A 144179-nucleotide genomic window follows, 5' to 3' on the forward strand; every position below is an offset into this window, starting at 1 on the left:
ATTTAAATAAACTATTTGAAGATCTATGCTAACTGATTTATGTAGATATTAACTTCATATATATCTATATATATAAAAAATGTTAAAATATAAAATATTTTAATATTGTATATAAAAAATATTCAAGGTGGATTATCAATAAAATATTTTAATACGAATTAATATTCAATTAAAAAAAATATGTATATATCATGAAAAAATAAGTTTTATGGTTAAACCTTTTATTTGGTCCTATATATAGCATTCAAAAATATAATTCAAACAATGAAAAATTACATATTGTATTTTGCACTCTAAAGAAGTTTGCACTTGAAGAAATTTGATTCCTCTCGGCTCATGTTAGTTCCGTACTTAAAATGGATCTATGCTACTAGATATTTAAATTATGCCGAACAAAGTTTAAATTTGTAATTTGGATAAATCTCTATTAAATTTTGGGAAAGATGAATTAAAAAAAGCTAAAATATAGAAGAGATAAACTAAATAATATAGTATGGTTAAGAGTAAATGTTTTAATGAGGTTTTTTTTTCACTTTTATCACTTATTTATTGAGTATTAGATTGGGCATGCTTATCACAAGGAGATACAGTTTAAATTTTATGTACACCTCATATTTACTAATTTTAATTTTAAAATTGAAAAAAGCAAAGACAAATATTGAGTTATTTATTAATCATATTTTAACCCTGAAACTTTATGTATTGAGCTATATTACTATCATTATAGATTCATTTTAAATACGGATCTAACATGAGGGGAGAGGGATCCAATTTCTTCACGTGCAATTTTTTTTTATGAAGCGACATTATTTAAATATTTTGTATAGTTATTTAATTTCTTTTCATATATTTTTTTATTTTTAAAATTTTTATTTGGGCTGACATGAGCAAAATTTCAACTTTGATGACGGATGCATAGCGTGCCACATCATATTGGGCTATAGAATGAGAGGCCAATTGCTACTAGCATATATCCATCTTAAATACAGATCTAACATGAGCTGAGAGAGATCCAATTTCTTTAGGTGGAAAGTTTTTTATGAACCAACATTATTTAAATATTTTGTATAGTTATTTATTATTATTATTATTTTTAAATTTTTATTAAAATTTCAAGCTATATCCTTATTTATAATATGGTGCTTAATAGTTATGATCAAATCCCATATGTGTAATCACTAGTGTTAGCAACAGGATATGGAGCTAAGTATTCACAGTAATCAATCATTACGCTTATAACACAAGTAAGAGTGTATCAATGGAGATACTAGTATAGTCATCACCTTTCTACGTATGAGTAACTGCATATTACTGATTCACTGTTGAACTAGTGTGACGGTATTTACATAAGTAAGTTAAGCAGCTTTCTATACAATGAGCATGGTTACAGTGTTACTACAGGTCAGCTTAGCTCACTACAACCTTAACAAGAAGAGTCATCATCATTTTAAAGCACAGTACTTGTACAGACTATCTGAGAGTAGCCCGTTGTTAGACCAGTTATTCCTTGCCTATGAGTGTGGTTCTCCAGCGTGTAGGAGCAAGGTAAGTTAGGCTTGTGGAGAATACCATAAGAAAGAAATGAAATATAGTGGATAAATAGAGTTTATCCCTTGCATACTTTATATCTTAATATCTTCTTTTGAGTTCTAGAGGAGTGGGGGCTTTCCCTGTATTGGGTGCGAAGAGAAAGAATAAAGGTCCCGGAGGGGCTTGCGCTTCCTAGTGCAAGGAATTAGATGATAGTTTGAAAAGTAGGAGCTAGAGATAGTTATATACAGGAGTAAAGCTATTAAGTGGGTGTATCGTTGTGATTCCTTCAATCAATGTTTTGTGGTTTCTCATCTGGATCTGAATAGTAGGGCATGTATTGGGCGTGGGATTATTTAGTATCAACTTTCTCATTTCTAAGGAGCTAATGATAAGGTAATAAAAGATCCTATCTCTACTTGCTGGATAACTGTGCATCCAAAAGACGAAGGGACAACGTTACACATCATACTAGGTTGTAAAATGAAGACCTCGAGTATTATAATTTTAGTAACTAATATCAATTCACTTCATTGAACATTATATTCATAATAACTCCAAACACCATATATATTAATTAAATAAAAAATATACTTAAACACAACTTTATCTTTCAAACCTACCTAAAAAATAAATAATTAAAATTAAAAAAAAAAAAAAAACAACAATACTAGTTATAACTTAACTATCGATTGAATCATTCTTACATAGTCAATTATAAATCATCTTCCAAACCATTATTAAAAAAAATCACTTTTTATATCATTTTTCTTACCTCTTAAAATCTCAACCTTCCCAACCAACTTCCCCTCTTTTCCCTTCGCTAAGTTCAAATTCTTACCTTCTCCAATTCTAACCTTACTTATAAGGTAATTTAATCATGACTCACAATAATGATTTTTAAAACACTTTTAGCCTTCATGATACCACAACCAAATGTCAATATTAATGCACATGCCTTCCATCAGTGGTCAATTATAAACATTATTGTGCGCGTATTCTATGAATTGAAGTTTCTTTTCGGTAACCATGACTAATTATAATATAATAAGATGTTGTTGAATGTCAGATCCACTAATTAATGTTAGAAAGGAAACTCCAAACATACCATATTCAATAGTGTTGGTTTCCATAAATCCAAGATATCATTAAATGTCACGAAGATAACTCCAAAACGTATCATATTCTAACCTCGTTGGTTTCCATGATTCCAAGATATCATTAAATGTTACATAGATAACTCCAAAACGTACCATATTTAAGGACATTGGTTTCTTCCCAATATTGTTATGTAGTATTATATGATAGAGTTTGTTGTCTAAGATGGAAGGGCGTTCTCATAAATCCATCCAAATCAGTGTCTAGCCAATTAATTATGTCTAGCCAATTAATTATGCAGGGGGACATTAAAGTTTTCTATCAGAGAAGAAGTTCAATTTGAAGAGTTAAACTTCTGGTTAAAGTTATTTTGTTATTTATATTTAATATTATAGAATTTTATGATTAAATATTTATGTAAATTTAATGGTTAATAACATGTGTATTTTTTAGAGTTACAAATTTAAAAATGGATTTAAATTTTAGATATTAAATTAACAATCCAAAGGCATAAGCTTGCAAGATACTAACATTGTATGTGCAAAGTTCAAGATATAGATGGACCATACACAGTTCAGGATATAGATGGACTTTTTAACCTATGAGAAAAAATTTTGGATTTTGATTTAATTATGCAAAACAAGATTTACATTTTAAAAAGATAAATAACTTGAAATAAAGACTAAGAATGCTACATAGACCTCGGTGATTGAATGGTAAATCAGAGAAATGCATGCTTCGCTAGGTATAAAAGGCGTTGTTTCATTCACTTTATTATCCTAAGTGTTCCTTCACTTGTTCATGAAGCAAATATTGTTTCCACTCTTCAATGTGACTTATTCTTTTGTAGGATATTAAGTTTAATTTCAAAATGAAAACATACAAGCAAATATTATAAAGAAAATCAATCCATTGCATCAACTAACACTTCACAAAGAGATTTCTCATCATTGGATTGACAACATAGAGTTTCTTAATGGCACATGTTGTAGTCTTTCACCAATATTAGTTCAAGTATTCATACAACAAAATGAGAAGCACAATATATCGTTCAACCTTTAATGGAGGCTTATTTTCTACGCAAAGGAGTAACACTAGTGAAGATGCAGGAAATAAAAATAGAGCAATTGATCTTATTTATTAAACACACATTGTTGATGAAATTCAAAGGGTAAACTATAAATTAACTGTGTTTATCCATCTAATGCTACATAGTAGGAGAAATAAAAACATTGGCTAATTTGAGGGGCTCTCCCAAGTGGCTTCATGTTGTTTATGAAACTACAGTACCAAGTACCAAATATATACACATAACTATCGCAGAACATGAGATCAACTACTTTATATTAATGGAGAAAGTTCAACAATACATTAATAGGTGACGTCTCAATTTCTCAACCTAATCATTGATTGATCAGATGATTGGTTAAATGATTATTTACTTTGATGGTTCACTGAAAAAGATTACATTACATCGCTTTCTCATTAGTTTATATAAGCATTGTATATTGCAAAAAATAAGTATAGGGTGACTCTATCGAGTCCTCTCTTCCACACATGAAGACCATCGAATCCATATCATAAGAGATAAATAAAGGTAATTTGGTGAATTTCTTGGTGTGAATAGACCACAGTCGAATCCAGTGATATGAAAATATCCCTGATCATTTCCCATAACTAATTTGTTGGTTTGACACACTGATCTTGGCATAGTTTGACCATGAATTTGAATGAATGATAATACTCACTTCGTCTATTATAGAATTATTTTGTTGAACATGGAAGCATATCCATGCATCTAGGAGAAAAACCCATGACTTGGATTTCCTTCTAGAAGTGCATAAATATGTCAAATAATGAGGTAGTTACTAGATCATCATATGAGTTATAGGACCTAAACTAGTTAAACTTCCATTAGCAATAAAATAGTTTTTAATCCCCCAAATTACAAATAACGATGGAAAATCAATTAAATTAACAATACAATTACCTTATAAGCTCTCAAATGACTAATATGGGGAAAAAATGATAATATGGTAAAAAGGAAGGACTAATATAGTCAAAAAGAGATTAGTAAAAGCCCCCAGGGGCAACTCAATTGGTGATGGCCATGAAAATGAAGTCTTATATGTGATGAGGTTCGAGGTCAAATCCCCCTCGATTCACCTATGCATGCAAAAGGGGCATACGTAGGAACGTACAGGTTATAGTGGTAGTGATTGGAATCGACCCCATGTCATGCAAGTATAAGACCAACCCAATTGTCGATTCCTCTAGATACAAAAAAAAAAATATGGTCAAAATGGGATAATTGGCAATGAAAATGACATCAAATTAAAGGCCTAGCATCTACCCCACACATAATATTTTGTGTGTCCTCATACAAACAAGATATATGGTTGATGTCTTAGTACCAAAACTATTCAAAATTGAGTAAAACTTAATTGATGCTTCAACTGTATTAAGTAGTACCAATTAATATATTCACATTAGCCCCCTTTCCCTTCTACTCTACCATGAGTTTCTTGTCCAAAGTCTTGTTATGTAGTGCCAAATATTGAGTTTGTTTGTACCACATTCTAGAAAATTTAAGGAACATTTTATTCTTTGATGTTAATATCTTAATTTTCTCTCGCAATTGGGCACATTTTTCCTTTAATATTGTATTTTCATTGTTTACATATCTATCCAAGACCTTTAATTCTTCAACGTATACCTTCAGTCTCTCATTAGAGGAATTTTGAGGTCTAAAATGGGTCTCGTAAGGAAAATAATAAACATGGTTATGAATTTTTAAATAAATACAAAGGAAACTACTTTTTTAATTGTATTTTTAGCTTATGTGCTTATATTTTTACTCAAATTTCAAGTGTAGAAACCTATTCGCTGCAAAATAAAATTCGACATCCAACGAGTACTCACTTTGCATACTTCTGAGAAGACCCCCATAAGAAAAATTGAAGATACATTAAAAAAATGTGTTCGACGCACCTTTTTAATGTAGCTTCAATTTTTTTTGGATGGGGGTCTTCTCAAGAGTATGTAAAGCAGGTACTTGTTGGATGTGAAATTTAATTCTGCATACAATAGATGTCTACACTTTACATTTGAGTAAACCTATAAGTAGATAAGACCGAAATACAATTAAAAAAAAAGGTAGTTTTCTTCTCTTTCCTCCAAAATATTTACCCATGGGGATGGAATCATCATTTTGAATCCTATTGGTTATCTTAAAGTTAATTTTTTTGGTACATTTTTTGTTTTGAGGCCCATTTTTTACCTCTAAATTTTCCTAATAATATTTGTTTTTCTTCATCAATTTTGAAGAGACTCGCTTGCTTGGGGTAATAGAAGACATGCTTGGCTTGGTAAGCTAATAATAGTATGTGGTATCTTCAAAATCAATGGACATTGGTGCTGAAGGTCCAACAAAGTCAGGGTACTAAAATACAAGAGTTTTAGACTCAAGAGAATTTAGTTCTAGACTTCTTTGGCAAGATAGTCATGTACTCCTTCTGTTAGACATGACTTTTCCGAGTTCGAAATGGTTAATGTGCAACGAATATTATTTTTGGTTAGACATGGAGTACTTAGTAATGGAATCTCCACACGTTATTTTTTAGGATTCTTCTTGGCCATACTCCTAGTGATTGTCCCAGGGATGACTATTGTGATTGGAGTAGTTTGTGGGCATCCCTTCTTCATATATCCTCTTTTAGACTCTTTTCCACAAGTATTTAACCCTTCAAATTCATGGATACTAAGGTCTTAATTTTCATTTCTATGATTGTACTCAGAAACAATAGAATCTTCCTAGTATATCTCCTAATTTGCAATAGCTACATCAACAAATCCATTACACACTAAAAATATATCCCAATTATCACCTGTTTTATGTAACACTTCCACAATTACTATTTTAATTAAAGCATGGTGATACAAACTACAACTAACATTCCTATGGTCTTTTCTATATGTGCTTCACCATTGTACCTAGGATTTTGCAAAAATATAATGAAAAATTTAAATGATCATTGCCTTCAAAGTGCAAGAGGAGATGGATGTGGTAAAGGAAAATGACCATATACCTCCCCTCGTGTGTAACATGCTTTGGCAACATGAACAACAAGTGTAGGTTTTAACCTTGTACATAAATTATCTGCATACAAATTCTAAGAACACAGAAAAATAAACAATGCGAGAGCATAACACATAAAACACATATACACAGATATTTTCTCTTGGATCCCAAAACCGGGACTACCAGCTTGATTTTTCATTATGTTCCTTTCAATGTTATAGTACATATTTATACATGTCGAAGGATCCAATACCATGAACCAAAAACCATCGCGTCCAAAAAACCATGGACCGAAGACCATCGCGTCCAAAAAACCATGGACCGAAAACCATCACGTCCAAAACCATGTGCAAAACTCATGCACAAAACCATAGGTAGGTCCGCCCAACCTAACATAGGGTCCAAAACCAAAATTTTTTGGGATGCTACCCCGGACCCCATAGAGTGGGGTTACCTACACCCCTCAAACCCCCTGTGTCTCCCCTTGCTATGCAATTGGCGCAACGAAGGGGGGGCTCTGCCCCCCTCCTAACCCCCTGGTTAACTACATGGACTAGTCATGGAAAGAATATAACACAACCTGACATTCTCCCACTTTTTGTTTTCTTTCCATAGGGGGCCACACGAGAGCTTAGTCATTTATCCAGCCCTGCAACACCCATTGTTTCTCTACACCAAGAGAACTTCTCAGAGCTCACAGATTTTGTCAATGCATCTGTAGTATTCTTCAAGGTGTCCACCTTTACAAGCAACACCTTTTTGTCTTCTATCATATCCCTCACAAAGTGATACTGAACATCAATGTGCTTTGTCTTTGAATGGTAAGCAGGGTTCTTTGCCAAGAAAATTGCACTTTGGCTGTCACAGTCTATCCTTATATCTTCCTATACTAACCCCATACTTGAACACAATATCTGCAACCAAACTACTTCCTTGCTTGCATGATTGGCTGCCATGTATTCTGCCTTTGTAGTTGATAGTGCCACTACAGATTGTTTCTTACTCATCCAACTGACTACACCTCTATTATAGACATTTTTGGGCACTGCAACCCCAATCATAAATGTCCATAAACCAAGGGCTCCTAAGTCCCTAAAGGTGTTGTTCCGACCCCTAAAAGAACAAGGTCAACCGATTACAACATCTCCCAGAAGTTCTCCATGAAAAACTACTCAGAACTGGTCAAAACTAGACCATTTCACCTGCTCCATGGTCAAAGTGCGTTGCATCCCACCTACCAACACACAGTAGGTGCAATGCATGTTGAAAATCCCTTCTATGGGGTGCGATGGGTGAGAGTGGACAAATGGCAGGGTCAATCTGCAAGGTGGAGGATCATGGAATCTTCCAGAAACTTCTCCTATGACACTTGCCTCTCTGCATTCGCCCAGGGATGAGTAAGAGATCATCAATCTCCAAGTGGAATCAAGAACTATCAGAGAGAGGACACTAATCAAATCTCAAAAGCTGACTCACCCCCCTTGCAAACATCTATATATGGATCCCTCATCCCAGAGATCCGGAGGTTGGAATTTTGTATCTTGTAAGGAAGTGCTGCTGGTTTCTTGGTGTAACATCATAGTGTTGGGTGATCTAAGCTTTTCATGAGGTGAAGAAGGGCTTTCTTGCTGAGAGGATGACACTGGGTCAAAACAATTGGTTGTAATCCTCTTTGCTCTTTCTTGATTATCAATAAAGCTATTCAAGTTTTCCTCCACATTCTTGTATGATTGATGATTTATGCATTTGTGTGGTCAATATATATCTGGTCCTATATTGTTTATGATAGTAGATCTTTGTTCTTGGATAGTGTTATGCTACTTTGATTCTATAGGTGCTCTTTGAAGCTGGGTAGACGAGGAAGCGAGTGGCAAAAATCTATCAGAAGAGAAAGGAATCAAGCAAGGAACCAAGCGCAAGACAGAGGTTGGTCTCCTTTATTCTTCTCTCATCTACTTCTCATAAAGGAAAGCGAAAGTGGTTTTAGTTTGTTTGTTTCTAAGGTAGCTACCAGCCTTAGTGGGACTAGTAGCTCTGCATAGACACTAGATTTCCCGATAACAAAATGGCAACTCCGCTGGGGACGAATAGATTGTTTGTTTGTCTACATTTGTTTACTTCATAAACTTACATACGGAGCCTGAAGTTAAGCCAGCTAGCCTTCGAACTGCATTTGCTATGCAAGTGCAAAGTAGATCAATGCTGCTTCAGTCTATCTCCGGGTTTTGTTTATGAATTGAACAATTGATTTACAAGCTCTCTAATTGCCCTTGTGGTGGCTCTAGTAACCTCCTTAGATCTACCCCTGTGATTTATTTATTGATTACCACTTGCTCGACCTAAATCCCTGAACTGAACTGCAAACTGTGACCCGGAACCCAGTTAAAGTCTTGTCCCTGGTCCAGCGCACTGTCTCTTCATTGGATTCTGGATGCATCGCACTTCTCGAGTGTAGTAGGTGCGTTGCATCTCTTTTTCCTGTGTTACAGGTGCGCTGATCAGACAAGGCCTCTTCTGCTCTTAGATTTTGGTTTCTGTGTTCACTCTTTTCAGCTCTATTCAGGAGTTTTGCTGCCTGTAGTCAGTACACCTCTGTTGAAACCCCCTTCCTTGCCATTATTCCGCCTCCATTGTGCAAAGAACTGTAAATGTTTTTATGTATTTTGAGCCATTTTCAGTTCTCTTTTACAAAGAAGTAGCGTAATTGAACTGTCGTTTCTTGATTTGAAAGTGTCGCAAGTGTTGTTTTCAGTCATAGAAGAGAATCCGATTGTTCTTGATAGTCAATTACACTGTTACTCTTGTATTTGATTTGAATTAGTAGTTTTTCAAGTGGCGAAAGCAAGTTTTTAATTCCAAATCGCAAAGTGTCGTCATTATCTTCATTTTGTCTTGAAAAGAAACTTGTTAGTAACGTCGCTTTGAAAAATAATTCAGATTTGCGCTTAGCTTTCTTTTTATCATTCACACATTAAGAAGGCTGGAAACAAATACATGCATGTGCATTTGCATTTAGACTGTTTGTTGGTTTGATTTAGCACAGTGCATATAGTGTGTGTTCTCTGCTCTATGTTGAAAGAACATCATCTCTCTTTCCTTAGTAGCTAGGATTTTCATTGCAAAAAGAAGATTAAATGATTGTTTATCATCTTAGATTGCATTTTAGGAATTGTATATCTACATCACGCGGTGAACCTGAAAGGCAAATTTCTTAATCAAGATCAACTGTAAAATAAATTTAATGAATCTAAAAACGCTTTGGAACCTAACACACAACATTTAGAAGTCTAGGCTAGAGACGTATTCCGGCGTCGTAAAGCCTGTTAACTGTTGTTTTCATTGATGGTTGGGTGATTCCTCCACTTTGAGACAATAAGTGCCAGTACGGACTTGTGCTCCCACGTACCGTCGAATATATATTGGGAGACCACAATAGGCTTTATCATTTATCCATAGGAAGCCGTGTCTGCTGCCCTATCGATCACAATGCACTGAACACAGCATTCGGGAAGATTGACTGCCGTACCGTAAAAAGTATTCTGCAGTTTTGCGATTGGTTTGGTAATCTCTCTGTCTAGACTTCCAGAGTAGTCTCTTTCGTTCCTTTTCAGACTCCTTAAAGGAAAAGGTCCATCTGAGCACTTGTCACTTCAAGCTCATTAAAAATCGAAGGCGACTAGAGTCATCTTTTGTTTTTTCTCGACTCTTAAAAATTGAAAAAACAAGTTGTGTCAAAGCGTCTAAAATTAATTTAATTCGGAAACATATTTCCCCTTGATTTTTAGTTGATCGAGTAATCCGCAATCGTGGAAGAAAGTCAATCGAAATCGCTAGAAAATCTTTTGGATAGACTAGATATGTCTGAACAACCGTCAACATCCAGGACTGTGTCATCCGACGTAGCAGCGGCAGAGCCTCCTGCTGCTACTCCAACAATGTTCGCTGGTATACCATCTATCCCGGCAAGTTATCAACAACAAGCCGAGTCCAATCAGGGACTGTTTCGACGACATGGTCAGTTCCTATTTCTTCATCTGGATTATCATCTGGTATTTCTTATGTTGAAACTCAAAAAATTGATCCAATGTGTCTTCAAAGGCTAATCTACCCTTTAAGTACTGGATTGCCACCATATGGAGGGCAGTATGCCTTTTCATTGTTCCCTCCTGGAGAACAACCATATGGGAGTTTACAACAAAGTTCAGGTCAAATTGGAATTACATCCAGTGGTTGGGTACCAATACTGCCTCAGCAACCAAGGGTTGTATATTCAATGCAACCAGTCCACCCTGTGTCAAATATTCCCACTATACCTGCTATGGTGATTGCGTCGCAAGTACAAGCGCTACCTGTTGTATGTCAACCCCAAGTTTCTTAGGTTGCAATACAACAGCCTCTTGTCTCAACGACTCAATCACAACCTCAGGTTAGTGCCTCCTTATCTGGAGTGACTCAGGCTCAAACAAGTACTATGACTCATCATCTTGGTCAATCATCCAGTATTGGGCAACATCAAATGGTCCAACAACCATGGCTGGTTCAATCTCAACAACCACCATTCTAGCAATCATATCAAGGACCTGAGCAACAAGTCTTTGTAAGTAATGGGCAACCACATTTCCAAAGTGGTTATCAACAACCATATTATAATGGTTATGCCCATCAACCTTATTAAAGTTACCAACATCAAATACATTATGCTGGTATGCAAAGACCCACTTCTCAGGCGATTCCATCTTATCCTGGGTATGCTTCGCCTAACCTGAATCAACAGTTGCCCTTTGTAGCAACTCTAGAATTACCAGATCTAAACCGGCTGATGAATGATCCAATTGCTTATGCCCCTTGGTGGCCGGCGATTCCGCATAAACTTCCGTCAGATATTCCTAAATTTAATGGAAATCCGGGTGAAGACCCGTCGAATCATGTGATGACCTTTCATCTGTGGTGTTCATCTAACACTCTAAACGATGATTCGATTAGGCTTCGCCTTTTTCAGTGAACGTTAACTGGTCCGGCAGCAAAATGGTATATCGAATTGCCTAGAGCTTCATTCGATAACTTTAGCACCCTAGCCACAACCTTTTTAACCCATTTTCAGTTACCAATAAGGTACAAAACAGGAACAGAGCTTCTTACCAATTTCAAACAGACAACGGCCACTCACATATCTGATCATATTCATGAGTGGCGACGTCATCGCAGAATGGTAAAAACATATGTTCCTGATCAGTTGCTAGCTGAATGGTTTATTAAGTCATTATTACCTTCTATCACAGAAGATGTGGCAAAGGGAGGAGTCGTCAGTGAAGAGCAAGTTATTGCTCGTGCACAATATCTAGACTTGATCTATACTCAGTCTGGCACGCTCTACAATAAAATACCTGATGCTCCTAGACCGGAATTTTCCGTTCATCCCCCTCCTAAATCAAACAAAGACTCTCATGCCGACGATGGCGTGATAGGTACAACAAGCACGAAATCAACAAAGGCTACATCTAAGAAAGCCCATAAGATTTCTGATCAAAATGAAAATGAAAAACTTCTCGCCTCGGAGGTAAATGCCGTGTCGACCGACAAGGGCAAACAACTGAAGCAACCAGGGGGAAAGAAGAAAAAGAAAGGGAGGAAAAAGAAGCAGGATGAGTCATCTCCTGAAAAACCTTCTGCAAACCCTTCTGGGCAAAGGAAACCCCCCACGGGGTGTCAGATATGCGATGAGGATCATCGGACGAGAGATTGTCCACATAAAGCTGAAGTTAAGAAACTCTTTAAGAGTTCAAAAACCTCAGCAATATTGACTGATCCGTTTCCCAACCCGGGAACCAAACTGGTTGCTAATCAAAATGCTTCCCGATCCCAAGTGCTTATGTTGTTTATCTCAAAGCAGCAAAATGATGCTTTGACAAGGAATAAAGACTACGGGAATCCACAACTGTTGAATAACAAGGCTAATGAACAACCTAGTAGTTCGACAACAACTTTGACCGAAGTTGTGCCACCCATAATTCCTGAACCAATGATAAAGCCGCCAAAGGGAGTAGTACACAAATCGACATTTAATCCTCGTGCCAAAGTAGCACAGAATTATAATATAGTAGAGGACCTGGCCCAATCGCCATCTGCTATGTCGACACTTGAGGTACCGCAAAATTGCCTCTCCCAAAAGCAGGATCTATTATCAGTAATAGGTGGGATTGACCCAACGGATTCCAATCTTGTATCCTTTAATCACAAAGGATATGACCCTCAGTTACCAGCTCAACTAGCTTTCCTTATTCAAGTGAAAGCCCTCAACAAAACTATTCATCGAACAATTATTGATGAGGGGGCATCTACATGTATTATGTCGATGAGTTGCTGGAAAAATTTAGGCTCACCACCCTTGTCGCGATCGTCAACAATGTTAAAAGCATTTTATGGACGATCATACACTCCATACGGGATTTTAAGTAACTTGCAAGTTGAACTAGGGGGCAAAACAATAGAAATTGATGTTGAAGTAATCGACGGAAACCTCGATTACAACATCCTACTGGGAAGGCCCTGGATATATGCCATGGCCGTAGTTGTGTCGACCTACTTCAGGAAGATTGAATTTCCCTTTCAAGGAGGAATTACAATCGTCAACCAACAAACATTTCTCCCCAACAGTTCACAAGTTACGGGAAGAATTCCAATGATTCGTGGAAACAATCATTTGCTTCAAAATATCGGAGTAGGTCTCCTAAAAGACCCTGCCTTAATGGGTACTTTTTCCCTAACGCCTCTGAGTAACCTAGCGGAAGTGGCCACAGTGGAAACTTGCAATATGAAATCTTCTATATCTAATGGATTCGGAAGATTCCTAAACATTTTGTCAGCATGGATCAACGCCATTTTAGAAATATTGTAGCAATCAATTTTCTTGGCCTGGGGGGCAAACCCAAATCAACGCTCATCGAGTGTTTGGATAGATAGGTCTAAGGAATATGGCACCTCTTCAGATCCTTGGTCGCATGTACATTCTATCAATGATGATAGGAGAGTCACCATGGGAAGATTACCACCATCGCTCCCATCTTCCGAATTACCACGAAGATTATTCCAGCAACCTTAATCATCCTTCAGTTTTTGATTTTTTATCAAATACTGTAAATACGGTGGATTTCGAGGATAGTTATTTTACTGTGTCAACCTCATTAAAAAATGAAATGACTCCCTTTCCAAATCGAGTCTTTGATTACGATCTCGTAAAATCAAAGTTGAGTCTTTCGAATATCTCGAAGGTAAACCTTCATTCCAACCACCGAGATGAATGCAATGAAGCTTGGGGGGCATGCACCTCGATTTGCGTTATTATGCTGGGGGCATGCAAACTTATCATGAGCAGTGTTACCATAGGGTTCAAGCTCGTTAAAAAACAAACCCACCTTGAGCAGTTTTAACGCGGAATTCAAGATCGTTAAAAAATAAACATAAGCAATGAGCAAATGTTCCCCCAGAGTTTAAGCTCATTAAAAAATGAACCTATTTTCGGTAAATAACCATCGTGAATGCATTATCATCAGCCTTTGAAGCCTTGGTCGTGTTCTCATCATCACCTCCACTCTGTATTGGTCGATCATTCACCTCCATTTGATTGTTTACCCTTTTTGAGGAACAACTGTGAAGAGTGATCTTGTTAGCCATCCTTGTGACACTGCCGTGATTTGAAAATTCCAAACCTTACCTGGAATTAGCTGCTACCCAAATTTATCACTCGTTCCTCAAAAAACGAGTCTCCTTTAAGCTCTTTTCAACTGACTCGTAAAATATGAAAAGATTGTCGAGCAATTGGCCTCTCCAGCTCGTTAAAGTGACCGGAAGTGCTATCCCTCCTTTAGATTTTAATATTTTTGGACCTGAGGGATTATTACACAAAAAGATCGAGCGCTTGCTTTGTTCGGCTCGTTAAAATTACCGAAAATTCATCCCTTTTGTATTATTTTATACTTTTTCGGACTTAAGGGATTATATGACGAAAAAGGATTGTTGGAGTCTTCTTTACGTCCCTTTTCAGACTCTCTAAAATTGAAAAGGACCGAGTTATCTTTGTCGTTAAACTCGTTAAAATCGAATAGCGACAAACTTGTCCATAATAGACAAGAACGAGTTTCACTATCGCTAGGATCGTTAAAACATAGCGATGGGTTTGCCCGAAGGGAAAATTATAGAACAAGCATATGTTATCCTCCTCAAGCTTGACAAAAATAAAGAGGTACTGGTCAGCAATGACTGGGGAAAAATTGGGAAGAAAACTTGAAGAAACTTTATTGGTAGCAAGTCGCTCTTGAACATGACACTTTCACTCCGCATCCGAGTCGGGTTGGGTTGTTCCATTCACTGGTCACATCACCATGGTTCCGTCACACCATCCATATTTGGGGTTAATGCTACCGATCCATCATGTCAGTTTCACCGATATGTTCAAGAGAAGTCGCTCAGAGAATTCACCTGTGTCTCATCTGCTGCAATACATTCACACTCCATTCTTTCATGATCGCCACCTTGAACCTTATGTCATCAGATTGTTTTCACCTCCATTAAAATCATTTGCTCTGTTCCGTGTCATTGATGTGGGATTCACTAAGGCCCTCCTATGACGGATCGCTTCTTGTCGACATCAGCTCATTATCCAGGAAGTCAATCTAGGAACAACCCTTTCAGTACTTTGAAGCTTGCATGCCTCAATGGCAAGTTTCTCACTTCCGGCGACAGGTTTACATCAATGGCCTTCGACCGAAAGATTTTACGTGGTGTTCGACGCCAAGTCCCTTATTCACACCACGTGAATTGTACTGTAGTACCTTGAGGGTCATCATCATTATCGGTGATTCCTCTCGCGCCTGTTAACAGCTTACATCATTGGTTGGTAATCAGGCGATGTCTTTCCATGTTCGACTCCAGAACATCTCTCACATGGATCGACTTGTACTTTGAGTGAAGATCGAACGAGATTGAAGACCCCGGATCTAGTTTCATCCATCCGGGCTGTGACATATATTCAAGAAAATAAAGACATCAAATGTACATCATTGCTGCACAGATAATCATCCAATCTAAGGGATGATGAATCTACCAGAATCATCAGTCTACACTCAGACGATTGTCTGTCCTATGTACATGAAAATAAATTTATATAGCTGAGCATGGGAAATGCCCGCCTCAGCTAGATCATGAAAATATTATGAAGATAATGTATTGTATTGTATCTTATTACAAGTCGCCTTCCAGCTTGAAAAAACTTCAGATCCTCATGATAAAACATTTCACCCGACATCAAAAGATTAACGACCTCATGCTTTAGGGGGCAACTGTTATAGACATTTTTGGGCACTGCAACCCCAATCATAAATGTCCATAAACCAAGGGCTCCTAAGTCCCTAAAGGTGTTGTTCCGACCCCTAAAAGAACAAGGTCAACTGATTACAGCATCTCCCAGAAGTTCTCCATGAAAAACTACTCAGAACTGGTCAAAACTAGACCATTTCACCTGCTCCATGGTCAAAGTGCGTTGCATCCCACCTACCGACACACAGTAGGTGCAATGCATGTTGAAAATCCCTTCTATGGGGTGCGATGGGCGAGAGTGGACAAATGGTAGGGTCAATCTGCAAGGTGGAGGATCATGGAATCTTCCAGAAACTTCTCCTGTGACACTTGCCTCTCTGCATTCGCCCAGGGATGAGTAAGAGATCATCAATCTCCAAGTGGAATAAAGAACTATCAGAGAGAGGACACTAATCAAATCTCAAAAGCTGACTCACCCCCCTTGCAAACATCTATATATGGATCCCTCATCCCAGAGATCCGGAGGCTGGAATTTTGTATCTTGTAAGGAAGTGCTGCTGGTTTCTTGGTGTAACATCATAGTGTTGGGTGATCTAAGCTTTTCATGAGGTGAAGAAGGGCTTTCTTGCTGAGAGGATGACGTTGGGTCAGAACAATTGGTTGTAATCCTCTTTTCTCTTTCTTGATTATCAATAAAGCTATTCAAGTTTTCCTCCACATTCTTGTATGATTGATGATTTATGCATTTGTGTGGTCAATATATATCTGGTCCTATATTGTTTATGATAGTAGATCTCTGTTCTTGGATAGTGTTATGCTGCTTTGATTCTATAGGTGCTCTTTGAAGCTGGGTAGACGAGGAAGCGAGTGGCAAAAATCTATCAGAAGAGAAAGGAATCAAGCAAGGAACCAAGCGCAAGACAGAGGTTGGTCTCCTTTATTCTTCTCTCATCTACTTCTCATAAAGGAAAACGAAAGTGGTTTTAGTTTGTTTGTTTCTAAGGTAGCTACCAGCCTTAGTGGGACTAACAGCTCTGCATAGACACTAGATTTCCCGATAACAACCTCCAAATAGGTTAAACACATACCCACTTGTAGATCTTCTCTGATCTAGATCTCCAACCCAGTCCGCATCAACAAAACCACGGATATCCAAAACTCTGTCCAATCCTGGTCTTCCTTGGTAGCACAAACCATAATCACTAGTGCCACACAAATACTTGAAAACCCACTTCACTGCTGTCCAATGCTCCTTCCCTTGCTTTGACATAAACCTGCTCAATACTCCCACTGCATGTGCAATGTCTGGTCTAGTACAGACCATCACATACATCAGGCTATCGACTGCTATCCTCTTCCTCTTCTTGTTTCTTGGGACAATGTTCAGTAGATAACTTTACACCTACAAGAATAGGAACCTTCACTGGTTTACTATCCTGCATATTAAACCTCTGCAATATTGTCTCGACATACTTCCTCTGGTTTAATTAGAGCTTCCTCTTTGCCCGATCTCTTTTAATTTCCATGCCCAAAATATAGTTTGCAGCACCAAAATCTTTCATGTCGAATTTGGAGGACAATTGGGTCTTCAAATCCTGGATAATTTCTTTGTCATTTCCAATCAACAACATATCATCCACATACAAGACTAGATAAATAACACGGTCACCAATTAACTTAAAATACACACAGTGATCTGCTTCGCTTTTGGTGAAGCCAAGTCCCCATATAAATGTATCAAATTTCTAATACCACATCCTTGGTGACTGTTTTACTCCATACAGAGAATTCTTTAACTTGCATACTAGTTCTTTCTTACCCTTTACCACAAAGCCTTCATGTTGCTTCATGTAGATCTCCTCTTCCAGATCCCCATGAAGAAATGTTGTCTTCACATCCATCTGTTCTACCTCAAAATCAAAGCAGCAGCAACAAATAAAAGTAATTGTTGGAAATAATACTGAGAGGGGGGGGGGGGGTGAATCAGTGTTATCAAGTTCTTTTCAATAGACCTTCCTGATTTATACTTTAATTTATTCTTCAGATATTGATCATTAACTTGTATGTGAGAACCATAAAAATGAACAAGAACAAAAAAAACAGATAGTCACACCAAGGAACACCAGATATAAGGTGGAAACCCAATGTGGGTGAAAACCACCTGCTGCAATATGTCTCTATCTTCTTTCAATTAGAAACTTCTTTTATAATGATTTTGTACTGGTGCAGTCCTTTACCAGTACGCAGGCTGCAACCTACAGAGAGCTACAACTCTCTCTCGTTTTCCAGTCTCTCTTGGAAGGGAGCTACAACCCCCTTTTCTCTTTTATTTCTTTAAGGACCACGTTTCATTAATTTTCAAACTGGATCCAAGAAGATCAAATAATCATCAAGTACATGCAATTCATCCAATCTCCTTATACAATCAACCAATGAATCACCCAACTTCTCAGAATGCTGTAAACAGAAAAGTAATACCAGAAATCTAAACCCAGAACTCCAGGGAAAATTTTAAGAACCCCCCTAAATTTATAAATATAATAAATGGGCGAATCTCCATGGTATATAGGAAGAATGGAAGGCGATTTTATCAATAATATAATATGTATATATAATTTTTTGGCGAATCTCTCACCAGGCATGGCGAATATTTTACTCAATTATAAAATCTTGTAAGATCTTGGTGAGTCATTCACTAAATAATAAAACTTTGTAAAGTCCTAGTGAATCTTAGCATAGGCTACATGCTGGTTTAATTCCCCCATTTAAATAGGCTACCATGTGCCATTTTGGTGAATACCATGGGTCAATACCATGTGCCATTTTTTGAGTGTTCGTAAATATAAGGTGACTTATGGAGTAAATATAAAAAAATGTTTTATTTGTTTACCATACCTCTCATTTATTTATATTTTTATTAATTTACCATACCTCTTTTACAAATATGGTATTTGGCCCATAGGATTCACTTAAATAAAACCTCTTTCTTGAGCCTTCATAAATAGAACGAGGGTTATGGACTAAATATAAAAAGAGGTTTTATTTATTTACAATACGTCTAGTTTATTTATATTTTTATTTATTTACCATACCTTTTGAGTAAGTATAAAAAGACGTTTTATTTATTTACCATACCTCCACTTTACTTATATTTTTATTTGTTTACACCCTTACATGTATATAAGGTGACTTATGGAATAAATATAAAAAATGTTTTATTTATTTACCATACCTCTCATTTATTTATTTTTTTATTAATTTACCATACCTCTTTTATAAATATGGTATTTGGCCCATAGGATTCACTTAAATAAAACCTATTCTTGAAAATGGGCGAATGGATTCACTTAAATAAAACCTATTCTTGAAAATGGGCGAATGGAAGGTTGTAAGTCCTAATTTCAAGGGCTAAATTTACCTTTTTTACCCTCTCCCTTAAAATAAGGTGGGCTATTTGAGGTGATTTGTAAAAATGTACTATGATACAAAATATTCGCCCACTAAAAATTTAAACCCCTTAATTTCGCCAAAGGGCGAACATTCACCCCTAAAATTATCCTTGCAGAACTCTGCAACAATAGATAAAAGACAGCCAACAAATGTTTCAAGATAGGTCCGCAACTTCACCAATAGAGGCCTGCGTATACCCGCAGCTCTTCTGTGTCTAAACTGCGCAGATCCGCACCTAGTCAGTCTTCTGCTCTGCGTATCTCCACACCACTCGTTCTGCTGCCCTGCGTACCTCTTCTCAGATCCACACCTGCACTGTCCGCCTGACAACGTACCTCCGCAACTGGTTCTTCTGTTTCCCTGCGTACCTTCACACTGTGCCTTCTTCTGCGCTGCATACCTCACACTGCGCCTTCTGTTGTGTTGCGTATGCCCGCACTTCGTCTTCTCCTGCGCTGCGCTGCGTACCCCCGCACTCACGCCGTGGATCGCCTGCGAACCTTTGATAAGGGCCAAATTAATAATCCTCCAATGTGCCACAGACAGTCAGATCCACAGATCTGATCATGCGCCCTAGAGATCACGACTTATCAATAGATTCGCCTTAAGTTTTCTCCTTGATTTAGATCTAGCTTTGTAAAATCAATCACCCAAAATTTCAGATCTTAAGATATTCAAATTTCACAAGTAACTAGCCAAGTGATCTCCTTCCCCTTTTTATAGTCAATCCCTTATTCACACCATGGGACAAAACCATCAAACACCAATACAAGGGATCCAAACTGGGGTTCAACAATTTAGATCCTATACCACGGGCCAAAACCATAGGATCATGAACGACGGGCTAAATACCAAGGGCCAAACATAAGAAACCCCACGTGAGCGCGCTTCTCTGCATTGGAGTGAGTGAACTGGGGGACCGCACCTTATGAACAGAGAACTTGCGGGTATATCCGCACTTCCTGGATGGCGAACCTACGGGTCCACACCTTTTGAACAATGCACCTGCGAACCTCTTATTTTCCATCATTTTGAGAGCCTGAACAGAGTTTTGCCACTTGAGTGAGTTGCCATCAAGTACAACACCTGTACCATAGGGCCAAACCAGAATCATAATGCCAACAATCTCCCCCTTTGGACTTGATGGCAACCTCAAGATCCTCAACGTCATTCTCCCCCTTTGACATCAAGGGCAAAGGGTTATGCTCCCCCTGAGACCATGCTTAAGTCTTTGTTCTGCTGATCATGCTCCCCCTGACTGTAAACCAGATCTGCAAACCATAATCCACCATACACCATGAATGAAAGAGATAGAGACATATTGCAGCGATATTCAGATCAGCATCCATGTTCTCCTTCTGTGCTACCATAATGCCAACAATGCATTATATGTGCTCCCCCTGAACCAGTGCCATTCGATCTTCGACCAATCCATAAACCAACAAATGTACACGTATACCCCATATGAACCTCGCGTACAACCAACAATCTCTGAAACAGATGAGATTCAACAACAAGATGATGCATCAACTACCCCCAGCTTTTGCCTGAGGTATTCAAAGGTCTCCCTGGGCAATGGCTTGGTGAGTATATCAGCAACTTGTTCCTTAGAAGGAACATACTCCAACTTGACCTTTTGTTCAAGCACTTGTTCCCTGAGAAAGTGATACTTGATCGGTATGTGCTTGGTCTTTGAATGCATGACTGGGTTCTTTGAAATGCTGATTGCACTTGTATTATCACATAAGATGGAGATAGGTGGTGTACAAGTGATTTGAAAATCCTGCAAGGTCTGCATCATCCAAAGAAGTTGAGTGCAGCAAGATGCAGCCGCCACATATTCCGCTTCAGCTGTAGATAAAGCAATCGAACTCTGTTTCTTGCTGAACCAAGATACTAATCTGGAACCCATAAAGAATGCACCACCACTTGTGCTCTTCCTGTCATCCACGCTTCCGGCCCAATCTGCATCTATGTAAGCATGAAGTGTGAGATCTGTGTCTCTAGGGTACCATAAGCCATAGTTTTGAGTTCCTTGAAGGTACTTGAAGATTCTCTTGACTGCCTGAAGATGAGTTTCCTTTGGATTTGCCTGAAATCTTCCAACTATTCCCACTGCATGCATGATGTCTGGTCGGGTACCTGTCAAATAAAGTAGACTTCCAATCATATATCTGTAGGTTGGTTGATGCACTGCTGCTGATTCATCATTTGCACTGAGGCTGCATCCTATGACCATGGGGGTACATATTGGTTTTGCATCTTCCATGCCATATTTCTTCAAAATCTGCTTGAGATACTTGGTTTGAGACAAGAAGATACCGTCTTCATTTTGTTGGATTTGCAATCCAAGAAAATAAGTCAGTTCTCCAAGCAAAGACATTTCGAATTCTTTCTGCATCACCAAGGCAAAGCTTTGACTCATAGCTTCTTCATTGCTGCCAAAGATAATATCATCTACATACACAACAAGTATTAGCAATTTGTCATTTTCAATTTTTATATAAAGATTGCTATTTGCTGATCCCTTTGAGAAACCTTGTTGATGAAGATATTTGTCCAACCGGTAGTACCAAGCCCTTGGAGCCTGTTTAAGACCATAGAGAGCCTTTTTTAGTCTGCATACAAGATTTGGATCATTCCCAAGGATGAAACCATCTGGTTGCTCAATGTACACTTCTTCTTCTAAGTCTCCATTCAGAAAGGCTGATTTCACGTCCATTTGAAATACTTTGAACTTCTGAAAGCTTGAGAGAGCAAGGAACATTCGGATGGCCTCAAGTCTAGCAACGGGAGCAAAAGTTTCTTCAAAGTCTATTCCTTCTTGTTGAGCATACCCTTTACAAACAAGTCTGGCCTTGTTTCTAATTACTTCCCCATTTTCATTCAACTTATTTTTGAAGATCCATTTTGTCCCTATGACATTCTTATCTTTTGGTCTAGGAACCAACTCCCAAGTGTTGTTCTTTTTTATCTGCTCAAGTTCTTCATCCATTGCCTTGACCCAGCATTCATCTTTGCATGCCTCTCTTACATTTTTTGGTTTAGTGGAGGAGAGCAATGCCAAATAGCTTGAGGTTTCTGCAATTGTTCTTCTTGTTTGTACACCTGCTTCTTTCTGCCCCAAAATCTGAGATTCTGGATGATTCTTCTGAACGTACCTGGATGGAGTCTTCTCTTCTATCCTTATATGTTCCTCTGGTGCCTCTTGAGGTTCTTCTTCATCATCTGTCTGATTTGGAGAGTAGTCTTCATTCTCTTCGATATTTTCATGATTTACTTGCCTAGGGATGTATCCTTTTTCATCAACCACTACATCAATGCTGTCAACAATTTTTCCAAGTCTTTTATTGTAACACTTATATGCTTTGTTGTGGGGAGAGTAACCAAGGAGAATGCCTTCATCTGCTCTAGGTTCAAGTTTGCCAAGCTGTTCATCAGTATTCTTAATATAGCATTTTCTCCCAAAAATTTTGAAATGCTTTACCGAAGGAGTCTCACCATACCAGAGCTCATGCGGAGTTTGAGTGTTGTTTACTCGGACATTTGTTTTGTTGAGAATAACAACCGCAGCAAATGCAGCTTCACCCCAGAAGGTTGCGGGAGTTCCAGACTCATCAAGCATAGCACGAGCCATTTGTTGAACCGTTCTGTTCATCCTTTCCACCACTCCATTTTGCTGAGGAGTCCTAGCTGTAGAGAATTCCCTTCTTATTCCATGTTCTTCACAGAAATCGAAAAATTCATTTGAGGTAAACTCCCCTCCTCTGTCAGACCTGAGGCACTTAATTTTGTAATCTGATTCGTTTTCAGCCAAGGCTTTGAAAGATTTGAATTTTTCGAATGCTTCATCCTTGTGTTTCATAAGTCCCAACCAAACCATCCTGGAGAAGTCGTCAATGAATAATATGAAGTATTCTTCTCCTCGAGGTGACCTTGTCCTAAATGGACCACATACATCTGTATGGACTAGTTCAAGAGGCCTGCTGGCTGATCCTTCCTTCTCAGGGAAGTTAGTTCTGGTTTGCTTACCAAACTGACATGATTTGCATATGGTGTTGTCTGGAATTTTGATATCCGGAAGACCATGAACTGCCTGGTATTTGCATGCTTTCCTTATTTGTGAAAAGCTTAGATGCCCCAACCTCCGGTGCCATAACCAGTGTTCATCATCCTTGCTCAAGTAGCATTGTTGTTGTCCTTCTTCAAATATGTATAGATTATTTGGAGTTCTTCTGCCTTTGATCACTGTTTTTCCTGTATCAAGATCACGAACACTACATCCATTTGATCGAAATATTACCTCTGTTCCTTGATCGCACATCTGACTGACACTCAGTAGATTATGCTTCAAGCCATCAACATACAAAACATTTCCAGCCTTGACCTTTTCTTTCAACTGAGCAGTGCCTTTTCCTTTTATGGCTGCAGGGGTATCATTTCCAAAAGAAACCTTCTTTCCCTTTTCTAAAGCAGTATATGATTCAAGTTTTTCTTTATCACCTGTCATATGCTTCGAACATCCGCTGTCGATATACCATAAATTTTCCTGTCCTTCTGCATAAAAAGCTATCCCACATCTTTCTGGTTTTGGTTCCTTTATTCTCCATGTTCTGGTACTTGAGGCTTGTTCCTTTGTCTGCCAAAACCTGCTCCTGCATTCAGAATCTTCATGACCAAAGTTATTACAAATAGAACATTCAATTTCACTTTCAAGGGCGGAAAAGTTGTTATAGGTCCTCTTCGTGATTCCAGACATACTTCTTTGTTTTTGAGCTTCTCTAGTCATGATTGTCTTATAGGCAACACATTGAGCTGCTTTGTGACCAAAGTTATGGCAAGAGAAACATTGGCCATTGAAGAAACTCTTGCGATTATCAAATCTATCATCCAACCGATTGTAGTTTCTACTGACATCCATTCTTGAGGCAAATTGGGAAGATTTTACCTGTGGCTGGTTGTAGCTTCTGTTTGTCCTTAAGGTAGCTTGCCCCGATTTTCTTGATAGTCTTTGTTCGTTCTTGAGGTAAATTGTCCCTGATTTCCCTTATGATTTCTATTCGGCCTTTGCTCGCTCCTCCTTGCTGCATCAAGATAACTTTTTGAGGTGGATGCTTGAGATGCTTCTCCATTATATCCCAGACCTGTCTTGATTAGTGGAGAATGCTGCACATTGATGATCTCATCCAGAGTTTTAGATCCTTTAACAAATTTAAGATTAAGAGCTTTTGTTTTCTCAATCTCTTTTCTAAGACCAACAATTTCACATTCCAATTTTTCAAGATGTTTTTCCCTTTCAGCCAGTTGACATTGCAGAGAATCAATAATCACATTTTTCTCTTCTAAGCAAATTTTGAGATTAGACATTTCTTCATAAAAACCTTCTTCATCTATAGCATCCATGTAGTCATCATCTTCAAAAGCCATTAAAAGTTTATAATCATTACCTCGTTCATCTTCGTCACTATTTGAAAGTCCATCACTATCTTCATGAGTGTAATAGCTTTTCTTATTTGCATTTTGTTTCTTGTTCCATCTAACAGGTTCCTTCCCCTTGTCATTCTTATCCTTATGAGGACATTTGGCAGCATAGTGACCGACTCTTCCACAAGCAAAGCATTTGAAAGGTAACTTACCTCGGAATCGTCCAGCACCCCGTTGAAGATTTTTGACAAAATTTGATTCTTCTTCTTCTTCTGATATGTGTCCTAACTCATAGTAGTCTCCTTTGCTAGAAGCTTTGAAGGAAGCTTCTCTCCTGTCTGATGGTCCTCCTTTCCTCATTTCATAAGCAGTTAGAATTCCATGCAGCTGTGACATTTTAAGGTTTTGAAGATTCTCCTTTTCTTCTATTGCAGAAACTTTAGATTCAAACCTAGGGGACAAAGATCTTAAAACTTTTTCAACCACAACAGCCTCTTTTACTTCTTCACCCAATTTTTTCATACAATTAACAATCTCATCTACACGAAGAAAATAGTTAGCCACACTTTCATCATTATACATTATGAGATTTTCATACTGAATTCTGAGGGTTTGAAGTTTTGCTCGTTTTACCTGATCATCTCCTTCATAGCTCAGAACAATCTTGTCCCATATTTCTTTTGCGGATTTATACTGCATAACTTTGACAAATTCTGATTGCGATAGACATCCCAATAGAGTATTGACCACCTTTGCATTTGTTTCATATTTCTTCTTCTCAGCTGGATCTGTAGGAGTTGCTGCTGGAAAAGTATACCCTGTATCTATGATATCCCAGACTTCTGTACCCAAAGATTGAAGATAGGCAGTAACTCTTACCTTCCAATATACGAAGTTTGTCCCATCAAAAACCGGTGGCCTGATTGATGCTTCCCTCTCGTAGTTGCTCATGATGAAAGATCTTCCTTCAAGCGATCAAGCTTCTTCAGAAGGACCTGCTCTGATACCAATTGTTGGAAATAATACTGAGAGGGGTGGGGGGGGGGTGAATCAGTATTATCAAATTCTTTTCAATATACCTTCCTGATTTATACTTTAATTTATTCTTCAGATATTGATCATTAACTTGTATGTGAGAACCATAAAAATGAGCAAGAACAAGAAAAACAGATAGTCACACCAAGGAACACCAGATATAAGGTGGAAACCCAATGTGGGTGAAAACCACCTGCTGCAATATGTCTTTATATTCTTTCAATTAGAAACTTCTTTACAATGATTTTGTACTGGTGCAGTCCTTTACCAGTACGCAGGCTGCAACCTGCAGAGAGCTACAACTCTCTCTCGTTTTCCAGTCTCTCCTGGAAGGGAGCTACAACCCCCTTTGCTCTTTTACTTCTTTAAGGACCACGTTTCATTAATTTTCAAACTGGATCCAAGAAGATCAAATAATCATCAAGTACATGCAAATCACCCAATCTCCTTATACAATCAACCAATGAATCACCCAACTTCTCAGAATGCTGTAAATAGAAAAGTAATACCAGAAATCTAAACCCAGAACTCTGCAGCAATAGATAAAAGACAGCCAACAAATGTTTCAAGATAGGTCCACAACTTCACCAATAGAGGCCTGCGAATACCCGCAGCTCTTCTGTGTCTAAACTGCGCAGATCCGCACCTGGTCGGTCTTCTGCTCTGCGTATCTCCGCACCACTCGTTCTGCTGCCCTGCGTACCTCTGCTCAGATCCGCACCTGCACTGTCCGCCTGACAGCGTACCTCCGCAACTGGTTCTTCTGTTTCCCTGCGTACCTCCGCACTGTGCCTTCTTCTGCGCTGCGTACCTCGCACTGCGCCTTCTGCTGTGCTGCGTACGCCCGCACTGCGTCTTCTCCTGCGCTGCGTACCCCCGCACTCACGCCGTGGATCACCTGCGAACCTCTGATTAGGGCCAAATTAATAGTCCTCCAATGTGCCACAGACAGTCAGATCCACAGATCTGATCATGCGCCCTAGAGATCACGACTTATCAATAGATTTGCCTTAAGTTTTCTCCTTGATTTAGATCTAGCTTTGTAAAACCAATCACCCAAAATTTCAGATCTTAAGATATTCAAATTTCACAAGTAACTAGCCAAGTGATCTCCTTCCCCTTTTTATAGTCAATCCCTTATTCACACCATGGGACAAAACCATCAAACACCAATACAAGGGATCCAAACTAGGGTTCAACAATTTAGATCCTATACCACAGGCCAAAACCATAGGATCATGAACGACGGGCTAAATACCAAGGGCCAAACATAAGAAACCCCACGTGAGCGCACTTCTCTGCATTGGAGTTAGTGAACTGGGGGACCGCACCTTATGAATGGAGAACCTGCGGGTATATCTGCACTTCTTGGACGGCGAACCTGCGGGTCCACACCTTTTGAACGATGCACATGCGAACCTCTTATTTTCAATCATTTTGAGAGCCTGAACAGAGTTTTGCCACTTGAGTGAGTTGCCATCAGGTACAACACCTGTACCATAGGGCTAAACCAGAATCATAATTCCAACAGTAATCTAATAGAAGCTATCTTGGCAACAGGAGGAAAAATATCACCAAAATCAATTCCCGGCACTTGGGAATAACCTTTTTCTACCAACCAAGCTTTGTATTTCTTCACCTTTCCTGTTGCATTTGTATTCTTCTTGAACACCCATTTGCTGCCAATGGGTTTCCTTCTAGCCGGAAACTCCACTAGATCCCAAGCCTCATTTTTGTGCAAAGATGCCATTTCATCAACGATGGCCTCTTTCCATAGTTTTCCATCCTCTAAATCTACTACTTCCTTCACAGTTCTGGGATCATCATCAGTAATAGATAAAGAAAAAATTCAATAGAAAGTAGATGGACTCTACCTTTCTAGTTGCCTTCTTTCTCGAACTAATCTTCTCACACCCAGAGTTTGTGGTTCTTCATCTTCTGATTCCTCCTCTGCTGTAGAGTCTGATTCTTCCTCCTTTAGCTCAAACTCTATCTTCTCAACTTCCTTTGGTTGGACTTCATGTTTAATAACATCTTTCACCTCTCTGAACACCACATCTCAGTTGTACACAACCTTCCTTGTTACTGGGTTCTAAAGCTTATAACCCTTTAAACCATCCTTATACCCAATAAAGATGAAATTTTCATATTTACTATCCAACTTGGTTCATTTCTCCTTTCGAACATGTACATATGCATTACATCCAAATACCCTCAGATGTGAAAGAGAGGGTTTCTTACCAGTCCATACCTCTTGCGGAGTCTTATCCTCCAATGCTGATGAAGGTGATTTGTTGACCAGGTAACATGCTGTCTCCACCACCTTTGCCCAGAATTCTTGTCCTAACCCGACACCACTGAGCATGCTTCTTGCACTTTCCATCAACGTCTTGTTCATTCTTTTTGCAACTCCATTTTGCTGAGGTTTATATGGAGTAGTCTTCTGCCGTGATATACCACAATTCTTACAGAATTCTTCAAATTCCTTATTGTAAAACTCTCCACCGTTATCTATCCTCAGCACCTTTATCTTCTTCTATGTCTGGTTTTCCACTAGAGCCTTAAATTCTTTAAACTTGTCAAAGACTTCAAATTTCTTCTAAAGGAAATATATCCATGTATTCCTTGAGAAGTCATCTATAAATGATACATAGTACATAGACTTACCTAGTGATGGAACCTTCATAGGTCCAAACACATCACTGTGCACAAGCTCTAATATCTGTTTTTCCCTCTTATTACCAGAGGGGAAACTCACCCGATTCTGCTTCCCATATACACAATTTTCATAGAAATCAAAATCTAGAGAGCTATTACTCATACCTTCTACCATACCTTTACCATGAAGTATTCGAAGGTCCTTCTCTCCAATATGTCCAAGCCTTTGATGCCACGGCATGGTATTGTCTCTAGAGACCACTAGATTTTCTACTCCACTTTCAGGAACCACAGAATTGTTGCACCCATCAACAACAGTGCTACCTTGCAACTTGTACAGAGTTCTAATCCGAACTCCCCGCATCAATACCAATGCTTCCTGAACCATCTTGCAGGTATCCTTCTAAAACACTGTTTTTACACCTGCATCATCTAGCTTGCTTACAAAAATCAAATTTCTGGCCAATGCAGGAATATGTAGAACACTCGAATGTGTTCGAACCCTTCCACCTTGCAACTTCAACTTTACTTTTCTGCAACCAACGATTCTAGCCTTCCTATCATCCCCTAAGAAGACATCACCACCATCATATTTATCATAATCGCATAACCACTCTCTATGGGGAGTGAAGTGAAAGGATTCACCTGAGTCAATCAACCATGCCTCATGATCTACATGTGTACTTGAAGAAGCCAAGTACATATCCCCACCTTCGTTTGAGGTGGTTTTTGCCTCTGCAGAAGGAGCATCATCAGATCCCTTTCCTTTGTCAGAAGCTTTAGATTTATAGTCCTTTTTGTAGTGCCCTTCCTTTCCGCATTTCCAGCACACCACCTTTACAGGTTTTCCTGGAGATTTAGATCTCCCTCTAGATTTAAATCTCCCACTCGATGTCTTATTTTTGTTTATGTTCTGGGACCGTCCTCGTACAGACAAGGCATCATCATTCTGGCTCTCCATCTTTTTCTGTCTCATCTCCTCCATTAGCAAGGATGAGACTATTTCATCAAACTTCACGGTAGTTGCATTGCTACCTATTGCAATAACCAAACTATCCCACAAATCTGGTAGATAAAAAGAAAACTAATGCACTTATCTTCATCTGAAATTTTGATATCAACAAACGATAACTGACTTATCACAGTATTAAACGCATTCAGATGCTCTGTCACTAAGTCTTCATCTTTCATCCTCAGGTTATATAGCTTTTCCATAGGAACAATTTATTCACCAGAGACTTAGATTAGTACAAAGTCCCTAACTTGTCCCACAAATCCTTTGCTGTAGCTTCCCCTGATACATTCAACAATACTGAATCTGAGACACACAATCGTATTGTGCTCTTTTCCTTCTGATCCAACTTTTTCCATTCTTCATCGGGCACTCCCATTGGTTTAGTACCCGGACCTACCGCGATCCACTAATCTTTATCCATTAACAAATCCTCCATCTTGAGTTTCCACAACTCAAAACTCTAACCATTAAATTTCTCGATCTCTATCTTTCCAATACTCGCCATCTTCTTTTACCACCAGAATTGATCTCGCAGATCTCCCACTGAACAGGGTCTACCATAGGCCCAAGCGAAACCCATCACCAACAAAGGCATCCCCTTGAAGCCAAAACATCTCCGATGCCAAATGTAAGTTTTAACCCCGTATATAAATTATCTGCATACAAATTCTAAGAACACAGAAAAATAAACAATGTGGGAGCATAACACATAAAACATATAAACAGATATTTTCCCTTGGATCCCAAAACCGAGACTACCAGCTTGATTTTTCATTATGTTCCCTTCAATGTTACAATACATATTTGTACATGCCAAAGCATCCAATACCATGGACCGAAAACCATCACATCCAAAACCATGTGCAAAAATCATGCACAAAACCATAGGTAGGTCCGCCCAACCTAACATAGGGTCCAAAACCAAAATTTTCTGGGGCACTGCCCCGGACCCCATAGAGTGGGGTTACCTGCACCCCTCAATCCCCTTGTGACCCCCCCGCTATGCAATCGGTGCAACGAAGGGGGGGCTTCGGCCCCCTCCTAACCCCCTGGTTAACTACACGGGCCAGTCGTGGAAAGAATATAAAACAACCCAACAAGAAGTTTCTTCATTTCTCTATAATCCATGCACTAGAACCTTCTCCCAAATTTGGGAATTGTTTAATTGAGCACAAAAGCTAGCTCCACATCCCTTGTTTTACCTACTTATTCTTGAACCATGTCTCCTTTGTCTAAGGAAATCTAATGGCTTGGGCCATTGATTCCTTTTACAATACTGTTGAGGTATAAAAGGTGCCTTTTAAAACTCCTATTTATCCCACATTAATTGTCAACCTGGGAAAGTCCTCTTATTTCAAGAGTGTACACAGTTTGTGGCGACTATTTACTCAAGAGTAATGTTTCTAAATTGCAGTACAATGCTCTCAAATACAAGAATAAATGGATGCAACAAATAAATTCTAATTGCAATTAAAAGAAAGTCCAATCCTTTAAGGAACTCAAATCCTACAGTAATCTAAGTAACAACAATGCAATCTATATAACAGCGCTATCAGTTAAGAGTGCAGTAATAATAACTCTTCCCTTAGAAACTGATAGAAATTAAATCATGTTCATTCGAATGTAAAATAACGATGGCATCAATCTGAGAGTTCTTAACAGCAATAGTTATAGCTCATTACAGTTGATTACACCGAGCAAGAGATGTATCAATGAAACTCAATCTGAAATGAAAGGAAACTAATCAAGAAACAATTTTGTAAATTAAATATAAAACAGAGTTATTCTATCACGCAAAGAACCAATGAACAACAAAGCGATAAAATAACAGAAGGCAGTAATATGATCACACTAGCACACTTGCGATAATTGAAATCATATAATACAGATGAAGCAGTGAGTTCCACTGGAAGCCGGGCCCTAGCTGCCAGCGTACACCGCTTAGTTACTTCAGAGAATGGAGAGGAACAACAACTCTTTTATTTATTAATCATCAAACTGTGAAATCATTACAACGTATTTGCGCTCTACAACAAAAGTCTGTAATTGAGAATTACAATGGTAATACAACAGTCCCCCTTTCCTCCTATCCTATCCTATCCTATCTCTAATAATCCCTATCTTAATCTCTCATAATCTATCCCATCCTATCCATCTCTAATCTAATGATCCATCTAATTCTCTCTCAAATCATCCATTATGAATCCCCTTCTTTGACCTCTGTTATTATTTAAATACACAGAGAGCAAATAGAAGTTACAACAGATATAATTACAAAATGATTTCTATTACAAAATTGGATTGTTCACAACAAATTGATCAACAAGATCATATCTAAGATATCTTTCCATCAGCATTCAACAGGAACAGGTCGAATTTGGTATTGCAGCTGAGATAGTTTGGAAAACGGCCACAACAGCGAATCTCAGAAAAATGTATTCAGAGAACCTTCTGTTTCTCTTAGTACAGACTAAATTTGGGAAAAATGCTTGTCACAAAACTAATTTGGTCCGTTCTGAACAAAACCCATGTTTCATATTTTCCATATTCTTCTCCATTTGCCCAAACCATTCAATACAAAACTATCACTTCTTATTCCAACGAATTTATGAGTTGGCACATTTAATGATGAGCTGAAGATCAAATCTCCAATATGGAAAATATCTTGGAGGCTAAAATGGTGAACAAATTTATTGTTAAACCATCATTGGTAAAATCATGCCCAATAATCAATTTATTACAAATAAAGGAGAAGAAATAATATTTATCCACAAGAGCATAAATAATTATAAAATGGAATTATATGATAAATCATGATAAATGACATGATAAAGAAGAGTAGAAATGGATGAAATAGGTGTTAAAAAGTGATAATAATAATGACATATTAATGACCCAACATACCCCCAAACAGAATATATTACATGTCCTCATGCAACCAAAAACTGAATATATTGCATGTCCTCATGCAACCCAAAGACTCTGTGTTAACCAATCAATGAATTCTTCCTCAAATAATGAATATTCAATTTTAGCAATGTTGATGAAGGCGTGAAAATTTTTTCATTGACGTTCAACTTATGTGTATATGAAGTTACAGCAAAATATGATATAAGTAACAACAAACTTCATTAACCATTTTCTCAAAAACTACAAACTAGATTTTGTTGAAATTTTGCAAGTAGATTTATAATATGTTAATGCTTCTATGATCCAAAAATTAGATCGTTTTAATGCATGGATCATTAGATATAAAAAAAATGGACGTATGTGATAGTGCATGATTTCCGAAATTTTATGAACTAATTTAACTTGAAATTATCTGGGTTTGTGTATTTTAATGATACGCCTTTGTTTTCTAGAAATCACAAGAATTGAGTTCATAGTTTTAAAAATATATGGAAATCAATTTCTGCACTGTATAAAAATGAAATTGTATGCCTTAAATGAGAAAGAAAGTAGAAAACATCTATCATGCGTAGCAATTCCTCCCCCAAACTAAAGAATTAACATGCCCTCATGCAATGCTAGAGAAGAAATTGAGGTGGTCGCTACCATCTGTTGAACTCGATGCTTGGTGTAAAACAACATGGAATAAGGGAGGTGTTGAGAATGAATAAGAATATCAATGGATGATAAAGAATATTAATGACATGGTCATAAGAAAGAAATGAATGAAAGCAACACTCCCCCAAACTGAAAGATGATATGTCTCTGAAAAATGGGAAGTGGTAAAGATGTGGAATGAATGATGATAAATAATGCTCAATGGATTTTCATAAAATTCTCCTAAATTCATAATAAATCAGAAAATTATGCTATTTTACCTCTGAAAAAAATGTAGAATGACATGTATGGATTGGCATTTGTTGAAGCTGATGTAGGCAGAGTTGGTGTTGAAAGTGATGCAAAAGGTGGAATCCAAGCAAGCACATCATGTCTGAAAAATTGTTCGCGTTCGTGAGTTGCTCGAGCCTCTTCTGTTAGTTGCAATAGTGTGGTCATGCTGCAAATAGAGTTCCCCCCCCATACTTGTTGTTTCCTGTAAACAAATCACTATTTTGCATACAATGTTCTTGAATCCATAGTGTTAGTTTTGAATAGCAACAGATAAGATGCATGGAAAATTTTCCATCAAAAAAACTTTTGTATACATGCAATACTAATATTTTGTCAAATCAACAAGTTATGGCAGAGTGCAGTAATTATATCACATGCTATCCCATAATGCATACATTCCCCCCTCCAATTGGAAAAGGGATTCCATGACCATAAAACATATGAAAGGTGTTGTGCTGATGGCAAGGCAAGGGAATGAACAATACGATAGTGAATGAAGCAGAGTACACATATCAATGATAGGACGACGAAAGTTATGGTTATAATGAGAGCAGAGTGTGTAAAGATAGTTATGAATAAGAGATAGGATGCTTTGGATTGATGATAAGTTATGCGAAAAAGAAAAAGGACAACAATATGCCAAAAAGATGCTTTGCTGACGGTATTCTAGCTAAAAATGATGCGATTGATCAGAAAACAATTTCTCATGCGTAAAGGTTCAAAACAGGGAAAAATTTAAGGAAATAACTTCTTTGATAAAAAGAAAGAATAAGAAAAGGGTATTATAGTAATATTTGACAATAAGATATAACTTCAATACCATAAGAAGAGCCTCTGCGGCCAGCAGGCATCCATAGTCCCGGCAGGGTTGCTTTTTAACCTGTATGAGCTAGGATCCTCAATTTAGAAATGGAAAGTTCTAGTACTGTTCTACAGAAGAGATCAGTGTGCTAGCATGGTAACCAGATAACCACACTGCCATTCACTGGGATGTAGCAAAAGTGATCAGGCCGGCTCGTGATGAGACCTCCTGTTCCAAAGATAATTTGGCTATCCAATGGATCATAACCCTGGTGTGGTGGCCATAATGGGAATGTCACTTTGTTACAGCCTTATGAACATGGTAGGCTGGCTCGTAATGAGACCTCCTATCCTCCATCTGCGAACAAAATTTTGTTGTTATTACACATTTTCATGATAAAAAGAGAGATGCTCAGTGCTCCTTAAGAGCAGGGATGGTGGAAGAAGTTGAACATGTTAATAGAAAAAAAATATACCCATAATCTCATTTATTACAGACTGAGAAGATTATAACCAGGAAGGGTGGAACCAGCATGGTATTACAATGATCAATCAGTATCATGTTCAATAGAAACAATGCAGTAAAGTAGTATATAAATAATTGTATCCCTTCTGAAAATAATCTATCATCAAGGAGTTGTTCTGTTAAAGATCATAACGTTAAGGGTATTCACTTGCCTCAATAGACTCCAGAGTTCTTATCCTCATAAAAGTAGTGTACTTCATGACATGAAAGAGAATTAATAAAATGTGGTTGAGATGAACTAGGAATAATCCCACAAGAGGAAATAAGAGTTGTTTTTGAAAATAGTCCCAAAGTGTTGTTCATTTGAAGGAACAACAAAAACACTCAAAAAAGTGGTGTTCCTTGTAGGGGACAACAAAGGAAAATACATGCAAAAGTGTTGTTCAGAGATATCTAAGCATAGGAGGTATGATGGATATCAGAAGGTATGAGGCCATTTCATATCATGAAACATTAGGCCATCATCATCTGTTGAGAAGTCATTCCAAGGAACAAGCCATTCACCACACATAAGGGACGGTTTTTCTTCAAACTGTGTTTCTGGGCAAGAAAAGATGAATTTGAGAAAAGTGAGAGAGGTTTTTGTCCATCATTGACTTAAGAAGAAAAACCTCTTTTATTTTTTACACAGGTTTCATGGTTTGGGAGAAATGTCGAAAACATCATTTGCCTCAGGAGGGTTAGTGCACCTCTGGAGTGACCTTGGTAAAATCAATTTTTCTCCTATATGAAATGACCAAATGAATTGTTTGATAAGTAAATTGATATGTAGACACAAATATATTTCTAATGAGCTATCATGAGCTCAATTTGGAGTTGAGTAAGGCCTTCAAAAGTTGACTGCAACATCACTATGCATTTTGGCAGCCTCATTCTGTACATTTTGACCAGTCTTGGGAGATTGGACTTTTGACAGGGCAAATGAACTCCAAATTGAAAAATTCAAGATGTTCTGGAAAGTAGATTCGACAAGATTTCCAAATAGCTATTGCATGCTCAATTTGGCTAAAGGGAGGGCCTCCAAAAGCAGGTGGAAAGAGGAACTGCGCTTTTGACCAGTTTGGCCAAAAAATGTTGTTCCTTAAAAAGAACGACAACTGTTCCTTAAGAGGAACAATTGTTGTTTCTTAAGAGGAATAGCAATTGTTTCTTAAATGGAACAACAAAAACACAAATACGTGAAAATGTTGTTCCTTAAATGGAACAACAAAAACAAAAACACAAACACAAACACGCGAAACTTTCGTTCCTTAAATGGAACGACTACTGTTCCTTAAGAGTAACAATAGCTGTTCCTTAAGAGGAACAACAAAAAGAAAAACATACGAAACTGATGTTCCTTAAATGGAACGGTTGTTGTTCCTTAAGAGGAACAACAACTGTTCCTTAAGAGGAACAACAAAAAGACAAACATACGAAACTGTTGTTCCTTAGGAGGAACAATAACTGTTCTTTAAGAGGAACAACAAATAAAATTCATATGAAAATTGGTGTTCCTGTAGGGAAAAACAAGGGGAAAATAGAGAAAAAAACTAATGTACAATCTATTATCCAAGAAAATCCAATCAAATAAAAAGAAAACAACAAAAAAGGTAAACTTATGTATAAGTTTCAAGAGAATAAATTGTTTAGTGGACTAGTGTTGTCGAAGAGTTTCCTTCTGCAACAATAATTTGTATTATGAGGTCCTCATTGTTCAACCGCCAATGGAGCGGAAACTACAATGTGAAGGGAGCAACACTTGAAACACAAAAACATAAAAGAAATCAGAAAAGAAACAACACTTTATTTAAAAACAGTATGTAAATAAATAAATTAAGTTACAACAGCTATGATGTTATTTCCTAAGACAAGGAAAAAATGATCTCTTTGAAAAATGTTTTGGCAACAGTGACATGACATGAATCTTAAAATGGAAATCAATTCTTCATTTCTTCTATTATGAATCCATTGGGTAATGAATTGAATGAAATTCCCTTGTTTCATTAAAATTTCTTTCAAGAATCGCTCATCCATAAATTGACCTTCTTTATTCTCCTAGGACCTACAAAAAACGAGTGTCTTCCTACAATAAAACATTAAATCATGGAGAAAGAGAGGCGATCGGGCTCCTTTAATCCAAGAATTATGCAAAAAATAACAAGTAGTTACTCTGTATAACAAATCCACAGAGAAAATAATAAAGTAAAATTTATTTGTTACTTGTGGGAGAGTAGTGGCCAATCATGCTAACCTGCAGTGTTTTAATCACAACTTCTTTGTTTTTCATCCAAATTGAGTGATTCCAAAGATAGATGAGAGCTAATTCAAAGCTATATATCCAATAGAAACATGATTTAAAAATTTAATGATATGATATGTCAATTTTAGTTAGAACAACCTGCATAATAAAGTCATTTTCGATTACCCCACTTAGAAAAACAAAGTATATTTTAAGTATAGATTTTTCGTTTGATGTTGGATTCAAATGATTCAAATTGGAAATGAAAGTATATTAATTTATTTACCTTCAATAGAAACATGTTTTGAATAAAATAATAATTGATAGGTCAAATACTCTAAGGAACAGCCAGAAAAATAGAGTTTTAAGAGTGTTGATTTACGATAGACAGTCAGTATTTTTATCATAACTTCCTCATACGATATCGAAAATGAGTGATTCAAATTGATTTGTAAACTATATTTATAGGGGAATATACAATAGAAGAAAGTTTTCAAAATATGGTCATTTAGGCCTCCAAAAACCGATTGTCCCAACTTTGTTCCTGAGCTGCCTGCTAGACACCTTGTCAATGTTTTGGTTCTGACTTTTTCGTTTCAAATCCAAATTGAGTGATTCAAATTGGGTTGCAAAGTAGAAATTAAGGGCTATGTAAGATATAAATAGGTTTTAAAAATATTCCATTTTGGTCCCTCAAAACATGACTGTCTCGACTGTGTTTTCAGAAATTTCATTAAGCCCACAAGCCAAAAAAATATGATATTCAAGCATTTTTTCCAAATTGGTGATAAAAATGAATATGATTGTTTGTAGAACTGTTATTTCCATTATAATTCATTTACATACATAAATGAATTAAAACATTTATCACCGATGTTAATTTCCACAGCGTGTTGTAACAAAAACAACTATTTTTACAGTAAAAAAAATGTGTTTATTTATGTCCTTATTTTTTTTATTTTTTTACACTAACCTACTCTGATTTGAAAAATGAATATGATTACGTATAAGAGTACTTCCAGTGGAGCCATTTTCGAAATAAGGCTTCATGTATGCATATACCCAAATATGAAAATTGAATGTTAATAAATATTAGGGTATGAGAAGCCAACTTCCTTTCAAAAGATGGTGCCAAAAATTGTTGTAGTATGGAGTGATGCTGCAAACAAATGATGGAGTGAAACCAATCTTCAATATATCCTTTACTTTCTTGATTTCCGATAGCCATCATGTCATGAAGTTCTTGAGCTTTTAGAATGGCTTGTTGATGCAGACTAAAGGAAACCTCATTTTCTTCCATAACTTCTACAATTTTTGAATTTGAAACATTCTGAATCTCAATATAAGTTTTCTCCAATGGCGCATGTGAGATAGAATGGGTGGGAAGGGTGGGTAAATTTTGCAGTTCAACACTGTAAGCATGTTGTACTGGTTTATTATGGTGAGGGTGTGGAATAAGTTGAGCAGGAAATTGTGTACGGAATGGAGCATTTTGATGATGTAGTTGATTGGGTTGAGTGGATGATTTTGATAGGCAAGCAAGATGTTGTGGAAGAGTTGATGAAGAACATGGATAATGTGTTTGTGCTACAAGATGAGGGAGAGTAGTCATACAATCATAAGATGAACCATGCCAAATTTGTAGACAAGATTGGTGGTGGTTATATTGAGATTGACATGGTTGCCCTAACACATTAGTATTCCATAATGGATTATGCAAGTAAGAGAATGGAGAAGAAGTGTTTTGAACCATACCTGTAGGCCATGATTTCCATGGTTTTGACCTTGTTGCAGCTTCCTCATCTCTTTGATATGATACTTCCATCCTAGATAAGGAAGAACAACTATCTATGGGATGCTCCTTTCAGTAATGAGGGCAAAACACTTCATCAAATTCTTGATTTTTCTGAACCTGCAAAACATCCAATTGTGAATTTAGAGAGCTAATAAAATCAATTTTAAAATGTTCAAATAAATCATTGATTTCAGCTCTTATGTCTCTTGTTCTTGTAGCATATTTGGAAAAGAAAGAACAAAATTCTCTAGAATTCTTATCAACCATGGATATTCCTCTTGAATACCTTATGCACAATTCACAAACATCATCATATGACAACTGAAAAACATCACCTTTTCCTATCAGATTTAAGAGTTCTAAAAATTCATCTTTGATTCCTTTGAGTAGGAGTGTTTTTAAGATCTCTTTTTTCAAATGCTTATGCTTTGATTTTTGAAGGTTGTAATGAAATCGCTCTACATAGTCCTCCAAGCTTTCATCTTCCCCTTGTATCATATCAAAAATATCTTCGTTGGATTTGCAGTAGTCGTGGTACTTCTTTAAGAATATGTTCTTCATGTCCTTCCATGTTTGGATGTAGTTCCCACCTAGGCTCATGAACCATCGAAGAGTTGTTCCTTTTAGAGTAAGAGGAAACACTTTCAACCTTTGATTGTTAGTACAATAATCATATCCTCTACAAAGTATTTTGAACTCAAATAAGAATGTATCTGGATCTTCATTTGTCAAACCATGAAAATTTGGTAGAGAAGATGGGGGAATTATGTGCATTTGTGTCACTCCTCCTAGATCTTTGATAGGGAATTCAAAAGTAGAAATGTGAGCCATTTCTTACCATAATAGAAGATGTTCTTCATGTGTTTCTTTGAGGCTCCTCCTTCAAATTTTCCTGTCAATTGGTTAGTGAAATGGGTGGTGCTTACATCACCACTTAAGTGAAATCATGAGATTTGTTTTTTCAAAATTTCTATTTTTTTTTTAGTCATTCACATAGAAATTCAAACATTTATTTCTACCCTAAGTTCTTTAACAATCCTGCTGGAAAGCGGGCGGGAGAGAAGGGCTTTTACATGCTCTGTACGTAGGTTCTTACCTTCCGTTTTTAATACCCAACTCTTTCCTAACAGGCACCCATCAGATGCACACTACTCTTTAGAAATGGCTACACTCTCCGCAGCAATGGTGCCAAAATATTGGTTGATAAAAGGTGCATTTTAAAACTCCTATTTATCCCACATTAATTGTCAACCCGGGCAAGTCCTCTTATTTCAAGAGTGTACACAGTTTGTGGCGGCTATTTACTCAAGAGTAATGTTTCTAAATTGCAGTACAGTGCTCTCAAATACAAGAATAAATGGATGCAACAAATAAATTCTAATTGCAATTAAAAGAAAGTCCAATCCTTTAAGGAACTCAAATCCTGCAGTAATCTAAGTAACAACAATGCAATCTATATAACAACGCTATCAGTTAAGAGTGCAGTAATAATAACTCTTCCCTTAGAAACTGATAGAAATTAAATCATGTTCATTTGAATGTAAAATAACGATGGCATCAATCTGAGAGTTCTTAACAGCAATAGTTATAGTTCATTATAGTTGATTACACCGAGCAAGAGATGTATCAATGAAACTCAATCTGAAATGAAAGGAAACTAATCAAGAAACAATTTTGTAAATTAAATATAAAACAGAGTTATTCTATCACACAAAGAACCAATGAACAGCAAAGCGATAAAATAACATAAGGCAGTAATATGATCACACTAGCACACTTGCGATAATTGAAATCATATAATACAGATGAAGCAGTGAGTTCCACTGGAAGCCGGGCCCTAGCTGCCAGCGTACACCGCTTAGTTACTTTAGAGAATGGAGAGGAACAACAACTCTTTTATTTATTAATCATCAAACTGTGAAATCATTACAATGTATTTGCGCTCTATAGCAAAAGTCTGTAATTGAGAATTACAATGGTAATACAACAATCCCCCTTTCCTTCTATCCTATCCTATCCTATCTCTAATAATCCGTATCTTAATCTCTCATAATATATCCCATCCTATCTATCTCTAATCTAATGATCCATTTAATTCTCTCTCTAATCATCCATCATGAATCCCCTTCTTTGATCTTTGTTCTCATTTAAATACATAGAGAGCGTAGAAAAGTTACAACATATATGATTACAAAATGATTTTTATTACAAAATTGGATTGTTCACAACAAATTGATCAGCAAGATCATATCTAAGATATCTTTCCATCAGCATTTAACAGGAACAGGTCGAATTTGGTATTGTAGCTGAGATAGTTTGGAAAACGGCCACAACAACGAATCTAAAAAAAATGTCTTCAGATAACCTTCCATTTCTCTTAGTACGGACCAAATTTAGGAAAACTGTTAATCATAAAACTAATTTGGTTCGTTCTGAACAAAACCCATGTTTTGGATTTTCCAGATTCTTCTCCATTTTCTCGAACCGTTCAATATAGAACTGTCACTTCTTTTTCTAGTGAATTTCCGAGTTGGCACATTTAATGATGAGTTGGAGATCACATCTGCAATATGGAAAATATCTTGGAGGCTAAAATAGTGAACAAGTTTATTAATAAACCATCATTGGTAAAATCATGCATAATAATCAATTTATTAAAAATAAAGGAGAAGAAATAGTATTTATCCACAAGAGCATAAATAATTATAAAGTGGAACTATATGATAAATCATGATAAATGACATGATAAAGAAGAGTAGAAATGGATGAAATAGGTGTTAAAAAGTGATAATAATAATAATGACATATTAACGACCCAACAAATACCTCACTAAATCTCCTACATGAGAAATTGGACCACCAAACCCTTTTTCAAACACGTTGGTAACTGTTATCACCCCAAGAAACTCTCCTAGGTTGTATCTCAGAGATGCTCGGGAACATTACAAACTCAAAAAAAAATGTTGGAAATAGGTGGATGAATGGAATGAATGATGCATATTCAAGCCAGATAACCACTTCTACTATGACTAACCCCAGACATGGGTGAACACCCCCAGACTACAAGGCTTTAGACCACCAATTACTCACAGTTTGAGGAGTATGTGAACATGGAGAATACTGACCACACTAGCAGATACATAGGGCCCTGTGATGGACGGCTGCAACTAGTAAAAAGGTCTGTAAATCTATTTCCTAGTGCACAGACAGGATGACAGCTCTCTAGCACTAAAATAACAGAAACCTGCATACACATTCAATAATACATACTAGATTCTAACACAGAGGTGGGATGACAGCCCCTATAATGCTAAATATCAAGAGCACACGAACAAATGCATAACAAGCACAGCTTGGAATAGAGAAGAAGTGGAAAGTGAGCAATTAACAGCAAAACAAGCTTGTATTAGCTGAAAATGAAGACCAAATGCTACAGGTATCACAGTAGTTACAATCTCCAGAAGTTGAACCTTACATCAAAACTACAACCATCAACCTTCATTACATCTTGTTTCTCGGTATATATAGAGGTCGATTACAAAAATATCTGCTATCCTATATGTGGAGGGGTCATAATGGACCACCAACCACCTTAACTCTCGGATATGGGTCTCTGATACAATCTGCTGGCTTTAATAAATTAATTTGACATTCTTTGTTGCTCGACCGTCCTTCCTGCACAGGTGGAGTATAAAATGAAATGGGCTCCATTACTGATCAGTACGTTTAACCTCTTGAAGCACGTCCTTCTTGTTCTTCGACCATAATGCTCTTGAATGGAGTTGTTGAAGAATAACTACGTTAGGTACAGGTAGGTGATCACCTTCATTATTCGGTAGCAGAGAACAGTCAAAGGTGGCATAGACTTCATGGCGGAGGCATGAGTATGACAAGAACAGCTTTCGGTCGTCGAATCACGCAGATGAACGGCTAAGATCGACTTATAGGGGGTATCGAGAGAAAGTGTGGATGGAGAAACGTGGACCGTCGGATCGTGGTCGGGCAGATCCAACGGTGATCGGGGGCTAAAGATGTGCGGGGTTTAATCGGCAGGGATGGCAGTTTTGGTGGCAGGTGGTATTCCCTGCACCACTTATGGAGGAGGGTGGTAAACGTATGCAGGGGGTGCGATTCCATTCAAGTGACCATGCATGGCAGATGTGACTTGCGGGAAACCGCTTTCCCCGCTGGCTAACAAGCATGTAGGTTACGGGAGTGGGAGCTGCGAATGCCGTCCGATTGTGGCGGGGTTTGATTGGACGGTGCGGTTGCAATTGCACGGGCTTGCATGGAGGTGACGGGAAAGGGCGGGTTATGGTGCACGGTCATGTTATCAGGGTTTTATAACGTTTAAACCCAGCACCCGGGAGCTAAGGAAACACGGCGTTTATGCTAAATGTTGGTGTAAAACAGGGATAGCGAGGGCTATGGAGTTATAAGGAGAATGAAGGAGAAAAGGAAACCAACTGCTGCGAGCTTTCTTCAAGCACGAAACAACACTGCCACACCTGTTTTCAATCCATCAAATGTCGCAAAATGTAGCAGAGCTAACACTGGCTTCTTCTGGGGATGAGATCCTCCCTGCGAGGTCTCAAGAACCTACAGATCAACGCCTTCCTGATGAAAACAAATTAGAAAAATTCCTAGTGCTCCATTGGGCATGGAGTATGAATGAACCTATACTAAGACTAATAAAACAAAATATTTACAATTTTAAGGCCAAAAGACCTTAAATCACATAAATTTTGAGAAAACGCCCATTAACTGGGCCATCAAAAACTGCTTCTCCCCCATACTTTTCAGTATGAAGGTGTTGTTTCCTTGAATCTATGAAATAATAAAAGGGCCTATCCAAAAAGCATCAAATTTCCCATAGTTGCCTTTCTTTTCTTTCAATGCATCCCATTTCAGAACCAAGTCTCCAACCTAAAAATTATCTGATTTTGTCTTCCTGTCAAAAACATCCTTGATTTTTTCTGATGTGCTACAGCTTTTTCAACCAGTTGTTCTCTAATCTGATGTACCTCTGCTAAATTAGTGATCCTTTTTGCCATGTCTTCTTCCTCGTTCTATTCTGTTTGAAGGAATTTAGCCACAGGGAGAGTTAACTGAATTGGGAATACAACTTCAGTGCCATATATCAGCCTGAATGGAGAATTGCCTATGGATTTCTTAATGGTCACTCTGTCAGCCCACAATGCATACTTAGCTTAGAATCCCAATTCTTTTTATTGTCCTCTAGTAGCTTTTTAATTATTCTTTTCAGACTTTTATTTGAAGATTCTGCTAAACCATTGCCTTGAGGGTAATATGAGGTGGAATGAACAAGTTTAATACCCATTGAATCACACATATCCACCAATTCTTTTGCCCTAAAGGCTGCTGCATTATCTGTGACTAATTTGTGTGGACAACCAAACCTGGTAAAGATATTTTCTGTTAAAAACTTGATGACCACATTATGATCAGCCTTCCTGGTAGGGATTGCTTCAATCCACTTAGTAAAATAATCAGTGGCTACTAATATCCATCTGTGCTGGCCACTGGAATGTGGATTGATCTCTCTAATGAAATCCAAGCCCCACTGCTGAAAAGGTCCTTTTGCATGTATTGGTTTTAAGGGTAGGGACTTCAACTGCTGCTTTCCTTCAAATCTTTGGCACCTGTCACAAGATTTAACAAATGAAAACACATCATAAAATAAAGTGGGCCAATAGTACCCAGCTCTGAGGATCTTGTGGGTTGTAGTCTTAAAATAATGGTGTCCTCCACACATGCTGGAATGAAACTGCTGCATAACTTCCATTGACTGTTCTTTGTCTAGACACCTCAAAAGCACTCCAGATAGATCCCTCTAGTAGAGTAGATTTTCATTAATGCAATATTTAGCTGCTCTAAGCTTAACAGTTCTGACTTGACTCTGAGTAAGTTCTGAAGGGATTTCTAGCTTCGGTAAGAATTTAATTATTGCAGAATACCAATCACAAGAAGCTATATTTTCGGCCATTGACTGCTTTCTCTCTTGTTCAGCTGCTTCCCTTTCTTTTGTTTGACCATTTTCTACGATTGTGCACAGGAAATCAATATCCAATGATCTGCAATTTTCCTCAGCTAACAATCTGGCAAGACCCTGACCTCTGACCAGCTTGGTGGGCTTCAATTCAATATTAAATTCAATCAATTTTGCAATCCATTTAGCCCTTCTTCCATCAACATCAGGTTGTGTTAAGACATCTTTTATTGCAGCAGAGGGTACATATGCGATAATCTTGGAATGCAGAATGTAAACTCTGAAAGCTTTCAAGGATTTGATAAGAGCATATGCTTGATTCTCAATAAAGTCATACCTCAGTTCTGCATCCCTTAAGTTTTTGCTAAAAAATGCCACTGGATGCTCTGAACCTTCTTCATCTGCTTGCAATAAAACTGCTGCAATGGTGTCTTCAGAGGCAAATGAAAATATATGGAACTCCCTGCTGTAATCTGGTTGCTTAGAGTGGGAGCTTCCATAATGGCCTTTTTAATAGACTCAAATGATTTTCTTGCTGCATCAGTCCGTCTGACCTCTGATTCTTTCCTCAACATGGAGGTAACATGCTTAACCAGGTCTGCAAAATTTGGTATAAACCTCCTCACAAAATTAATTTTGCCCAGAAAGGACTGAATATCCTTCTTTGATCTTGAAACAAACAGGTCTGTATTGCTTTTACTCTTTCTGGGTCAATTCAGACACCTGCAGCAGAAACAATATGTCCCAACAGCTTGCCTTCTTCTAAAGCAAATTGTGATTTTTTAGGATTGACTGAAATCCCAAACCTCCTGCACTTCAGGAACACTTTTTTCAAATGCTGCAAATGGTTTTGATGGCTACTGGAGTATATTGTTATGTCATCAAGGTAGATAAGCACAAATTTATCCTTCTCTCCTACAAATGCTATATCCATAGCTCTCTGAAAGGTTGCTCCAACATTCATCAACCAAAAAGGCATCTTGGCATACATAAAAGTGCCCCAAGGAGTGGTGAATGCAGTCTTCTCTTGGTCATCTGGATGCATAGCAATCTGATTAAAGCCTGAAAATCCGTCCAAGAAAGACATCACTTTGGCTCCTGAGACTTTCTGCAGCAAATGCTCCATCTTGGGAAGAGGGTAATTGTCTTTCTTAGAGCACTTGTTTAAATTTCTGAAATCAGCACACAGTTTGATTTCTCCACTTTTCTTCTTTACTACCACCAAATTGGCTACCCATTTTGAATATCTGAGAGGGACTATGATTTTGGCAGCCAACAACTTTTTAATTTCTTTTTCAATCAAAGGGAGGAGCATAAGATTTATTGGTCTCAACTTTTTTTTAAAAGCTATGGTGTCTTTCTCTAGAGGGATTTTATGCTGAATAATCTTTTTTTCATAGGTTTTCAGGTCACTATACTCCCAGGAAAAGACATCAGCAAATTGCTTCATTAAATTACAATATTCAGAACTTTGGTGAGTAGACAAATAGGAAGACAGATTTATGTATCTAGGTTGACCTGGACTTCCTATATTATGCATACAGACTGCAGGTTGATCTTCTTTTTGGGCAGCCTTGTAAGGCACATCATTTTGGTCAAACAGTCTTTCTAGAGGAATTAAACCCTTAGGGATATGATTGCTGGGAAGCTGGACAATGTTATTTTTGCCAATCCTGTTTCTAAGCTGGGATTTGGGTTTTTCTTCCAAGGCTTCATTTTCTTGGTCAATTTGCATTTCGGAAAACTCATCAATGACTTGTAGAAACCTATTTATCTCATCGTCATCATCGAAAAATTTCCAATGCTGGACATTATCGGGCAAGGATGGCCTATACTTCATTTGGACGTCATATACTAGTCTGAGAGGCATGAGAGGGATAAACAGACTAGCAGACATAGCAAGGGAATCAGCAAGCTGATTTTTGGCTCAAGGGATATATGAAATACAGAAATTTTCAAAGGAATCTTTGAGTCTCCATACCTCATCTCTGTACACTTTCAGCCTTGGGTGCTTTTCCTAAAATGTTTTATTTACTTGCTGGATGATCAGATTAGCATCTCCAAACACCTTTATGTTCCTGATTCCTCTGTCTTTCGATGCATTAAGGCCCAATAGTAGAGCCTCATACTCTGCTATATTGTTTGTGACTTGAAAAGCCAGCTTGAAAGACAGCTGTGTGCTTTTTAGCTCTGGAGATATCAGCACCACCCCTGCTCCTGCAGTCTCCATAGAACATGCTCCATCAAAGAACATCTCCCAAACTTGAACTCCTTGCTCTTTCTTGAACTGAAAAATTGGTTTCTTGAGCTGCAATGAGGCCTTCTGAGATTCTTCTATTTGGAGGATACATGCTCCAAAATCAGTGTCCACAGCATATATGGGATAATTAGTAGGATTCTTCTCATCACTAATGATGTATGCCAACTGTGCTTCTATGTACAATCTCCTGCTTTCTCATCGAAAAACTGGGACTGTTGCTTAAGATAGATCATTCTGTAATGTCCCACCTAGTCTCTTAATCCATCCTTTGGACAGTAGCATGCCAAAATTAGGAGGGACATCTGCTACCACAATATCCATCATCATACTCTTCATGGGTAGCTGAGTTAAGGTTATGGCCAGGTCTTTGATTAATCCTAGGCATTTCACTTTCCTTGAATCAAATGAGAATAAATCATGATATGGTCTAGTGATATCAAGGCCTGACTCTTCCATGACAGCTTTAGGCATCAGATTGTGGCTGGCCCCTGTATCTAGCAGGCAATTGTGGAGGATTTTGTCATGAATGGTCAAGGAGACATAAAAAGATGGAGAATTATTATCAACAGGTTCAACCATAGGGCTAAGCACAATAGCAGACTTATCATCTTGCAAATTGACAGAGTTAGTGGAGGTTTGAGTGATTTCTAGTTCAAGGGCTTCAAGGATAGGCTTTCTAAATACTTCACTCTTTACCAATTCTACCAGAGGCACAGATATTTTTAACTTATGGACTTCTGATTCAAAGCTGAAAGACGAAGGCAACTTGTCAGAACCTCTTACCTCTTGAACTGGAGCTTTGAGGATGACTGGATAAGCTGCTGGTCTTCTCTGTCTGATATTCTGTGACTCTGTTTGGACAACAACTCTTTGCACAGGGTTCTCCTTGACATTTTTTGCATTCAACCTCAGATTGTATCTCCGCTGCTCCTCGGTTTGTAGAACAGCCTCTCTGTCCCATTCTTGACTTATTTGGTCCTACAACAAAGACTCTTCGTATGCAGCCAATGTCAAAAAGGCAGCACTGTCTTTATCTTCCATGTAATGAATTTCATCCTCATCTTCAAACTGTTCCTCCTCCATGACTACATTTTGGAAGGGAGCTTTAACGTTTTGTTCTTCATTTAGTTCTTTTTCCCTCTGAATGATTTGTAACTGTTCATTTGCTCTTTTGAATGGATTGGGAATTCTTGGAGCAAATGTATTCTGCTGCCTTGTCTTTCCTGAAGTCTGCTCAACCTTCAGCTTAGATATTTCAGCAGCCAATGACTCTATCATCTTAGTCATTTTGTCCAATTTGGGTTCTGAAGATGAAGCAGAGGAAGTAGAAACCTGACCTCTCTGTCTCCTTCTGTCAGCTTGACCTTTGAGCTTTTCTGCAGCCATAATGTTAGACTCTACTTCTAAGGTTGCATCCTGCATGTCTGCCAGAGTGGCACATCTTCTTTCTCTCAACAACAGGCAGATATCAAAGTCAAAAGCATTGGCATAAGTGAGTTTGACAGAGGTGGGGGTAGGCTTTACCTCAGCTGGTATCTTACTATACATACGATTGAATCTTTTATTAAAATCAAGCAATGATTCCCCGTTTTCCCTCTTTAGGTTGCCAAACTCAGTATGATAATATAGCAAGTCTTTTTTATCTCCCGAGTGCTTCAAAAATGCATCATCTAAGGCTTCAATATCAACAATAGATCTAGGGGCTAATTCTCTAAACCACTTTCTAGCCTCTCCATCAAGGCTCTGGACAAAAACTCTCATCCACACATCATTTTCACTTATATCTAAGTTATCACCATAACTATAAAAAGCTTCAAGGTGTTCTTATGTTGTTATTCCCTTTGTACCAGTGAATTTTGGCATATATTTATGATATTCTCCCACAGGCATAGCGTTAAAAGGAACAGGCAAGACCAGAGGTCCATACCTGGCAGCTACAATTCTTTCTATCTTCGTAGGTGCTTGCTGGCCTGCCATGACTGGGGTATGTGGAAGGACACTGGCAGATTGAGCAGTTTGAAACAATGAAATGGATGACAAGGACAAAGGGATGTTATGGATTGTATGGGAAGTTTTCTTTGGACTAAGATTCAAAGGGGAACTAACTACACAAGGGGCTGTATTAATCTCTGAAGGAATTTCCTTATTAACAGTGCTGGGCTCTAAATCTTCAAACTGTATATCTTCAGCTATAACCTTATCTTTTAGAGATGCATGAGTTTTCTTAGGCTTACCTAATCCTGATGCCCCTTTCTGTGATGCTTTCTTCAATTTGACAGTCCTCTCAGGGTCAGGCACTGATTCAGTTGGTGATTTCTGAGGATTTCTACAAGTATGTCTCACAAACTGAGCCAGAACTTCAATGTGGAGTCACCAAAGGTTGATCTTCCTCCAATGGAGTTTCCAGATAGATGATTACAACCAAAATATGTGTCCAGACCTTGTCTATCATCAAAATCTGGAACTGTGTCGTTCTCCCAGGGAAGCTGAGCTTCAATCTCCTCTCCTCGGCAACGGCGCTAATTAATGTTATCACCCTAAGAAACTCTCCTAGGTTGTATCTCAGAGATGCTCGGGAACATTACAAACTCAACAAAAAATGTTGGAAATAGGTGGATGAATGGAATGAATGATGCATATTCAAGCCAGATAACCACTTCTATTATGACTAACCTCAGACATGGGTGAACACCCCCAGACTACAAGGCTTTAGACCACCAATTACTCATAGTTTGAGGAGTATGTGAACATGGAGAATACTGACCACACCAGTAGATACACAGGGCCCTGTGATGGCCAGGTACAACTAGTAAAAAGGTCTGTAAATCTATTTCCTAGTGCACAGATAGGATGACAGCTCTCTGGCACTAAAATAACAGAAACCTGCATACACATTCAATAATACATACTAGATTCTAACACAGAGGTGGGATGACAACCCCTCTAATGCTAAAGATCAAGAGCACATGAACAAATGCATAACAGGCACAACCTGGAATAGAGAAGAAGTGGAAAGTGAGCAATTAACAGCAAAAGAAGCTTGTATTAGCTGAAAATGAAGACCAGACGTTGCAGGTATCACAGTAGTTACAGTCTCCAGAAGTTGAACCTTACATCAAAACTACAACCATCAACCTTCATTACATCTTGTTTCTCGGTATATATAGAGGTCGATTACAAAAATATCTGCTATCCTATACGTGGAGGGGTCATAATGGACCACCAACCACCTTAACTCTCGGATATGGGTCTCTGATACAATCTGCTGGCTTTAATAAATTAATTTGACATTCTCCGTTGCTCAGCCGTCCTTCCTGCACAGGTGGAGTATAAAATGAAACGGGCTCCATTACTGATCAGTATGTTTAACCGCTCGAGGCACGTCCTTCTTTTTCTTCGACCATAATTCTCTTGAATGGAGTTGTTGAAGAATAACTACGCCGGGTACAGGTAGGTGATCGCCTTCGTTCTTCGACAGCAGAGAATAGTCAAAGGTGGCATAGACTTCATGGCAGAGGCGTGAGTATGACGAGAATAGCTTTCAACCATCAGATCACGTGAATGAACGGCTAAGATCGACTTACAGGGGGTATCGAGAGAAAGTGTGGATGGAGAAACGTGGACCGTCGGATCGTGGTCAGGCAGATCCAACGGTGATTGGGGGCTGAAGATGTGCGGGGTTTAATCGGTGGGGACGACGGTTTTGGTGGTGGGTGGTATTCCTCGCACCACTTATGGAGGAGGGCAGTAAATGTATGCAGGGGGCGCGATTCCATTTAAGTGACGACGCGTGGTAGATGTGACTCGCAGGGAACCACTTTCCCCGCTGGCTAACAAGCGTGAAAGTTACGGGAGCGGGAGCTACGAATGCCATTCGGTCCCGGCGGGCTTTGATTAGACGGCGCAGATGCAATTGCACGGGCTTGCGTGGAGGTGATGGGAAAGGGCGGGTTATGGTGCGCGGTCACGTTATCGAGGTTTTATAATGTTTAAACCCAGCACCCGGGAGCTAAGGAAACACGACTTTTATGCTAAATGTTGGTGTAAAACAAGGATAGCGAGGGCTATGGATTTATAAGGAGAATGAAGGAGAAAAGGAAACCAACTGCTGCGAGCTTTCTTCAAGCACGAAACAACACTGCCACACCTATTTTTAATCCATAAAATGTCGCCAAATGTAGCAGAGCTAACAGTAACAAAGTCATTTGCCCCTAACATTTCTTGAGGAAGGGAAGCCACTTTGTAGCTCTGAGTATGGGCTTGCTATCATTATACTCTAATATTCTTCCAACACTTCCAATGACCATGGTTCTTTCTTGATCACATTGAGTTTCCCCGTGATGCTGTAATTTTGTGTGTGTGAGGTTGTGCGAAGACACTCTTATATAAGTGATTGTCATTGCTAGTGAATGGGTAAGGGTCCTGGGAATGAAAATCAATGTCTAAGAAATATGTAAGTAAAATTATCATTTCAAATTCTACGGGTGATTTAAAATGAAGGGAATCATGATGATTTGTGGTCAAATAACATGCATACATGAAAATTGTGAGGGTTATAATGATATTGCGTGCCATTAAGTAGTAAGTTTATGGGGCAATGGAGGGATAGGAGAATGATAATAATGATCATGAGTGAAGTGTTTAGTAAAGGTGGAGTAAGGGTGTATGAAAGGTCATGCATAAATGTTAAAATGAAAGCAAAGGTTTGTTGTTTGATAACTCTCCATGTTTTCAATAAACTATAAGTACTTCAAAGTTGATTTCTTACCTCAAGTTTACCTTAATGGAACCTTGATGCATGTTGAAGTTGATGAACATGGTTACAAGGAGGAACTAAACCTAGAACTTATGTTTATTGAGCTAAACCAAAATTGGGTGTTGATGCTGAGAGTGACCAATCGCTAATGTGGAGACTTGATTATTGATCCAAATCTAAGAAAACATTGTTTGGGGTAGTCGATGCAGACCTATGGAATGATGGAGAGGAGAGACTATATTTTCTTTGGCATCTCTAGACTCTTATCTTGGAGATAATTATCATTATATAAAATTGAATTACAAGACAAATTCAAACAAGCTTGTTACAAGTCATTATTTAAATAATATAGAGATCACTCAACTAATGAAAAAAGTGGTTACTAGATTGCATGATGGTTATAAGAGTTCTTGTAGCTAATGAAGATGCTAGAAATGTAAATGCAAAATCTATTGTCCATAGAAGAAGGAACTAGAACATTGAATTTTGAGGATAATCATGTTGAGTTTCACACACTGAAAGTTGGAAATGAAACTCTACAAGTATAGCCTTGATTTATTTGCATAATTGAATCAAGTACAAATGCTAATCAATGAAATAAAATTTATTTTTTGATTCCGTGGAGATGTTGAGGAAATGATTGCTCAAGATATTGATACAAGAAAATTAACTGCATGAAATATGAATGGTAACTATGGTAACAAGAATAACAAGAGTGGTTTCCTCAAGCTCTCTAATGAGAAATTTTTTCATAGACCTGACTCACATTTTGTTGATACTGCTACTGCGAAAAATTATTCATAGAGAAATTCCTCCCTTTCCAAACAAACCAACTTCTTTATCTTATCCATAAAAATATCCTTTTTATCTAAAAGGAAATTTTTGGGAATATTTTCCAGCTAGGTTCTTGGTTTTCAAGCAAAATTCTTGTTCACTTATGCAAAAAGATTGGATTTTGTAGTTGAATGTTATTTTTATCTTTAATTTTTTTTTTCTCTTTTTCTTTTTTCTTTTATGTGTGTGTGTGTGTGTTATTTTATTTTTATAAGGAAAGAATAAATAAATCAAGTTGAGGCTACAACAGGTTGGGAATTCTTCATGCTTAGTACCTCCATTTCTGATTGTTACAAAATATGTTGAATGAATTACTCCTTGTTAACGAGCTATTGATATAATCTTAAACTATTCCCATTAACCAAGAAATAAATTATTTCCCCATCATTGGTCTTGATTCTCACACAACCATTATTAATACATTTTAAATTTCATATGGGCCTAAGAAATGTGTGGTAAACTTTCATTTAAAATTCTTGAATTTATAATTAAAAAGGAGAGCCCAATCACCTTGTTTGAATTACTTAATCTGAATAAAATTGTCATGCCATTTACTTCTCTACTACCAAATAAGGGTGGTTTGTTGAATGGCATATTGACACATTCATCCAATTCATTTAGTCGAGCTATTATTTTTTGTTGTGAATTTGCGAGGTTCATACCTAATTGTACTACAATTATGAAAGTCTTCACTTGAAATTCTATTGGAAGAACTTGTTTGCCATATACTAGTTCATATGGTATACACCTAGTCGTATTCCTCCATGTGGTTTTTTAGGCCCAAAGTGCCTCGACAAACTGATATGCCCAATCCTTATGATTTATTTTATATCATTTGGGTCATTATTGATTCAATGACTTTTTTAGTGGACTCCACTTGTCCATTGGTCTACGAATGGCAAGGAGAGAATTTTCGATGCTTAATTTGATACTACTGAGTGATGGCTTATACTAGCTTTGATTTTAATTGTTCTTCTTCATTTGTTACAATTTCTCTTTGCACACCAAAAAAGTAAAAATATCCTCAAACAGAAAATATACAAATGCTTGTTCAATGCCACGAAAAATATCTTTGGCCTCTAATCATTTAGTAATGCAATCAATACAAACAAAAATACACATTTCCTTCTTTAATATCAGGATAATAGATCCTAGAAAATCTAAAGCCCATTTTTCAAAGAGATTAGTGAGTACTTAAGGCCATGAAGGCATGTGGTTAGATTGTATTAGGTGGCCCATTCACCGATAGTTTTTGTAGCTTCGAACATACTTTTTGGCATCTCAAAAGAGAGTAGGCTAATAATGCCCCAAATGAAGGACATTACAGGTTGTTCTCTTGTCATTGAACTTCCCTATGCATGGCTCATCATTTCAATATGTCAAACATTGTGTCTTTAGGTACACATATTATAATGATTAAATCAGGTCCTCTCCTAAATAGGTCCCCTCCAACCCAAGAATAGGAGGTACTAAGTGTGACATTCTACTTTTTTCCTAGGTGAAACATGTATATTTTTACTTGTAGATTCAATGGCTTATGTGATATGCTAAAACACAAGACGAGAATATATTCTAGTCTTCATCGGAAACCTAAATTGATTGATGAAAACAATAAGCAGAAAAGGAAGAATATCAATTGCACATAACACAATATTTCTCTGGGGAAAGCAACTGCTCAAAACCCCAACTATCTATATTGCATTAACCATAAGATTTGAGAAGAAAATACAATGCTTGTTCAACCCAAACAATTCCTGCACTAGTATAATATATCTCTTTACTTCAAAAACTAGCTCAAGCCAACACTTAGCCAAATATGTTGCCTGCTAAGTCCCTACTTCCTTGCACAATCCCTAAGGGAATTAACCCATATTTAATTGGGAAATCCACTCTCCATAACTGTGCAATCCAAACATAGGTCCTCAACTGATTGCATGCACCATCTGTAAAACTCGAAAAATTATACAACTGATAGTACACTATCCCTAAAATCTAATCTCAACTGGGTCTTCCTATGAACTAACATGCATGAGTTATTTATGAGTGAATCTCCAGTTAATTGGTGTGGTATTGGTGATGCACTAGTGCACTACTCCACTACTAGTTCCTCCAACAGTTAGAACTAGTTTAACTGACTATAACTCAGTTAGACCGAGTTATCTAATTACAAATCAAAAGAACTCAACCTGGGCCCCTAAAATTTAGGGATCACTCTACATGAATCTAGATATACTTCTAAGTCGAATTTCCTAAGTTAATTAACTCAATTTAATTTAATTAACTATTACAAGTTGCTATGAGAATAGAATTTCGATTCATTTCACAATTTAATTCAAGGACAAATTAAATCGGAATTTTTTGTTGCTATTGTTAACACTCCCTCTCAATAAGAAACGAATTATTAGCTACCTTGATCCTGTCTTTGTGAAACTCAAATTTGCATCTTGAAAAAGGCCTTTGTCAAAATATTTGCATCGTGCTCCTCTGTGGGAATGTACTCCATCAACATAATTCTCCTTTACACACAATCTCGAAGGTGATGATACTGAATGTCAATATGCTTAGACTGATCATCAAAAACTGGATTTTCAGAGAGTTTGATACAAATTTGATTGCCACAGTAAATTGCAGTTGGATCCATCTTGCTGACCAAACAAACCAACAAGAATCTTCCTCATTTAGATTATCTCACAAGATGCTTGACTAGCAGCCATGTACTTTGTCTCTGCTGAATTAAGTGCAACTAATCTTTGTTTCCTGCTGTACCAAGAAACAACTGCTGACCCAATATTGAAGATCCCTCCTGATGTGCTCTTATTGTCATATGGACTCCCCCAATTTGCATCGATGAAGCCTTGAAGCGTCACTCCCTCTGTCTGTTTATAGCATAAACAATAATGAGTAGTGCCTTTGAGGTATCTCAAGACATGCTTGTTTTCCTTCCAATACAACTTGGTCGGCTTAAACATTGTTTGAATAAGATAGTTAACTACATAGCACATGTTCAATCATGTGTTCACCAAATACATGTATGAACATAGAAGCTGCTTGTAAATAATATCTTCCACTACTTCACCGGAAGTAGGATCCTCCTTCCTCCAGTTACACGCTAGAGGAGTCTCCATGGGTTTATTGCTCTCCATGTGGAACCTTTTTCAATATCTTGTTGGAATACTTTCCCAGAGAGACAAAAAATTCATCATCACCTTTCCATACTTCCTTGCCCATAAAGTAGTGCATGAGCCCCAAGTCCTTCATTCCGAACTCTCTTGCAAGATCCTCTTTGCAAGACTTGATTAACTTATAATCACCTATCAGAATCAAATCGTCGACCTATAAAACAATAATCAACAATTTACCTTAAACCACAATATGGTAAAGGTTCACATATGCTTCAATTTTGTTGAATCCCAACTCGGTGAAGTAGCTATCGATCCTGGTGTACCAAGCACGGGGAGCTTGTTTCAGCCCATACAACACTTGCTTGAGTCGACACACATGCGACTCTCTGTTGAAGGTCTCAAAACCTTTAGGCTACTAAATATACACCTCTTCCTCAATCATGCCATTAAGGAAGGATGTCTTTACATCTATCTGATGTATCTTCCATCCCATCTATGCTGACAATGCCAAAATGTGTCTGATTGAAGAGTACCTTGCAATAGGAGCAAAGGTCTCATTGTAATCAATCCCCTCCACCTAAGAAAATCCTCGGGCCACAAACCTAGAATTATGTTTCTCCACACTATCATCTGCTGCTTACTTTAACTTGTAAAGCAATCAAGAACTCACTACTAACTTGTCCACTGGTCTTGGGACCACATCCCAAACATTGTTCCTAGCAATGGATTCATACTCCTCAACCTTGACATCAACCCAAACCAGTTGTTGCATTGCTTCCTCAAAAGAGGATGGCTCTATCTCTACACATACGCTCATAAGAGCCATGTATCTAGTGTACCTCTCTGGTGACCTCCTCTACCTACGCTGTGATGTGGGTTCTCCCACATTCTCTCTAGCATCATGCAATAACTTGTCATCCTCTCTAGTGCGCTTTCTCCCATCTCTGGAAGACTCTGCATGAGTGGGTGTCTCCACTCCCTGATCCTATGCATGTGTCTGCTCCACATCAATCTAAGATCCTCAACCACATGTAGATGAATCTCTCTCTCAAGGGAACATATCATGGCCTTCTCTTCATTGAATTTTACATCCCTGCGAACCACTGTCATCCTGCTGGTCGGTAGGTACACCCGATAGTTGTGAGGTGTATCAGTGTACCCCACAAATATCCCCAACTTTGTTGTTGGCTCAAGCTTCTTCCGTGCATATTTGGTTACATGGCAGTAGATTGATGAACCAAAAATCTTGAAGTGACCCACATCTGGTCTCTTCCCTAAAAAAGCCTCTTCCGGTGTACTCATCCCAAGAATTTGATGAGGGATTTTGTTTTGAAAATAAATAGCTATGTTGCATGCCTCAACCCAAAAGTGTAGTGGTAGGCCCTAATTATGAAACATTGTCTGTGCTTCTTCTTTTCAGCCACCCCATTCTGCTATGGGTTATGAGGTGCTGCCAACTCTCATCAAATTCCTTCTGCAGAACATAAGTTCTTAAACTCATTTGACACATACTCTCCACTGTTATCACTCCTCAAAGCTTTAACTTTTATGCCAATATCTTTCTTGACCAATGCTTTAAATTCACAAAACTTTGCAAAAGTTTGATCCTTCTTTTGCATGAAGAAGACCAACATTTACGAGAAAAATCGTCAACAAGTATAACACAATAACTGTATTTGGCTGTGGATGTTGTCAAGAATGGTCCACACACATCTGAATGGACTCGATCGAGGATCACTTGTTCTCGACTGTCTTTGTCATGAAAGGAAGCCTTGGTGTACTTTCCCAATGTACACCCTTTTCATATGTCAACCGGCTCAAGTGTACCCTTGGGAAGACCAATAGAAATTTTCTGCATGATTTTCAAAGTGCCATGTTGCAAGTGACCCAAACTCCTATGCCACAACTCATCGATGTCTCATCTCTAAACCTTCTCTGCTTTTGTTCTCAAGGAAGCACAATATTCTAACTCCAACTTGTAGAGATTCTTGACTCAAACCCCTACCCTCTTCACCTGTCCCATGGCTATGTGATGAAGGAATGCCTTTCCCTTACTAAATATCACATCATAGCTTTTATCTTCCAACACGGAAACAAATATCAAGTTCTTTTTCAAACCAGGAACATACATAACATCTCGCAACGTGAGGGGAGCACCCGACTCCCTCTGAAAGGTAACTGTACCAAGCCCAGTAGCACTATACCTCCCGTCATCATCCATCTCGATATGCATTTAGAGATCCTTCGCCTCCAAGTTACTGAAGAGCTCTTTGTTACTAGCCATGTGAAAAGAAGCTCCACTTTCTATGTACCATACGCTACCCATCATCGATGACACCATATATGCGATGAGGATAAAGTCCAATTTGAATTATGAGGAAAGAGCCTCCCCTGCTGCTCCTCCTAAGGGCTTCGTACTAGCCATCTTGAGAAGACACTTTGTGGAAAAATCTCCCAGCTCGTGATAGTGAAAGCACTTGAATTTCAACATGTCCTTATTCTTGCCTCCGTGAAAAGAATCTGATTTGGAATGGGATGAATTCCCCTTCCCTTTCATTTTCTTACCCACTAACACACAATTCTCCTTATCATTAGTCTTTAATGAGGATCCGTCTCTCATGTTCCTCTGAATCTCTTCTTGTACCAAATTTGACCAGAGTCGTTCCGAATATGGTAGCTTCTCCCTCCCATTAACTGATTCCTGGTAACTATGCCAACTCTTGGGAAGTCCTAGAAGAGATAGGCTCACCATATCATCTTCGGCAATGGTAATCTTGACACTTACAAACACATCCCAACAATGAGTGAACTTGGTCAAGTACTTCAAAATTGAGTTTCCCTTCTCCATATTGATCTTTCTAAGTTTTTCCTTCAGTGCAAACTTCCTATGGTTACTTCTATTCTAAAATAGGTTCTTCAATGCCTTCCACATTGTGTATGGAGTATCATTACTGTGAAGACTCGAGACAACATGGTCTCAAACTCCTTCTAGGATAATTCTTCTCGCTTTTGCCACACACTTTCTCCATTCAGCCATATCTTTAACATTCGATGCTGGAGGCCTAGGAATATCATGATCTATGAATTCCTTAAGGCCATTTTCTTCCAACACTACCTCCATCCTATCCTTCCAAGCTATGTAATTTGAGCTGCCCTCCAAGGAATACTCAAGTTGCAAACCGTAGAATGACATATTGTTGCTCTAAAATATGAACCAACAAATTTGATTTTCACCTGCATAACAAACTCAAATTCTCCTCTTCTATACTCTCTTCAGCTCCAATACGATGTATACTTTTACTTGTAGATTCAATAAATTATGTGATATGCTAAAACACAGCAAAAGAATCTACTCTACTCTTTAGCGGAAACCAAAATTGATCGATGAAAACAATAAGCAGAAAAGGAATAATATCAATCACACATAACACAATATTTATTTGGGGAAAGCAACTGCTAAAACCCACCAGTATCTATATTGCATTAACCAGAAGATCTAAGAAGAAAATACAATTCTTGTAAACCCTGAACAATTCCTGCACTAGTATAATCTATCTCTTTGCTTCACAAACCAGCTCAAGCCAACACTTAGCCAAATCTACTACCTACCAAGACCCTAATTCCTTGCGCAATCCCTAAGGGAAGTATCCCATATTTAATTGGTAAATCCACTCTCCATAAATGCACAATCCAAACATAGGTCCTCAACTGATTACATGCACCATATGTACAACTAAGAAAATTGTACAACTTATAGTACACTCTCCCTGAACTCTAATCTCAACTAGGTCTTCCTCTGAACTGACATGAATTAGTTATTTATGAGTGAATATTTAGTTAAGTGGTGTGGTACTGGTGATGTACTAGTGTACTACTCCACTACTAGACCTTGACTAGTTCCTCCGACAGTTATAACTAGTTTAACTGACTATAACTTAGTTAGATTGAGTTATCTAATTACAACTCAAAAGAATTCAACTTGGGCCCCTAAAATTTAGGGATCACTCTACATGACTCTAGATAGACTTCCAACTCGAATTTCCTAAGTCAATTAACTCAATTTAACTTACTTAACTATTACAAGTTGCTATGAGAATAGAATTTTGATTTCATTCACAATTTAATTTAAGGACAAATTAAATTGGAATTTCTTGTTGTTATTTTTAACAAAATATGCTTTGAAAAAAAACCTATAGCCAAATAGTTAGCCACATAAACAAACCAAGGATAGTCAGTAGATACATCAAATAGACGTTCATAAAGAAAATCATCATCTACATGAGTTTCTTGACCTTCATTATGAATCTTAGAAAGAAAATATGCTACTAGATTTTCCCTACTAGGTCTGTCTATAAGAGTAATATTAAACTCCTGCAACAACACAAGCCACTTGGTTATTCTACTATTGTTTATAGGTCTGGTCATTAGTTATATTACGGAAAAATTATAAGTATGGGTAAAAACCTCATACCCAATGATGTAATGTATAAATTTCTTAACTGCATGCAAAACTACTGAGAATTCCTTTTTTGTATTTGTATAATTTAGTTCATCAAGTGTTAAGTTCTTATTAATAAGGTAAATGGTGTAGGATCAATAATTTTCTTACTATCCCAATAATGATCTAAGAGTTGTATCCAAGGCATCCACTGAGATGTGAAACGAAAGAGACCAATTTGGTCATGTCAAAATAGGTTCCTTAGTAAGCTAGTAAGCTTTTATTTTTGTATCTCAAAATTGTTTTAACAATGACCATCCCAAGAAAAATTATTATCCTTTGTAAGAAATTTAAATAAACGAGTAGATACTATTGTAAAGTTTTGTATGAGTCATCTATAAACATTAGGGGAATTTTGAGGTCTAAAATGGGCCTCCTAAGAAAAATGTACAACCAAAATAAACTTTATAAGAATCAATAGGATTCAAGATGATGATGTCAACCATGGGGTATGATTCACCATTTTTGGAGTAAAAAAGTAAAAAGGTTAAAAAATAATAAAATAATAAAACTCCTTTTTCAACTCATCTTTTCAATTTATCCCCTTAAGAGTTTACTCAAATTTCGAGTGGGAGTACTCATTGGATGAAAAATTTAATTCCTCATCCAAGGAGTACCCATGTTGCATACTTTTGATGGACCCTGCTACACGAATAATGAGAAATACATGAAAAAAATGTGATTGCAATCACGTTTTTTCATGTATTTATCATTTTTTGTGTAACATGGCCCATCAAAAGTATGCAACATGGGTACTGCTTGGATGAGGAATCAAATTATGTATCCAATGAGAGTTTCCGCTCAAAATTTAAGTAAACCCATAGGGAGATAAGTTGAATATATGAGTTGAAAAAATAGTTTTTTCCCCCTCTAAAATTTGATGATGTAATCTAATCTTATTTTATTATTTCCACTATTATTTTATAATTTCCTTAGGAGACCCATTTTAGACCTCAAAAATGCCCTAATGAGCTCGCACTGCCTAAAATGGTTCTTACATCTTTTGGAGACCTTGTAAATGGAAGCCTTAATATGACTTTAATCTTTGCTATATCAACTTGAATTCCAACATAACATATGGGATGACCAAGAACAATCCCATATGTTTAGACTCTTGGAATCTTATCAAACCCTTCTCTAAATTCTTTAATGCTTCCTAGAAAGAATCAACATATACAGAGGAATCATCCATGTAAACATTGAAACAATCTTGGATCAGAACAAAAAAAAAGGTTAATACTTCTCTTTGGAAGGTAATGAGAGCATTATGTGTCCAAAAAGGAAATGCTCTGTAGGGAAATGTTGTTCGTGGACATGTAAAACTTGTCTTGTCCTAGTCTTCAGGTGCAGTTTATATTTGGTTGTAGCCACTAAAATCATCAAGAAAAGAGAAGTACTTTTTACTAGCTATGGTGTCCAAAACTTGATCAATAAATGACAAAGGGAAGTAATCATTTAAAGTGGATTTATTAAGTTGTGTATAACCAACACAAATATTGCACTTACCATTCTTTTTGGGAACTATTAAAAGGGGTGAAATGAACTAGCTATCTAAAATTGGATAAATGAAATTGGCATCAACTAATTTTTGCAACTCTTCTTTATCAACTTCTTTTAGAGTTGGTTCATGCACCTTTGAGGCTGCCTAATAGGATAGGCATCGCCCTGAATGTCAATATGATGTATGCACATCTAATCATGAATGGATTTCATGTCATGATAATTTTGAGCAAATTCGCTATTATCTTTTTGCAACATCTTAGCTAATTGTTCTTTAGAGGTTGGTCAAGATGAGATTTCATATATAAAATGGACTAATTTCAACATGAGTGCAAGATTTTGATATGTCTATAGATGATGCAGAAATATACAGTGATTGTGAAGCATTTGGATCACAATTATCTTGAAAATATAAAATATGGTCAAGTGGATCAAGATTTTGAAAAATTAAAAAGAAAAGTATGAATCTAATTTTCTTTAGTGAGTTCCTTAAATTGCATCACTTGATAAATCGTATAAATGGCCTCAAAATTTTCTTCATTAATGTCAGTTTTATTAAAGCATAAAGTTTTTTCATGCTCATTAATGGATTGAGCGAGAGGATACAAGTTTACATCTTAAATTGAATCACCGTGCCAAATAAGAATATTTCAAGACCAACAATCAATAAATGCATTTACAATGGCTAGCCATGGTCTTCCTAGAATTAAGGGGTGCCCTTTGAAAGAATTTTTAGGTTGTATTACCATGAATTTAATAGGCCATTCGATAGTTATATCATCTAACACACCTTTAAGTTTAATCTTAGATTGGTCTTCTAGTTCTAGGATTATAGGTGTAGGAAAATTATTAGGTAATTGTAAGTATTCCATTATTTGTTTGGTCATTACATTGACTAATGCCCGCAAATTGATTAAAACATTTGGAACAAAAATATCATTAATACATACTGAAACAAATGGGTTTCCATGATTGACATATTTTGTATGAAAATTATCCCTGTCATGAGATCTGTTGATTTCCCATTGAATTAAATAGTTTTTGGCTTTATTTTCTTCCTTCCAGGTTTCATTAAGAAACATTCCCTAATAATTTTGGCATAGATTCAAATATCTTTGATGGCCTATAATAAGGGAAATTTTATGCAAACATTATTTGATATTGTAATTAAGTTAAATTCATGGTGAAAATTGACTTTTCTAAGCTTAATCTTTTTATATAGGGATGTAAATTGGATGATTTGAAAGGCTCTAAACTTGGATAAGTATGATTTTCTACAACATCATTATTTATTTAATCAGGAGTTTCCTCCTTTGATTCTTCTTCAATAATTTTTACATGGATTTTACTTTTACTAAGCACCTTTCACAATCCTAATTGCACATCCTACAATTCTACTAGAGTGATCAAATATGTGGGAAAAGGTTGCAACTTAGTGTTGAAAATAGGTTGAGCTACCTTATTGTTTGGGTTAGGAATTGGGTGAGCATGTAATTGTGTTAGTTTTATAGGTTGAGTGGGTGAAATTTGTAATTGTTGAGGCTATGGAAGTTGTAGTTTTTGAGGTCCTTCACGTGAAGTTGAAGCTCGTCCAAAAAGAGTAGGATTTCATCTTTGGAATCATTTATATCCACAACACCTTCCCTAGTAAGAACTCCATTTTCTAGTACAAGTTAATGGTGTGCAAGTATTATTTTTTCCTCCCGTAAGTGTACCTATGTATAGGATCTATGAAAATACCTCTACAATGACAACATTTTTTGAGAGGCAACATCCCTTTCCAACAGTTTCTTCTTCAATCTAAGGGATTTTTAATTGAATGGTTAAGAAAGTATAGTCTTGGAATTTTTGAGTTAAGGTTTCATCTCTAAAGTGATATTGAGAACTTCCCTTAGCTTAATAATAAGAATCTCACATATGGTAACAAGGTCATTGACGTGGCATGGATATGCCTCATGGCTAATGTGGAAGCTAGAAGCTAAATCAAGCAAAAGCCATTTTCACAATATCATGATTTTCTTCAATCGATTTACTCCCAAGAGATGATCTATCAAGAGATGATTGTCCATGTGTGACTCACTAAGGGTTTCATAGGGCTCTTCATGGATAGCCTTTGCAATAATAGTCAAGAATCACAAGCTCCCTCTAACAAAATGCATTGTCTTCTTTTTGGCATAATTTTATCATCAAAACTTGGAATACCATATATGCCAAATATGGACCCATTAGCTCAATGGCATGAGTTGATGTCTTGAGTATTCAAGAGGTTTTCTGATCCAATTTTATTCCTTCTCCATACTTGTGTAACTTTATTTTCTTGCTTGGTAATCATGTTTTTAGCTTGTTTAGGGATCCCAGCCATATGTCCAATGTTATGACAATTGAAGCATTCCATGTTGTTCATGAATGAGGAATCATTAATTTTTTTTGCATAGTTGCTTCTAGGGTGCTAATGTGGAGAATTATATTTGTCCTTGTGGTATGCCGTGCAATCCTTTGCCATATGCAAAAAAAATTGTATTCAACACCCCCAACGATATGTCTTCACAAATTGGATTCAAAAAGCTCTTCAATAGTATATAGTCCAAACTTTCCTCAAAGGGTGCTCCAAGTACAATTCAAAAAAAATATTCGCCAGAGGCTTCGTTCAAAACATTACTCAAAGATCTGCTTCAAGTTTTCAAGACTTCAAGTCTATCACTAGGTTCTCCAAGAGATGTTTAAACATACTGCTCCAAATATTGATTTCACTCTAGCTTTGGTAGGTTCTTAACAAGCTCCAAATTCTGCAAGATATTTGTTCAAATAAAATGTTGAGATTAGGGTCTATCATAAATCTTCCACATAGCATAATGCAGAACCTTATTTAGTTCACAATTATGAGACCTTTATGCCACAGATCTGATGTGTTAGTGCTACAAGTCCGAGCCACTGCAACTACTGTTCCACAGACTAGTTCGAGCTACGTCACTAGTCACAAGTTACCAATCCGATCTTGAAGAGATGATTGTCCACACACCAAGTGATTGTCTCGAGTTTGAAGAGATAACTGTCGAGGTGGCTGCTACATATCTAGGCTCAAGCCTCCCCAACAAATCTGAGTCATTCACAAGCTGACTATACACTAACTGCTCTTGTACGAGTAACTGTCCATAGTTTTCTGCTGTAGGTTTTCACAAGTGACTTTTCCATAGACTTGAAGCTCCAAGGTAGTAAGGTCTAAGCTCTCTATAATGGTTCTGTGATCCGAGCCTCCAAACAACAGTCCGAGTTTCTTTACTGGTTATGGGCTACCATAGTTTTGCAACCCCACAAGTCTGTTCTTGAAGTTTAATACTACACCGAGTTGTCATACCTCCTCAGATCAACAATTCAACGAACCTTCTAGTGACTGTCCTTTACGAGCTGCAATGGAGGAAGTTTATTTAGCCCAACAACAAATTTATTCTTTTATCTCCTCGGCCTCCTGTCTTGCTTCCTTCTTATCTTTGAAATCTTCACCGATATTAGTGGTTAAAATGAGGAGTACAGACTTATATTTATACTGGTTTTTCCCTTTAATGAATAGACATGTCTATTGGAGGAGAGGTCCACTTGTACAGGTAGGCTTAGGTCGGCTAGGATAAAATAAATTATTTCATCTTTAAAAAATCATTTTCTCACAGGCTAAGAGGAGTTAGAGGGTGAGTAAGGGTGAGTAATAGCTCGTTAGAAAAGGGAAAAATATCTTCTTCAAACTGGTGTAAATTTCATCCTTCAGTGAGGTCATTTTTCCAGCAAGAAAATTATATTTGTGAACTGTCATCATTATTTTGTTCATGGCAGCCTTTAGTATGTTATGTCTAGGGCTCCTTCTTCATAGCTTTTAGTATTAGGGCTTCATGATTTCATAACGAACAAAATATTAGGGCATCATGAGTATCAATCAAGAAGTTCAGGACTTTATCTTATTTTTCAACCAACAATCATCCATGCATCATTACCTCATAAGATCAAAGGCTAGGGTTTTATGCATACATGTAGGAGAGTTTCATGAAAAGAGTTTCTTGATTCATCATTAGATCATGCATCAACAATGTAGGGTTTGTTATCATATAGATAAGTATATAAATGTAGCTAGCAAATATGGCATATGCATCAACTTCCCGGTTAGGATTTTCTTCTAGGGTTTGCATAAAGTTAGGGTTATTCATGTATGACAAGAATATTTTCCATCTCAATAATTCCATATTGACATCAATGACAATTTTGACCAACACATTAGATGATTCAAAAACTTCTAACATTACACATTTTGTTATGTAACAAATTCCCGTCGAGTTCGAGCCACCAAGCATGTTTCTCCTTCAAAGACTCTTTCTGTTGGACTCAGCCATAGTGAGAATACACCCACATAAAAAAACTAGTGATATTATTAAAAAAAAGTAGTAGTATTATTAAAGATTATTACAAAATAGATAACATAAATTAAAAATTATTTCTGTGGTAAGTGGGACTTTATTCATTGCAATTCTAGCAAGCAGTCTAGTTTGTATTGATTGAGCTAGACATTGGATTCGATCGCACGACCAATATCCAATACGACCCCTTCCATAGCCTTGGAGGACGAATTTATTGCAAAGGATGGAATTAATACTAGAATCAATAAAATATAGAGAGGAGACCATGTCTATGTTTTATATTTTAGGTTTTAATAGTGAGGTTGATTTTTTGAAAGGTAACTTTATTATTTTAAGCTTAAAATATTTAGCTTAATTTTTTTATGTTTTACTAGTTCATATTTTGTGAATTTATTAATTTAGGTTTATTGTTTTTTATTTAAAGTAATAAAAAATAAAGTAATTAGGCTTAATGTTTTTGGTAATTTTAGGTTATGATTATTTTAGTTTAAAAATACTATATTTTATTATTTTAAGTTTATAAAAAAACTAGGTTAAACAAAATTAAATATTGAGTCAATTTGTATGACTTTCTTATGTTAATATCTTTTAAAGGAAAATTGTTAAATAAAATTTCAATTTAACTATGCCATTATACATTCAAATAAGTTGATGCCTACGACATATATCTAAAGAGTCGTGGAGAAAGATTGAGATGATTCAAAATCAATTCATAACCTACAATCTCAAGATCAAGGGAAATACTCCTTACCCTATCTTCCTGATCGAAGCTAGCCTCTCCCGTATTGAAAGCAGGGCTATGTTTAAATATCTTAAGTATAAGAAGAAGCTTTACAACATGGAATCCAAGAGGCTTGCTAAAATTGCTTCTAACTTTAGTCAAAACCCCCACCTTCAGCTCAAGCATGGGTGGCATAAGGATTCCCAATCTTGGCTCAAGCATTGGGGGATAAATGAAGAGATCATCCTGGGAAGCAAGGATAGCATCAAAGATACTATCACCTCCAAATTTAAGGATAAGTTATGGGATGATAAAGAGCCAGAGCGTAAAAGGAAGCTAAGATATTATAAGTAGGTGATCAACCCCACCCTTGAGAATTAGAATTATCTTTTTGTTTTGACCAACTCGAAGAAAAATATGAACATCGCTAAGATTAGAACTGATTCTCATGAGCTTTGAAGTGAAATTGGGAGGTGTTCTGATCCCAAGACCCCCTCAGATGATATAATTTGTTAGTTTTGCAATATGAAGAGAGTGGAGGATGAAAATAATTTTTCTTTTAGATTGTCCAACCCTTATTCGCATGCGCTCTCAATTCTCGAACATCTATCACACTTACAATCTTATTGACTTATTAAATCAGCCCAAGTATAGTGACCTTGGTGCGCTTATTTCCCTTCTTTTTGAGTAGAGTAATAAGATCCTAAAATATTACAATTAGATTCTCCTTCTTAAGGTGCGCTAGATCACATCGGTCTTAGTGGACATTAATCATCAACGTTGTCATCAATATCCATGGTAAAGTGGGGGTCAATATCCATGGTTAAAAATATTGTTATATTTGAAGTATTAGGTTTTTATGTGCTTATTAATGAAATTTAAATATGGTTAAAAAATTATTATTTTAATTCATATGGTAAAATGGATCTTAATTTATAGTTGTTATTTATATGTGATATATTTTAATGTGATAGAGGTGTAGATATATCTCAAAAGTAATTATAATTTTTTTTTTATTTTAGATTTAACAAAAAAAATGTTATAAAATTAAATTCAAATAAAATATTTATAAAATATGTTGATTGTGAAATGAGAGATGGTTTATAGGCATATTGTATTGATGCTTCATGGTATTAGCCCATGGTATTGTAAGAAAACCTATTTACAAGTTAATAATATTTACAAACATATTGTTATATTGTAAGTTTATTGTAAGTATTAAAGTTTTGATGTGCTTATTAATTAAATTTAAATATTTTTCAAGAATCATTATTCTATTTTATATGGTAAATGGATCTTAACTTATTGTTGCTACTTATATGTTATATATTTTAATGTACTCTCTCTCTCTCTCTCTCTCTCTCTCTCTCTATATATATATATATAATGATTTTCTTTATATATTAAACATATTAAGGGGACATGTGAAAATGTTTATAAACTTTCTTACACCTACACATCACTCCTATACTGGGTTGTAGAGTGCCTCTCAGCGCAATAATTTAATTTTAAAATTAAAATACAACAATATATTAAATAAAATAATGATTTTTGTACATGTTTTCAAATACTTTCATTATTTTTATATGATATAATACAACAAAATATTTTATATTTGATGTGAAATTTGTAATTTTTTTATTTACATTATTTTTAATAATACAATAAAATATATTATATTTGATGTTAAACTTTTAATATTTTATTATTATTATTATTTTTAATTAATAAACTTTATATTACTTAAAAAAATTAGATTGGATAGATATCAAATGATACACACAGAGAGCACCGACACTCAAGCCTCGACCTCTGTTACCTAGAAGATCCACAAAAACTTTCGAAACAAAATAAAAAAATAACAGTGTCATAACATGCCTGGAAACATCTCCATACATATTATACACTGAAGCAAGGCCATAGTCCATAGCGGGACAACTAATACTAAAGCCCACTTCAACATTCACCTAATAGCACATATAAAATGATCATTATGCTGCATCTGGAGAACCACCTGGCCCTTGAAATGTTCTAGGACATGACCCTCCCAAGGTACCAACACTAAAACCATCAACCAATAGAGGGAGAAACCTACATTGTAGCCCGTATATCAATAAGTCATCCACAAAAATCATAGTTATCACATAAGACCATGCACATGTAACAATAAATACAAAAGAAAACACCAAAGGCTAAAAATGAGACCCACAAGAAAACCTTAGAAGCACACAAACACAACCATACTATGTCACCATCATCAACAAAACCAGAAGACCATCAAGGGGCCTTTCAATGAAAAAACGATAAGCTTCAGGAGAGATCCAAACTTTTCCACCCACCACCCACGCTCATTATTCTATGGAACTAAATGCACTTGAATAGAATGAAATCATTTTTCCTCCTAGTGGCTTGGTTATAACAAAGTATGATAGCTTATGTGTGGTTAAGTTTGACTCCTTCAACTATTAACTAGAGTTAGTATATTAGCCCTTCTAGAGTCTTATTCATCATGTTCATGTGGCTAGCACCTTTTCCATGAGTAATTGGGTTGATGCGGTATCCTCTCAATTCATGATGGTGAAAATAGAAAGGTCAACTCCCATATGGAACAAATTTTTCAAAAGGATTATGTTTGAGGTATTTCCTTTACAATTGGAAGGTATTTGAGTTTTAAATAGTGCCAAAGGGTCTAGTAGCATAGAATTTTTGGAACCCAAAAAATGTCAGGAATTGCCTCAAATTGCCTCCAAAATGTTTGAAACCCTAATTCAACATACTGGAACCTTCTAGTGAAAATGGTTGCGTGATTTGATTCCTCCAAAATTTTCACTCTAAAACCATTAATATGGACAAAAAATAATATAATTATCTCATCCAAAACCAAAATTTTCACTCTAAAACCATTAATATGGACAAAAAATAATATAATTATCTCATCCAGAACATGAACAGATTGACCAATCAGAGGCTTGTGTCTTCAAAGAAAACAAATAGTGATAATGCTAGTGTAATTACATTTCACTTGCCAACTCTCACCTTAGTAATATACCTAGTAATATACCTTATAAGTATTTCTAGCGAGAGGATGGGTACTAACAATTCAAACCAAAGTTGGCATATTGAACAAAATGAAGACATGAGAGGAAATAATACTCGTAGTTAGCTCAACAACTGAAATTCACAAGATGATGTGTGGATAAATCCTTCCCATCTACCCGCTTCAAATGCGGAAGGAAAATCCACATTAATATGACCATCCAATATAAATTTTTCATCATCATTTTACCATGTGGGATCATATTCCCATAATCATCCATCATATTCGGAAGGAAATGGAAAGGCAAGGTTTACGCATCGCAGTTATGACTCTTCATGGGAGAAGTTGCTAAGGATTGTTAAACGATGGTGTTCTTGGGAGGGGAAGCCTCACATGCCCCTTCCAATTATTGTTGGGTGGAATGGAAACCAACCCCTCTCTGACTCATCTCAAACCATCCATACTAGGACATCTTATGATACTTGTATTAAATTAGAAATGTATTTTTTTTTATTTGTTGATTTTATTATTTTAGATTTAATAAATAATATGCGATTTTTTTAAAAATAATTATCAATATATATTTTTTATAAATTTAAAATTTGATATTTAAATATAAAATTGAGACTTAATTAATTTGTAATTTAAAATTATGTATATTATAGGTAAATTGCCCAATTACATATAAAATTACCTCATTTAATTACCAAGCAAATAAGATTTAATATTACCTCCTAATTTAACTTTACCTCCTTTGATTAACCAACAAACAATATTTATTATTAAATAATAGTGTAAACACTTTTAATAAATATAATTATATTTATCCATATTAAATTATACAATCAATTTCAAATAACAATTATAACTTTATATATAATTTTAAATTTGAATATATGTTATTATCAACATTCTTATTAGTGTTTTATGTTTTTTCTAATTAGCTTGTAGGGATGGTCTATATTGGAATTGAGCTTGAGAAATTTTGATTTTTAAATAAATAACTGAAGAACATTTGATTTGAAGGGAATATTATTTATTTACTACATAATCCAACAGATAATATGAAATGTGTTTGAATAGGTTTTTAGTTTCAAATCAAATAAAAAAATAAAAAATTTAATTTAAAAATCATTTATTTCACCACCTATTTAGCCCATTGAAACCAAATAATTTAATTTGGTTACAAGTGTGTCATGACTATCCATATCATTGTGTTCCAAATATTGAGAGGGGGGGTGAATCAATATTTCATTTCAATTGTTATTTCTACCAGTTAGATCACTTATAATTAGAACACAAAATGAACAATAAGGATCAATACTTTTATTAATCAGAAATAACAAGGCCTTCAATCCTCTTCTTTACAATAAATCAAGTACAATATAGTTTAGGGCTTCAACCCTAGAAGGAGACACCAATCTCCAATCCACCAGGCTCCAACCTGAATTTTTCCAACCACCAACTTGGACTTCACGAGGCTCTAACCTCTAGGACTCCAACCCTATCTTCCCAAGGCGCAACCTTGTCTCTATGAGGGTTCAACGTCTAGGTCTCCAACCCTATCTCTGGTATAGGCTCCAACCTGGTCCTCTTGAGGACTCCGATCCTTTAAGTTTCCAACCCTATGATTTAATTGTTCAAGATAAGTTCAGTCATTCTTCAAGACTCCTAATATTTTCTGCAATGAGCCCTCACAAAATATTCACCTTCAATAGTGCCTTCAAACAATCTCTAAAGCACTTAGCTCATCAATGAAAACTTTGTCTTCTTAGAAGGTGTCACCACATCTCTTCATGGTACCCAAACAAAACCTCCAAGATCACCTCATGATGACATCAACAATGCATCATGGTCTCCAATAGTCTCTCCAAGATCAACTAAAGCTTCTTAACTAGATGTCTTTAATAGGCTGCATTAAGCCTGCTTTGAAAGCTTCTTTAAAAGATCTACACACCAACCTTTAGGGGTATTCAAATGGCTCCAAGTTTCACAACTCAAGGAATTCAACACTCCAATGATATGTCTTCACATTGGATTCAAAAATCTCTTCAAGAGTATATAGTCCAAACTGTCCTTAAACGTTGCTCAAAGTACAGTTAAAAAAAATCTCCATACCTGCCTAGAAACATCTCCATACAGATTATACACTGAAGCAAGGCCATAGTCCATAGTGAGACAACTAATACTAAAGCCCACTTCAACATTCGCCCAGTAGCACATATAAAATGATCATTACGCTACATCTGGAAAACCACTTGGCCCTTGAAAACTTCCAGGACATGACCCTCCCAAGGTACCAACACTAAAACCATCAACCAGTAGAGGGAGAAACCCACATTTTGGTCCGTATACGAATAATTCATCCACAAAAATCATAGTTATCACATAACACCATGCACATGTAACAATAAATACAAAAGAAAACACCAAAGGCTAAAAATGAGACCCACAAGAAAACCTTAGAAGCACACAAACACAAACATACTATGTCATCATCATCAGCAAAACCTGAAGACCATCAAGGGGCCTTTCAATGAGAAAACAATAAGCTTTAGGAGAGATCCGAACTTTTCCACCCACCACCCATGCTCATTATTCATTGTTTGGGATGAGATATTTGCCAAAACCCTTACGTTGGAGATAGGGGTATCCATGGGTCCCCAACATTTGAATCACATGCAATGTGACTCTCCACATGTACCATCCAATCATCAATTTTATCCACACATAACCTCAGGTTCCTAAGCATTTTCTTCACATCCTCCAAAGAGGCGAAAATATTGTATTTTTCCACCTTCTTATCCCTCAGAACCAAGCCCAACAAAGTATTCATTTCCAATGGAGCACTACTAAATTTAAATATTGTTTACGCATTCCCTTGGTGTGCCCAAGGTCTGGCACCCAAAGTGACATATTCTCCAACAACTCTAAGTTTGAAAGAGACTGCCTTTCCTCTCCAAATTTAATCTTAAGCTCCCGGATCTCTTGGCAGGTTTTAGGCAGAATTACATAGAAATATGATGCCACAGAGTCATAGGAAAATAATATTTCCCCACACTACTTAGGATAGGTTCTAGCATCTATTCCCCTCCCACTCCCCATCCTCTTCCTTGGCAACATCGTTGATTCATAGGGTGGGGGGGGGCACCTCAATATCACTACAGGGGCCACTTTGTGGTATAGTACCTGAATTCATGACAATGGAAGCATTTCATTTTTGACAAATATTTCTTCTTTCCCCCTTAACTGGTATCTGGTTTGGATCCAGATTTCTTCCCTTTTCCCTTCTTTTCCTTTCTAGCCAATGCAAATTTTTCCTCATCCTTGCACTTGGATGAAGTCCCATTTTTGGTATTCTGCCTTATTTCCTCTTATACCAAATTGGACCATAAACGCTCCCAAATCGGTAGTTTCTCCCTCCCATTCACCGAATCTTGATAGCTATGGCAACTCTTGGGAAGGCCAAAAAGGGATAAGGTTACCAAGTCTTCTATAGGGACATTAACACTAACCCCACCAAGTTCATCACGACAATGTGTAAACTTGATCAGATACTGCATAATTGTGTCATTCTTCTACATATTGATACTTCAAAGTTTATCCTTGAGCACCAGCTTCCTATGGTCACTGCTATTCTCGAACAATTCTGTTAGTGCTTTCCACATCACGAAAAAAGTTTCTTTTCCATGGATATTTGAGACAATATGATACCATACTCCCTCCAAGATTATTCTCCTTGCATTGGCTATATCTTTATTCCAATGAGCAAGGTTTTGGGCATCAAATGCTTGAGGTTTTGTAACATTTGTCTTAATGTATTCTAGCAATCCATTGTCATCCAATACTGCCTCCATGCAACAAAATTAGAGGTGCCTTCCAAGCCATACCATAACCTTAGTCCATTGAAGGCCATCTTCTCAGCCCTGAAGGAATCCTGCTACAATGATCTTCAAATTCGAACCTCTGAGAAACAACTTCAAATTTCCTACTTTAATGTGAATCCAACTCTGATACCATGTAGAAATTAGGTTGTAGATTTGCAACTTCTCATGAAGTTTTAATCAAAATCACAAGACACAAACCTACACTACTGCTTTGCGGACATTAATTCACAATTTAGAACAAAAATCTCAGACATGCAAGAAGAAATAACACACATGTAAAAAATATTTTTATCTGGGGAAAGAAATCTGCTAAAAACACCAACTCCTGTTTGCATTAATCAAATGAATAGAGATGTATTACAGTTTCTTTGCTCAACTAAGCTCACCTTGCAATTGCATAACCATGGTAAATTTTAGGGGTGAATTTTAGCCCAAGGGCGAAATTTAAGGGGTTTTTCATTTTAGATGGGCGAAATTTTTATAAAACACCTATTTCATATATTTAGCCCAACTTTTATTTAAAAATAATTGTTTTTTTCATTTTAGCCCAAAAAAAGGGGCGGATAAACTATGAAAAGACTCATTTGACCCAATTCGCTTGGTTCGGGAGGTTATATTCCATTACTATTGCCCGATTTTCTGCTTTGCAATGTTAAATTTGTTTGCAATTGCCCATTTTCTGGTTTGGGAGGTTGTATTTGGTCCCATTAAATAAAGATATAAATAAAGTAGAGGTATGGTAAATAAACAAAACCTCTTTTTATACTTACTCCAAAGGTATGGTAAATAAATAAAAATATAAATAAACTAAAGGTATGGTAAATAAATAAAACCTCTTTTTATATTTAGTCCATAACCCTCTTTCTATTTAAGAAGGCTAAAAAAAAGGTTTTATTTAAGTGAATCCTATGGGCCAAATACCATATTTATAAAAAAAGGTATGGTAAATTAATAGAAATATAGATAAACGAGAGGTATGGTAAATAAATAAAACATTTTTTTATATTTACTCCATAAGTCACCTTATATTGCAAGGGTGGAAATAAATAAAAATATAAATAAAGTGGAGGTATGGTAAATAAATAAAACCTGTTTTTATAATTACTCCAAAGGTATGGTAAATAAATAAAAATATAAATAAACTAGAGGTATGGTAAATAAATAAAACCGTTTTTTATATTTAGTCAATAACCCTCTTTCTATTTAAGAAGGCTAAAAAAAGAGGTTTTATTTAAGTGAATCTGTGGGCCAAAAAAGAGGTATGGTAAATTAATAAAAATATAAATAAACGAGAGGTATGGTAAATAAATAAAACATTTTTTTATATTTACTCTATAAGTCACTTTATATTTGCGAACACTCAAAAAATGTGTTATATTTAGGTGACCCCTATGGGCCAAATACTATGAGCCAAATTATTACTAATACCATGCGAAAAAACATTATTAAGCTTAATATTAGTATTTATAAAAATAAAGATGGCACATGGTATTGACCCATGGTATTCACGTAGAATGTAGCCTATTTAAACGGGGGAATTAAACCAACATAGATCCATCTTTACTTTGGATCTACTAAGCGCCGAGAGGGATCAAATATCGTGATATGTAAAGTAGCATAGAGTGAAAAAAAAATTGATCCCTCTCGGGGCTTGGTAGATGAAGAGAAAAAATGGATCTTGTAATTTAATGTCACTTAAACATTTTAACTTGGTTAAAATAAAAAATAAAATAAAAATCAATTATTAATTTTATTAATTCTTATAAATTACTAATAATAGTTTTTAAGCTCCAGGTTTATGATAACCCATGGTATTGACCCATGGTAATACCATGGTATTCATGTGAGCATAGACTATTTAAAGGGGAAATTCTATCAGCTTAGATCCATCTTAATTCCGGGTCTACCAAGCGCTGAGAGGGATGAATAGATTTCATCCCTCTAAGAGTGGTAGATGCGGAGTTAAGATGGATATAGGTTGGTTTTTATGATAATGAAGATATTAAATAGACTTAGGAAATTATATTGTAAAAAAAATCTCAAGTTGAATGGTTAAAGCTACATTTCGTCACTTCACAAAATTTAGTAAAAAATATCAATATCTCTATTAATATTGGTTTTTTGGATTTAACAAAAAAAAATCAAAACAGTGAAATCTTATCACTCTTTCCGCATCACCCTTGCAAATGGGAGATAGTCACTGCCCAGATTTCCCACCATTTTTCAAATGTTCTCAATATGATATCTTCATGAAAAAGTTAAGGTACTGATGTTTGATTAGTTGTTTGAAAAATATGCTGGTGTGTACAACCTTTCATCTTCTCTATTATTTTTATTTTGTTGTAATGATGTGTAGGGGTTGGGACATTGCACCATATTGTCCTAAAAGGCACAGATTGTGCACCAAAAAAGAAATTAATCCACATGTTACAACGCTGTTAAAAAATGAAAAACGTATGAAGGTAATGAATTATGCTAATAATCAATTTAGATTGGGAGAGGCATAATTAAATTTTATTATTTAATTGAACATTTCCAATTAAAATAATAATAAATCTACATTTATATATTTATATATTGATTGGAAGGCTTCTGACAACAGTCACTTCTTTCCATTAGATCCCCTTCAGGCCTTTGGGATACCTACTACTTTCTTATATTATATAGTTGGGGCTTGTTACTTGTTGGATCTCGCAGTTGGAGTCTATGGAATAAGAAAGAAATTTGATAGCTTGACAAAAGTGGTAGAGAAAAGATTAATCTCTCCTACCTTGACATAACTGGTGGTCAAGATCAACACCTACAAGAACTTTATTGTGGAATATTATCAAAACTAATAGAAGGATATGAAAGAGTGTACAGTAAGAACCTTGACAAACACGACCACTGAAACTTGTAACATTGTTTGTAGAAAGAGAAAATTATGTTTCTTTTTTCCAAACATGTATGTTAGTATATTACAGTTTAATGAACATGTTTTCCTATTATCATATATGGTTTCATACTTTAACAAAACATTCATCAAGACTTCACAATGTTTTATTATTCAGTGAAAGATTTTCCATGACTTTACAAGATAATATAATCTAGTGAGAGATTCACCAAAAAATATTATATATATATATATATATATATATATATATATATATATATAAAATCGCCTCCCATTTTTCCTATGTATCATGGGGATTCACGCATTTATTATACATATAAATTTAGGGTGGTTCTTAAAATTTTCCCTATGCACAACCTATCTCTCTGCTCATTGAAGGCCTCTAACCCAAACTTAGTCAAATTTTTCCTCCGCTTGAGCTCCTATTTCCTTGCATTGTTCCTTGAGGAATTAACCCCTATTATTTAGGAAATTCCTCTAATTTAATTGTGCAATTCCTTATGATGATCATCTAATTGCGTGCAACACCTGTACACTCAAGACTAGTCTACAACTGATGTTACACTACCTTGGAATCTCCACCTCAACTAGGTAACTCAAATTATCTGCATCCACTAGCTATTTTTGGTTGCTTGATCAATTAACTAGATAATCACTAAGTTTGATTGAAGTCCCACTGCTCAACTGACCTTCCACGAGTTTCTCCAAAAGTTGGAACTAGTTTAACCGAAAACAAACTAAGATAACTAACCTTGAATTCTACAAATTTGCAATCACACATGCAGGAATTAACTCTAGCTCCTCCAACTTGAATTTACTAGTTAAACTAGGTGACACAAGCCATGTCACACAAGTTGGCATCATCCAAGTCGTCTGTTGATGTGGAATTTCAAATTTTCTCAATTTAATGAAGGCAAAATCAAATTGAGAATTTCTCGCTGCATTTTTCAATAAATAATAGAGTAAGTTTGTGTCTTGTGGTTGTGATTAAAATTTCATGAGAAACTGCAAGTATACACCATAATTTCTACACAACAGAAACTAATATATGTCCTCAGGGTATGTATCCCTAATGGATGCCACAAGGGAAACCAATATTAAACTTTGAAAAGTAGAAAAATTACGTAATCTATACAAAAATAATAACACAACATTATCACTATATATCACTAACTAATGACATAACAAAAACATATTTAAATAATAAAATAAAAGAATTTGTTTAAAATAATATGAAAGCGCATTAATAAAATGGTATATAATTGTACATACACATCATTGTTCTACCTGGTTTAAAACAATATGAAAGTGCATTAACAATATCATCTATAAGTGTACATACACACCATTGTTATACCCTAATCTTTTATAACAAGGGAGCCACTGTCGTAGCGGTAGTCCCTACCGGGGTTTTTGCAATATTTGTGAAGCGTTTGTTGAACAGCCAATGCTTGGGCTCTGCGTGTAAGGAAAGGAGACATAAATGGCATCAAGTTGAACACACTGTAAAAACATCATCTTGACCTGCATATATATGTTACATCTGACCAAGGTTTTTAATCATGATATTTCATTTTTAATGAGCATAAATCACAGTTTCATCTTCGATGCTGCAAATATTCTTGCCCCCTGAGATTATAATGCCTTTTGATCTATGCTTGAGCTCAATGTAGTCGTCAGAATGAATGACCCCTAAATCACCAGTGTGAAACCATCCATTTTCAAATGCTTTGGCTGTAGCTTTAGCATTTTTAAAGTATCCGTTCATGACTATGTTTCCCTTGATCATGAATTCACCAATTGTAGTACAGTCATGAAGAACACTTTCCATTGTGCTGGGATTCTTGACATCTTGTTTAGAAACCACCAAGTGAGGAACCCCTTGCCGGGTCTTCAGCTTGAATTGATCCTCTGATGGAAGCTTACCCCATTCAGTGTTCCAAACACATGAGGTTATGGGACCATAGGTTTCAGTGAGGCCATATATGTGTGTTATGTGGAAACCGAGTTCCTCCATTCTGGATAGCAATCGGAAAGGAGGTGACAATTGATCAAAAATATATCGCCAGAATATAAACAAGGTGACCTGAGTTTACCATGGGCAAAATAACATAGCTTCTACCATATCTCTTTTTGAAGACAAGAACAAGGTTACCTAATCTAAGTATTTAGCTTAAAATTAGAAACACATTTTCTATTAAATTTCATGATGCCAATGATGGTTGTATAGAGATATGTTAGAATATCTGAATTAGTAAAGCATAGGCTGACGCTTGCAACATCCCAGTGGATTTTTCATCCAATCATTTTCTACCACTGTGTAAAATTAATGTTCCAAATTTAAGCTCTTCCAAGTAGATTATTTGTGCTCTCAGAAGAAATTTTGTACGCTAAAAAATCAAGAGATGAAACATACCTAGCACCAAATCTGGCAATTTCACCTGCATCAATATTTGCAAAGAGACAAATTTAATGATATGCTCCTTTAAGAATCCATGTTTTCACAATTCTAGTGTCTAATTGCAATTTACCACGAGTTCATGAAATCTGTCTAATATAAGCGGTGACAGACTAAAAAATGATCCTTAGAATTATAGTATGGAAAAAGCCTGCAGGGACTTGAGTAAACTCACCATAGAATTGAATGAAAGCCGATGGAAGAAAAAGTGGGCCCACCATGAGAGTAATCCACATAAAGCTCTTCAGAGGCCACCATCCTGAATGCCACGAGTCACGAGATTCATGTACCTTTGTAGATCCAACTGTAGGATAGGCACGCAAGGCTTGCATGTAGCCCACGTGCCCCACCCCCACTTAGCCAAGAATCTAACCCAGGCCAGTCATTCATTCCCATGGAGTGCATCATATAGCTTTTGGGCCTGGATTGATTTTGTACTGGAAAAAGACTGGTGCACGTCTCAGGCACATCAACAAATCTCTGGCACATCAACAAGAAGTGACACTCCCTCATTTTTTATTTGAGTTTGTCTAAAATTCTACGTGGCCCCATTTTGCCATGCAAGGTGCCATATGCATAGCCTGAAACTAGTAATATATTTTAATTCTTGAAACCAAACCAAAAAATAAGCAGACAATCCTAATTTCATCAATGTAGTAGTTGTGGCTATATATGGGTCTGTGAAAAGGCTAGAGCACCTATGGTTTGGGTCTGTGAAAAAGGCTAGAGCACCTGTGGTTGGAGCGGCTGTGGCTAGATATGGGTCTGTGAAAAGGTGGGAGCAGGAGAGACAAAGAAATCGACTACCTTGCAGCGATGCAGGACATGGCAGTGGCTGTGAACATGTTGAAGCTATTCCCATTTCTGAATAATGGTTGTAAATGAGATTTTCGTTTCTGTAGAAAATAATAGATATCTGATTAATATACTAATAATTTTATTAGACCTAGATACATTGAAATCCCTAAATCCCTATCAGCTACATTGGTTTTCTCTTGTATTCAATAAAGATATCCATATATATATGAACAATGAAGTTATCAACCTACTTGAATTGGCAAGAACTCACTTCGGATGCATAACCAACCTCGTCACTGCTGATGGCAAAAGAGTCCACTGTCACTAAATGCATCATAGGCAAAGTCATCAATGCCTTCCTGTGTAAGGCTTCTCTTGCTCTGCTGTTGGTTCCTGTGCAAGGCTTCTCTTCCTCCATTGTTGGTTCCTGTACTAGTAGGTTTTAGTGAGGAAACTAAAAATAAGATCCATTACTACCAGGTTTTAGTGAGGAAACTAAAGATAAGAGCCATATACCCTAACCTCAACAATGATGTCATGTTGTTGCGGAAACATTGGGTACCAATTTGAAGAAATATTAAGTTCATGGACATTCAAGCATTCAAAATTATTAGCCATATAGTAAAGAAGTGGTTTAAGTGTTCTGTTTCTAACCTCAATTATGGCTCCAATTGCACATGGAAATGTCCTATAGGAGTAGGCGGCTATATATACTTATATGAGCCACTTTGGTGGGATGGCACGATTACTAGTAAGTGCATATTCTGTAAATTATTTCCTCTTTAAATCAAGGCAAATGACTGTTTTGTTCATTTCATTATTGACATGCTAAGAAATCCTTGTCTCCAGGTCATGGCTTCTGCTATTGATAAGTGGTTTTGTATTTATAGTTAACTATCTGGCCAAACCATCTGTGATGTAGCATGCAAGCCCATAAATTTGGCTTTTCTATTTATCAATTTAGTGGTAAGAGGGATTAAGTGCTGCAACTGTGTTTACACGCTCAAACTACTAATATGGTCTAATTATGTAACAAACTCCCCTGAATCTTCTTGAATGATCTAGAACTTTGATTTTTTTTTTCAAGTATCTGGGTTGATTCAGAATTGGGCAAAACCCTTAGACTTCCTTGAGCTTGCTCAAATAAATTTTAGAATTCTACCTCCATGTAGAGATTAACCAGAGAAATTCGCAGTGCATTAGAAGCTGGTCTGGCCCTCATAAACTGCTTCAGGTTGTGGGAAGCTATGCAACTGGCTCAGCTTGGCTCTGCGGGAAGCAATGCAACTGGCTCGACTCAGCTCTTTTCTTGTTCTTATCTTGTCTTTCCCGGCTCTGAAGTGAATAGAACTGACCGCATCTTACCGCAGCTTACTGCTTTAGTAACTGAATTTGTTTTTCATTTTGAAATATGAGATATCTTTCACATTTTACATCAGTAATTGAATTTATTGTTTATTTTGAAATACGCTAAATCGATGCGGATGATGCAGGATTCACAGAGGATCTTGCCTACCTCACAGGGAAGCTTCTGGGACCCTCTACAGTGCTCCAGAGGCCTCGGCCCTCATAAACTGCTTCAGGTTGCGAGAAGCTATGCAACTGGCCTTTCACTGGTTCGTGAAGCATTCCTCGCGCCTGCCGGAAGCCACAGGGATTTTGATAAACACCTTCGAGGAACTGGAGGGTGAACAGATCAAAGCACTGAGGGATGGAAAGGTTGATCCCACTGATGCTAGGCGAATGCCCCAAATTTATCCAGTCGGGCCGCTCATATCATCCTCGCCCGTTGAATACGAAGCAGATTGCCTCAAGTGGTTGGACAAACAAGCGCCCTCTTCGGTTCTGAGATCATTTCAATGAATTTTCATCCCGGCAGGACACTCTCTGCTCTGCTCCTCAAACTAGCTCGAAACTGAAACTCACTCTCTCCCTTGCTCCTCTCCTCCAGAGGAAGGATTTCTGGACAAACGTGGACGCCTCTGCACAGACATCAAACATCTGGCACTTGCAGCATGCAGGGCATGGAGAACAGGCACCAGAATAACTTTGTTTTGAGAAAACTTAGGATAAATTAAGTTGCGCGCACTAAAATAACATCGGGCCAAGTGATGCGGGCAATAAGAGGGTAAACTGAAAACTTTGGTTAAAATTTTCTTGCAGAGAAAGTGCCTAGCATAAGCCCAACATAAACTTTGGTTAAACAGTAATTAACCCATACAAATTGACAGTCAACACGAAAATTAATAGCGAGTCAATGCCGTATCGAATGCTATAGTCCTTGCTATGCCAGAGGCAGGGACTAATAAAATTGAATGGATAAAATGATATAGGATATGTAAAATATGAGTCATTATTCTACCTTGAATGGATAAAATGATATAGGATAAGTAAAGTATACGAGTAAGAATGGAGGAAAAGAAGGTGTAATAAAAAAAATTGAATGAATAGAATGATGTAAGAGTATCTTTAAATAATAAGATTAAGCAATTGGTTTAAAATAATGTGAAAATACGTGTAAGTTTACATACACATTATTGTTCTATTTCAATTTTTTTATTACAAAAAATGTATGAATAAAATGGAATAGGAAAATAAAGAAAATATGAATAAAAATGCAAAAAAAATGGAATAGATAGTAATGTAAGAGTATCTTTAAAAAAAATAGAAGAATGTATGAGAAGACAAGAGCATGATGAAAAAATATAATAGAGAAAAAAGGATATAATTTATGGTTCAAATAGCAAAGATGGTGTACAAAGTGTGATAGAAAATGTGTATGAAGAGCCTAATAAGCCATGTTTTGAAAGTATGTAGTAGATTTGAAAGTATGTAGTAGATAGAACGTTGAGGCAAAAATATATTCTTAATGAAGAAAAAAGAGCAGTAAGTTAAAATAAGCGAAAAAAATAAAAATATATTTGAATAATTATTTATTAAAAAGTTGAATATTTTGAGAGAAAAACAAGTTATGAACCCAATTAAAGACTTAACTATAAAAATACATATGATGATAAATAATACTAGAAATGATTACGAAGTTATATTAGAAATTGAGTAGTCAAGCAATCGGTTGACCATGAGCTTTATTGTCAAAAGGCTTAAGAGTGCAAAGTTGTACATCATACTTTATGTATTTTGATAAACAATGAGAATAAGTAGATTATTTCCTGAAATTGTGGATAATTCTACATTGTTGTTTGTGGATGAATATTTGAATATGAATTAATAAATTTGATTCATTTGCATTTCACCACTAGTTGGTGTGGAATTTGGATCATACTTTTCAATATCATAAAACAATTTAAAGTATATTTTATTTTTAATATGTATGATTATCGTAAATTTATCTTAATTTCAAATTTTTTGAGTGTTAAGAAAAAATAAAACTTTTGATGTATATGCTATTTTTTTTTTAATTTTATATTTTTAAAAAAGTTTATAATTCTAAGATTTTAATCTCTCTCAACACATAATAGATTTAAAGTTAAAATTAATTTAGATTTGAAACTTTTGTGATCCATATTGTAGATAAATGTCTTTCGGATTAATCACATCATTAGGATTGTTGATGTTTCGAACCTTTGGAACCAACTGAACCAAATTAGTTGGTTCGAAAAGTCAACCAAATGCTAATGATGTGATTAAGAAAGACATGTATCTAAAATTAATTTAACTTAATTTTTTAAAATTATTATTTTGAATAAAATTATACAAACATTTTCCACATTCATATATACATGACAACAACTCTATTTTACTAAACTATATAACACTTCTCACTTCTTACCATTATTAACCCAAGTAAACAAAACTAGGGATCAACTTTCAACTATATAACCATCAATAGAAGGTCATCAACCCTACCCTAGAAGATCAAAAGTATCTCTCTGTTTTAACTAGCTCAAAGAAGAAAATTAATAATTAATATAGTGAAGATTAGAATGAACTCTCATGAGCTCCATAATGAAACAGGTCGTTGGGCAGTTCCTAAAACACCTTGGATGGAAAGGATCTGCCATCTCTGTGAGAATGGGAACATCGAGGATGAAAACCACTTCCTCTTAGAGTGCCCCGCGTACAACCACGTTAGATCTCAGTTTCATAATCTATACTGACCTTCCTAGCCTTTTACGATGTCAAAATTATAATGAGCTCAGGAGGCTTCTCTTCAAGCTTTTTGAAGATAGGAATAAAATCTTAAATCAAACTAAATAATTTGTTTCTTTAGGTCCTATAGACCAAAGTTTGGTCTCAATGGATGTTAACCATCATCATCATCATTAGAATATAAATTCCACCCAAATTATCCAAAACTTACACATAATTTTTTTTTACTTTAACCACATTTAACATCTGAGCTATATTAAAAAATATCATCCATATAAATTTAACACATAATAAAAAACATTAAAATAATTTCTTTCTTTCTTCTCACATATACATCTCCGCAACCAATTAAATTAAATTACCAATTGTTGACTTTCATCTTACACATTGAAATAGACATGTTATCGATGCAATCAAAATATTGGAGGGCACATTTGGATTGAAACGAGTACACAGTAAAGGAATATATGAGAAAGCTAATTATTCCCTTCAATTATTGTTTGAAATGAAAAATATATTTACATTTACATTGAAGAGAAATTGAAAGGGACATTCGGATGATTGCGAGACAGCTGAGTGTGTGGTCCTCGAATATCTGCACTCCGCGCCGTTTGTTTACGAATATCCGGGGTTCGCCTTTTCGGTAAGGATGCTCATCCTCATTATCAAATAATAAATAATATTTTCAAGCAATACCATGTTTGAAAATCTTAAATTCGGATAGGTATAATATGTATTTTATGTAGAATTTCAATATAGAATTTCAATGGTTTAAAATAAATTTTTTAAAGCAGTATATTTATTTATATATTTAAAAATATATTTGTGAAATTTTTTATCACTAAATTATAAGGATAAAAATATTAGCAGATTTTTATAAAAAAAAAAATTAAATAATTAAATAATTAAATTATGCTCATCCCAAATATAAATGCTCAATAATTTAACAATATAATTGATTCATGAAAAATCTTTGTCAAATTTTAGGTGTTTGCTAATAAATCGAAAGAATACTAAAAACATAACTTCTCTATAATTAATTTTTGAAAGATAAAATATTTTAACAAAGTTATTTGTGGTCATCATTTATCTTTTATTGCTTGCCTATTAAGTTGGGTGTGCTTGTTATGCAAAGAATGTGTTTCAAATTTTATGGACGTTTCTTGTTTATTAAATTATTAAAATTTTATAAATAAAAAAGAAAAGATAAATATTAAGTTGAGTGAAAATAAGTATTTAATTATCTATCGGCTTGGAGTATGCCGTAAAACTGCTTCTGCTTGGCTAAGAGCTCGTCTTCCTCGGACGTAAGGAAACAGGTTAACGGCCCAAGACCTAGAGGCATCTGGCAGGAGTGAAAGCCTGCTCCCTTACGGACCACCAGCGGGTTATTACAGGTGGCGTGGTTTTCCTTGATAACAGTGATGAGTCAAACCGACATTCGCGGATAGCAGCCAGAGATGGCTGTCCTCACTGTTGGTTTGACACCTGAGTTTGATAGGTTTTGCCACCTTCAGAAAAAAAGAAGAAGTATTTAATTATCTATTAATCTTTTTCTAACCTTGAAATCTTATATTATTGAGTTGTATTATCACCAACATTACAATTTTGGTGATCAATATCAATGCATTGAACATTCTAAGTACTCCCAGCACCATATATGCATTGATTAAATTACATTTTTTTTCCAAAACTCATTACTCTTCTAGATTTACTAAAAAAACCATTCATAATAAAAAAAAACTTAATAATATTAATTGTGAATGTAATTACAAATTGAACTAATCTTATATATAAGATTATATATAATATTTTTGAAAACCACAAAATACAAACAAAAAATTCTTTTATAGGCCTTTCCTCTTCTATCTTCTTATCAAAATCATATTTATTTTGACCACCTTTCCTTATTTTCTTTTCTCTATATTTCTTCTAACATTTCTAATTCCCATCTTCTTTTATTACATCTTTTATTATAATATTATTTAAAAACTATCTCTGATCTTATATTTCCTCGTCTTCTCGCGTTCTTTTTCCATTCCTTCCCTCCCACTCTGTATTATCTTATTAAAACTTTAACAATCTGAACCACCTTTCCCTTTTCTAAGTTTCTTACGTGGTTAATTCCCACCACCTTTATTGTTACTTAAAACCTTTGTTTTATTATCTTCTTTCCCTATCAATGTCCGTCCTTCCCGTCTTTATTACCTTCTCCTCTTTTTATATTTAGTATAATTCTCACATCTATTTCACTTTTTCAATAATATTCTGAATTTATTTTGGTAGTGGGGTGTTCTCATTATGAATGAAGTGTTCACTTGCAATGAATTAATATAATTTGGATATATAATTATAAATAAAAAATCAATATCAAATTATTTATCGATTATTTTACTATAGCTGTAGTTTAACAAAATTATAATTTCATTCAAAAAATAATGGAAATTGTAATATGATATTAAAAAAATTTATTAGATATTTTTGGAAATCTAAGTTATAACAGTTAAGCTTCAGGATTTTGGGTGCTGCTCTAGTTTTTGATGGCGTTGAATCCATTTGCACATCAAAAAAACTATTCAAAACACCATCATGATTAGATTTCTTGAAATATTTTTCACCTAATTCCAACAAGAATTTCACTCTTGAAGTGAAATTGTGGCCTTGGTAGACAAGGCCTTTTACTATTTTGAAATTTTATGCTATTTCATTCCATTAGTACTTAATGATTTCAATATATTAATCTTCATATAATTAAAAAAAATAGAGCTTATTAATTTTTATTTTTTTTTTTTTATATTTAATTTTGAAAAGAAATAAGTTTTTTATGTAATTTTTATTTCACCTTATGTTATTTGAGAATGTAGGATTTTACAACTATTTCTAATGTACTTGAACATTATAGAGATAAACCATATGTTTATTTATTAAATATTCAATATTTTGAGTAGACTCTCCACCTACTTTAAATAACACAAAGCATGTTGATTTATCTTCAAAAAGCTCAAACACTTTATGTTATTTACCTATTGTTAAATTATTTGAAAAAAGAGAAAGACTTAAAGCATGTTTTTTAAGATGATTATATTTAATTGAATTATTTTCATTATATTTAATGTTTTACATTATTTTTATTAAACGTGATTTCAAGAATATTTTACTACGTTATTCCTCTTAAATTAATCAATTGATGTATTAAGTAATTAAGTGTAAGACACATTAAGATGAATTTATGCAATTATTCTCAAATTTAATTAATAAACAATGTATCTTACTAATAATTTTAGTAGAATTTAATTTAACATTATTCTATTTTGCTTTAAATTCTATTATCTTTTTTAATACATCTAAATATATCTCCATTACATACATTTGAACATGGGCCACACACCTTTGTCTGAATTGAATTCAAAGGTCCACATGTTTGATAAAAGAATGATTTATCAAATTTGGTCAAGCCTAGACACTTTTTGGGGCAATGTAATCGCACAATTGGCTCACAGCCTCAACTCCTCATAAGATTTGAACCTGAAACTAAGCTAAACCCCACACAAACTTACTAATCTATACCTCATAATACTTCATATATATTATGATACTTTATACGTATTAATTGTAAAAATAATTTTACAATTTCATTATATCACATTCAAATATATAAACATTTATCCAACTCAATGTACATCATGGTATCACATGCCTCTGTTAACATTTTTTTTAATGTAGATTTCCCTCTCCCTCCTTAATTCAAGGAATAGGTACATATTACAACATTTTTCTGGCTAATCCACATGTTTTAGGATAACCATACATAATCATGTCAATGAAAGTTGAACCTAAGTAGGGAAGTTATCATTAAACCCTCCTAACCACCTGGAATATACTCAATTAACAATGCCCCTCTATTAACATATTATAACACACCCCTCTATTAACCTATTTAATGCACATGTCCTCAACCCATTGTCAATATTAATGTTATTGCACGTCATATATTAATTAAGCTCTCCATTGGTAACAATGTTGATTGAAAATACAAAGTTATGATAATTCCAAAACGTACCATATATGGGGACGTTAGTTTCCATGACTCCAAGATATCGTTAAATGTCACAAAGAAAACTCCAAATCGTACCATTTTCAAGAAAGTTAGTCTTCTTCCATATTTAATTGACCTTTTACACTTTACACCATTATAAAATGAAAAGGCATTAAAGACCCCACAACCCCTTATAACAAGGATTTTCCTTGTAAAGTTATAAGCATATGTGTATCAATACCAAAGTTTACTATTATATAAGAGTAGAGAGCATGAATGGAGTTTGATGGACAAATTATTGGTTACATGGTAATTTTCTAATCAAGATTAACATTTTTTATAAAATGATTAAAATAGGCATTTGAGTTGTAGAAACTGTCAAATTTGACGGGTGTTTCATATTTGAAATTCCTACCTTGGTTGGATAGATAAGATAAATATGTTTTTGTCGATCAAATCGTTATCACAACTAAGCCAACTGGTTCAACCATTTGGCTCTGCTGCAAGTGCCCCATCTGAATAGAAATTGTGCTTAGCCAAAGGTTTTGCTTCGATGGCTTTATGTGGCCCATTGTATAGCTAATTAATTATGTAAGTGGTTATCAAAGTTTTGTAATAAATAAGAATCTCAATTTTGACCATAGAACTTATAAGTTATAGGTCTGAGATTATTTGTGTTTGATATAACAAATTTATCATTAAAAGTTTGATTTAGTTTGATTGCTAAGATTATATGCTAAAAAATGTTGATTTAGATAGATGATAACATAGTATTATATTGGGTGGTTGGTTGTTCAAGTGTATATAGTTCGGGGGAGATAATAGAAGGTTCTCTATTGTTGGATGATAATGACATGACATCGCTGACGGTGAAACAAACACTTCAACATTCCATATAACTTAATGTGCCTTACTTAGGTTTTTTAAGACATGCATTCCAGACTACCAAGGTCACATAAATACCATGTGATGACTTAAATTCTTAAATGGTATAAATTTTAAAACACTAACAAAACAAAAAATCTAAACTTGTAATTAGCAAAATTTGTACATCTTCATACATTAAACAAGTGAATTAATACACACAAAAAATTTACTATATTACAATTAAAAAGTTTCATAATATTATATTAATCCATAACTTCAAAATTAAATTATTATTACTTTATAAAAATATATTATTAAAATTCATTAAAAATATATAATAATATATAAATTCAAATTAATAAAAAATAATTAATTATTAAAAATATTTTTTATAAATTTAAATATATTTGAAAATATAAATATAAAGTTTTGATGTAACAAACCTTCTATGCATACTTTACGAAACATTAAATTCCACCTATATTTATAACAATTTGTTTGTTAAAAGAAAATGTGATTAGCAAGCAATATTTTCCAAAATAGCTAGTATGGATGGTGAACCCGACATCATAACTCTGAATTTCAAAATAGATGGTGTGAATCCCAAGAAATGATGAGTATATAATATCATGGGCACCTCCTAAAATGCCCATAAAAAAACAGAGCCCCATTTGGATTTTTCTAGAATGAAATCCCAAGAAATGATGAATATACAAATGTCATTTTATTTTTAGGATATTTTAGTTGGTTAGTATTATATAAAGGATGAGAATTCTATGTCCAATTCCTCTTACTCTTAGATTTATGTGACATCCCAAAGGATGAGATAACTACATCTAAAAATTAAAAATATATTGGTAATTTTTATAATCAATTTCAGAAACATCTATCACATTTCAAATTCTTGCAACATTAACCCAAAAAATAAATTCAAACATATTTATCACATTCCAAATTCTTTCAACATTGATGCAGAGTTATCCCTACACATACCCACAGTATGCATATAAATGCATCTACTCAATAGTCCCAGGTATTTAACTCCCTAAGGAGTTCAATCTTTAAACATCAAATAGTTAAGGCCTCCTTTTATAGTTCCTTTCTATTGGAACTCAATCACCCCACCAAAACCTCCTATCAGGACTTAAACTAGTCCTCAAGTCTTTGTTTATGACTTTGGTTTAAAACCTTCCATTAACCTTCCCTATCGGAACTTGAGACCACCTCACAACCTTTATAAAATCCCTAATCACATATATATAACTTTTCCTCTTCAAACCTTGGTTAATATATATGTTTATCGCATAAATGTTTTAATGACGCTTTTCCTTGTAAAACCCATTAACAAAGGAAAACGATCCCAAGCATACCTTTTTCCACCCTTTCGTACGACTTTTGCACAAATTTCGAGGCTATACCTCTATTGCAATTAGCTATTGGTACTGTTGCGGGTCATATTACACAATACATGGAATTACATTAAAATCCCACTCCGAACATGGTTAGTGGATTTCAAATATTATATATTCACCACTATAAAGTCATCGAGTCCTCCTTCTCTATTAACCTCCCGCTGTGTCAATCCTCTGAACTCCGATAAGTGATCACGTCGATCTCCGATCGCCGATTGGCTTATCACTATCAGCGTATTGGCATGTACATTGTCCGACCTCTGCCTCTTAAAACTGCCGATTCAATTAATCTTCCAGACCCGATACGAATATAAACCATTCCCTATAATATTTCAAGTCCGGATCTTCATTCCGACTGTGTTTTTCGTCGGTGTTTAGTGTAAATCAGATTTTACACTTGCGAGATTTAAACTGTATAATGACCTCCGCCGATGCGATATTTTGTCTTTCTCCTCACAACATCATCTAAACCGTTGATCTCCCAGATCCAATGGCTGCTAAGCGATGATGCTTCCCTTCTCGCTCCTTCCTTTTACTTAATTTTTACGCTAAGTCTTCAGTTTGGCTGTGGTTTTGCTCTTCTTCAAAGGTTTTGGCCTACTGCTATTCCGCTACGCACTCTTCCTCCTGAGCTTTGGCATTGATCCCTCTATGGATCAAACGATACATTATGATCCTCCAAATCGTTCTTTCCTCTGTGTAATCCCTCTGAACTCTGTCTGCAACCCTCTTACAGAACTTACAACCTCATATATCATTCACTCATTAACACTCATTCTACATACCAACATAGTTATGGAATAATCCATTTTATATATAAATATGAACAAATGATACATATCGAGACTTCTCGGTCTCGCACAGGCCTGGCCTTCGATATTTGTGGCCTCTATTCATTATCTGCCAGTAGGCTTAAACACTCCAACCTGCTATCTATTTTCCTATTCAACTTCTCCAACCTCTCTATTTCTAACCTCTTGTTACACTAAAATTTGTCACCATGACTATCTACAGTTAGTATGGCTCCATCAACTGTCATACTATCCTCCTTGGCAAGTCTCATACCTCTGCTCCTCATGTCAAACTCCAAGAAAGAGAGAAAGTCCTTAAAAAGTCAATTAAATCTGGTTACGCAGTTTCTCTTGGCCTCACCTGCGTGTACGCACCCCAAGTTCAAAATACCTGCGTACTTGTACGCTCTGTCTGTAAAGGGGTGGGTGCGTACTCCTGTAAAGGTCAAAAGGCGCAAGTTTCACTTCAAAAAAGTTACTTGTGGTCATTTCTAGAGCATTCTAGAAGATGGTTTGACGTGGATTGAGCGCCTCCAGATGGTTCATGCATCCCAATGAAAGAGGAACTTATACCATGAAGAGGGGAGCTATCCCATTGAAAGAGGGGCTTATCCCATTCATGGTGGACCTGATTAACTTCCTCCAAAGCACTATAAATACAGGCATTGGGCCAGAGGGAGGGGAGGTTGAAAGCTGAACATTCCTAAGGGTAGATGCTGCTGAAATTAGGACTCCCTTATAGAGCTTGAGAGGAGAGATTCCCATCCTTTCTTAGCTTCATTTGGAAGTGGGTGAGCTGATCAAAGTAAAGGAGAACTCTTGCTGGACCCTGGGAGGGACCTGCACAACACCAAGGCACAGGTTGTAATGGTTTCTTTTGTTTCCACTTAATACAATTAAGCTCATTTTTCTCAACAAGTTGTTATACATGATTTGTTTCATATACTCCTTGGTCTTTATGATGAATATGTTTTATTTTATGAGTTATTCAGGTGCTATGTAATCGTTTGCTTGTTAGTGAATGCAGGTTTCGAAGAGAAGGAGGAGCTCATCCGGATCGGAGAGACTGAACTACTACAAAGCGTTGGACTAAAGGTATGTTATAAACACCTGATTACTTGTATTCTAAATGCATATTTAGGGAAAGATAGTGTTTAATTGTCTTGTTTGTCACTAGAAAGCCTTAGCTTCTAGGGAGGTCGGTTTTGTCCGCAAAATTGACTCTTTCCGCATGACAAAATGGCGACTCCACTGGGGAACTCCATTGATGTGATTGATTTCTCCTTTGTGTGAAACTTTGATTTGAGAAAAGTCGTTTTCTTTCTGGTTTTTGGCTGTTTGACTGTGTATTTGGGTGGATAGCTTAGGGTTAAGTTAGATTTTAGTTTTTCTTGGTTTTGCTAGAAGTACGCAGCCTCTGCGTTAAGCACAGTGCGTACCTGTATGCACTGCAGCTTTGTACACAGAGCGTACACGCACCTGTGCAAACAGGTTGCCTGCGTACCCTGTCAAAATTGAGAAAATTTCAATTTTTTCCTTTTTGCCTTTTAGATTTTGTTTATAAGTTGTTTTTACTGCCCAGATCCACTGGTTACCTGCCACAAGTCTTCATCGAAACTTGTTTCATCAGTGTCAAGAGTTTTAGTGAAATTCATAGAGGTTCTAGCCCTAGGGTTTGATTTTTGCATTGGTCCTGTAGTGACTTTGGCTTTAGAAGTCGTAAAACCTTGGATATCCCTGGTTTTTTTCAGTCTTCTTAGGAGTCGAACCTTTCATAGAATCCACCTTTGTGAGAATCCTACCTTTGTGTTTTCTCTTTGCGGAATCTCGGAAAAGTTTGTTGATTAAACTGTGAATTTCATTTTTAAGAAAAAGAACAAAAGATTTTGATTTTTGTTTTTGACTGGTTTTTGATTCTGCATTAACTAGTCCTTGGTTAAATCATGACTGAGTAAAACATCCTGGAATCATACTTTGTAGGTTTTGGCCTCATTAGATTTGCTTATTAGGTGAATTTCTCTTTGATTTGCTTTTAGGTAAAATTGATTTGATTGTCTTAGATTTTTTAAAATTTGATTTTGTTAAGTAGGAAAAAATCCAAAAATCTCTTTTGAAGAAAAGTTTGCTTTAGTAGCATTTGAGTCTTTGAAAAGAAAAGGAATTTTCGTGAAATAATTAGTGGTCATGTGTTGTATGCTTTGGAAAAGATAAAGAGATTGTTTCTTTGATTTTCATTGCCAAGAAAGTTGTCTTTATATCAATTTTGCATTCTCCAACTCTCTTAGCTAGGGAATTCATTGAAAAAGAAAAATAGTATAAATCATCCTAGGTGCATCTTTTTAGTGGATTTGAGTTGAGTCTACACACCATCAGTTTCATCTCCACTACCTTTTGTCCTAAAGAAAAGCCATAAAAAATTAACGCTTAAAGTAAAATCAACTTAGTAACTTTTATTTACTAGGGCTCTGAAACACCAATATAGATCAGGCTAGTGTCTTGGAGTAGGAGAGTAATTAACTCTCCAAGACAGTAAAACCAAACAAGTAGCTTATCTTGTGGTAGGATAAATCCAACTGTTTCATTTGTACTCTGGGAAAGCTCCTCTTAAAGGAGAAGCACGAGACCGTGTCCGAACCAGTGAGGGGATCAATCCTCCTTCATTGGGAAAGACGCCAGATACGCACGTACTACAAACGGTAAACCTCAGATTATTGTCGAGGAGCCTGGGGTCACTTGTCGGTAAACCTTGGATTATTGTCAAGGAGCCGGTAAGGGGATTGAGCTTGTTACTCTGCCCTTGCATGCTATCAGGTCGTAGACTGTTCCCCCAGGTATATTTGTTGCTGTTGGTGACCTTAGTGACCATTATCTTTAGGATTCTACCCAAGGTGACGGTGGAGGGAAGATCCCACTGTACCTGGAGCAGACGTCGGCTAGACTCACTTGGATTTTCCGGGGGGTTCACTTCACTCGAGATGGTTAAAGTGGAGGAACTTGTGCCGGTCTATTCATTAAGCAGGTTGCCGGGGTAACTGTTCCACCCGCCACTTCTGTACTGAATTCGGCAATGTTGGGCTTCATCACCAACTAGTGTTTTCGGTCCGGAAGGCTACTGTTTGTGTATGGTTTGACGCCCTAGATTCTTTAGGCGTGTGATTCGAATTTGTTTGGTTCTTTAGAGACTTTAGGCGGTTTGCTTTGAGATTTTACTCTGTTTGCGTGTGCAATAGTTAAAAGTTTTTAACTGTGGCTGAATTACCGAGACAGTCCCGTAGACTTCGGGGCCAATCTCCTGAGATTGTTACTGTGGCCGATTTGTTGAGGAAGTCTCGTAGACTTCGGGGCGAACCTCCTGAAGACGTCCTGGGTCATTATGAAGGTTTGAAAGTCCTTGTAACTCCTAGTGGCAGTAAAGTAAGTTCACCAGAAGAAGGAGAGTCTTCGTTGGTAGTCCATCCAGATTACCAAAGTCTAGAAACAGGTTATAATCCTGAAGCTGTTGCAGTTTCCGAGCTTGCTGGTAGTTTTTCATCTACTAGTGATATAGGCGAAGAACCTGAAATATCTGAACCTGTTACTCCAACTTCTAGTGCTCCTGATTCACCTAGGGTAGAAAGAGTCATCACCGAAAATCTTCCTTCTGGTTTGATAGCTATTGAAGAACTTGCTCCAGAAGAAGAAATAGGCGTCCCTATCCCTGAAGATCAACCTACTATTGATCTAAGGGAGCGTGAATCCATTTTTTACAGTCCACCTAGAAGTACTACTTGGTATCTTTCGTTAACTAATTATTTGGACAACTCAGGGTCAAGTTTTTCTCCACCTCGTACTCCTTATCCACCCGGAGGTATTTATACTCCTGTAAATATGTCTGGTCAGTCGTCTATGTTTACTCAATCGCCTGAATCTTTTTTGTACGGCGGTCCTTCTGTTCCCTCTGGGTATCAGTCACTTTTTGGTACTTTTGCGGGAGCATCTCCTCAACCCATTGAACATGGGTTATTAACTGGAAACAATGGTAATAAACTGTTGGGTGTAGGAGACATTTACATGATGTCAGGTTCAATTTCCAGTTCTCAACCTCAAGGTGGCCAGTTACCGCCTGGGGGGCAGCCTCAATTAATGCCTGTGGGCAACCTCAAGGTACACAAATTGCGTCTGGGGGGCAACCTCAAGGACAGTATGTACCCGTGGTACAATACATTCCTCAATGTCAACCCCAGCCTCAATATGTACCCCAAGGTCAACCTCAATATCAATTTATACCTCAAGGTCAACCCTAGTATCAGTACTTACCTCAAGGGTATCTACCCCAAGGTCAATCTTATGTTCAAGGTATGGGAAATGTACCTTTCAATTATCAATCCTACCCTAAATCCGGTTATGGATCTCAATATCCTCAACCTGTCATGGGTCAATACCCCGGAATGAACATAGTGTGGGATCCATCGCAAGTTCAACAGGTGTTGCAGCCAAGCGTACAATTGTCATCTCAAACTGGACAACCTTTAATTTCTGGTTCACCCCAGCAACCAGTCCAGTCTAATGTTCAAACTTCTGTACCTTCGGTAGTTACTCAGTCGCCCATTGCACCTAGTACTCCATCTCAAACGACTGCTGCAACTACCGCAACATCTGTTCCATCCACCACACTTACTTCTAGAGTATCGACAGCTTCGGTTTCTACTGTCTCTGTAACTACTCCTCAGACATCTTTACCATTGTCTGGATCCACGATTCAAACTACGGTTCAGATGCCTGTAGGACAGCCGGGTTTAAGTACGGTTGTCACTAGTCAACCACAATTCGCTTATCAACCGTACCAGGGGTAGTATCAATACGGGCCTACTGTCCATCAGCCAGTTTACCTGTATCAACCGTATCCTGGGTACACTTATCAACAACCACAGCAACCCCAGTATGGTCCGGTTAATCCTGGTTTTCCGGGAGGATACAATATCCCGAACGCGATTCCTATTCCAAGTTATCCTGGATATCCTCCTCCTGGGACTGGTCTTGTGACCCAGAGTTTTAGGGATCCTAATCGGCAATTACCGTTTATCGCAACTTTGGATTTACCAGACTTGTCGCGCCTAACGAACGATCCAATAAATTATCTTCCGTTTTGGCCGCCAATGCCAAATAAGTTGCCCAGTGATATACCCAAGTTCGAAGGTAAGTCTGGAGAGGACCCGTCAAATCATGTGATGACTTACCACCTCTAGTGTGCCTCCAATTCCATCTCGGATGATTCGATCCGTTTACGTCTTTTCCAGCGTACTCTCATTGGTCTCGCGGCCAAGTGGTACATTGAGTTACCACGGGCCTCTTTTTATAATTTTAGCCAGTTAGCTACCTTGTTCCTAACTCATTTTCAGTTGCCGGTCAGATATGATAATGGCATGGAGTTACTAACTTCATTAAAACAATCGACGTCCACTTATATTTCCGATCATATTCATGAATGGAGATGTCGAAGACGATTAGTGAAAGTTTTTATCCCGGACCAAATCTTAGCTAAATGGTTTGTTAAATCATTGTTACCGAAGATTACTGAAGACGTAGCTAAGGCCGGAGTAGTTACTGAGGAGCAAGTGATTACTCAAGCGCAGTACCTTGACTTGGTTTACACTCAGTCAGGTACGTTACACGAAAAGATCCCAGATCGTCCGAAGTCAAATCAAATCGCTGCTGCTCCTTCGGGATCTCATGCTGCTGATGGAATGATTGGTACAGTGAATACTAAAAGCAAGAAGAAGTCTTCAAAGAATTCTTCGCCCATTATAACCTTACCAGACTCCCCGACAGGAGATTCTTCTGCTGAAGTTTCCGCTGATATTCACGCTGTAGAGTCATCTACGGCTAAATCAAAAAACGGTGGGAAGAAGAAAGGCAAGAAGAAGAATAAAGCAGACAAAAATCCAAAGGAGAAAACAGAAAAGTCGGAAACCAATGACGAAAAGCGCAAACCTCGATATCCTTGTCTTATTTGTGAAGAAGATCATTTTACAAGAGATTGCCCTCATCGGGCCGAGGTTGTGAAAATCGTTAAAGGTTCCCCAACTCCTGCTGTTTTGAAAGATCCATTTCCAAAGCAGGAGAGTAAGATGATAGGTTCTTCCTCGAGTGCCAGTGAAGAACCCATTTTGATGATGTCTCATGTAAGGATTGTGACTCGATCGCAAGATTATGGTAGTTAAAGTCCTGTTGATGGATCGAAAGAAGCAGAATCTTCTCATTCAAATCCATCAACCTCAGCTCCCGGTTCCGATCCACTATAGATCGAGAAACCTAACCCGGACTTAGTAATTAAACCGCCTGCCAAGGGTGTACTTCGAAGGTCTGCTTTCAATCCACATGCAAGAGCGGCCCAGAATTACAACATTGTTGAGGATTTAGCTGTTTCACCCTCAGCAATGTCGGCTTTAGAAGTGCTGCAATCATGCCCAGCACAACGAAAATTACTTTTGTCGGCTATAGGAGCTGTTGATGTTCAGGACCCGAACCTAATAATCTTTGATCTAGAAAATAGTACACCGCGTTTGCCTCATCAGATGGCTTTCCAGATCCCAGTGATAGTCAAAAACAGGCCTATTCATCGGACTGTAATTGATGAGGGAGCTTCCACGTGTATTATGTCGATACAGTGCTGGAGATCGCTTGGTTCTCCTTCACTAAATCAATCCCTGACAATTCTTAAGGCCTTTGATGGCCGTGGGTTCCATCCGTTTGGCATTCTACAGGATTTGCCTATAGGGGTTGAAGGAAAAATCGTTAGTCTGGATGTGGAGGTGGTTGATGCCCCTTTAGACTACAACCTTCTCTTGGGTCGAAGTTGGTCTTACGCTATGACAGCAGTCGTTTCATCGGTCTTCAGAGTAATAAAGTTTCCACATAATGGCAAGATCGTAACCATAGACCAGCTGGCTTACTTTTCATCCGACCCAGCCTCTTCAGAGAGTATCCAGCATGTCGGTAAAATGACTATCCCTTATAAGGATGTTGGTGTAGGACTAGTTAAAGATGCCGGTTTACTGGGAACTTTTCCTTTTCCTCCAATCAACGCCATGTCTTCGTTTGCATCCATTCATATGATTACTTCAGACACTATTGTTTATGACGATCCTTGGATCGTTCCTTCTGAATCTGAGATAGACCCATTTGGTAATGATATGCCTTTGAGTCCATATGAAATTGCCTATGAAGCCGTGCAGTCTTTTACTGACCCGCGTTCAACCAAAATTGACCAAATGAATGTGGTCTGTGAGGAATCTCTTTTCACGTCAACCTCGGAGTTATTAGCGTTTCCCGAAGTTGTGTCATCTGACGAACAACTTTGTGAAGTCCTGTGTGTAGACGATTTACCATGGGAAGATCTCCATCACAGATCTTTGTTTTTACCTGAGGATGATCGTTTTGAAAACGATTTCTCATCAATCTTTACCGCTAAATATGTCAAGGAAGCTCAGAGTCCAATGAAACATCCTGATTCAGAGCTGAATTTGGGAAACATTTCTCGCACTATTCCCATTGACATTTCAGTTAAGCCCGGAATTGTTGAACACATTCATATAGGTGCCTCGTGTTCAGATGACGAAATTTAGACATACAAGGCCCTATTTCAAGAATTCTGCGACGCGTTTGCCTGGTCTTATGAGGAAATGCCAGGAATTGATCCCGCAATTGTTGTCCATGAGATCAAGACTTACCCGGATGCTAAACCCGTCCGGCAACGTCTGCGTCAAATTCACCCACGAAAAGCGGCTGCAATTAAAGCAGAAGTTGAGAAGCTGTTGAAAGCAGGTTTCATTTATCCAATCCCATTAACGGATTGGGTATCGAATATTGTTCTGGTTAACAAAAAACAGGGAACAATAAGAATATGCATCGACTATAGGGATATCAATCGAGCTTGTCCCAAGGACAACTACCCAACACCCTATATCGATCACATAATTGACGATTGTGCCGGCAGTGAAATATTTTCCTTTATGGACGGTTTTTCCGGTTACAACCAAATCAATATTCTACCTGCCGATCAACCAAAAACGGCTTTCATTTGTCCATGGGGGACATTTGCTTATTGCAAATTACCTTTTGGACTTAAGAATGCCGGAGCCACTTTTCAAAGGGCGATGTCTTATGCGTTTCATGACATCAAACACATTGTGCAACCATATCTCGATGATTTGCCCGCTCACTCCTTACATCGAGCTGACCACCTTGTCCATTTACGAGCAATCTTCCTGAGGTGTAGGCATTATCGTATACGGTTGAACCCACACAAATGTGTCTTCTGTATAGAAGTGGGACGATTGCTAGGATTTGTAGTTTCAAAATCCGGCATCCGCGTCGATCCCTCGAAGGTAGAAGCTATCATCAAATTGCCTCCTCCTTCGAGTCTTCGCCAACTCCAAAGTTTGCAGGGGAAAGGAAACTTTTTACGCCGGTTCATTCCTAACTACGCCGAGATTACAAAGGGTTTTACCCGGTTGTTGAAACAGAACGCTCAATTCTCTTGGGATGAGATAGCTCAGAAATCTTTCGATGCACTCAAGCACACGTTGACCCATGCATCGTTGCTGCATCCTCCCAACTACAACCAGGATTACTTTTTGTACCTCGTCGCCGCTCATTCCACCATTGGAATGGTCTTAGTTCAGGAAGACGAATTCGAAACGGAACATGTGATATATTACCTTAGTTGGACGTTAAATCCAACTGAGCTAAAATATTCACGTGTGGAGAAATTGGCACTGGCAGCCGTTCAAGCTGTCCAGCGTTTTCGTCACTACATTCTTCTCCGTAAAACTACAGTCATTTTGGATTGCAACCCTATGATCTACATTTTGACTAAACAATTGCTAGGGGGCAAGTACTCTAAATGTATTGTTATCCTGCAGGAGTTCGACTTGGAATTTGAAAAATCTAAGTCTAAGAAATCTTTAGTTTTTGCAGAGTTAATGTGTGATTTCCCGCGTGCTGACACGGAAACTGTGGCAGAGGAACCCATTGCGGACGAATCTTTGTTTCTCATCAGCACTTTAGATCCGTGGTATGGGGATATAATCGTCTATCTCCAAACCCAATCCTTTCAGCCCGAAGTTTCAAAGTCGGAACGTCGGAAAATTCGATTCCAGTCCCAACAGTACAAAATTATTGGAGATACTCTTTATCGCCGTGGGGCAGACTTGGTTTTCCGACGTTGCTTAACACACGAAGAAGCTGAAAGGGTTTTGAATGACTGTCACTCTGGAGCGTGTGGCAGTCATATGTCCGGGTATGCCACAACCCAAAAGGTGTTGCGTGCTGGCTACTTATGGCCGTCCATGTTTAAAGACTGTATTATTGCGGTCCGGAAATGCCACAACTGTCAAGTGTTTGATCGCAAGATGCGCGCGCCACCTGCTCCTCTCCACCCTATAATTGCCGTTGGTCCTTTTGCCAAATGGGGTATCGATTTTATTACATGTAACCCTCACTCGGCCGGGGGGCATGTGTATATCATCCTTGCGGTTGATTATTTTACTAAGTGGGCCGAGGCGATGCCTACATTTGAGGCTGACGGCAAGACAGCTGCAGTTTTCGTATTCAATCACATTATTGCTAGGTTTGGTGTCCCACAAGCGATAATCACTGACCATGGGCGCCATTTTCGAAACGTTATGATGACAGAACTTACAGGCCAGCTTGGTTTGCGTCACGATAGATCAACTCCTTATTATCCACAAGCGAATGGTCTGGTTGAGTCCATCAACAAAGTTTTAGTTATCATGATCCGACGAATCATTGGTATTCATCGGTCGAATTGGCACAACATGTTATTTTCTGCGCTTTGGGCATACCGAACCTCAGTGAAAACATCAACAGGGTTCACTCCTTTCCAACTAGTTTATGGTTTGGAAGCTGTGCTACCTATTGAATGCGAAATCCCGTCACTGCAAATGGCTGTCGAATTAATTCCAGCTACTTCCAAAGAGGAGAAGCGTTTATTATACTTAGCTCAATTAGATGAGACTCGACGTGATGCTGCATTGGCGATCGAGACTCATGCAAAACGAATGAAAGCTCAGTATGATCGAAATGTGACCCCTCGAAATTTTTCGGAAGGAGACCTAGTGCTATTATATGATCAAGATAACGATAAATTAGGTGCTGTAAAATTCGTTCCTATGTGGCATGGGCCCTATATTGTCAAGTGAAAGCTAGCAAAAGGGGCCTATGAGCTGGTTGACTTTGACGGGGACTCTTTGGGTAAACCCAGAAATGAACTTTACCTAAAGAGGTATTATGCTTAGATGATGGGTATGGAGATTTTAGTTAGGTTAGGTTTTTCTTTCTAGCTGGTGTGTTTGTTAGTTTAGACAGTGTGCTTAGCTTAGAAAGTGTGTTTTTCGTCGTTATTCTGCTTATCTTGGTTTTACCCTTGATGTTTGCAGATGTCGATGCCTCTCCAAACATACATTGGATTTGCTGACGGTGCTTGTCGTAGTACACGGAATATCTCTTCCGCAGCCTGGGTTATCTATTCGCCCTCTGACGAGTTAGTTTCTATGCATGGGGTGAGCCTCGGTCAAACAACAAACAACATTGCAGAATACAGTGCAGTGATTGAGTTATTGTCTGAATCTATTTCGTTTGGGATTCGGAGTTTGATAGTGAGGTTAGATTCTGAACTCGTTGTATTACAGCTTAATAGAGTGTATGCCATTAGAAATCCAGTGTTATTAAGGTTATTTTTGAGAGTGCGCCTCTTGGAACGTGAATTTGATTACATTGAATATCAGCATATTCCAAGGTCTTTAAATACATTAGCAGATGCAATTGCTTCTCGAATGTTAGATAGACATTTGCGATAATCATACATGTAAATTTAAAAACATTTAATCACACATGTTTAACAAGATAAGCCGGTAATAATGATATATATAGATAGGAGTGTGTCAAAAATACATCGTCTTCGATCATAGGTTGCGAAACACCTTATGATCGGCAAAAATGATAAGTACAAAAAACCAAAATGTCACATGTGTCTACAAAAAATGACCATCCAATCACTGGTGATGATCTCTATACGACACCACTGCACGGGCTACCCTACACAAGAACCTCCTAAAAGGTCCTGGGACTGCGACTACATAGCGCTGAAGCCTGATAGGAATATCATCTATAGTAGTCTCTGGTATATCTGCCGTTAGACGCTCTAGGTCTTGTTCCAACTCAGCTAAGGTCTCTGTGGCCTCGTCCTGTGGGACCAGTGCCGGTGCAACTGGTTGTCTCCTCTCGAAAGGCCGGAGATTGGCTGGACGCCGTGGGCCTACATCTGCATTTTGAAAATTGTCACTGTCAGTTTTGAGACGATATAAAAACAAAAAAAATAGATAATTCAAAAAACTTGTGAAAAATGAAGTACCTGTGTCATCCCACTGTTCTCCCGGTGGAAGAATCATGTCCGGATCTCCACGAAAATCAACTCCGGCATAAGAAAAATCCTGTATAGAGAAGATCTGGTCCTCCAACCAGTGAAAATACTCCGGTCTAAATCGGACAACCTCCGTGCCCTCGTCAGGATGACGGGCCATCACCGCAACCCATCGCATCAACTTAGGCTCTCGAGAAAGCCCAGCCTCAACAGTGAGATGTTGCAGGATCAGCATCGGAACCCTCTCTAGAGAAAAACTCACAACTAAAGGCCCATAACCAAAAGTCTTTAGTTGCCCGTTTTTCGCCCTAGTCAGTTGGCCCTTTAAATTGGCCAACACAGCATCACACCAGTTGAAAATGGTGCCTCGATAGCAGTCAATCGCCATCCGCATCTGGGATCCAGTGGCAATGTGCAAAGCGGCAGCTCCGCAAAGTCTGGTAACTGTAAAGGCAATTACCATAAGTTCAGGTCGGGATATCTTTTTAATCTCTATCCCCCTCTCCTGGTTTTGATCATTACACCACTCTAGACGGAGACTAGCAATGGACTGGCCACCCGGCCTAGTCCCGGATAGAGTCAATTGTTCGCCCCTCTTGGGCAAACCAGTGAGAAAGTAAATATCTGAGGGCTCTATCTCGAGCTGGTGCCCTCCAATGTAAAAGCACTGATCCTGAACGTTCCACCTTTCAACCAGCCACTCTAGAAAGCGCACCTGGGCCCTCATGCCAGGTATGGCCCAGTATTTGTAAAGACCGCATGCCTTTAAAGCATCAATGGAAGGTTGGTGATTAATGGCGGCCAAATCAACATCTTCATGTTCTCTCTCGCGCCAATCAAGCATGGTGGGCAATCTACACACCATAAAACATCTGTTAGAGTCCATAAAATTAAAAGTTTTTGGTTCATTTTGGAGAAATGGGGGTTTGAAAATCCTCTCCGCGGTGTACGCAGCCCACCTTTAGAGACAGAGCGTGTGTACGCAGGTTCTCTTAAGGCAAGCTGTGTATGCCCGGCATTTTCCCAACTGAGAAAATGTCGGGGTACGCAGGTCACCAGTGGAGCACCTGCGTACCCCGAAAAGCGGACCTTGAAACCCCAAGGCCTCCAAAAAATGAAACTAAAGCTTAAAAACAAATTCTAAACGGATGGAAATGCAAGGGAGGATGTTGTAGAATACCTGATGAGACGACGTTCGGTTTCGACGGTCGGATTCTCCGCAATATCCATGGGAAGTTTCTTGCCAAAAGCCCTTTTTCTCTCCTCAACAGTAAAATGGTAAAAGCCCTTTTTATAGGTTTTTTGAGTAAATAAGCGTTAAATTTGTTTATTTTCCACCATGAAAAGGTATTTTTCAAAGTATTTTTATCTATCTTAAACATGTATGAGTAATGTGTTGGTTTTTGTGCAGGATAAAAGGATTTTCAGGGAAAATTGTCACTTTTCACAAACAAAAACATCAGAGTCATCTTTTAAGCCCTTTTCCGACTCCTAAAACGTGAAAAGATTGCCGAGCGTTTCTTTTACACTAGTTAAAACAGAATTAAAAGACGGTCCCCTTATAGCCCTTTTCTGACCGTAAAAACAGGAAAAGATTGCCCGGTTTTTGTCGTTTCAAACTTGATATTGGAAATAAAACGACGTGTCCTTGATCGCTTTTTACTTTTCAGGTCAAAGACACTAACTATGAAAGTACTCCTTGGTCGTAAAAAACCAAGCGGTTCTCTCAAGTATTATTTTATACTTTTTCGGGCTTGGGAGACACAAATTTACGAAAAAGTTCAACCCTGGAGTCTTCTTAAGTTTTTCAGACTCTCTAAAATTGAAAAACGCCGAGTTTCTCCTATACTGGACTCGTTAAAATTTCACAGTAAAGGACCTGTTCGATTACAAACAGGAACGAACCACTCCTTCTTAGGGTTCGAATCTAAACTAAGTTGGACTCATCCGAAGGATGAGCTTATAATCAAGCATATGTTATCCTCCTCAAGCTTGTAAAAAATAAAGAGGTACTTGCCAGAAATGGTGGGGGAAAAGAGAGAAAAATGAGCCTACTTGTTATCCTTTATCTCAGAAGAAACCGTGTCACCACTCTTGAACACGACACTTTTCATTCACCTGGGTTGGGAAATCCTTTGCCTCACAAGTTGATCAAACCACATTGAAAGTCTTCAGCCGGGTATTAACTTTGGGTCAATCGTCACCAAGCCATCTGTCGTGTCGTTATGTGTTCAAGAGGTCACTGCAAATAAACCATTCATCTGCAAAATATCTGTCATCCATCTTGACCATCCCTGAGTCAGTCCTTACAGCTACATTTCTTCAACTTGATCTATGATTTCGTGTTGTGGGCTTGCCTGCAACGGGTCGCTTTCTATCGACATCGACACATTATCTAGAAAGATGATCTAGAAATCATCAGTACCTTGAAATCCGCATGCATCAATGGCAGATTTCTCGCCTTCGACGACAATTTACATCATTGACTTTCGATCGAAGGATTCCATGACATGTTCGACATCAGCGCATTCATTCACATCTCATGGATTGTACTGGGTACTTTGAGAACCATTGACATCACTGGTGGTCTCTCTCACACTTGTTAATAGTTTACATCATTGACTGGTAATCAAGTGGTTTCTACCATGCTCGACATCAACCCATTTATTCGCATGGATAGAATCGTACTATTTCGGGAAGTAGAAATGAAGACCCTGGATCTAGTTTCCACCATCCAGGCTACGAGGAGTTTTGTATTCATTGTATAGTAGACTAACTATAAACAGATGGCTGCGTCCATACTGTGTCTACATGAGTCTATGATTATGATGTACTGCGAAATCATTCCTGTATCAGAGCAATAGTTAGTTTGTTAGTTAAAGTTTTTGATCTGAGTATGGGAATGCCTACCTCAGCGATGATATGATCTCATACATGTATTTTGTGTTGAATACTTGCAGGTTCCAACCAGGCTCTCCACAAGATAATCCTTGAAATGATAAAGTACTTCACCCTTCCTAGATGATATGAAACCCTAATCTACTACAGGCTTCGCACTTTAGGGGGCAATCTGTTACACTAAAATTTGTCACCATGACTATCTACAGTTAGTATGGCTCCATCAACTGTCATACTATCCTCCTTGGCAAGTCTCATACCTCTGCTCCTCATGTCAAACTCCAAGAAAGAGAGAAAGTCCTTAAAAAGTCAATTAACTCTGGTTACGCAGTTTCTCTTGGCCTCACCTGCGTGTACGCACCCCAAGTTCAAAATACCTGCGTACTTGTACGCTCTGTCTGTAAAGGGGTGGGTGCGTACTCTTGTAAAGGTCAAAAGGCGCAAGTTTCACTTCAAAAAAGTTACTTGTGGTCATTTCTAGAGCATTCTAGAAGATGGTTTGACGTGGATTGAGCGCCTCTAGATGGTTCATGCATCCCAATGAAAGAGGAACTTATCCCATGAAGAGGGGAGCTATCCCATTGAAAGAGGGGCTTATCCCATTCATGGTGGACCTGATTAACTTCCTCCAAAGCACTATAAATACAGGCATTGGGCCAGAGGGAGGGGAGGTTGAAAGCTGAACATTCCTAAGGGTAGATGCTGCTGAAATTAGGACTCCCTTATAGAGCTTGAGAGGAGAGATTCCCATCCTTTCTTAGCTTCATTTGGAAGTGGGTGAGCTGATCAAAGTAAAGGAGAACTCTTGCTGGACCCTGGGAGGGACCTGCACAACACCAAGGCACAGGCTGTAATGGTTTCTTTTGTTTCCACTTAATACAATTAAGCTCATTTTTCTCAACAAGTTGTTATACATGATTTGTTTCATATACTCCTTGGTCTTTATGATGAATATGTTTTATTTTATGAGTTATTCAGGTGCTATGTAATCGTTTGCTTGTTAGTGAATGCAGGTTTCAAAGAGAAGGAGGAGCTCATTCGGATCGGAGAGACTGGACTACTACAAAGCGTTGGACTAAAGGCATGTTATAAACACTTGATTACTTGTATTCTAAATGCATATTTAGGGAAAGATAGTGTTTAATTGTCTTGTTTGTCACTAGAAAGCCTTAGCTTCTAGGGAGGTCGGTTTTGTCCGCAAAATTGACTCTTTCCGCATGACACCTCTGATCATGACTCTTGGGCTTACATTTATACCAAGGGATTCTAAGCCAATTTCTGCTTTAGGTCCATGAAATCCTCAACAAAATCCTAAAATCTCTTTCAAATCCACAAAATCATGAACTAACTCTTAATCTAGGATTTACAATCAATTCTCAATCCTCTCATCACTCAACTATCCTAAATCTCTCATGTTCTCCTACATTCAAGAACATTTACAATTATACCTCACAATATTCAATTAATTCCTATTCTCATTAAAATCACTCAAAACATTAAATAATTACATAAATCCAATACTTAGGAAACCATCTTCCTTGAAACACAAGACCCACCTATTTCTACTAGAATACAATGATAATGTTGAGCTAGATGCTCCCGCATCAGACTCCCCATGTAAGAAAACTTATGACCACCTGGTCATAAGTCTGGATAATTGTTTCCTGCTGGATCCCAGACTTTATTTTGTAATCTATCTTTGCTTGTCAATTGTTCTATTGCTGCTTTTGTCTGCTGTCGTTCTCTAGGTCTCCATACCTTATGTTGTAATGCTCCACTTGCTCTGCTTTCATAGTCTGCTATTGTCTTCCTCTTGTTGTCACTCCTCTCGTTTCTTGTGGTTATCTTCTTCTAAGACACTTTCATCATTAACCTTTTATCAGTTCAATCTCTCTATCCAGTATATCCTATGTCTGCTAACTTTTTTCATCCTTTGATTGCTAAACTCTCATTCTTGCTTGTTCTTCACTTATATTGATCGCCCCCCTTTCATCCTTACCCTCTTCTTTACTGTTATCTTGCACCTTTTCAGCTGCTGCTATATTGTCTTTCAAAACAATTTCCTGCCTCTGTTTTCTGTACTTGTCAACTTCTTCTTGTCTTTCATTTATGACAACTTCTTTGTCATCCTTCTTTAGCAATCTATCCTGAACATCTATCCTCTGCTCTTCCAACTTCCTCCTTTGAAAGTCTAATTCTCTATATAACTCAATGATTTTACTTGGAGTGAACTTTGGAAATTTTACACAATCTCCCATTTCTTCATTTGTTATTGATCCATCATCACATGGTCCTTCTTCCTCTGCTAAATCTTTCTTAACATCCTTCAGTAGATGTTCTTCCTCTTCTTCTTTCATTTGGCTGTCCACCTGTGCCAAATATATTCTAGTTTTTGCAACAACATCTTCAATTATAAGACAATCATCATAATAAAAAATATAAGACTTCTGTACCTCTTCTTCCTTTGGCAACACTTCAGTATGCTGCTCAGATCTCTCTTCTTCTGTCAGCATATCAGTATGCTGATTCAAACTCAAAGAACTCTTGAGACTGTCAGCTAGTCTCTCCTTCCCATCATCTGCTTCAATGATGTTTTCGAGTACTTGTCCACTGTAGTGAACTGATTCTTTTCCAGTCTCCTTGTCATATTCTGCTTCAAAACTTTCATCTTTTGGAAGGTATTCTTTCACATCTTTGACAACTTTAAAAGACTGTCTATCTTCTTCCAAACCTGCAATCATACAAAAATCATTAGTTTTAAAAATACAAGACCTTCTGGTCTCACTTGATGCTTCAGTCATCAAGTCTTCTGGCTGGTTCGAATCATTCATATGATCCAACTCCTCTAGCTCTTCATCACTTTCAAAAAGTAATGGTCCACGTTCTGGTTCACATATCAAAACTTCAACATCTTCTTCAGCATCTCCCTTTTGTTGTAGCTCAACTCTTTTGAGTTTCTCTGTCTCCAATTTGGCATCTAAAATCTGTTCAAGTTCCCTCAGCTCCTTTATTAATTGCATATTCACTTGCTGATTCCTCTTCTCTTGTAGCCTCTGCCACTTCACTTTCTTTCTCATGACATAACCATATTTCTGGTCCGTTTCATTTCCTCGCAACATCTCCATTAACACTTCAAGTTGAACTGATATCTCATCCATTTCTCTATCATATTCTTCATCACTCATTCTCATGCCATTTGCCTCGACATCCTTCTCCTTTTGTCCTCTGCTATGATCTCTTTCAGAACCTTTGTTATGACTGTCACTAGTCATTATCCTCTCCATCTTTATGAGTTCATCACTCACTTCACTATGAGTTGCACTAAAGCCTCTACAACAGCAAGTCCTCCTTGCTGCCACTTACCTCACCAAGCTCTCCTCACTCAGACTTTTGGTAAGAAATTAGTTCTCTATTTGGAACCTCCTCTTGAGCAACACCTTTGCTCCTTCTAGGCTTCTGCAATCTTTCATTCTCTCTTTAGAACAATTCAAATGTCCTCCTTATCCAATATATGTTGGAATTCCTCAAGGTTCTGCTACATTTATGCTTTTACTTAGAAACTCTTACCAGCTTCCTTTATCTCTTAGAAATTCTACCACATCCTCAATGGAATTGCCTTTGGGAGTTGCAACAATACTTCTGTACCAGTGCAAAGACTACAACTTTCTAATCTTCAAATCCAAATAAAGCATAACATCTTACCTTCAAGATCTCTGTCTAATCTTGTCCTCCCATTCACCTTCACTTTTGAATGGACTGTCCTTTCCACCAGCTTTCAGCTATATCTTCAAACTCTATTACTTCAAAAACTTAAAAACATCCCTCTTACAGTTTAACTATTGTAATCTTGCTATAAAATTTCACTCATTCAATATCGGCTAATCATTAGACAAAACTGCATACCTTCATCTACCTTTAGGATCTCACCATTTCTACAAATCTGTTTCAGCAGATCTTCATGCTTCCACTATACAAATCTTCGATATTCAGCTTCTGTCAATCAGATTTAGAATCTGATTCTCTCTTCCAATCCTCCGGCTTTATCTTGGCAAAGCTTAACTATCAGCAACAATTCCTTCTTTGCTGAGTTTTCTTCCACTCAGAAATCCTTAACAATTCCTTCCATTACTGCTTCTTAAGGCTTGATCTCCTTTTGCTGTATGATTTCATAAGCAGTCTCCATTCACCCTTCATATCCGAGTGAATCTCCATTCTCCAAACATCGCTGTAGATTCTTTATATTCCTGCAATCTCTTCTTAATTCTGCCTTACCTGCTTCTAAGAACTTAACTGTTCTTCTCATTCTCCCAGCTGTACTCTGGTTGCTTCGCTGTCAGATTAGAATCTGATCTCCCTTGCCTGCATACACATATTTCCAAATATCTCTGTTCTAAATTCCTTCAAAGAAACTTTCATACATAATTGCTTTGTTCTGCCTTATACCAAATGGTTCATTTATAATTTAGCTCTGATACCAAAATGATGCAGGGTTACCCCTGCACATACCCACAGTATGCATATAAATGCATCCACTCAATAGTCCCAGGTATTTAACTCCCTAAGGAGTTCAATCTTTAAACATCAAATGGTTAAGGCCCCCTTTTATAGTTCCTTTGTATCGGAACTCAATCACCCTGCCAAAACCTCCTATCAAGACTTAAACTAGTCCTCAAGCCTTCGTTTATGACTTTGGTTTAAAGCCTTCCATTAACCTTCCCTATCGGAACTTGAGACCACCTCACAACCTTTATAAAACCCTTAATCACATATATATAACTTTTCCTCTTTAAACCTTGGTTAATATATATGTTTATCGCATAAATGCTTTAACGACGCTTTTCCTTATAAAACCCATTAACAAAGGAAAACGCTCCCAAACATACCTTTTTCCGCCCTTCCGTATGGCTTCTGCATAGATTTCGAGGTTGTACCTCTATCGCAATCAGCTATTGGCACTGTCGCAGGTCATATTACACAATACATGGAATTACATTGAAATCCCACTCCAAACACGGTTAGCGGATTTCAAATATTATATATTCACCACTATAAAGTCATCGGGTCCGCCTTCTCTGTTAACCTCCCGTTGCGTCAATCCTACAAACTCCGATAAGTGATCACACTGATCTCCAATCGGAAATTGGCTTATCGCTATCGGTGTATCGACATGCACATTGTTCGATCTCTGCCTCTTGAAATCGCCGATCTGATTAATCTTCTGGACTCGATAGGGATATAAATCATTCCCTATAATATTTCAAGTCCGGATCTTCATTCTGACTGTGTTTTGCGCCAGTTTTTAGTGTAAATCGGATTTTACACTTGCGGGATTTAAACTGTATAATGACCTCCGCCAATGCGATATTTTTCCTTTCTCCTCATGACATCATCTAAACCATTGATCTCCTAGATCCAACGGCCGCTAAGCATCAATGCTTCCCTTCTCGCTCCTTCCTTTTACTTAATTTTTACGCTAAGTCTTCAGTTTGGCTGTGGTTTTGCTCTTCTTCAAAGGTTTCGGCCTGCTGCTATTTCGCTGCGCACTCTTCCTCCTGAGCTTTGGCATTGATCCCTCTATGGATCCAGTGATCCATTATGATCCTCCAAATCATTCTCTCCTCTATGTAATCCCTCTGAACTCTGTCTGCAACCTTGTTATAGAACTTACAACCTCATATATCATTCACTCATTAACACTCATTCTACATACCAACATAGTTATGGAATAATCCATTTTATATATAAATATGAACAAATGATACATATCGAGACTTCTCGATCTCGCACAGGCCTGACCTTCGATATCTGTGGCCTCTATTCATTATCTGCCCGTAGGCTTAAACACTCCAACCCGGTATCTATTTTCTTATTCAACTTCTCCAACCTCTCTATTTATAACCTCTGATCATGCCTTTTGGGCTTACATTTATACCAAGGGATTCTAAACCAATTTCTGCTTTAGATCCATGAACTCCTCAACAAAATCCTAAAATTTGTTTCAAATCAACAAAATCATGAACTGACCCTTAATCTAGGATTTTCAATCAATTCTCAATCCTCTCATCACTCAACTATCCTAAAACTCTCATGTTCTCCTACATTCAAGAACATTTACAATTATACCTCACAATATTCAATTAATTCCTATTCTCATTAAAATCACTCAAAACTTTAAATAATTACATAAATCCAATACTTAGGAAACCATCTTCCTTGAAACACAAGACCCCCCTATTTCTACTAGAATACAATGATAATGTTGAGCTGGATGCTCCTGCATCAAACATTAACCCAAAAAATAAATAATAAATATCAGTTATATCTATCTATCTATCTATATATATATATATATATATATATATATATATATATATATATATATATAGTTTCACAGGGTGAAGAGTAGAATGTGATAACGTGTTTTGTTAGGACACATTGTGGTGTAAATTTCAATGTTTAAAATTTCGTGGGAAAAAAATCTAGTGATGCTAAGGGTTGGTGTGGCCCAAACTAGGTATGTTCCCCAAGTAATTTTGACAATTTAAATGCTCATGAATTGACAAATTTTTTTTAAATATTAATAATAATAAATATATCTTTAAATTACAATAATAAATAATAATATATGAAAATTTTGTAGTGTAGTTTAATTTTTCTATGTTTTAGTTTTTTTCAAGTATATTTTTTTGTCAATTTTTAGCACAATCGTAAAAGAATTTATTAGAATGTAAATTTGGATTATATAATTTACAAAATTTATGTACTTTATGAAAACATCATACAATTAAACTATTCCAAATTTTATTTTATAAATAATATGTTATTTTAAATTAGTTAAAAAAATCAGCATTAGCATTCATATAATTACCTTCATCTGCTAGTTGCACACCAAAGTTGTAATGAATGTTTCATATTTTGAAGATGATACAAAGTGAAATGTATTAGCATATGGGAACATTCTACCAAATAATTATAAATTTATATATAGAAAGAAAGAGTTGTAAATATAATTTAATTAATCAAGAGGGTCTCGATTTGTTCAGGTACAAACCTTTTTTAGAGTGCAATATAGAAATTTGAATTTTAAGAGATTAGATCTAGAGTTCACACACACATATGGCATGTGTCAACTCCATAAGAGGAAACTATACCCCTCTATTTTGAATAAACACATAAGTAAAACGTCTTAACCATAAGTTTTATTTTTATTTTTTTCATTTGCTTTATATAATTTATACATAGTTGACATTGAAATATTTTATTGAATATGGACATTGAAATATTTATAATCCATATTGAATTGTTTTTGTTATTAATATTTTCTAAATGCTATATATTTATTTATTTATGTTGTGTATGTTAGGAGAATGGACAACTGGAGCAATCTCATGTGGCACTAGGTCGATTTCGACTATTACCACTATAACCCTTAGGTGAGTGGCACGGGGTCAACTATTACCACTATAATCCTTAGGTGGGTTCTTGGTCCTCGTCATCCCAACACAAGACCATGGCTTAACAACATTGGGATTTGAACCTAAGACCTTGTACTCAAAATTCAAATTTACTATATATTTTCATGAACTTGCCAAGTGAGCTCCCCCAAAAAAACCTAATACCACATATTAACTCCATATTAAAAATTAAATAATTTACATAATATTTTTTAAAATTTTAATTACTTACCTCACCGTATAATGTTAGTATAAAATTATATAAATATTTTATTAATACTTAACATTAACTTTTTTTATATATTAATATATATATATTTTAAAATACCACATGTAAAATGAATAAACACAATATTGAGTATTAAATAATTAGTTAATGTAAATATTCTTTTATTATATTTAAATGTAATATTAAAAAACAAAATTAAATTTTTATTACTTTTATAAAATTATATTATTAAAAATCATTAAAAAATATAATAATATATAAATGCAGTTAAAAAAAAATTATTATTAAAAAGCCTTTTCATAAATATAAATATAAGTTTTGATGTAACGAACTTTCTATTCATACTTTACAAAACTGTAAATTCCACCTATTTTACAACAAATATTTTGTTAAAAGGAAATGTCATTAGCAAGCAACATTATCCAAAATAGGTAGTATGAATGGCGAACCCGACATCATAACTCTTAATTTCAAAATAGATGTTGTGAATCCCAAGAAGGGATGAGTATATAATATCATCGGCACCTCCTCAAATGCCCATGAAAACATAGGCTCCCACTTGGATTTTTCCAAATTTATATCAAAAGACCTTGTTAAACGAAACATGGCGAGGGATATATATTCTATAATAAATGTCATTTTATTTTTAGGATATTTTATTTGGTTAGTATTATATAAATGATGAAAGCTCTATGTCCAATTCTTCTTTTTTTTAAAATGGGGCTAGTCCCGGTAGAAGCTATATTAGGCCCAATGCACATCATATATTACATATATACATAGACTGTCATCCAATTCTTCTTATTCTTAGATTTATGGGATAAGTTATCCCAAACGATGGGATGACTACATCTAAACAAAATAAAAAATATAATGGTAATTTTTATAATCAACTTTATATAAATTTGTCACATTCCAAATTTTTTCAACATTAAAATTAAAATTAATAATAATAATAATAATAATAATAAATATAAATATATATTATTTTATGGGGTGTAGAGTAAAGTGTGACAATGGGTTTTGTTAAGGTATTTTAGTAATGTAAATGTTAATGTTCAAAATTATGTGGGAAAAATTTCAGCCATGCGAAGGCTGGTGTGGTCCAACACTGGTGGGTTCCCAAAATAATTTTGTCAATTTAAATGCTCATGAATTGCTGATGGGTTTTAAATATTAAAAATAATAAAATTATCTTTAAATTACAATAATAAATAATAATATGGGTTTTAAATATTAAAAATAATAAAACTATCTTTAAATTACAATAATAAATAATAATATATGAATTGTTTTTATAATATAGTTTAGTTTTTCAATGTTTTAGTTTTTTTCAAGTATATTTTTTTGTCAATTTTTACCACAATCTTAAAAGAATTTATTAGAATTGTAAATTTGGAATTATATAATTTAGAAAATTTCAGTATTTTACGAGTCTTTTTAGAACATCAAATTTATTTATACATTTAAAAACACATTTTAAATAATAAAAAATCACAATCTTGCTTAGAAAAATAAAATATCATAGGATTAAGTTATCCCAAGTTTTATTATATAAATAGCATTTTATTTTAAATGGGATGAAAAAGTCAACATTAGCATTCATACAATTACCTTCCTCTGCCAATTGTACACCAAAGTTGCAATGAATGTTTCCTTTTCTTGTTTATTTTGATGATGATACAAAGTGAAATGTACGACTACATGGGAGCATTCCACAAAATAATTATAAATTTATATATAGAGAGAGAGTTGCAAATATAATAGGGATTGAGCTCAGAGAGGCACTCTACAACCTAATTTAGGGTGGATGGGTGAGCCATAGATGTAAGATGTGAGATATTTTTTATTTTTATTTTTATTGTAACTTTGTTTTAACAATTTTTTAGATAAAAGAAAGTATAATATACATATCACATTAAAATATATAATACATAAATAGCACTTATAAATTAACATCCATTTTACTATATAAATTGAAATAATGATTGCATAACTGTCTTTAAATTTAATTAATAAGTGGATAAAAATATAATTTTTACAATATAACAAGATTTTTAATTATGAATATTTACCATGGATATTATTAACTTTTAAATAGAATTTTTTACAATACCATGGGCCAATACCTAGAAGAGAAAGAGGGAGAGGAGGGAAGAAAATCATAATAACATGGGCTAATATCATGGTTTATCATACCATGAGCCATCTATGCTTTTGATTATTATGTTATTGATCTAGGCTTTTAATTATTATGTTACAATACCATGGGCCAATAGCATGGCTTATGAATACCACATGCCCAAAAATCATAACTTATTTCAAAATCAAAATATTTTACAAATACTTTATTTTAATTTAACTTTATAACATTTTTTAATTAAATCTAAAAGAAAAAATGTTTTAATTACTTTTGAGGTATATCTAAACTCTCCATCCTCACGAGTACTATTCCCATAGAGATTAAATCGAGGATAAATGCATTTTAACCAAGGATCCAAGCAAAGAGAGAAAACAAAGTAACTAACAATGATAGAGGAAAGATAGTACATGATTCTTTTAAGTTTTTTATTATTGTATTTTGACAAGATTGATCCCAAATATAGGTTTACTATTGTACAACCAATTATATCTTTTCTAATCTAGATACTTTATTAAATACAATACACTGGGATCATATTTAAGAGAGAGAGTGAGATGGAGGGGGAATAGAGTGGGGGACAGAGACATAGAGGTGGGAGAGACAAAGAATGAGATGGAGGGGGAATAGAGTGGGGAAAAGAGACATAGAGGTGGGAGAGACAGGGAGAGAAAGGAAGGAATAGAGAGAGGAGGGGGGAGAGAGGGAGGTAGAGAGAGATAGATTTGGAGGGGGGAAGAGAGGAGGGAAGAACAAAGACATTGATAGATAGAGGTGGAGAGAGAGAGAGAGTGATAAGGGAGAGATGAAGATGGAATGAGGGAGAGAGGACATGAGGGAAGGGAGAGAAAAGGAGAGGATAGAGATAGGAAACGAAGGGGGAGAGATAGGGATACATAGATATGGAGGGGGAGAGAGGAGGAGAGAGGGAAGGAGAGAGAGAGGGAGATGGTGACAGAGTTGGAGGGTGGAGAGAGAGAGTGTGTATGATGGGGGGGAGAAAGGGAGGTGGGAGAGAGAGAGAGAGAGGAAGGAAGAGAAAGGGTACTTGAGAGAGAGGAGAGAGAGATGGAGTTAGAAGGCGGAAAGAGAGGGAGGGAAGAATAAAGACATTAAGAGATAGAGAGAGGGAGAGATAAGGGAGAGATGAAGATGTAATGAGGAAGAGAGGAGATGAGGGAAGGGATAAAAATGAGAGGATAGAGATAGGGAAAGAAGGGTATATATATATATATATATATATATATATGGAGGGGGGAGAGCGGGAAGGAGAGAGAGAGGGAGATAGTGATAGAGTTGGAGGGTGGAGAGAGTGTGTGTGTATGATGGGGGGGGAGAGACAGAGGGAGGTGGGAGAGAAAGGGAGAGAGAGGAAGGAAGAGAGAGAGGACTTGAGAGAGAGGAGAGAGAGAGGGGGAGAGAGAGATGGAGTTGGAAGGGGAAGAAATACATAGAGAGAGAAAGGTGGAGAGGGAGAGGGAGTGACAAGGGAGATATGGTGAGATGATGAGGGAGAGAGAGAGAGAGAGAGAGAGAGAGAGAGAGAGAAGGGGAAGAGAGAGAGAGAGGAGGGGAAGAGAGAGGGAGAGAAAGAGGGAGGGAGAGAGAGATAGATACATATGGAGAGAGAGTGTATGTTTTGGGGGTGAGAAGGAGAGACAAGGGGAGATAGAGATATAGATGGAGGGGGGAGAGAGGGCAGAAGAGAGAGGCAAAGAGAGGGAGGGAGGAAGAGAGATAGATATGGAGAGAGAGAGAGAGAGAGAGAGAGAGAGAGGAAGGGGGAGGGATATATATATATATATATATATATATATATATATATATATGGAGATAGAGTGTGTATGTTTGGGGGTTGAGATAGAGATATAGATGGAGAGAGAGATAGATATAGAGAGAGAGAGCGAGAGAGAGAGAGAGAGAGAGAGAGAGAGAGAGAGGGGGAAGAGATAGAGAGGGAGAGGAAGAGGGAAAAACAAATAAATAAATAAATATATATATATATATATATATATATATATATATATATATATATATATAGATATATATATATATATATATATATGGAGAGAGAGAGTGTATGTGGGTTGATATATAGAGATAAAGAAGGAGAGACAAAGGGAGGGAGAAAGATATATATATATATATATATATATATATATATATATATATATATATATATATATATATATATATATATATATATACTCCATCTATATCTCTATTTTCCTCTGTCTCTCCTTCTTTATCTCTATATCAACCCACACACACACTCTCTCTCCATATATATCTATCTATATGTTTGTACCTCTTCCTCTTCCTCTCTATCTCTTCCCCTTCTCTCTCTCTCTCTCTCTCCATCTATATCACTATCTCATTCCCAAAACATACACACTCTATCTCCATATCTCTCTCTCTCTCTCTCTCTCTCTCTCTCTCTCTCTCTCCATATTTATCTCTTGTCCTCCCTCCCTCTCTTTGCCTCTCTCATCAGCCCTCTCTCCCCCTCCATCTACATCTCTATCTCCCCTTGTCTCTCCTTCTCACCTCTAAAACATACACTCTCTTCATATGTATCTATCTCTCTCTCCCTCCCTCTTTCTCTCCCTCTCACTTCCCCTCCTCCTCTCTCTCTCTTCCCCTTCTCTCTCTCTCTCTCTATAGTGATAAATTAAATTTTATTAAAATTCATAAGAGCCCCTATTTTTACTGCTTAATATTGGCGTTATGAATAATAAGAGCTATTTATTTTTTTCTGCTTAATAAGAGCTCTTATGAATTTGAAACTTTAGTGATAAATTAAATTTTATTAAAATAGAACTTTTTAAGTTATAAGAAATTATGAATCAAGGTTTTTAAATTTAACAATAGATTGAATTTGATAAACTAGTATAGACCCATCTTAACAATGGATCTACCAAGAGTCAAGGTGGATTGAATCTCATTCCATGAAAATCTATTTTTAGAATGCAAAACTTGAAAAAATTTCTACACGTCAAAGGATTTAATATCTTTTAGTGCTTCATAAATCTGTGATTAAGATGGATCTACAGTGGTTTTCTATCTCTATATATAGACCATGTGTAAGTTTTCATTATTTAAATTGTATTTTTTAATATTTTATTATTATTATTATTATTATTATTTTGTATTAAAAATTGAATGAGTTATACATTTTCGTCTTATTAAGAACTAACTACATTATTTTACTTTTAATTATTTTTTCCTTGTGAGTATTGAAATATTTTACCAATTAGGTTAGAATTAATATGTATGAACTATCTAAGCAATACAAAATTATTTATGGTAATTTTACAATTATAGTTTCAACCATATTAAACTTTGTAATTTATAAAAATATCTTTGCATCTTTTTTAAGTAAGTCGTTTTGCATTAACTTCATATATAAAATTTTGATATAAGCTCACCAATACATAGTCTATAATAAATACCATTTCATAAAAATAAACATCATGATGATGATAACCATCTAACAAACTTAAACATCATCTAAGATACACATTCAAATTTGCTAACATCATCTAATTATATACACCTTTAGCACACATAAACATCATTATCTAGAACACAAATCTAATAATCTAACAAGGAATCATCATCATGATCACATCTAACCAAACACGGGAATTCTAATCTAACATCATCACCACACACATCCTGATCAAATATACATCTCATGTCAAATAAATGCTATCACATACACATATATCTACAAGCACGTTAAATGAATATATCTAACATGGCCTAAAAATATACCTATCAACACCAACATATAAATTAAGCACATCAACATGAAAAAAAAATGCACCATACACACACACACACACACACACACAAAAAGAGTCAAGCAACTACATGATCAAGTGAAATATCTGATACAACATCACTAGTGGCAGTCTCATCTAGTGTAGCAGAAGACGATACAATAGTAGTAGTGGTAGTCTGGTCTATAGTAGAAGATGATGGATGGTCAATTGCCTCAATAGTCGAACTATGAGGTGGAGGAGAAGGTGGTTGGTCTACTCTCTGATGATCAGAAACATGAGGTAGTAGTGGGTGATCATGAGGTGAATGATGAGGAGGTGGAGTACTACCAGAAGGATCATTGACACCCTGATCATGATCTGATGGGGTAATATGTTTGGGTGAAGACTGTGTATTTGAAGGATCACAAGTAGGATCACCACCCTCATCACTAGAAGGATCATCACCTTAATCATCATGATCTGATGGGGAAACACTAGGTGAAGACTCATTTGTACCTTTTTCATGCCCATGATCCGTCCTCACTGCTAGTATCTTGGTAGCTTCGACAATATAATGCATTAGGCTCATCATATCACACGGATAGTCCCTCAAGAGCTCCATGAGCCTAGAATATTCCCTAATGTCTTGAGCTATCGCAGGGGAGACTCCCTCCTCAACCAACAGTCTAGATAGTCTATCGCAGTAGTCCATCCTAAATCTGAGTCCAATCCTATGTACCCGCATGTTGGTGCCCATGTTCATCTAAGGATGTGCCTCACCCTCCGCAACCTTGACCATCTCTGCATCTCCCTCAGGTGGGGTAGGAGGTATGTCCCCAACGAAACTGTTGATGTCTACAAAATATATAGTACATAATAATAATTAGATGAGTTCATTAAACAATTTAATAAAACAAGTTAAAGAACGTGCTAAAATAAATTTTATTCTAATTAATTAAGACAAAAATAGGAAATTATATTAATTTAAAGAAAACACTAATATTACCTCTATTATCTGCAGGCTCATCCGGTGTGAAGAGGATGTTGGGACACTGTCTCTAATCCATCCCCACATAAGAACATGATGCCAAGACAAACATGTGGTCCTCCTCACTGCCCGATAGCCGCAGTGCCTCGATAGAAATCCTGGTCAGATACTCCAGTAGGTCTCTCTTGGGAATTATCTGGCCAGACATGCCCATTCTCACCTCAGTCATTGGCCTAGGATGGAAAGAGTCAAAAGTAGGCCTCATCTCTGGAAACCTCTCAAAAAAAAAATTCTCTGATGCAAAATGCATTAATTACTTGGACGATATTCGCAATCTATCTGCATACTAGAATGAATAAGGGTTGGCAGGGTGAGGAAGTTCATACTCCCATGTATCATAGCATGACATCATCTAAAGCCATGCAAAAATGACGCAAAAAAATACAGACCATCAAATACATCGTGGCAGAGCAATAGTGAGGAGGGATCATGGGAAACTATTGCTCTGCCCATCACTAGTATAATGTGCTATATTACTCACTAATAGTGAGGGGCACCTAACCTCCTCTACATCAAAAGAAGTGATTTGCAGTTGTCCACTAAACACCTAAAAATATGTTGCACACACTACATGATCCCTGACATATCTCTGAGAGTAGAAAAGCTCGCTTGACTTTGCTACAACACCATGGGGGACATCAGGGAACTAGGGAAAATGGTGGCCTGTGTGCAGGCGATATGGACAAACGACTGAAACCTGAGATAATTTCTTCTAATGCTGGCTGAACTTCTCCTTCTGCTTCCACTGGTGTATCAATCATTTACTACTAGACTAACTATTATAATAATTCCCTTTCTCCTTTATATAACCATTATTCCCTTTTTAAATCACCCCAACCCTTGTTATTAGGCATAAATCATACCATAGGCCTCGTTGCTTTAAAACAACGAAAATGCATTGAAAATGCAATATACACGGGCGGAGGGCTTTCGTTCCAAAGGAATGAAAAATACACTATCGGCACTTTATATTTCAAACTGTGCATTTGAAACACAATTAACACTATCGGCAGACTTTTATTACAAAGGGTCAGAACAATACTATCGGCGTTTTAATGTGGCGAATCCCCAATGTGATCTGCCATGTGGCTATCAGCAATCGCTATCGGCGATTCCGAAAGTCCACACAATAGACTCCTTCCGCTTCAACTTTGAGACGTGATAACCTTGCGGACCTGAAAAGTTATCGACCCAGCTATATAGTATTTCGGGTCTAGACTGTCGGGGTTTCAGACTTTGGCGGCTCCAAAGGACCTTCCCACTCCACTTGCGATTCTCCGATGCGATAATGGTTTGGACCCAATATGGGTGTGAACCAAATTCAATAGAATTTCAGGTCTGAAACTCTGCTCTGGCTAAGTATTTTTACGATTTCTTGTGTAAAACAAGATTTTGGCTGTAGAATTCTATAAGGCAATTAAAGAAGCCTGCGCTCGACGATATGAAGGGAAAATACAATCTGAGGGCTTCAACCAAGATATTAATTGGGAATAAGGTTAATTCATTAATATTTAGACTCAGAAAAAGGCCATTAAAAATGATACACGGATTTAATTAACATTCAACAAAGAACCATATAATCAGATGCAGAGAGAGGTTTTTCCTCAGATGATAATGCTTCCGGGCTCTACTCTCTGAGAGTCCTGTTGTTTCTTTTTTATAAATAATAGATAAGGCTTTCTTGGCCATTATCCTTTACAAAAGCATGACTTTTTACATAAAGTGATTTAAAGCAATAAAGCTACTACAACTTATCATAAAGTGATTTATTACAACTTGATCTTATTCTTAATTTTATCATTATCCTAAGCTAGAAAAGCATGAAAATTGCTGGCTAAAGGACCCCGCTCCCTTGCATGTAGATTTTTTTGGATTTTTGGAATATGTTTGAAGATTTTTTTCCTCTAAGTCACATGCTCCTACATTAGAAAATCCCCCCCTCTCCTTGATAGGCTAGTGATGAAACATGTTTCCTCCTCATTGGGCCCATACCACATGTTGAGACCAACATGGAAAACCTATTTTTGGGCATCCCACCGATGGATCAATTGCACCAACAACCTAGAGTGCCCCTTTAAGGATGTAGCCTCCTCATAGTACTTAAGAAGGCCTACATTTCTCAAGAGGAGTTGGGTCATTAAGGTAATAGGGTGAGGGTATAAATCTTTCTCCCTCTCTTATGCCTCTCATGGTTAGACCACATTGTATTGGTATGCCATTTTCTCCTGTTGTTGTTTCCCGTCCCTCTGTTGGCGTATCTCTTGCATGATTGACATATAAAATACATCAACCTCATACATAAAACACATTTTCTTTTATTAAATGAAAAATGTTTATAAAAATGGAAATATAACTTTCAATTAAAAAATAAACATCCTTGGTGTGCCAAAAAAATAGTAAAGCACCAGAGAATGTGCACTAAAAACCTCACTAAAGCACTGACAACGGTGCATACAACTACTTGACGCACCACTTAAACATTGGTTTTTTATATCTTGACAAAGTGTGTCAACATAAAATATGCATTGGTGTGTATTAATAACCTTTTCACACCAAAATAGAACATTCAGGTTAACAAACACACCGAGATATATTATTTTCATATTTATGCACATGGTGCATTTGGTAAAAACAAACACACTAGGAAGTAGATTCTATGAGACACACCATTGTTAAATTATAACTTTCCTAGTGCATATAAATTTACCAAACGTACCACTTAAACATTGGATTTTTTATTTCTTAATGCGGTGCATTGACATACAACTCACACCATTGCGTATGAATAACCTTTTCACACTGAAACCAAATGTTTTGGTTAGTGAATGCATTGAGCTATATTTTTTTATATATTTATGCATGTGGTGTGTTTGGTAAAAACAAACACACAAGGTTGTAACTTTTACCCGACACGTTGTGGAAAAACTTATAACTTTCCAAGTGTGCATCAATTTACAAAATGCATCACAAAAATACGATTTGTTAACAGAATGCACTGATTTGTGGTGCACCCTGTAAATTGACAAGGTGCACCGACATCAGTGCGAGCTGAACTAGTCGAACGCACCACGCATGATTTTTGTTTTTTAAAAAACAATGGATTTTTTAACCTAATTTTCAATTCTACTCCGCTAAAAAGTTAAATTAAAGAGAAACATGGACATTTTCTCGTCAAGGAGGCATTGTTACCATGTAAATGAAGAAAGCAAATTTGAGCACTGTTTGAGAAAATTTGAAAGGAACGCACTGAGAAATGGATGGAAGCATGGAAAGCAGGGGAAGCATCAACGACAGGGAACTTGAAAAAGGAAAGAGTAACACTTGTGCTTGAGATCTCTACAACAATGCAAATTGTAAAAATGAATTTTTATGGCGGATGTTTTTTTTTTATTTAACCTTGTTTCGGTGCACTAGGTTAACCACGCTAGTGTGTGCATGTTCCTAAGTGAACCCCTATTTTTTAATTAAAAACACTATCATGGTGCACCTCATTGTGTACACACAAGGGCATTTAAATACATTAAGGGCACTAGTGCATTGTTTGAGTATAACACTGAAATGATGAAAATGAATTTTATGACCAACATTTTTTAAATTTAATCTTTGTATGGTGCCATCTATTAGTTTACGCATCGGTACGTGTTATATAGGTAGCACACCATTTTTTTTTTTTATGTAAATAATAACCCTAAAATGGTGCACAACTCGCTATTAAGAACTAGTGCTTTATGTTGGTTACGCACAAGGGCATTCGTCTACTTTTTTAGCACTGAGGAGTCATGAGAGTATAGCATAAAATCGAGGAAAATGAATTTTATGATTTTCATTCTTTTAAATTCAACCCTTTTCGGTCTATCGAGTATAATGCGCATTGGTGTGCATTATGTACTTAGCATACCATTATTTTTTATATTTTTTTATAAAAAAACTCTGTCACGATGCACCATATGATGTTAAGAACTAGTGCGAATGATTATATAACACACCGGTGCATTTCTCGTTTTACAAATGCACCACTAAAAAACATCCGCTCACCCATCTCCGCTAGTGACCTCTGCTACAAACATATTTTGGGCTATTTTTATAGGGGCTTCTACAAAAACCTCCGCTAGAGGGTATTTTCTTGGTAGCGTTATGTGTTTCATATTGTAAATTTTTAAAGGATTAATCGATTGACGAAAATTAAATAAGTGGCATCACTACTGATTCATCCCCCTCTCAATTGTGATCTACATTTCCAACACATGGTATCAGAAAATCTCAAGAAGTTTGCAGAAGTTGCAAAAGGTGGAAGAAGCATGTTTCAACATGCATCTTGAGAAGCAAGCGAGGAGATGAAGTCAAGGGAGTATTGAAGATCTATCTAGTGTAATTTTCTATTGCTGATGTGTTTATTAGATTATCATATGCAACGTTTGTTTTGATTAGAATTATCATTTTGTAGAGCAGATTTTGTTGTTTTTGAGTTGTGTAGTTTTCCTTAGATCTCTATTTGAAAATGAGTGAAAGCGTGGCTTTGAACATTTGAGGAGATTGAGGCCTCTATTTAGTAATGGTTAAAGAAGAAATGGGTGGTTTCTCGTTGGTGGTTGTGGCCAACAAAATGGTTTTTTGAGAATGGTAGCTCCATCTAGTGGTGGATGGATAGTTTAGTGGTGGTTGGGTGAGAATTATTCGGAGTGGTGGCTTCCAACATGTAGTGGCTTGCAAAGTCATGTGAGTAGAAACTTCATAACTAGTTGTGGCCAATAATATTGTTCAAAAGGGTAGTGGCTCCTAGCTGGTGGAGGCCAACTAAAAATGTAATTATTTGAATGATTAATGATAAGAGAATGAAACACAACACAACAACAACATATGATTTTTGTACCTTCGAGGTTTCCACAAGAAATCATTGGTGTCTTATGTGTGTGATTTTTTTTATATATATGTTATGTTAGGATGCTTTGATCTCTCCTTATGTGTTTCAAATTGTAAATGTTTAAAGGATTAATCGATTAGTTAAAATTTAATAAGTGCCATCACTTCTGATTCACCCCCCACTCTCAGTAGTGATCTACATTTACAAGAAGTGGTATGAGAGCAAATTCCCTCCAGTGAAGCTTAATTTTTCAAGATTAGATCATGGACCATGGCCAAGAACAAGAAGAAATGTCTCAAAATAAGTGGAGAAGAAAACAAGTCATAAAATTTTCAAATTCATAAGAGCCCCTCTTTTTACTACTTAATAATGGTGAAGATAGTCATCAAGAATTACGAGGTATTGCATTTTGTTTTAATTGTAGACATGATGGCCATCTTACATTTAATTTCCCATTTCCTTTCACATGTAATGATGATGATGATCTTGAGATTGATGGGTTAGAATATGATAACCAATCGATTGAGATTGATCTTTCAGGTAGAAGTGGAGGTAATCATTTTGGAGAGAAATCAAATTCAAAATTTTTTGAAGGTGAAGAGAAATGCAAGATAGTGGCCCTAGAAGCAGAGATTAAAAGGTTCACAATTGAGAATAAATACCAGTGAAAGTTATTGATTTTTTTTTACGAAAACGAGTGTTCCTCCAGGGAAAAAAATAAAAAAATAAAATAAAAAATAATAATAATAATAAAATAAAAAAAAATCATCATATTAAAAACTCAAGGAAAATTAAAGAAGGAATGAGGAAACAATATAAGGAAAATGAAGAATAGTGTCAAATTCTAAAAGTAAAAGTGGTTTCATTGAGAAGAGATCTAGATAAGAAAACCACTAAGTTGAAATTGGAAAAGAGAAGTCAAATATATACTTCAATGAAATCATATCTCATCCTACACAAGGGAGAAACCAGTTGAGAAGTAGAACCCAAAAATCCCATAGAAAACGATATTAGCGAGAGAATCAAGAAAGAAATCCAATAGTCAAAGAAGGATCCCAAGGTCAAGCCAAGAAAAATATTTTCATAAAGAAGATCATTTGAAAACATTGGAGATGTCAGACGCTTTAGCTGCCAAAAACATGGACATATAGTAGCAAATTGCAGAAGAAAGAGATCAAGACCACTTAACAAAAGTAGCAGCAAAATGAGAAGAACCCATAAGAAAGCATCTAAGGTAGATTTCCCTCATCATCAAGATCATATATAGTCAGGCATAATATTTCCTTTTATAGCTATTGTTTATCATGCAATGATTTTTTCCATAATGCTATTGACTACAGGACCTATGTGAAGAAGAGGATATTCGAGTCTTATCCTTTGTTTCTTGATCACATAAGGTGTTACATGTGTGACAACATTGGCAATAAGGCCAAAGATTACAATATGCCCATGTATTATAGGAAATTTAGTCAAAGAGAGAAAGTCATGCAAGGCCAACCACACAAGAAGAGAGAAGGTATTGCAAATGTCAAAGATCAATCTATCAAAGTTTGGAGGAGAAAGGAGCAACAAGAGACCCTTGCCAAAAACTGATCCCTGCATGGTTTTAGGGGGAGTATGTGGCTGCATCTTGAGTTGCATGTAGACCATTAGAGGTGCAACCATTTTGGAGATATTTTGTGATGACAAATATGCATTTTAGGAAGGTAATGCATGGGCTTAGGGGGAGCTACATTAGGTCTGGAGTATTTTTTTATTTTCATTTTAGTTTGTCATCAGTTAGATCAACCACATACATTTGTTGATAACTTTGGAGCAACTATATGTTGATTCTTATGACATTTTTGAGGACATGACAACCATGTATTCGAACTTACACATATTGTCAGGGAGTTGATTTAGTACAAGTGTGATAAGCCTCCACATGTTTGTTTGAAGAAAATTTATATTGATGATTGATATATGCAATGAGATCTTGTGACTAGGTTGTGGGAGAATGTTTTCGTGTCATGTTTTATAGTAGTTTGATTTGGTGAATATCATTCCTTTTTTTGTTGATTATATGTTGCATGATTTATGCTACTAATGGTGAATCTGCTCAGAGTTTTGTGATCAGGGATTATTCTTTAAAGAGAAGAAGGTGAAGGAGTGAAGGAAGATCACATACTCAAGGGGAACATTCCTACTTCCAATGGACCAACAAAGTTTTGGTATTATGTTAATTGTGGAGGAGCTTGTTATGCATCTATTTGACATTGTTTTATTGCAAGAAGATGTTGAGGATTTTTTTTATTTTTTTTTTTGTGGTTTTCTCATCGATATTCAGGTGTGTTACTATTCTTTATTGTAAAATTTGAAATGTTCTTATGGAATACTTCACTAGATTACATCCATGCCATTTATTATCATGTGTGTAGTTGCTATTGAGATCAGATTATGGTGCATTGGAGTTAGCACATCTAGAGTGTACATATTTTTATTTATGCCATACATATCTAGATGTATGATGCATGCTACTACTGGGATTTTTTGCATTTGGATGGATGAGTTGTGATGAGCTTATGAGCTAGAGTGAGCTGGATTAGAGAGTATGTATGCTACCTATAATGCTTTGGTCTGAGAGATTGCCATGCTTCTATTATTTGGACATTGTGGCCTTTTCATACGATGGGAGAGTATGTTGACCTTGGTAGAGAGGGGTTAAAGATTATGATGTGATCATGTGTTGTTGATAGTGATTTATTGCAAAATCTTATGGTGTTGTTGTTGTTGCATAAATTTCTTCTTGGATCTATTACTTATCTTGCCACATATTGATGATGTTGGAGACATTTCTTGTATGGGTTCATATGTTGCTAGTGATGTTGTTGTTGCTTGTTTATTTGTTGCCCGGAGCTAGAGTTGGTTTTACAGGAATATGCTTCTATGTTGTGGAGCCTCATTATGATATATTGTTTACTAATGATGAGGATGTATATGTTGTTTTCATTATGTCATGTTATTTTTGTTGTTTCTATCATATCATTATGTTGCAAATGTCTATGTAGATTATGGAAATTGCTAGTGATTTTACCATGATTTTGCTATGGAGAGTTCACTATTGTTGTTTAGTATATGAAATCTTGTTGATCAATCCTATTTTGTACTATGTTTAATGGCTTGTGAGGATTGTATATGCTGCAAAAAGTGCTCATTGAGATTACATTTATATGCAGTTGAGAGATCCACACATGTTGCTGCTGAGATTCTTGTTTATAGTTGAGGTTTTGAGAGAATCCATTTTCCATCATATGCCATGTATTGTAATCCTATTTTTTTTTCTTAAAGCAGATATCATTTCTCATGGATGCCATGTATTTGACACATATCATTGTATTGATCATGCATAGATGAGAGCACACGTGTGTGCATTTGAATAACCATGTATCATGATTGTCTCATATTTTGGTGCATTGTTCATGGAGATACCCATGTTATCTAGCATGTATTGTAAAATTTGTCAAATCCAGTTATGTATGGGCTATTGGGTGTCAAAGTCAAGCCTTGTCTTGTATATCATTGATATAAACCTGTTTCACTGGGTGAATGATGTAAACGTGGGTCCATAGAGTCATTGGTTACAAGTAGGCATGCTTATCGAAGACTCGTATATCAGTCATATGTGCTTATTACAACCATGTATTGTCTCCATGGAGCCGTGTATTTGTATTGCACTTCATTTTATATCATTGGTCAAAGTTAGTTGAATTCCTAGTCTATCAGGAGTAGTCTCTTGCACTTGGAAAGGAGGTGTATTAAAAAGAAGTGGAAATGTTGCTACAAGGACAAAGAGAGTATGATTGCAACCCCATTACATACTTAGGGGGAGCATGGTCAGCATGATAGGACACATGGTGTTGGCTAGACACATGTTTGGCAGCTGAGTTCAGTGTTTCACATGCTTATCTTGTATCATATTTGTAGTCAACGTAGTATTGAGCATTTCAAGGGGAGTGCTTCTCTTAACCATCACATCGTTGGAATTGTTATTTAGTGTTGGTATTTCCCTTTTCCATTAATGTCAAAGGAGGAGACTGTGTGGAGATCAAAGTGTTGAGCTCAGCTTTAGAGGCTATGTTCAGGAGGGAAGATCAGGTTCAGGTTGACATTAATGTCAAAGGGGAATCTTGCTGGCATTGTAGTGTTTCCATTGATGTCAACAAGTAGTTAGCATTTATTTTGTTGCAACCATGGTTTCTATGTTGTCTTGTATTGGTCTACTGTATGCTCCTTGTTAGGACCCCATATTGTCTATTTTTGACCTTATATTTTGTCATAATATTACCCTCTTCAACCCATAGTTGAAAGCCTTTGCTAGTGTTTTGACTTAATCATTCCAAAGGTATACAGTAACTCTCCTCATTGCTATATGTTTAATTATTCAACACATAATCATGCTATCTTTATAATTGATCCTTGAAGTTGACTAAGTTGCTGAACAATTGTTGAAACTGCCTAAAGCTGGCAGGACCATATTTTGCAGTTGCTGAAACAGCGGAAACAGCACGAACCGCGAAGCTAAAACAGCAAGAACAACACGAACCTCGAAGCTGAAACAACAAGGACAGCATGCGAACCTCGAGGAGACAGTTGAGATTTGCGTATCAGATCTAAAACAGCAAAGGAATCTGATTGATTATAACATTGGTCGTAACGATCATGATCCATATTACTGTAACAACATTCTGTTAACAGGAACTGATTTCCCTATTTTTGGTACAAAGGGTCGAACTAGAATGTATAATGAAAATCTTTTGTAATAGATGTCTCCTCTATAAAGAGGAGACATCTAAATTAGAGGGGATAGATAGATGGAGAGAGGATGAACAAGCTGTAACACAGGAATTGTAGTGAAAGGACGAGATTGAATCTTTCTTGTAATATGGTATATTGACAGATGAATAAAGTTTTGTTCTGAGTATTTCATCTTAGCTTCCGTGTCCTAGGGAATCTTGTGAGAAGGACAGGGCCCACCTTCATCACAAGATTCACCCATTTTCTTTCTGTTGTGTGTTGTGTGTGATTTCTGTTCATACCTTATTCACAAGTATTGCTTCTGATGATATTTTACTTTTGCTGAGACTCTGTTTTTCTTTTAATCGATTGATGCTGTATATGAGTGCCTCACCGGTGATTAGGATTTACAGAGTGTATTGGCGAACTGGATAACAGAGGCAGGTGCTGAATGTTCCTACTCTGGGGATAGGGTCCTGATCCTTTGTTACAGGACAACCATCACTTCCTTTTGCAGATTTATTTTCTTTAATTAATTATCTGTTCTTATTCCATTCCTGCAATAGACTATAACTGTTGTAACACAGAGTAGGGGTTTAACAGAGAATGAATTGTTTATACTACAGCTTTTAATACTATTAAAATCGAGTACATACAGTACGTAGTCACCTTTGAAATAATCAGACTTTCCCGGGTTGACAATTTATGTGGCACTCGACTGTTTAATTAATAAACAATTAAAGTGACCAACATTTTGGCGCCGTTGCCGGGGAAGGCGACCGAAGATTTTAAAAGTATTAACGATTTTCTTTTAGAGATGCAGGATGCATGAGAGGACGCAGGAAGGCTAACCTTATAGGTGGCAAGGGTAAAGGAGGAGGAAGAAAAACTTTCATTGACGATATTATTTCAAAAGCTGAGACATCCCAAAGGTTAAGCTCTCGAAGGCCACAGACCCAACACTCTTTCTAAACAGACTATCAGACAGAGGAAGTAGTGGGACCGGAGAGGGTTATAGAACCATTAGAATATACTGAGGAACCGGTGGAAGAAGTTGAAGGACTAGTAGAAGATATCGAGGAGCCAATAGAGGAGATTAAAGTGGAGGAACCAGTGCAGGACATTGAAAGTCCAACAGAAAACACCGAAGACCGGGCAAGCGCATCAGGAAAACAACCAATGGAGGATAACAATGAAGGACTTTTCGGTGGAGGTCGCAGAGTAGAAGGAAGGGGAGAGAATTCTCTCTCCACCCTGGAATTTCCTATTGGGGAACTCCCCAGAGGAGCAACTCCTATGAAGAATATCCCACTTTCAGCGTTACCCAATTTCCATGGTTTATCCTCAGAAGATCCTGATGAGTTTCTTTTTGAATTTGATATATTGTGTAGAAGCTATGACTATGTTAATGCTGCTCAGAAATTGAAGTTGTTTCCAACTACATTAAAAGGGAATGCACTAAGATGGTTTATGAGCTTGGGAGCTCATGTGATTACGACATGGGACCAGATGAAGGAGAAATTTCTGGCCAAATACCAAGATTATTTCCGAACAAGAGAAAGGAAGGAGGAATTATTTAAGATGACTCAGAAGGAGGACGAAAGTTTGGAGGACTTCGTGGAAAGACTACAGTATAATTTGCAGCGATCTGATCATCCGGATATGAGTAAGGATATTCTTAAGTCAATACTGCTAAAAGGGGTACGAGATGATTGTTTAGATATGTTGAATATGCTTGGAAAAGGGGATATATCTAAGGAATCATATGATGAGATTGTCAACCTCTGTAAGAGATGTTCAAGAGGAGCAACAAGCAGACCAAAAAGCAAAGATAGTACATACTCAAGAGTCCAGAAATCAGCAAGTGGAGGAGCAACACGGGCCAAAATAGGTAACTTACTTGAAGAATTTAAAACTGAAATGTTAAGCTCTTTTGCTTCACAAATTGATACCTTGCAGGTTAAAAAGAAGCAGGCAGAGGCAGAAGCTGCTCTGGCTATTTTCTGCTCTAAATGCAGAGAAAAACACCCACTAAGGGAATGCCCACTGGACAAGGTACCAATTTGCACTATTTGTGAAAAGGACCATGAGACTCAACAATGCCCTTCTTTGCCAGGAATAAAAGCAGCACTGCAGCCAACTAAAGAAGAAGCTGAAGTAGTGTACCTTCTGACACAGAGGAGGTAATGGAAACCACGAGGACAAGGTACGAATTCTAACATGCCATTTAATTGTTGGAATAATCATCCTCCTTTTCAAGCAAATTACCCGCCCTTCAATCAAATGCAGTACCCACCCTTTAATCAAATGAATTTCCCACCCATGCAACAACCAAACCCTCCTTTTGTTGATCCTACGATATGGAATCCCTGGGCTCTACAGCAATCCTATTTTAATCAATGGAACCCAAATTGGATAGCTCAATAGATCCCATTTCCAAACCAATTTCCTCAGTATCAACAATCTCTCTCCTTACCATCAAATGCTCCATCGAATAATCAGACAATGAGACCCCAGCTACCTGTACAACATAACCCCAACCCAAATAACAATAAAGCTCTGCAGGTAATTGATATTCAAAACCAACCTGTTTCCCCTATGCAATGTAATGATATTCATTTACGCTCTGGGAGAATAGTTGAACCCATTATTGATGACATTACTTCTTCCGATTCTGATAAAGAAGAAATTGGAAAAGAAAAGTCATCTAATAACAATGCTGAAACAGTTGAATCATCCTCTAATAACAATGCTGAAACAGTTGAAACATCCTCTAATAAGACTGCTGAAGCAGTAGAGCCACCATTCCCTGAACGTTTGGCTCTTACCAAAACACTTGAGCCACCTTCTTTTAATCTTTTAGGAGAACTGCAGAATTTATATGTTAAAATTCCACTCTTACAAGCACTGAGAGATGTACCAATTTATGCTAGAACTGTTAGAGATATTTGTATTAAGAAAACTGGAAGAAAAGCTAAAGATCCCCTCACAGTTCATGTGATGGGTGATCTAGCTGCTCTAATGTCAGAAAAAAACCCTCCTGTGAAATATGGTGACCCTGGTCATCCTATGGTCACAGTGCAGGTTGGAAAAACTTTTGTTTCTAGAGTTCTAGTAGATCTGGGTGCTGCAATAAACATCATGACACTTGAAACCGCACAGTTACTACAGTTAAAAAATGTAATTAGGGAAACCCCAACCATTCTAGAGCTAGCTGACTGCTCCACAATCAAACCTGAAGGAGTCATTGAAGACCTGATAATTTCAGTCGAATCTTGGAACTACCCAGCTGATTTTGTTGTATTGCAGACCAAAACAAAGTTGGGGGGTCATCCATTGATTTTAGGGAGACCTTGGCTGGCTACAACAGATGCCTTCATCAGCTATAGATCAGGATCAATGACAATTTCTAATGGATTTGAAACCAAACAACTTACTCTTTACTCTTCCTTTAGAATGCATAATTCAAAGCGAATTATCCAAAAAATTTCATTTAATACTTATTTTACTTTATTTTAAATGTTTTTTTATTAATTAAAAAAATGAAACGAAAAAAGAGAGATGTGAGGTTTTTAAATGTGTTTTCGGGCTTGGAGTGTGGTCTAAAAATATTTCTACTTGGCTAAAAGCTTGTCTTTATTAGACGTAAGGAAACATGTTAACGACCCAAGACCTAGAGGCATCTAGTGGGAGTGAAAGATTGTCCCCTTATGGACCACCAGTAGGTGATCCAAATCGGATCCATGAAAATTATCAGAGTTCTATGACTGTTTCAAATCATGTCAGACTTCAAAAATCTTGTAAACAACGAGCTATAAAAAATAACCTCTGTATAATGGTAATTTGCAGCCAGCACGGAGCAATGAGGACCCTCAATCAAAGCGCGCTAACCGTTGGACCATGGGGACCGTGCATGGTGCAAAAATGGTAGTTGGGAGGCTCAAACCCAGAAACGATCACGCATCGCTGGGAAAAACCCCTTGAGAACGAAAAGCCTCGAGCGCACGGTCACAAGGAAAACCTGAAAACAGTGGGAAAAGCACTGAAATGACAGGCGGGTCCTACGCTCCAAAACCGGTGGAATATCAGAGGCGTTTCAGGCGGTAAGTGGGTTTGGCCGCCGACCCAGCGATTCCATACGTTGGATGACGCGTGTCCAGCGGATGAGAGAGAAAACCGCTCTCATCGCGGGCTAACGTTCGAGCTAGTCAACTTCGTGATAAGAGCAATGACCATAGGATCTGGCAACCCCAGATCTAATGGCGGAGATTTCACCCAATGGAAGACTGGATCTGGAGGGAGAAATAAGCCATGACATATAAAGGTATGAAGTCTAATTTGACCGTTGACCTGGCGGATGAATCATTTCACAAGATAACCGAAATAACGGCCATTCAAGGAAGAGCTGGCGCTCAATTCGTGAGAGGACAAGTGGCCACCTCCCTGTGGAACGTTACATAGTGGCAATGATGCAGAAGCAGGGAATTCCAAGCGAACCGAAGAGACGAAAGAGGAAGCGAAAAATCAAGGGACGGATTGGCTTTAAGCCACAAATAGACAGAGAACAGAGATAAAGGAGAGAGTGAGACAGAGAAGATAGAACAAAGAGTGAAGCAAGAAGCAGAGAATAGAGAAGTCGAGCTGACCTGTAGAGTTAAGGCAGCATCGAGTAGACATAATAGAGAAGGCTTGAGAGGTCCAAGCAATCCTTGTGAGGATATCTGTCGAGAACTGAGTACCAAATTGGACTCATCCCATTAAGACCATTTGAGGTCGAGACTTAGTAAGGGGGAGTCTGTGCACTCTAGTGGCTTGGGGAATCCAAGAACCACCCTACTAAGCATCATCTGTTTCAGGAGACTCAAATTGACCTCCTCATTGTAAAAACTCTGCTAAAAGACACAATAAAGAAGGCCACCACCGAAAGTTGGACCAGGAGACGTAGCCCAGGAGGATTAGGTGAACTCCTTATTAAATTGTTTGGTTTTTCCATTTGCTTATTGTGTTTCTCTTACTGTTTTCCAATTGCCTGTGTATTTCGCAATCTTATCGATCCGTTGCTTAAAATAACATAGGCATAGTACCAACACATGAGTCTGTAATACCTGCATTAATTAATTAATTGAGATCATGTATAAGTGATTTTCAGATCAACAGGTGATTATAGGTGACGTGTTTTTCCTTAAATAACAATTATGAGTTAACCTGCATTTGAGGATAACAACAAGTGATGGCATGATCCCCACTATTAATTTGAAAACTGAGTAATAATAAGTTTTTTCCATTATTTAAAATGTTTTTGTATTTTGGAGAAAAAGAAAAGAAAAACGCAAGGTTTAGTGAGGAAGACCTTAAACCTAGTTAAGTGGTGTATAGCCCTCAACATCAAGTTCAAGGATTGATAAATTTCCAAATATCAAAGTTGATATTGTGACTAACATAAAGGAGTATCAGATGACTTTGCACTCAAAGTGGAGATAATTGTCTTGATGTAAGAGTAAGCTAATGAATGGGAGAAGTAACCTTCAAAAATGATAAAGGAGGAAGCTGGTTAGTAAATAAATGAATTTTATTTTTTTAAATATTTATTTTATTTGTATTTAATAAAAAATATTTTCATTTATTATTATTTTTTAAAATTTCAATTATTTTAAAAATTAAATTTAAAAATTAAAAATTAAATTTAAAAAAAGAAGAAGAGAGTAATACATTTTAATAATTTTAATTATGTAAATTTATACAAATGAAAGTTGTAGCTTAGTTGTTTTATGTTTTGAAGATTTTTGAGACATATTTATTCGTCAATTTTTTTTTTGAAATTAAGTATAGATTTGTTGGAATAACTTGTTTGAGTTACCAACTCTTCACAATCTAAGTGGTTTAAAGATTTTTTCAGAACGGTAAATTTATTTATAAATTTATAAATTTCTTTTAAACAAAAATATTCCGTGATTAACCAAAAAATATTTTTCCAAATTTCAACCAAACACACACAAAAAAAACACATAAAATATTAAGAAAGTATAAGATTTACTTTCATAATCATGTAAGATAATAAATAAATATTCTCATATCAATGGGAGGAAGAGGCATCCTCATATTTATGATGACTCACGATATACCCAATCATGACTCCACTCACCATTAAATATGGTCACATTCATAAAACATTTATGATCAGTGTAAATTCATGTGTATCATGTTACATTAGTTAACTTCTCTAACTTTGATATTTTATTTATCTATTCTAATTAACATAAATATAATTTTAATTTTAAGCCACATCATCGAACGACACCCAAATGTCAATATTAATGCACGTCCTCAATCCATTGTATTATTAACACTATTGCGCCTGTCTTGTAAGAACTAAAGTTCGCTTTTGGTAACCATGATGATAAATTCAAACTTATGATAATTAAGAAATGCAAAACGCACCATATTAAGAAATGCTGGTCTTCATGATTACATGATATCATTAAAAGTTACAAAAGAAAACTCCAAAACGTACCAATTCAAAGGAAGATGTTGTCCTCCCTATATAATTTGCTCGTAGTACATGCTACATTTTGTCAATTAAAATGGAAAGACGTTAAAGACCCAATTCCTATAGATAGGCTACAATTTTCCTAGACGGTGAAATTTTTATTGAAATTTGGTGAATTTTTTTAAAAAATTAATGGATTCAACACAATCAAGAATTCCTAGGAAACCCAAGATCTTGAAGCTTGACAACTTTAATCCAAATTTCCAAAAACGTTTGCCAGATTTTTTCAAAATCTACGAAAATTTTCATTGTTTTCCGGGTGAAATTGTAACCTCATTAAACTACGGCGTACAAAATTATCCTCATAAAGCAATCCAAATTTTCCTATACCTCATTAATTATGCAAAGGGTCATTAAAGTTGTGTAACAAAGAAAAGTTCATTGGACTATAATTACTATATTACTGAGAATTTTTTTTTAAGATAAAATTTATTATGAAAAGTTAGTAATTATAATATTTAAGAATATGTATTTTTTTATATACAAGTATATTTATTTAGATATAGTTATAGGTTTAAAATTGGAATGAGGCTAAGCCACTTGACATGGGACGTGAGACACACAAATTCGAGTTTCTAACACGGGGCACGTAGACCCCCCAGACACATAATAATTAATACTAAATAGATATTTCAATGATTTCATATTACACAAATTATCATTCATGATACAAATTCAGACATAGATCTAGATTCTACATTGTAAATTTCTAAGTTGTAACATTATGCATACATATTACAAATACAATCGTGACAAATTCATCAATGATCTAATAGGAGAAATACAAGAAACTACGGTTTTCTCATTAAGTCGTCAAAATCAAAATATGTTACATAGGTACTCAGTCTTGAGAACTCTTGACAAGCAATGGAAATGGGAAATAGAAATATAAAATACAAAACAACTACAAAGTAGTAGGAAACTCATCAATCATCATCATTGTGATGGTCACCACTGATCTCCTTTGCATCCTCCTCCTCTCTGTCCAATGTAATCTCTACATATGTTGGTGTGGAGGATGACCCCTCAAGAGTATCACCATCATCAAAAGTGACAAGCTCTAGCATTGGCTCATTATGATCTAAGTAGGTCAATGCCAACTCAACATTGTTGTCCAAACCCATATGATCAAGAAACATATTCCCACATCTTTATCTTTCCCTTTAACCAATCATCCCTCTGCAAGTGAATAAGACGAAGGTTGGTGTGCACATACACTATTTTCTCTTCCTTGGACTACTCCAGCTTTCTCTTCTTCACATTATACAAATTCCCATATGTTCTCCAATTCCTCTTGCAACAAGAGGATGATGTAACCTGAGAGAGGAGCCTCATGGCTAACTGTTGTAGAGGAGGGCATGTTGCCCCATGAGTTTCCCACGAATAATAGAGCTTCTTAGCCCCCCTGTCTCTAATCAAATCATAGCCTGCAAGTCCCCGAGTGCTAGTGGAAAACTCTGCAAATACATTGTCCACCTCATCAAGGGATCCTTTATCCTAAAATATCCCTTCCTCCCCTATGAAATGTCACCATCCATGTGAGGAGAGAATCTGCGGGATGATCCACCATTCAGCTACTCATGGTTTTAGTATTTCAGATTCAATGTGCGAGCCAAACAATGCAAAGGTGTACAATTATTTTCCCACCTGCTAACAAGAATATATTGTATGGTGGTGAAGAAGGCCTTCGATCATATCTCATACTCAAGGCACCCACTCTGTAAAATAATAGTCCTCACAGACTCAATCATGGAATCTCGTCCCTCATAAACCTCTCCTAGGGGATTTGTCTATATATGAAAATTGTAGCAAAGTAATTATAGGATTCATGATCTGAATAGTGAGATCTACCCTCTCCCACCAAGCATCATCTAACATTGTGTGCTTGATTCTTTTTTAGGCTACTTGATATGTCTTTCTCCAAAAAAACAAAACCTATGAAATAACCATGCCCCTATGAGTGGCCTTGATCTCCCTCAACCTCTTTAACATGATGAATGGAAAGGAAAATCATGTATCTACAATCTTCAACAATGATAGATGGGTGTTCTCCTTGTAGATTGTGAAGGCATTAGTACGATTTTATACAATGGTGTGGATATGTGGTGCATCCTCAATAACACTTCCAATCCAAGGCACATTAGAAACAATAGTTTTAATTGCTAAATTCATGGAATGGACAACGCAAGGTGTCCAAAATACTAGTGGATATTAGGATTCCACAATCATGTGAGAAGCCTTGCAAATAGGTGCATTGTCTGTAATGATTTGCACAAAAGAATCAACACCCACATCTTCAATAACTTTAATGAACAACTCACCCATATATTGTGCATCCTTGTATTTTCCAAGTGCATCCATTGATTTCAAGAAAACTGATATATTCAAGGAAGACACCATGAAGTTGATGAGTGGGTGGTGTGATAGATCTATCCATCCATCAGAAACAATACTAACCCCAGATGATGGCCATGTTGATTTACTAAGCTCAAGCATTTTGTCCACCTCTTCCTTTTCCTTAGTCAACAATTTGATTCTAAGCTTCTCTGACCCAAGAGGCACATACCCTGTTGAAGCCCCTTGATTTAGAGCTCAACACATCTTAATAAATAAATGTGATCATGCAACATTAAATGACATGAATTTCAAATAGAAAAGGAAGAAAATGGTGATATCAAGATCTTCCTGTCTCTCTTTTTGAAATATCTTATCCATTGGACCAAGTACCACTGCCTTTCTTTTTGTGGCTTGACCTACAACCCCACCAAAACTCTCAAATGGAGATTTGTTGCTACATTTCTTTGAGAATGGAAGGGGGTCCTCATTCCTGTCTTTTTTAGATGATGTAGCCACCCTTGCCACACCAACACTCACCTCTCTTTAAATGTATCTTTCCATTTCTTTCCTCTTTTTCCACACAAGTTTCTTGTTATAATCATGTGCCTCTAATTGAAAATCCATATTTTCAAAGATTTCAAGGTTTTCAAGTGGATCATCATGAATTTTATGATCCAATTGTTGAATGGATGGAGAAATCTTACTCGGCAAGCTCCATTTCAATAAATAGATTTCATCCTTTTCGCGTGTGATCCGGATTTAAACAGGAACGCAACAAATTATAGAGATAACCATAAACACAGATATGCAGCAGAAATAATACTTCATTTCATTAATGTAAAATACTGAAATATGCTTACAAACATTAATGGAAATAAACCAGTTAGGGCGATGGTAGCTTATCTCTGAGAAGAGATGTGGTGGCTACATGCCTCTGAACTATTCTGAACTGTGTTACAATGAGGCTTGAAGGCCTATATATTATTCAGAAACAATGGAAAACCCTTCACATCCCAAAACCTAACCCTAGAAGATGAAACGCCAAATTGTGGACCCCGTTTTGGGGTGAGTTGGACAGCCAACTTCCCGGGGTCGCGAATTGGTCATATTATCTCTGTTTGACACGCATGATAGCCCGTTGGAAAGATCTCTCCGAGGACTACGACAAAAAAGGCGATTTTTTAATAGAAAAATCGCTGTGGTAGATTTCCCAAAAAACATCGTTTAGGGCCTCAAAATGGCTCCGGAAGTTTAGGACCCAAAAAATTGCTAAAAATAGTAAACTGTGCTATAATTAAGGAAACTAAAAAGACTAAAAGAAATAGTTGTGGGGGTCCAAATGGGATAAGTGGGTGGCCACCAACATCCACTTGGATCATTCCTCCCCCCATAGGAAGCAATGGTACCCATTGCGTTGAGTTCCTCCCTAAGATGAGGAAGCTTCTGCTAAGCTGGGTCTCTAGTGAACTATTCTGCAATCTTTGATGTGTCCATAAATGGTGGGAAGCATGGTCGACGATGGTCCACATTGGACACTCAGTGCAAGCGAAGGAATGGAGGAATCCTGTGCTTCCAAGAATTGTTTCCCATAGCCTTAGTACTGGTGTAAGGACCATGTCAGAGTGGTCTGAGTTTCTGATGGGTTCTGGTAAGGCGTTCTCTCTGCAGATGCAACCGAACTTTGTCACCCACCTAAAACTTGTGTGGTACCCCTGTGGGTGAGGAGAAGTTGTTCCTGTGTTCTGTCATGACCATATCCCTTTGCTGCTGCTGCTGGATGGAAGAACCCTTTGCGAGGGTCATGGATGTAGCGACGATCTTCCACTCACTTTGGGAGTGAACCAGATAGAAAATGAATTTCCTAGTATGGGAGATGAGCTTGCTGCCTTTCTTGGCAGTGATCAAAGAGGTGGCGGTAGGTGGGGCTACCTCCGGTATCCTGTATAATGAATTATCCAAAGAAATAATGATCGCGCGAGGCCTTGACTCATACACAGCATGTCGCCTCCACAAGTATGGCTGACCTAATAGTACATCGCAAACATCCAGAGGTGTAACATCACACAATACCTCGTTTATGAAGGGCTTGATGCTGTAGGGAAGGTGGCACTGTTGTCGAACTTTGAGATCTCGTCCTTCGTGAAGCCGCCCGATACTGTATGGCTGCGGGTGTGGTGTAGTTGGTAGGCCCAACCGCTTCACGACCTCTGCTGAAACAAGGTTCTTTTGGCTCCAAGGTTCTTTTGGCTCCCACTGTCAACAATGAATTGTAGCGGTGAACCCTTCACCCACATTTGTGAGTGGAAAAGGCGCTCCCCCTCCTTTGGGTCTTCAGGCTCATTCTTCTAGATCTTAGTGGTGGCAACAGTGGCGTTGGGCTCCGCATCAATGATCTGCTTCCCTTTGCCATTCCCCTTGTCGGGTTTTGGCTCAGGGTCGGAACATGCATCTGATTTAGAAGCCTTCAACTCGGCCACCAGCGACTGCTTGGTCCGACACTCACTTGTGTTATGAGTGGGACTCTTGTGGAACTCACACCACTTTCCTGTGTCCTTCTTCGGCTTCATGGTGTTGTTCTTTTCTTGCGGTTTCGGGGGGTTGTCTTGGGTCACCTTGCCTTGGCTTTGTCCTTTAGGCTTCAAATTTGTAGATCCAAAGTCTCGCTTCTTATGTTTGAACTTTTTCTTGATTTTGACAGCGTATCGGTATGTTGTGCCGAGTGAGGAGATGTTCAAGAACTCCATCTCTTCCTGGATGTATCTGTGTAGGCAACCACGGTATTTGAGTACCAGATGCAGCTCAGAATCTTTGATACCCAACTTTATGCGAAGGGTATGAAAAATGCTTGTGAACTCCAACACATCTTGGTCTCGTCCCTGCCGCAGTGTGGTCCATTTGATGTATTTGTCCTCATAGCTTTTGACAGGGTAGTACTGCTCCTTGATGGCATCCCGGAAGTCATTCCAAGTGGGCGTGGCTGAAAACAATGAGCCTGTACTTTCATCCTTCTGCTCGCAGTATGTTTCCCACTAGCCCTTGACGTGGGGGCCTGCTTTCAGAAGAGCGAAAACAATCTTTTCCCGACTCGAAAATTCATGAACAGAAAAATAACCCTCTAGCAGATTTAACCATTTATCTATGGCATCTGCGTCTATCTGACCCTCGAATAAGAGGATTTCAAAATTAACTTGTACCTTAAAGGGTGTGGCATTTCTAGAGTAGCTGCTGGAAGCCGATGCGTCGCTTCTGGGTAGCCGCTAAAGGATCTGGGCAAAGCTGTCCATCATCGCGTTCCGTTGTCGCTCGAGGGATTCTTCGAGCAGGATTTTGATAGGATCTCCTGCCCCCTCGTCTTTCTTCTCATCCGCCATGGGAGGCCGTCGAGATTTGCGAGGATGGTCTTGCAAAGGTTTGACCAGTTCAAGCCCTAACTCCTTATATCTCGACCTCGTTGGGGACATCCAAAGAAAAGCAGAGAAAAAGCAGACCGCTCTGATACCACTGATCTGGATTTAAACAGGAACGCAACAAATTATAGAGATAACCATAAACACAGATATGCAGCAGAAATAATACTTCATTTCATTAATGTAAAATACTGAAGTATGCTTACAAACAGTAATGGAAATAAACCAACTAGGGCGATGGTAGCTTATCTCTGAGAAGAGATGTGGTGGCTACATGCCTCTGAACTGTTCTGAACTGTGTTACAATGAGGCTTGAAGGCCTATTTATTATTGAGAAACAATGGAAAACCCTTCACATCCCAAAACCTAACCCTAGAAGATGAAACGCCAAATTGTGGGCCCCGTTTTGGGGTGAGTTGGACAGCCAACTTCCCGGGGTCGTGAATTGGTCATATTATCTCCATTTGACGCGCATGATAGCCCGTTGGAAAGATCTCTCCGAGGACTACGATGGAAAAGATGATTTTTTGATAGAAAAATCGCTGGCGGTAGATTTCCCAAAAAACGTCGTTTAGGGCCTCAAAACGGCTCCGGAAGTTTAGGACCCGAAAAACTGCTAAAAATAGTAAACTGTGCTATAATTAAGGAAACTGAAAAAACTGAAAGAAACAGTTGTGGGGGTCCAAATGGGATAGGTGGGTGGCCACCAACATGCACCTGGATCAGCGTGCTTACTGAGAAGGATGACACAAAAGAAGGTGTGTTTGCAAGAATTCTTCGAGGTTTGTCTGACTATGCTTTCTGTCAAAGAGGTAAGAATGTTGATTGGATGAAAGTAGTGGTTGTGACACATCTTTCCACCCACAGGCAAGAACTTCAAATGTTTGTGCAAGTTATTCAAGTATTTATCTTTTCTCTTGCACATCACTTTATATCTGTTTTAATCGAGCACATATTTGTGATTCCAGGTCGGGAATGATTAGAGTCGATTACAATGGCTACATTGGAAATTCCATTATACATGACCCCAACCTTCTAGTTGTTAGCTTAAGAGTAGGATTAGTTGCATCCTATTTTTCCTTATATTTCACTCATCTCGTGTTGTTTTCTTTAGTCTCTCTTACTTTTCTCTTGCATTATGCTTTGGTTTATCTTCCTTGTTGTGCGTTGTCTTCCCTTTTGTTTCCTTTCTTTTGTTTTTCTTTCTTGTTGTTTGTATACTTTTGTTTTCCATCATGTGAATAAGTATTGTGACTAGAACTGTCTTGGCATCTTAGTATGTGTGTGGCTGAAGTCTAAAGAGTCTTGTGACACTTCAACATTTGGCCAACCTCCAGTTTGTCTTCTTTGTGTTGATTATATATTTTTTCCAATGAAGTTCCGATGGAAAATATGATTCATCTGTAAGGAGAGTTTTGGTCAAACCATGAACCTGTGTCTATTCCAGAAACCTCATGCCTACACTTGGTCTTTATGTTTCAGTGTCTTCATGCTTATCCAACTAGTAGAAGTGGAGAAGGGGAAAAATATAAATGAGAAAACCTAAATCAAAGGTCTCTATATGCTTCTATGAAGGAACAACCTCTTCTTCTCTCAATAAGTCAGGATCCCTCTTCCGCCCCAAAATAAATAAGTGATGATGCACATTTCTCTTTAAAATAAATAAATAAAGGTGAAAGAAGAGAAGGGATTCCTGCGCAAAGAGGTGAAGCAAGAAACTCTGTCGGGGTACTGTCCAAGCTCGCTGGAATTGGAGCAGTGTTTGTGTTCCAATGTGACTCTGCTAGGGTACTATTGATGCCTACTCACAGGGGAGAAACACCAAAGATGAAAATTTATACTATGAAAATCTTAAGCTCGTAAGCTACACTACCGTTCCCAACTCGAAACATTGTGATATTGTTGAATCTTATGTTATGCTCAACTAAGAAGGTATAAGGGGGACTGTGTCTATTCATGGGGTAGGTGGGAAGACCAAAGTAATCTGCATGATGAATCAATACTCCATGAAGAACTAAGGCCCTGCACATAAGAAGTTAACCAAGACAGAGAAGTTGGAGCTCAATTAGTGTGTCGCCAAGTGTTCTAGCTCCTGCAACACCCACCAAAATTTTGGCTTA

At 36.8% G+C, this 144179-nt stretch overlaps 1 pseudogene; it reads right to left on the bottom strand.

Annotated features, from left to right (window-relative positions):
• Window positions 1-78280: 78280 nt before the first annotated feature.
• On the bottom strand, window positions 78281-80378 carry LOC149224745 (putative CoA ligase CCL13 pseudogene; annotated as a pseudogene).
• Between the last annotated feature and the right edge of the window lie 63801 nt (window positions 80379-144179).

The sequence above is a fragment of the Pinus tabuliformis genome, chromosome Q (assembly GCF_031772625.1).
Source record: "Pinus tabuliformis cultivar Carrire ecotype Pingquan chromosome Q, CPIR1, whole genome shotgun sequence".
NCBI classification, from domain to species: domain Eukaryota; kingdom Viridiplantae; phylum Streptophyta; class Pinopsida; order Pinales; family Pinaceae; genus Pinus; species Pinus tabuliformis.